At 52.5% G+C, this 141,143-nt stretch overlaps 3 protein-coding genes across 9 annotated transcripts; all 3 read right to left on the reverse strand.

The window, feature by feature from the left end:
* Positions 1-2,166: 2,166 nt before the first annotated feature.
* On the reverse strand, positions 2,167-36,916 carry CELSR3 (cadherin EGF LAG seven-pass G-type receptor 3). 3 transcript variants are annotated; one of them, XM_075053531.1, is made up of 35 exons: positions 33,765-36,916; positions 25,108-25,740; positions 23,266-23,488; positions 22,692-22,807; positions 21,736-21,824; positions 21,155-21,312; positions 20,780-20,943; positions 20,439-20,564; positions 20,095-20,264; positions 19,671-19,856; positions 19,413-19,523; positions 18,976-19,144; positions 18,588-18,729; positions 18,276-18,396; positions 17,772-17,955; positions 17,577-17,678; positions 15,160-15,254; positions 14,240-14,449; positions 13,605-13,788; positions 12,960-13,109; positions 12,501-12,681; positions 12,031-12,198; positions 11,574-11,700; positions 11,190-11,396; positions 10,908-11,082; positions 10,262-10,374; positions 9,872-9,951; positions 9,108-9,234; positions 8,196-8,309; positions 7,880-8,016; positions 7,679-7,785; positions 6,834-7,007; positions 6,489-6,689; positions 5,228-6,308; positions 2,167-4,510 (listed from the first exon to the last, which is right to left on the reverse strand). In XM_075053531.1, exons 1-35 carry the CDS (start codon positions 36,886-36,888, stop codon positions 4,483-4,485), a joined length of 9,477 nt encoding a protein of 3,158 aa, XP_074909632.1. In that variant the 5' UTR covers positions 36,889-36,916; the 3' UTR covers positions 2,167-4,482. The 3 variants fall into 3 exon arrangements, 1 of the variants encoding a protein (XP_074909632.1); XR_012653883.1 differs by lacking the exons at positions 2,167-4,510; positions 5,228-6,308; positions 6,489-6,689; ... (1 more) ...; positions 7,679-7,785; positions 9,108-9,234 and adding an exon at positions 16,929-16,943; XR_012653884.1 differs by lacking the exons at positions 2,167-4,510; positions 5,228-6,308; positions 6,489-6,689; ... (1 more) ...; positions 7,679-7,785; positions 9,108-9,234.
* Positions 36,917-42,304: 5,388 nt separating this feature from the next.
* On the reverse strand, positions 42,305-95,991 carry NCKIPSD (NCK interacting protein with SH3 domain). Of its 5 annotated transcripts, XM_075052647.1 has the most exons (15): positions 95,775-95,850; positions 94,398-94,455; positions 87,864-88,044; positions 73,740-73,852; positions 72,767-72,968; positions 68,255-68,342; positions 65,426-66,054; positions 58,118-58,288; positions 56,842-56,928; positions 55,252-55,390; positions 49,729-49,809; positions 48,287-48,415; positions 46,308-46,400; positions 44,586-44,758; positions 42,305-44,008 (listed from the first exon to the last, which is right to left on the reverse strand). In XM_075052647.1, the coding sequence occupies exons 4-15, from the start codon at positions 73,784-73,786 to the stop codon at positions 43,805-43,807; spliced, it is 2,043 nt and encodes a 680-aa protein (XP_074908748.1). In that variant the 5' UTR covers positions 73,787-73,852; positions 87,864-88,044; positions 94,398-94,455; positions 95,775-95,850; the 3' UTR covers positions 42,305-43,804. The 5 variants fall into 5 exon arrangements, with proteins under 5 accessions (XP_074908748.1, XP_074908747.1, XP_074908746.1 ...); XM_075052646.1 differs by lacking the exon at positions 87,864-88,044; XM_075052645.1 differs by lacking the exons at positions 94,398-94,455; positions 95,775-95,850 and adding an exon at positions 89,304-89,481 and having other exon boundaries at positions 87,864-88,134.
* A 9,488-nt stretch (positions 95,992-105,479) lies between these two features.
* Positions 105,480-128,165, reverse strand: IP6K2 (inositol hexakisphosphate kinase 2). Its single transcript, XM_075053601.1, has 6 exons — positions 128,069-128,165; positions 112,589-112,887; positions 110,213-110,435; positions 109,205-109,380; positions 107,737-107,912; positions 105,480-106,264 (listed from the first exon to the last, which is right to left on the reverse strand). Exons 2-6 carry the CDS (start codon positions 112,788-112,790, stop codon positions 105,767-105,769), a joined length of 1,275 nt encoding a protein of 424 aa, XP_074909702.1. The 5' UTR covers positions 112,791-112,887; positions 128,069-128,165; the 3' UTR covers positions 105,480-105,766.
* Between the last annotated feature and the right edge of the window lie 12,978 nt (positions 128,166-141,143).

Below are 141,143 nucleotides of genomic sequence, written 5' to 3' on the forward strand. Positions count from 1 at the left end.
CCAACCCGTGATCTTTGAAACCCTGCTCCCTGACTCCTGCCCTCCCTCCTGCCCTGCTGAGGAGCTGCCCGCTTCCCAGCCCCACTGCTGCATGGCACCCGCCACGCTCCCCCCGGTGCCCTGTTGTGCTGGATTCCCTGGCTGTGGCAGGCCCAGGGCTGTCACCGCTGTCCCCAGGGCCATCCCATCCTGTGGACTGTCCTGGCGAGTCGCAGCTCCTGGCCCGCAAGTGTCCAGGGTACCGCCATGGCCCAGCACCCATGCTCTGTACAGGGCAGGGTTCTTGCCACCGGGCACGTCCTGGTGCCAACCCCCTGGCAAGAGCTGCCAGGTGCTCACCTCCCCCGGGGGCACTGTTCGGGGGATGCTCAGGGCCCCGCCATCACCTTCCTGCGCCCCCAGGGCTCCCATGGGTGTCCCCTCCCCACTCCACGTCCCGGAGCAGGAGCTGTGCCTGGGGCAAGGAGAGCTACTCACAGCCTCCAGCCGTGGCATCTGGGGTATTTTCCACCGCCTTCGGCCCCTGCTTACCTGCTGGAAACGGGTGTGCTGTGCCCTGTGGAATGCCCCGCTCTCCCACAGCATGCGCAGACCCAGCCGTTATCTTATTCCAAAGGTCCCCAGCGGGCACCAGAGTTGCGCTGAACCCATCACGCCTTCCTGGGCTCCACCACGACCTGGGACTGCCATTGGTTTCAGAGCATCTCTGCGTCAGGCTTGGCCCAGGCCTATGGGGACATGGCAGCGGAAATCCAGGCACCCGTGGGCTGGGCTGGCTGGTGCCAGGGTGTGGGGTGAAGCTAGTGGAGAGGGCAGGGCAGGTTCCAGGGAATCCCGGGTGCCCCGGGTGGTGGGATGGGGCTGGTGAGCGAGCGGCATGAGTGGCGACACCTGGGACCGCGCTCTGCGGGGTCGGAGCGACTCGTTCCCATCCCTGCTGGCTGGGTGGGGGGAAACCCGTGGCCGCCGTGGCTCTCCCCGTGGTTGGCATAAACTGGGTCCCACAGCAGCTACACGCAGATTCCTCGGCTGCCTTCCAGCAGCGGGGCTGAGCCCGCTCCCCTCAGCCTCTCCCGCATCCCCGACCCCCCTGCTGTCCCACCCTCGTGCCCATCAGTCCCACCGCGGCCGGGTAGCGGCTCGCCGATGCTGACACAGGCGCCTGCCCGTGCCTGCTGCCTCGGCATCGCGTGCCCGCTCACCTGGCACAGAAGCAGAGGCCATCACAGGGCTCCTGCTTGGTAGCAACTGATAGCGCCGGGTGCCATTTACTGCCTCCTTATCGCCGCTCCCTGTCCCCACCCTGTGCCACTGCTTCCTGCGCCCCAGCCTCCAGCCCCCGCACCCCGGGGCTGGCTGCTCTGCCTGTGGTCCCCCCCCTTGGCTTCCCTAGCCCCCCAGCCCGCTCTCCCTGGTCCCTTGCCCCCAGGCCAGCCTCGGGAAGGGCTGGAGGACAGGACCGCAGCTCCTGGCATCACCAATGCGACTCCCCGGGGGCTGCCGTGAGTCCGGTCTCCCCGGTGCTCGGGGGCTGCCCTGGGCTGGGTTAGGCTCAGGCCAGCGCTAAGGACAGAGCCCGTGAGGGACGGAGGGAAGACGACTGATGGCGACCCTTGCTCAAGGTGCCGTGGATCAATACTGCCCTTTGCTCACCTGCTCTTTCCTCTCCAACAGCAAGAAAGGGAGGGACGGAGGGCCCAAGGATCACACTCGGCCTCTCCTCAGGCTTCCCTCTCCTTGCCCGCAGTCTGGATCGGCCCCGCTGAGATCATGCTGCCGTCGGACAGTAGATTTCTCCCCTTGGCCTCACCCAGGCTGCTGGCCAGGGGTGCCAGCTGCTGCCAGGCGTGGGTCCCGTGGCTAACCACAGCCACCGCAGTGCTGCAGACCTGCCAGGCAGGACCGGGGCCGCTGGGCACCACTGCAGCCAAACCCATCTCTGGGTGAACAGGCTTGGACAGAGCCAAGTTCAAGCAACTGGCAGCACCTGAAGTCCCTGTGACCTGGTCACCTTGCCCCGGGCCACAGCAACTCCCCTTCAGCCCAGGAGCTGGCTGCGAGCTCCTGCCCAAGCCCCCTCCCAGCATTGCCTCAAGCCCAGGCCCTGTGCCCATAGCCCCAGCCATGGATCCTGAGCACAGGGAGAGACGGCAGAGAAGCCAGGACCATTTTATAGACTTTTATTTCCAAATCTGGCGCTTCCATGATACACTTTTACACAGCCGGGGAGGGGGTACGGGCATCTCCCCGCTCCCTGCCCACAGAATTGGGAGATGGAGAGAGGAAAAAACCAAAACAACCAAACCCCCCAAAGAAACAAACCCAACCTAAACCCAAGGAGGATGCTCCCCAGAGCCCAGGCCACAGCACTACAATCGGGGACCAAGCCACAGACTGACTCCTGCTTCTTGACCAGCCCAGCTCTGTGGCAACAGCCACCGGCTCCGCTGCTCTCTTCTTTTTGGCACTTGTCACTTGCTCTCCGTTTGGCACCAGCACAAAGAGCCCCCGTGCCCAACTTAGCAGAAACATGGGCCCTACAGCGCAGCAGGGACAGGAACCCAGGACTCCGGTGCCACTGCTGTGCAGCCGGAGAAAAACATGTAAACGAGCTTGTTCCCGAAGGCAAAGACGGCAGGCTTTCCCTCTGTCCACTGGTCCCGAACAGCATGTAAACATGTCAGCAGGCCCTTCCCTCCCCATCCCCGGGAGAAGGGCGGCAGCGAGCCTGCCTCGTCAGGGCTGTGACAGGGGCAGGCAGCCCCTGCCAGGCCCATGGCACCCCCATCACCCAGCCCTTCTGTTCCCTCCACGCTCTCCCCGCTGACTCGGGGACGTAGCCGAGAGGCCTTGGCCTCCCTGGGGGCCTGGAGGACAGTGGCACAAGTCCTCTCCTGTAAACACGTCAGGCTGGGCTGCAGTAAGATGCTACGGCAGCATGGTAGTAAGGCAGTAAGGAGCGTGCTGTCACGCAGCCCCAAGAGCACCACAGGGGCAGCCGAGCAGAGGCACCACGCTCGGCAGGTGGGAAGGAGTGTGCCAGCCCCCAGAGCCGAATGCCCCTGGCCCAAGGCTGGGGTAGGCACAGAGGAGTGTCATCTCACGGCAGGGCCAGTGGGAGCCCGGGGCCAGGCCCCCAGCCAAGCAGAGAAACCATCAGGGTGGCCTGAATTTCCAGAGAGGACAAAGTGCTGTTTATCTCCATCTCCCAAAATCCAGGCCACTCTGAGCTGGATTCCTCTGCCAGCCAGAGAGCACAGGGATGTGTGCATATGTATGCAGAGCCCACAGGGAACTAGCTGGATACAACTTTTGTGGGCAATGCTGGACCCCAAGACTGGAGCCACATCGTGTTCCTGCAGATGCTAATCCTCCACTGGGTGAGCATCGGCTCTGGAAACAGCCTAGCCTGCTGCTGAGCAGGGCTAGGGTCATCCAGTTCCTTGCCTGGACCCACAAACCAACAGCGGTTTGCTCTGTAACACGCAGGTTAAAGAGCGTAACATACAGTGGTTAAAAACATAGTGCTCATTTGCTGAGCAGAGGAAACCAGCACTTATAGGAGTGGTACCATCCTGGTACAGGACAGGACTGAACAGCAAAGTTTGTTTCCTCCCCCAGCAGATCCCTAGTGCTGAATTTCCCGCCCCACTCACTTGTGGTCTCGCTGGCACACAGCCTCAGCTCACGGACAAGGGGCAGCTCCAAGCGGGGTCCCACAGGAGGGCAGAGGGGGGCCTGGCTGCAGCGCCACGATGGCTGCAGGGGGCTGAGGGACGCCAGGCAGGAGGACGGCACCGAGACACGTGTGGAGCTGCATGGTGGGAGGGCAAGGGGCAGCGGGACCAGCTGTCCCACAATGGGGATGGGACAAAGTGGTGCTGGCAAAGCCATAAGGGCTGCCTGGCACTGTCTCTCCAGTCCGCTGGGGTTATGGTCCCTGGTATCCCCAGCGAAGCTGGCAAAGGGCTGTTGGTGAAACAAATGCTCCAGGTCCTGGGAACAGACCATCCGTAAAAATAACCATAGAAATTTCTCTTCTCTCTGATTACAAAGATACAAAAAGGTAGAAAACCCTCCCCTGCTGCCACATCCTGGGCTCTGTTTCCATCCCCCTGCCCCTGCCCACCCTCCGCGCACACACACGCACACCCAGCAGACAAATGGCTCGCAGAGGAAGAGCTCAGCCCTGGGGGGTCAGAGACGCCACCCTCGCCCAAGCGGGCTCCTGCTCTACCTGTCACACCGGGCAGGTGATAGGGACCACGGCGGCAGATGAGACCCTGGAGGCTCCCAGCAGTGGGTGGTGTGGGCTGCCGGCCCCTCAGCTCAGAGGACATGGGAAGGCAGGGTCGGTTTTGGGCCTCTGACCATCATCAGTTCTGGCCCCTGCCCCCTGGGGACACCAAACCTCAGCTGGCAGCACCTGGCTAGGCGAAGGGCCCTGCTTCTTCTGTCTCTCTTGTGGACAGCTTCGGCCCCTCAGGAATGGCCCTCGTTTCTCGTTATTCTTCTCGGAGGAAAGAAAAACAGCATTAAGCCATGGCATCTCCCCTGGGCTCCAGCTGCATCCCCAAGCTATGCCAGATGGGGACAGCGCAGGAACCCACTCCTGTGTCAGGGCAGGAACAATTGTCTCCAAGTCCCTGAGTTCAGGAAGAGGAAAGGAGAGATGAGATGAGATGAGATGAGATGAGATGGATGGGATGGGATGGGAGCAGTGCCAGCAGGGAGCAGACCTGGAGGGGACGAAATGACAGACTGGGACAGGGGCCCTGGGGAGATATGTGGCTTGGGCAGGCAGGGCTCCTGTAGGACTTGGGCCTCCTCCTCCTCTCCAGCCAGCCTGGCCCTCGCACACATCCGCTCGTTGGGACTTACAGGTGGCACTAAGCAAGGGGACCAGCCCTGAAGTCGGCCTGGCTGCACAAAGCATCTTCCCTGAGCCCCCACAGGCCACAAGTGGGGGCCATCACTTCTGGTAGAGCAGGCGGACTCAGATACACTGATGTTTCTGCTTGTGCTCCACTGCAAACACCCAGAGCTGTTGCACTGGCAGGTTCTCCCTGCCCGGTCACTATTCAGGACCAGGAGACACCTGCCACTCACCCCAGGGGCTCACCCTTACACAGCCCTCTCCCCCCAAACCCTTTGGGAAGACGCAAGACAGGTGAACGATGCATGAGACCAGCTGAACAAGGCCTGGCTGAGGAAGGGACACACTTACTCTGAGTCTGGTGACAGCTCTGAAATGCTGTGGGAGGTGGCGGAGCGAGGTGTCGAGGGGCACATTGCAGAGGGCGTCGAGGAGGTCTGCACGGCAGAGGGGGTGGCGGTGGTCTGGGGGCCTGAAGGCATGCTGGAAGATTGCACCGAGGACAGGACGGAGGAGTTAAAAGAAGCAAGGATGGAAGAAAGGATATCTAACTGTTCAGTGGAAGGATGCCGGCTGGGAACGGTCTCCAGGTTCTCTCTAGAAGGCTGCCTCCTTGACAGCGGCTCTAGGCTTTCCCTAGACAGCTGCCTCCTAGAGAGACTCCCCAGGTTGTCCTGCGAGGGATGCCTGCTAGGCACTGTGTCCAGAGGCTCTCTGGAATTAGACCTTCTGGACAGAAAGTCCAGCTGCTCCCTTGAAGTTTGTCTAGCTGATGCTAGCTGGTCCCTTGAAGGCTGTCTTCTAGAAAGCAAATCCAATTGTTCTCGAGAAGTATCTCGACTTGGCAGGATGTCTATTCGGTCTCTGGACGCTTGCCTACTTGGCAACGTGTTTAGCCATTCTCTAGAGACCTCTCTTACTGGCCCACAGTCTAGCTGCTCTCTTGACCCAAATCTGCAGGGTAAAGTGTCAAGGTGGTCTCTGGAGCCCTGCCTCCGGGGCAGTGTGTTCCCATGATCTCTCTGACTGGGCCTAGCAGCAAGTAGATCCAAGTTTTCCCTAGATCCATGTCTGCTCGGGGTATCTTCCAGGTGTTCAGTAGACCCATGCCTGCTGGGGATAGTGTCCAGCTCCTCCCTGGACCCATGCCGGCTGGACACAGCTTCCAAACACTCTCCTGAGTTGTGTCTACTCAGCTGCTCCCGGGACATCTGTCTCCTCATCAGCATGTCAAGCTGCTCCCGCGACGAGTACCGGCTGGCTGGCTGTGACAGACTGCCTGCCCCAGAGTAGATCCTGCCATAGGAGGCAGCGGGGACAGCCCTGTGACCCAGCGTGGAGGTCTTGTACCACGTCAGCTCGTTGGTCATCCTGCCAACGGATGGCAGGCCTTGGAGAGTTGGAGGGTACTGGAGGCGGTTCTTCAAAATCCCTGCACCGGACAGAAAGAGAAATCAAATCTTTGCTTAACAGTGAAAAGAGCATGAAAACGGGAGGAGATAAGCCATACCTCCCCAAGGACACGACAAGATGGATTTGATGCTGAGCCTTCAGGGCCACGTGAACCTGAGACAGGCAAGGCCACCCTTGCCCGCTTTCTCCAGGCCATTACCTTTTCTTTGCCGTTGGGTCTGGGTGAGGGAGTTCTCATCCCCGCTGGTCAAGGCCAGGTCTGGCTGATTATTGTTGGCCGCATCCTTGTTGACGTCGAATCCCAGCTTCCGCTCGGAGCCCCACTTCTGCAGGGAGCAGGGGTGAACCTCGCACTCGCCCAGAGCCGGCCAGTATGACATGAGGTCATTGCCATCCACGTCTGGTGAAAGGACAAAGCAAAACAGGCCCCAGGGAAGAGGGAGAGAATACTTCTGTGAGCAGCAATCGAAGCCATCACAAGACATGGTGTGGCCCCCACAGACCTGAGCTCACCCCTTCCCCTGCCAGAGGCCCTGGGACTTGCCTTTGGGAGTGGTGTTGGCAGGGTTAGTGAGGAGGCGTTCGCTGTGTGCCGCCCGCTTGAACTGGCGCTGGAAGCGGCCCCGCAGGCGTACGTTCTCCTCGCTCTCTGAGGACGGGATGGAGAGGCTGCGCTCTTCATCTAAAGACAGGTCACTGTCCGAGTCTGAGTCCTGGTCTGTAGGGACACGGTGTGTGTTGGAGAGACATTTGGAATGAAGGTGGGAGAGGCTCCCCATGGCAGGGCCAGGAAGGCAGAACCAGCCCAGGGCTGACCACCCTCATGAGGACAACAGCCTGCCTTACCCCTGACTGTCTTTCCCTTGGCAGCAGCCTGTGTCTGCTCCCTTGCTTGGCATCTCACTGCACCTCCCCGTAAGCAGCTGAAAATAGCCGTAAGATCCCATTTGCCTCCTCTTTCTCCAGGCTGAGCAAACCCACCTGCCTCAGCCTCTGCTTGCCTGTCCCACACCCCAGCCCCAGCTGCGAGGGTGGACCCCGCCGGTCTCACTCCAGTGAGTCAAAGGCCCGTGCTGCACTGGGGAGCCCGGTATCCCCAGGGACCCCGCAACTGCCTGTGCCCCTCTCTTGCCTCCTCCATTTCTAGCTCCTTGGAGACTGGCTATGCCCTTTGCCATCTGTCCGGGAGGAGGCTGTGCTAAGCGACACAGTTGCTACCTCTCCCTCCTATCTGCAGCGTGTTTGGAAGTCACAGCTGAACACGGGGTGAAGGATGTAACCGTACATCCAGCCAGAGCCTGTACTGGGAAGAATTTCCTTAAGCCAAGAGTTAATTCGGGATGCGCAGGGTTTGCCCCAAACCCAGGCACAGGGCTGACTGAGCCTTACCTCCCCCAGCATCGCGGTGGAACATGGCCACATCGATGTCCGTGGGGCCAGCATGAGACAGCAGGCTGTGATCTAGGGCCGAGCCCTGACGTGCGGTCACGTTATCTCTGAAAGATAGGAGGCGTGAACAGTTAGAGCGACAGGACAACCTGGCTCTGCCTGGGCACTCCCGGCACCCCGGAGCCCTGCACCGCTCCCTACCTGAGGTAAGCCCGCTGGCTGGAGTGGGTGCGGGCAGAGCGCACGCTGCTCACCGATGAGATGGTGGAGGCCCCCAGGGTGATGCGGATGAGCCCGCTCTCCTCAAACAGCGCTGTGTTGTTGTAGGCGTTGGGGCCCTGGCAAGGCAGGGAGAGAGGGCATGTGCCCTGTTAAGAAGGTGCCACAGCAGCCCAGGGGATGGCCTTCCCACCCACACCTGCCACCCCCCCCAGGGAAGCAGGGACGTCCCCGTCAGCTCCTGTCCCAGGCAGGCAGCCTGTCCCCAGATCCCTGGGCTGCTCCTGCTCTCGCCCACCTGTGTGCTCCTTGTGGCCTCCTCGCTCTGCCCCTTCTTGCCAAGGCAGGCCAGCTTCCAGGCCTCCCGCACCTCCTCATTCAGCACGCAGAACAGGACGAGCACGGCCAGGCCCTGTGGGGAGAGATGCAGTGAGAAACAGCCCCTTGCTGCCAGCCGACCTGCTCGCCCGCAGCGCCAGTGCCGGGACAGTCGCTGGCTCCTCCAGAGCCCAGTGTGTTGGCCCTGGTGGCCACCAGGATTGGCCAGTGCCGGGACAGTCCCTGGCTCCTCCAGAGCCCAGTGTGTTGGCCCTGGTGGCCACCAGGATTGGCCAGTGCCGGGACAGTCCCTGGCTCCTCCAGAGCCCAGTGTGTTGGCCCTGGTGGCCACCAGGATTGGGATGCACCAAAGAGCCCCCCAACACTGGTCGGTGCTAACCCCCATGGTGGCCACGGGTAAGGGAGGAAAGGGTGGGATGTCCTCCTGGCTGGCAGTGGCCAAGCAGCAGCTGGCAGGGTCCCCCGCAGCAACACCAGCCATGGTGGTGGCAGGAGGTCCACAGGGTGCTGCTGTGGGTCATATCTGGGGTGTCCAACACCTCCATTGCAGGCCGCTCTCTTGCTCTGCCCTTTGAGAGCATGGAGGCCCCTTCCCTCCAAAGATGGTCCTTGCTGCCCCATGGATGTCACCTCTGAACCAAGCACCTTGCAGCCACCTCCTGCTCTGTGCCACCACTCACTGTGGCCACAGCAGCAAGGACTGGCAGGAGTCACCTGCTGCTGTAGTGGTGACAACAGAAGGGATAAGGAGCCCAGTGGGATGCTGGAGGCTCAGTGCAGGACACCCGCTCTCCACAGATGGCCGTGGGGACCACAGGGATGCTCTCCTGGGCTGACCCGTGCCCTCCCCTGGCAGAGGCCGGGCAGTTACCTGGAGGCTGCAGAGGACAGTGTAGAGGTAGTGGAAAGCCAGGACACTGTTGTTGACAGCCAAGAGGCCAAAAAGCCAGGTAGTGCTAATAACTAGAAGCAGAACAAAGGAGCTCCGTAACGTCATGCTGGAGAGAGAGAGAGAGACAGACAGGCACACAGACACACACCGATAGGTTAGTGCGTATTGTTAATCTATAGTCTAGTGCTCACAGACAGAGATCCAGAGGGGAAAGCGCACTCCTGCTCAGCCCTCCCTGCTGTGCCCAGCACTGTGGGCACATCCCTGCACAGCTCCCCCTGACTCCCAGGCCTTCCCTTCTGGATCACACATGGCAAACACAGGAGCCCAGATGACACAGGTGATTTGGAGCCACAGAGAGCTGATCCAAGTCCAGGGCTGGCCCAGGAGGGAGCAGGGAAAGGTCTCAGAAGGAGCATGTAGGAAAGGAAGGAGGTGCTGAGAGTCAACAAGGGCAGAGTGTTGAATCCAGGCAGACAAAATGGGTGGCTGTGAGGGCAGGTGGTGAAGGGGGACAGGCTGGCAGGACAGCATGGAGATGGGGATGTAGGAACAAGAGGAAAGGACAAAGTTTAGGAAGGGTTAATGTGGCTGGCAGGTGTGGGAGAGGAGAGTGGCTGCAAGGCTGACACTGATGCACAGAGAGGCACTCTGCGATGGTGGAAGAGGGAGGATGGTCACTGAAAATGCTAAAAACCATGAGCCACAGGAGCTCTGCTGGGAGTTTGGCCACTAATACTCACAGAACCGATTTCTTCTTGGTCTCCTTTTGGCCTGGGGAACAGGACATCTTGGCCACAAGCAGGAACATGACCCCATTCATCTGAAAGCGTTGGCACTGATTAGAAGCTGTGCCAAGGGCTGGTTCTGACCCGACATCCCCAGCACAGAGTGTGGGCAGACTCCAGGTCCGCCAGGTCCATGTGAACATCCCCTCCTTTCCCCTTTATGCCCGAGCCATGGCCTCCCCCAGGTTTGGCTGAAGCGAGGAGGGACAGAGAGAGGGCCTCTAACTGAGGAAGGAGAGTACAGAGAATGGGGCAGGCAGTGGGCAGCTAAGGAAGGGGCAAGTGCCCATGGTGCAGAGAAGGGAGGCAGGAGAGGGCTGTGGGTGAAACAGGACAGGGTTTTACCACAATGACGACAGTAATGGGGCCTGCAAAGCTCCAGACCAGCTTATCATGAATGGAAATCCAGCAGAAGTCAGGGTTCCCGTAGCCCTCAGGATCCAGGCCAACAGCCAGCCCTACAGGAGGAAGGGAGAGGTCAGGTCCAGGCCCAGCAGCCTTGGACTCATCCAAGCCGTATCGATCCCATCCCAGCACTGAAGGCCACGAAGGGGCTCTCTCCCTGCCACAGGGGAAAGAACCAGGACTGCGAGCCCCAGCATCAGGGCCTTTATTTCGTTTTCTCCAGGCGTGCCTGACACAGCCCAGCCCAGCCAGCATTCGCTGCCAGCAACAGGTCACCCAGGCATGCAGGCTTGGGAAACCAGGAGACCTTAACCACAAGCCCTGGGACAGCATAAGTCCCGTGCCCATCAAACAAGCCATGGGGAGATGTGCTGAGGAATTAATTCTCCCCAGGAGGCAAAACGACAGCCCGTGATACGTGGTCCCCCGCTGAGCACCACAGCACTGCTTGCTGCCAGCACTGCTGGCCGTGGCAGGCCCACCCTTAGCTCTCCCCACTGGGTAAGTGAGCCAGGCAACACCAGGGGATCAGGAGACTGCTGAGAACTGGTGCTTTTGGCATGGCTGTAGGACAAGCAGCTCCTACCGGTGATGATGGCGGGCACTCCCCAACCGATGGCATAGTAGAAACGCATGGCTCCAAAGTTGACATTGCGGGCTTCGGTCTGCATGCGGTAGATGTGGAGGCCCTGGACGAAGAGCCAAGCGAAGGTGGAGAGGAAGAAGCAGTGGAGGAGGATGGCAATCACAGTGCAAAGAAACTGGGGAGACAAAAGCCACTCAGAGATGGTTCCACTGTGCCGATGCTAACTGCATCATCCATACCCCGCCCCCACCCCCACGGGCATGCTTATTTAAGCCCACAGACCTGGTTCTCAGTGCGGTTGATGCCCAGGAGAAAGAGCAGCTCAGAGAAGAAGAGGGTGACTGATATGTTGGAGTGGATGCCACGTGTGTTGGACTTGAGGCCTTTGAGGCAGGTCAGGAAGGAGAAGGTCAGCAGCAGAGCCACCAAGGAGAGAGACACCAAGGAATAGGTGACAATGGCCAGTGTCTCCAGGTCACCTTCCAGTTGCTGCAGCAGCAGAGAACAAAAGGCAAATGGCAGCGTTAGGGGGAGACACGGGAAGCCTACTGAGCTCTCAATCTCTACTCCTGTCCCACAGGGAATTTTCTGCCTGTCCCTGCTTATTCTGGGACCCAGTGGCTAATAGCCCCCACCACCGCCCATAGCCATGAAGGCTGAGGTTACCTCTCGGTGTGAGCTGTCCATCAGAACCCCAAAGGTGCCAAACTGGGAGCACTGGCAGTGGACATGTGTGGTGTTTCGGTACACAAGCTCACAGTCCCTGGCTGTCCAGAAGCCAGAGGGGTTGGTCCTGCAGCCACCAAAAAGCAGAGTGCACTTAGGAGAGAAGACAGATGAGTGTGGTGTGCGGGGAAGGAACCGCAGAGTAGAGGGGTGATTGGCAAGACTTTTCTACCAGCAGATACAACTGCACTCCTACAGCTGAAGTACTGGAGCCAAAGCCCTGCAGGGACCCTGCTGTGCCCTCCCAGCAGGAATGAAACCCCTGGGAGAGGGCAGAAACCCCCCCATCCCAGTGCTGCCCAGGTACGCAGCGTATCATGGCCAGGGAAACTTGGGGAATGAGGAGGTGCCTGGGGAAAGCAGCTCAAAGAGAGTAGCCCAGTCGTGCTCGACTCACGGGTTGGAGTGGTTCCACTGGACGCAGAGAGGTTTGCTCCTGTTGGCTGTCTCCAGCAGGTGAAATTCCAGCACGAGAGGGGTGTCCAGGGGCCCCCGCAGGAAGGTGTGGTTGCTGAACACAGACACACTCACGATGGGGGAGTTCATCACAGGATTCTTGGGGAGCCTGCAAGGAGCAATGGAGCTCTACCATCACTGTGCCTGGCAGCTGCAACCCTCTGGGGACTTCCTGGATGCCCTGCGCTGACATCTCAGAAGGAACAGCTCTGCCCAGCCCACACCAAGGGGCTGGGAAACGTGAGGCAGAGCAACACCAAGGTGGGGAACAGGCAGAGCAGCGCAGAACCGTCTGGCTGGGAACCAAACCCAAGCCATTGCAGACTCAGCAACTGCTGGAGGGAGCAGAACAGAGTCCAGCCAGCCTCTCTCCACTGGTGCTTGGGGAGGGCAACGGGGAGCAGGACATACCTGACACTGCGGCGATCCACCTGGTAGCGTGCAGGCAGCAGCCCCCCCAGGGTGCGGTACATGATGAGGATGATCACAGTGAGAGCGGGCTCAGGCTCCGGCAGCGCCTGCCTTGGGGAGGAGTTCTCCACAGTGTAGTTCCCTTCGCCCCCAGCCAGCGTGGGCACTGCTGTGGGGGCAGCTGAGGCACACAAGGGGGTGGTGAGAACAGACACACACATGCTGCTCTGAAGACAACTTGTGAGGCCATCAGGAGCCTCTGGGATGTGGTGAAGTCAGAGGCTCTGGGCTCTCAGGGGTGACTTGTGGACCTCTGACAGAGCCAGGTCTCAGCAGGGGTACATGCAGACTAGATGACCTTTAAAGGTCCCTTCCATCCCAAACCATTCTGTGATTCTACAGCTTCCCTGCCAGCCAGGCCCACCCACGCTGTTCCTTGAGCGATGCTCACATGCTCACCTTCAGCTTTCGGGGGGCTCAGCACTGACAGCGGCAGCACAACGTGGGTGTGGGGGTCCCAGGCCGGCTGGCCCCTGAAGAGGCTGCTGTGGTAGCGAGGGTAGCGCCGGCGGATATGGGAGTGGTTCTCCATGCGATCGATGCTCAGCACTGTGGAGGAGCAACGGAGTGAAAGTCAGTTCTAGGATGGCCACCTGGAGAGCAACCATGCTCCAGGGCACCCCAGATTTGAAGTCACTGGCAAAGGGACTGTACAAGCCACAGGCTGGGTTGTGGATATGTCCCGTGTTTGGGCATTACATGAAATCCCAGCACCCACAGTGCTCTTTCCGAGCCCAGATCCTTGCTCTGCCAGACTACTTCTGCCACTGAGGCCAGCAGCTTTTTCACTAGAGACTAGGAGGTAACTGGGAGCAGGCAGCACACTCCTGGCTCTGCTGGCTCTTGGTGGTCTGTCAGCTACTCCAGACAGGGATGGGACCAGGACGTCTCTCACAAACACCTCCCCATGTTTGAGAGCCACCAAGGATGTTATCAGCACCCTTGCTGAGGTGAAGTATGATGAGGAGAAGGGGACTGGGTGTGATGGAGGAGTGGCTCTGCATCAGTCTAGCCAGACCCCATCACCAGCCAGATCCTACTCACTGATGTTGGGGGTGACGACGCCGACAGGGTTGAGGTAGGTGAGTTTCATGTTGCTGGCCAGCGTGCCTGAGTAGTCCCGCAGCTGCTCCATGAGGCTGGCACTGCCGTGCTCACTGTGTGGCAGCATGGCCCAGTGCTCCCGGTTCTCGGGTGCCAGCACGGAGCTGCCTGCACGCAGCAGGTTCTGCATGGGAGAGACATGGGGGCAGGGGGTGAGGGAAGCACTGCCTTTGGGCCCTGTCCTGACCATCCCCAGGCTGCAGCACTGTGCTCTCTGCCCAGCTTGCTGCACAAGGGCTTGGGGAAGAGGTGTATTTCTGCTGCGATGGGCCCCCACCCTCAATGCTCATTACCCAGTGTCCTACAGAGATATCTTCCTTGCACCCCTGCCATGAGGGACTTGCAGGCAGCTGAGCAAACCCAGCTCTCTGCCTCGCCTCATCCATGCTGTGCTCCAGCCCTGACCATGCAGGTGGCCTCCACAGGTCTCACTCCTGTGGGTCAATGTCTGTGTGGCACTGGGGAGTCCAGTGCTCCTGACATGGTCTCACAACACCCTTGATCCCCTCAGGCTTGGGGTGGCTGATAAAGAGAAGCAGCATCAAAAGCCACTCTGATCTGGGGGAAGGACTCACCTCATTGAAGTGGGCATCCTGCGTGGCTGTCAGTCCAAAGCCACGCTGCCGGCTCTCAAAGGCCATAAGGCGGGACAGCAGGCGGAAAGTGATGTGCACGTCATTGCCAAAGTAGTGGTCCATGTGGTCCGTCACGGCCCGGAGCCGGTGGGCCAGCTTCTTGGCTTCAATTGTGTTGAGCTCAGTCTCGTTCCTCTCCAAGCCTTCCAGCTGCCAGTAGGGAGAAAGGAAGGGATTGAACAATTAAGCAGGCTCCTCACTGGGAAACTGGGATGCTGCAGGCCCTGCTGGACCAAGAGATTATTTTTGAAACCATGGCACAAGCCATGGACACTCACAGTGGTGGTCACTAGAACAGGGAGCATATCTGGTGGACAACCAGCCTCCAGCAACACACCAGGGGTTGCACTGGCCCAGCTAACCACAACAAAGGCCAAGGAGATGAAAGAACAGGGCAAACATCTAGCGATACTTCCCTGGAAACTCTCCTGGCTTCAGTTACAATTCAGCCTAGAAGCAAGTGTTTAATAAACTTGCCTGGATATTTCAAAGGGATTTGTCACTGACAGAGTCTGGGGGCTACAGATGTCCCACAGAGCAGACATCCCACCAGCTTCAAACAATTCAGCCCTCCTCAGGGTTATTTGTTTTCCTCTCAAATACTGGGGCAGGACACAGGTCGCTTCTGATGGGGTCACTCAAAAGATTCAACTAAACCAAAGTGAACTTCAGCTCAGACCAGTGCTCCCACAGGATGGGTTTGGGGACAGGAGATGAGAAGAGAAAGGTGCCGAGCACTGTGGCAAAGCCCTCCCCTACTCCAGGTGCTCAATGAGAGCTGAGCTCTTTGAAACCCGACTGTGAGCCCTTGTTTGTATGGCTCCTGCCCTGTCAGGGCTGCAGAGCTGAGAGGGGATTACCAGCATGGAGAGCTCCTTGAAGGCAGGCGAAGTGCAGTTGAAAAGATCTGGCTCCAGCCAGCCCTTCTCCTCATCACAGTGTCTGATGGCTGCACCTAAAACCGGGAGGAAGGGCATGTCTGAAATTCAGCAAGGGATACATGGCTCCCCTGCTGCATCCCCCCAGCAGGGACTCTCTGTACCAGTTAATCCCAAAGAGCAGCGCCAGCAAGCGATGGGGAGGGCCTGTAACACCCCAGGGCTGCCCTCCTGCTTTGCACCAGTGCAATCCATTCCACCCTTGGTCTGCATCACCTCAGCAAGCTGCTGCCATCCCCTCCCTCCAGGAGCTGGGTTCCTCTGTGTGCTTCTGGGCTGCATCACACCAGGTGCCATCACACAGAATTGCAAAGAGGAATAAGTGACATGGCAGGGCTCAGGCTGGAGAAGCCTCCGGCTGCTGGTGGGGACATGTCTGTGTCCTTAGGGCACATGTGACCCCAAACTACTGAAGCCCATGCATCTCTAGGCATCCCCTGGCTGACAGCCTGCAATGCCTGCTAAGGTCCTGCCTCTCTCTACAGGGCAAAGTCACATCAGGATGACAACACCCCTGCTGTGGGGCTGGCAAACCCGCCCCAGAGATGAGCCCCTGCAGTTGAGTGGGATGGAGGAGTGGGATGGGGGATCCCCCATCCAGCAGTGTGGGTTCAATACCCAGCGGAAGACCCTGGTCCCTGGCTGAGGTGCAAGCACTACTGCACAGCAATGGAGATACCAGCAATGAATGGGATCAGCTGTTAACCACCACCAAAAGTGCTGCTGAAGCCAACACGGACAGCAGTGTCCTGGGCTGGGAGTGTCACCACACACACTTTGAGCAAGAGGAACCCGGACAACCCCAGTGTAGCTGGCAGGACTGTGGACCAGGCCCTCCCGGGGAGGGCACCAGGGCACAGGAGCCTACCCAGGTGCCCATGGCTGGGAGAGGGCAGCAGCATGGCCAGAGCACAGAGAGGGAGCCTGGAGCAGACTCCAGTTGATGCTCAGAAAAGCCTCAGTGACTATCGTGTCCCCTCCCACCATTTCCAGCTCCCAGCTGTCCTCTGCAAGCACCTTTCCCCCAGCTGCAGAAGCACAGGGACCGGTGCCATTGCAGCTGGGAGCAGGGAGAACAAAGAAACCTCCACACTGCTGGCCCTCCCCCAGCAGAGAACAGGGATCAGCTCAGCTGCAGATCTGGGCAGGATCCAGCTGCCAGGTTCCTCTGCCTCCCCCTGCCAGCCAGGCAGAGGGAACAGGACCTTGTGCTGTGCATGCCCATCAGTTCCTGCCCCCATCCTACTGCCCCCCCCTGCTCAAACAGCTCCCTCTTTCCTCCACCCCACAGCCATTCCTCCATGGCCTTCCTGGCCTCACCAGCCATTGCTCTTCACCAGCTCCTTCCCCTCCCAGCCTAAGCAAGCAGGTACCAGCCCGAGAGAGCCAGCATCCATCCCAGCCGGGGAGCAGAGAGCGGACCTGCCCAGAGCCAACGCTGCAGGCTCAGGACTGCGGGTGGCAGGGGCTGCATGCGGCTGCAGCCAAGTCTGTGCTGGTTAGTGTGCTGGGAGCAGGGAAGAGCATGTAGGAGCGGTGAGGCCAGGCAAAGCATTGGGAAGACACTCGGCAGCTCCAGAAGCAGCAGGGAAAGCGCAGGGGTGTGCAGGGTGCCAGGCAGGAAGCAGGGAGGGAAAGCCGCGGGGTGCAGCCCTTACAGCACAGGGGGAAGGAGATGGGAACAACCTTACCTGCACCCCTCAAGCCTGAGCACGGAGGGCGAAAGAACCGGGGAGAGAAGCGACAACAGTTAGGAGCCGAACCTGCCTCCTCCTGGGGCGAACGGCTGGAGAAGGACAGGGTTTGTATTGTCCCCTGGGGCTTGCGCTGCCCTACAGTCCCAGACACCCTGCTCACTCCTTTGCCATCACCCAGGACGGCCTCCTCCAGCTCGGGACGTTGACTCCTACCCGAGACACTCACCTAATGGCACGCTGTGCCCTGCTCCCCTCACAGTGCACACCGAGGATGGGGCCGGCAGAGACACAGCAAGGCGCTGCGGGCACCGAGCTGCTGTGCCAGGCCTAACCCCAGCCTCAAGCCCGCTGAAACCAAACAGCAGCGGGGAGAAGGTGGGGACTGAGGCCGAGGGTTCAGCACAGTCCCAGGGCTGGGTGATGGGCCTAGACCCCACAGCCTGTTCCCAGCCCCGTGGCCAGCCCCCTCTACTCTCCCCCAGGCTATGGCATTTTCTCCTTCAACTTCCTTCTCCCAGCCCTCAAGCCCAGCTAAATGGGACTGGGACAGCACAAGAACAGAGTGATATTGCTGAGGCTGCTACAGCCCCTGGGAAGACAGCCAGGCTGCCCCCTCCCCTCCCCATCACATCCCCCACTCACCCAAAGAGCCTTTGGGACACAGCACTGCAGCTGAGAAGCCAAACTTGGTCTGGGGCCACCACACACCTGCCTTCAGGCTTTTGGGGCAGCCGTCGTAGAGCACTATGGAGACACACACGCCAAGGGGCTGGTCACAGGGGGAGGCCACTGACGCCAAGCCCCACGGCACCAGTTCCCCACCGTGCCCACACTCACCCTCGCAGCCACTGGGCGTCACCTCGGCAAAAGGGCTGTCGCAGCTATTGCACTGGCGCCCGATGACCCCGGGCCGACAGTGGCACCGGCCCGTCTCCTTGTCGCAGGAGCGTGAGGTGGACCCCACGGGGTAGCAGTCGCAAGGCAGGCAGGTGTCGCTGCCTTTGGGGCGGTAGTGGAAGTCCTGGGGGGAGAAAGGGACAGCTATCGGACAGCCCATCAGGACAGCAGCTGAGGCCGGCACCTGGGGAACCACTGGAGCCAGGGCAGAGAAGGGCCAGGCTCTCCTGATTTTGCAAGCACCCCCACTGCCCCCATCGTCACCGTGCTGGGGCAGGAGGGCTGCACAGAAGAGCCGAGTGGGGATCCAGCCCAGAAGCGGGCACACAAAGGCAGGCCTGGGCAGGTGCCAGGCCTTTGGAGGGAACAAGAAACAGCACCAAGGATGAGCAGGGCTCCAGGCAAGCCATGGGCCACGTCCCCATGGGCACAGCTGCCCCTCACCTTGCAGTGGCACTGCCCGTTGGTTTTATTGCAGTCGGGGTCAAAGCCCTTGTTCACATCACAGTTACAGGGCCCGCAGGTGGGGTTCCCCCACCAGCCCTTCGGACACTGCTGGTCCATCCTAGGGAGAGAAATACCTCTGCTGTTACAACAACCAAATCCCCCAGGCCTTCTCCTCCCAGCAGCCCAGCTGTTCAGCAGCTCCAAGGACCTGGCTGGCACTGAGAGGTCCCTGGTCACGTAGCCAAGATGAGAGGGCAGCACAGAGCCAGGCACGGAGGCCATGGCCCTGCCCTGTGCCCCGCATCTCACCTGTGCTCGCAGTATTGCCCAAAAAAGTTCCCTCCGCACTCGCACACGTAGCCCAGGGGTGAGCCTGGCTTGCGGCGACACACCGACTTGTTCTTGCAGGGGTTGAGGTGACACACATCCACGCAGTCCCCTCCGTAGTACCCTGAGGTGTGGACAGAGAGCACCATGTAAAGCAAGCACCTTCCCCTTGAGAGGTGCCAGAGCACCAAGGAGTGGATTCAGGGGGCTCAGGAGGGATTCTGAAAAATTAATGTGTGTCTGACAGGGATGTGACTTGCCCAAGGGACAGACAGGAGAGCAGTCACAGGCCAGGAAGAAGCCACATGGGGAGAGGAGAAGACAGACACATGTGGAGAGCAGAAGGGTGGCAGGGCACTGCAGGCCCTACCTGGCTGGCAGACGCAGGAGTAGCTCTGCCACTCATCCTTGCAGACGCTGTTGGCCGGGCAAGGGCTGGAGTCACAGGGGCTCGGCACGCTGCAGCCAGCCTCCACCCGCAGGGCATGGCTGGGCTTGGGCAGCACGGTCCCAGTGATGCTGTCACCCAGTCGCACACCCTGCAATGCAGGCGACAAATTCACAGTGAAGCTAGGACAGGCACATGAGGCTCCAGTCCTCCTGCCCTCCACAAACCCCCAGGGGCAGCCACCCGCTGTCATCCCTGCTGTGTTGATTTATGGCTGCCCTGCAGCACTTCAGAGCCTTGAATGCTCAGAGGGAGTGTCACCACCAGGAGGGATACTGGCAGCAGCTGCCAGGCCTGTGTTTCCACCCCTCCATGTAACAGACCCGCTGGAAAGGGAAGGCTCAGAGCAATCGACTCACCTGTATGCAGCCCCTCAGCCCGTTCTGCACCTCGCCAGAGCCCAGGACTCCCCCCACGTGCAGGTGTTTCACCTTCAGGCCATGCAGTTCATTTCCGACAACCACCGTATCCTGCAGAAGGAAAGGGAGTAACATGGGGCAACTGGCATCAGCCCTGCCCCAGTCCTCTCTGAAGGTGCAGGGGCCCAGCCTGGCCCGTGTATGCCAAGCATCCCCCACAGTTCCCGTCCTGGTACCGGGGTCTCAAGCAGCACCTACCTGGTAGAGCCCGAAGTCCAGGGTGAGGGTGATGACGTAGCGCGAGTCTCGCCCACTGTGGACATCCCGCAGCTCCAGCTGGAGGTCGTGCCATCTCCCATCGCTGAGCCGCAGCTGGTCCAGGAGGAGGCTGGTGCTGCGCCCGGACCCCCGGCTCACCATGAAGGAGAGCAGGCCCCCAGCCAGCTGCAGAGAGGGAACCAGCAACGGCAGCAGTGAGCAAAGGCCTCACCAACTCTGGCTGCCTCCAGCCTACCCTCCCTCTGAGGATGGGGAGGGAAACCCAGCCCTGCTAAACACCTCTTCCAGCAACCACCCTCTGCCTGGGCTGGTGTCAACATGGAGGGCAGGGTCCTCCTGATCTCCCGGGGCAGATGGCAGTAGAGGCTGGCGCACAGTGCTGCAGCTGAGGCTGTGGCCCTACCTGGCAGAGCAGGGTGGTGTACTGGCCGGCATGGGCCTGCAGAAGCACCCCGTCTGGCTGGCGTGTCCGAAACGCCAGACCCAGGTACCACGGCACTGAGATCTTCACATCTGTCTTGAAGTCCCAGGTCAGGACACTGTTGCCCTGGAAATAGTGGGCATGGTGCATGGCTGGAAAGGAAAGTGGACGTGAGGAGAAGGGATGGGCACTACACAGGGAGCACTGGATGCAGGGACAACAGAGCTAGTTCACCTCGCACGGACCCCTTACTCTGCTTCCACAGCAACCCCCGCAGTCTTGCACGTACCCACCCTGCCCACACCCAGCAGCGCCCGCTCACTCACGGTGGCGGCAGTCTTTGCCCCCGAAGCCAACAGGACAGAGGCAGGAGTAGGTCCCCCAGCTGACAGAGCAGGTGCCGCCGTTCTTGCAGGGGCTGGAGTCGCAGAATGTGTGCTTGGCATGGCAGCCTGGAGGTAATCAATGTCACCCACATCAGCCTCGACCTGCTCACCACCTCCCCCCAGCCCACACGGAGAGGCACCACTGCCCACCAGCCCTTTCCCTGGTTGCCAGAGGGGGAAGCCCAGCTGCTCAGTCTCTCTGCACAGCCTGGCAGTGCTGCTGCGTGAGCAGGAGATGCTATTCCCAGGGCAGGGGCTGGCAGGAGCAGAGGCACTGGTACCTGCAGCAGTTCCATTGTTGGCGATGTAGGAGGCCAGATCAATGCGTTTGTTGTCGATGTATAGGTCTCTCATGCATCCCACAAAGTCCCGGTGAGTGACAGGGAAGTTTTCTGGCAGGTTGGGGACCCCTCCGAGGAGCAAGGGACCTGTGAGGTCCAGGGACCTACAAGGACAGAAGCCCAGGGCTTTAAGAGCCACAGCAACCTCAGGCCGACCAGCCGACTCCCCAGCACAAGGGGCTGGGAAGCAGACATCCTTGAGGACAGGCAGACACAGCCAAGGTCCCAGATGTGAAGGGCTGACACTGCAGGGGACCCAAGTGCCCTGCTCCTTTCCCCACCGCAACAGTGCCCAGCAGTCCCCAAGGAACTCACTTCTTCGAGCTGGTCTGCACACCCTCTGCGGCACAGGAGTAGTTCCCGATCTCACTCCCAAACTGCAGGGCCACTGAGGCATCACATTCATCCACTGTCAGGATGGCCACCTTGTCCTTGGAGGGGCCCTGCACTACCCCCAGGGCGCTGACCTTGGGCTGAAACCAAATGCAGGGCGTTAGCAGCACATGTGCCCCCAGACCCAGGCACCCAAAGGCTCACACAACAGCAAGGAAAGGGCCTGAGCATGGCCCACGCACCACTGCACTGCTGGAGGTGTGAGCGAGGCAGGAGGGACATCTCCGGCCAAGCCCAGCAAGCAGCACCAGAGATGGACATGGGCAAGCACACTGCATAGAGTACATTCCTGCAGCCTCCAAGTGTGGTCCTGAGGGTCAATCTCCCCTGCACCTGGCTGTCTGCTCCACTGCACCCATCCCCAAGGGCTGAAAACTACCTCTACCTTCTCTCCACAGCCTCCCCCGTGGGGCAGAGCCAGAGAACAGGAGAGCCAGAGCCGCTCGCTCAAGCCTCACGGGGAGACACCCACACGCACGGGGAGACAGCTGGGGCACACGTACCTTGTTGTAGTAGCGGAGTTGCAGTGTGTGCCACTGCCCATCACTCACACCCCCTGGCAGGTAGGGACTCACCACCGTGCTAGACTCTCCTGCGGAGACAGGGATGATGGGATGCTGAGGGAAGCCAGACAGCCCTCAGACAACACCCGCCCTCCTGCAGGCACCAAGCCTGCTGCGCTGCCAACAACCTCATGCAGGGATGGAGAAGGGCTTCAGGGAGACAAGCTCAGCGTGCCAGCCTCTGCCTGCTGCAGCCTTGCAGCAGGAGTGGGGAGGGGGGAATTGCAGCCCTAGAACCGGTCGCCAGCACCGCAGGATGGCTCCTTTGTCCAGGCAGATTGCCAGGGTGCTGTGGCACCGTGCATCTGGCCCTTGCCAGCCACTCACTGCTGAGCCTTGCCCTGAGGAGACCAGCGCAACCAGAGCTACAGTAGCAGGATGGCCACCAGGCACTGCATGCAGAGGAGAGGGGAGGAACACCGGACCCAGGACGGGAGGGAAGCCCCAGTTGTTAACACAAGGGCCCAGTGCTCCTGGCAGCTCATCCTGACACACCTCGGGGCAGGCAGGATGGGCACAGCAATGGCACAAGGCAGCAGGGATGAGACCGACAGGATAGCAAACACCCTCCCAGGAGGGTCCTCCTCTCCAGACTGGCTCATGGCAAGGCAGGAGGTGAAGCTCGCGGTGACATAACGGGGCAGAACAGCAGTGGAGACCCCAAAAGGGTTTGTGCTCACAACACCCCTGCTGCACTTGCACTCCTAAGCCTAGGGAGAGTCCCGAGACACACACCTGCCTCCTGTGCCATCCACTCACGCTCAGCAACACCTCTCTCAAACCCACCTCCCTTAGCACAGGCTCCATCCAGGCCAGCACCCTGCTCTCCCTGCTCAGCGCAGGCCTTCTCGTAGCTCCCACAGCACAAATCCCACAACAGGCAGGGCCAAGCTTACCTGTGGAGTATTTCAGCTGGACCTGGCCCTGGATGATCTCTACCGCCAGGAAGTCGTGCCTCTCGTTTAGGCGTCCATTGTAGAGCAGAAGGCCGCTGGGCTCCACGGTGCTGAACCTGGGGCAAGGGAGGAAGCGGGAGGGCAGGGTGGGCACAAGGAGCACACGGAGAACCCCACTCTCCTGTGGCATGCACCAGCGTCCCAGCACAGGGACAGGGTGAGACCCGGGCCTGGCCCCAAGTGCAAGCCCAGCTGGGAAGGGGCTGAGAGCTTGATCCAGCAGATGCTTTGGGAGCATGGGGGCCTGGCGTGGAGGCAGAGAGCTGGCAGCAGGGAAGGGCAGAGGCACTGAAGGAAGGGATGAGCTGATGCCAGGGGAGACAGGACAGTGTAGATTCAGAGCCCTTTGGCTAAAGGCACCAGGGCAGCCCCGTGGCAAGGCAAGGCTGGTAACACGGGGGTCTGGAGAGCATCAGCGAGTCCCTGGACAGGCCCCGGGCGCACAAGGTCCACCAGAGCAGGGCCAGGTGAACTGGCAGATGCTGGTGTCCAGTGGAGGAAGGAGAGGACTCACGAGAGGGCGAGGGTGAGGTGGAAGCGCTGGCGCAGGCCCCGGAACATGACGAAGGATCGTGGTGGGAAGGAGCGCGTGGACACCTCGCAGAAGGGTGTTTCGAAGCCGCCTGCCGGGCACTGGCAGTGGAAGCCCCCATCAGCGCCGTTGGTGCAGGTGCCGCCGTTGCGGCACACACCAGGCACGCAGCGCCCCGAGCGGCTGTCCACTTCGCAGTTCTCGCCTGGTGGGGAGCAAGACGAGAGGCTTGGGACACGTCCCGGCCGGGGGGCACGAACGCAGCGCCCACCCATCCACTCCTTGCCCTAGAAGTGCAGACCTCAGCCTGGGTTTGGGGCAGGAGTTTGTGGGGCAGCTGGGGGCAGGCAAAATCTGTGACAACCCAGGTGTCACCCAGGTGTTCCCCACAGTAGCCAGAAAACTAGCTACCACCGCCGGCCCTGCAGCAAGAGCCGCTGGGCTGGATGGGATGCCAGCTCTGGCTGAAGGGGCAAGTTTGGACCCAGGATGGGATGGGAATGGGACAGGAGGGGACTGGCCACAGCTGGGCTGCACAGTCCTAAGGATGGAGAGGCAAGGACAAGCTCAGGGAAGTCCTGGCAATGCTGAAAGTGCCTCCTTGGGCACTGCCACCACACAGGCCTGGGACGGGCATCGCAGTCCTGGCTCTGGGGTATGGGGACAGCCCAGCACCACTGAGCTCCCCTGCCAATAGCTATGAAAGTCTCATAACAGCACCAGGAGCCTCCTAACCCTGCATGCAGGCTCTGACATAGGAGCAAAACCCAAGTGGAAACCAGCCAGATGAGGGCTTGCACCTTGCTGGCACCGGTAATGGGGATGCCCCAAGCCAGCTCAGCAGTGCAGTGCAGTGCAGGGGGTCTGGCCAGCCCCTTTTCCCGCGCTGTTCTCACAGCATGCAGGGAACCACTCAGCTGCCGTCCTGCACCCTGGGCCCTGCTCCCATTACTTGCTCCATGGCACGCAAAGAGGATGAGAAGACAGCATGAAGTGACAGGGAAACGAGCTCATTAACCCTTCTGCTAATGGCTGTTCACGCTTCAAATGCTGGGGGTTAATTACCACTGACTCTGCTTATCTCACCAGGAGCCACCAACAGGAGAGTGGCTCCAAGGCAGCCATCTGCTGCCGCGCTCCCTTCCAGCAGGGAGGGCAAGGCAGAGGCTCCCTTCCCAGTAGCCACAGGCCACCTTCCCTCACGCCCAGGTTGCCAGTGGCCAGGCATGGGTCTCCACAGCCTGTTGGGGACTTGTGGCAACAAGACACTGGCCGGCGCAAGGATTCCCCTCACGGCTGGGACCAGATCTGCCTGGATCGGATCCTGCCTGTTGGGGCAGCTAGGGCCAGCCTCCCCTTCTGTTTTGGGTGGGCAGCAGCTCACCCACCGCACATGGGGCCAGCGTGGGTTCCAGACCTCTGCCAGACCAGCTGAAGACTGGTACAAGCTGAAACCAGTACCTCCAATGGTCCCAGAGCCCATCTCCCCACTGACAGGGGCAGGGCCGAGGAGCCTCCTGTGCCCCAGCCTGGCACGGTCCAGCTTGGTCCCCCTGCTCTGTGAAAAAAGCTGGGAGGTGGTGGCCAGGATGCCCAAGAGCCCTCCATGCCACCTCCCTACAAGACAGATTTCTATGGCAACCTCAGCCCTGCACATCCAGCGCCATGGAAACACGGAGAGGTGGGAGCAGAGCCAGACCTCTGCGGGCAGAGAGGGGCTCTGACACCTGCCGTCCTGCTGGGAAGAGGACCCCACCATGGTGCCGGCAATGCCAAGGGACCCGCTCACCCATCCTCCCGTGGCCCCCAGACCCGGGCACTCACCGCTGAAGTGCTGGCGACAAACGCACGTGTATCCCCCCTCCTTGCGGGTGCAGATCCCGCCGTTCAGGCAGGGGTTGGAGTAGCAGAGGTTGATCTCCGTTTCGCAGTAGTCCCCAGTGAAACCCTGCGGGCAGCGGCACCGCAGGCCAGTGATGGGGTGGATGGGCCGAAAGAGTGTAGAGGGGGAGGCGATGAAGGGGGCTGAGCTGTCGAACTTGAGGACGGAGATGCACTTCATGTAGTTCTGGCAGGGCTCCCGCAGGCAGACGTTGTCGTCAAAGGGCAGCACCTCCAGCATGGAGGCGCCCGTCAGCGCCATGCGCTTCATGTACAGCTGCTCCTGCAGCTCCTCCGAGCTGAAGTAGCGCCCGCCCCGCGGCGCCAGGGCCGAGAAGCTGACGTTGAGCACCGTGCCGCCCACGTCCGTGTCGTTCTGGATGTTGAAGATGAAGATGTCCTCCTTGGGCGTCGCGAGCACGGTGGCCACCCCTTCCAGGAACGTGGACAGCAGCGGGGAGAGGAAGCGCTCCTGCCACATGTTCTCCAGCCGCACCGTGATGCTGTTGGCCAACATGTCCTCCGTGATGATGATCACCCGCAGGACGCACTGCGCCGTCACGCTGTGGATCCCATCTGCGGGAGGGAACAGGGAGATGCTGCAGGTCTTTGCCTGCTGCTTGGAGGGTCTCCTCCTTCCCACCCCAGGGCAGAGCCCTGCACCCCAGTGCAGCCCCCAAAAGGCCCAAGTCCTTGGCTAAGGAAGCTTGGAGCCACAGCCCCGGGGGCTAGCAGGGTGCCACCCGGGCTGGAGGGGGAGCATCGGTGCAGCTGCACCTTCTCCTTATCCTCAGGCTCTCCACTGAGATAACTCTCAGGTTTCCTCCCTGTCCCAGATCTCGGCAGTAAACTGAGCTCTCAGTAACAAAGATGCTGGTGAGATTCGGGCAGAAGGAAGTCCCAGCAGGAGGTTGGGCAAACACAGGAGCCGATGCCAGGGCCCGGGGTGTTTTGCTTCCCCACTGCGCCCTGTCTGCCTCCCCCACGCTGCCTTTCCCTGCGCTCTCCTCCTACTGTTTCCTTCCTCTCTCCTTCAGGGTCTCCAAGGCTTTTGTGCCGTTCTCCCTGCTTCCCCCCTTCTTATCTGCTCCGCATCTCTTCCTCCCTCAGCCCATCTCCGGTTTGTTTAATTCTCTTTAATCTTTATTTTCCTTGGAAACAAACTCCCTCCTCTTGGGACCCTGCACCACACGAGTGATCTCCCAGGCATGAACACAGGAGCATGCCCGCCTACGCTCTCCCCGGACCCTGGCCTTGAGCAGCATCTCACCCCCACGTTAGGCACACTCACGTGCCAGCAGCTCAGGCTGCAGGGGTGCAGGCAGCGCAGCACCAACCTGGACTGGCAACGGTGCAGCTCCCACCACAGCACCCATCCCAGCAGCTATGAGATTTGAGGCCCCCTGCCTCACCCAACCTACCCAGCTCCCAGAAAGCCAACAGATCCTGCTACCTTGGAGGGTCATATCCTGCCGCAAATTAGGAAATACTGGCCAAGATGGGCGCTGGACAGACAGACAGATGTGACCATGTTCCTAATTCCTCCAGGACACCCTGCTACAATCACAGGCAGGCACAGAGCACCCCTCCCAGCAAGACAGACTGTAATTACCCCAGCTGGGGACCCACCAGGCAGCAAGCCCCATACCTTGCTCAGATAAAACACCCACCGGTCCCTTCCAGAGCACAATTGCACCAGCCCACCCCCCTTTGCTGGGGCTGTCGCTCTTCCCCCTGTCTGCCCAGGCAGAAGTTTGGGCAGCGGTTTTATTTTTCAGCCATTAACTCTCCTTTCCACATGACCCCAGTCAGTGGCTTTGCCAGTAGGTATCCCACAAAGCAGCCTGCCAATGTCCCCCTCCCTCAGGCCACCCCAGGCACCTTTGCTAGCCGCTTTGGCTGGGGAACCCGGAGGGAGAAGCCTGCCTGCTGCTCCAGGACACCTCCGGTCTCCCAGTCCCTCTCCTCCTGGGCTCTCCACTCCCAGCACAGGCTCCAGCAGGCAAAGCCAGCCTTCAGCATGACGAAGCAAGGACTGCGCCAACCTCTGCGGCCCCAGAAACGCTCAATGAGGCTCATCAAGAACCTCACTGCTCCTGGTGAAATGGGACGATCCGCTTTCCAGCCCATTGCCAGCACCCCAACACTGGTGCCCCACAGATGTTGGCAGCACACAGCTGTTGCCTGCTGTTCCCATCTCTCACCCCACATCTACCTGAGAGCCCCAAACCCCAACGTTTTCTTGGAAGCCTGGCTCTCATCACCATACCAAGACAACATTTACATCAGCACATCTCAACGGTGACTCCCAGGACTATTCCTGGGTACCAAGCCTTGCTGTAACATCCCCTACATGTGACCAATAAGTGGCAAATGCAAGCCACCCCCTTCCCCAGGGATACTGGGTTTGCCTGCTTATATGCCTGTCTGCAGGCAAGGCCACCCGAACGACAGGTGAGGAGTTTTCTGGGATGCTTCCCTTTCCCTATCTGCCATGCTGACCGCTGGCTGGTAAATCAGCATCCTGGCAGGTAAATCGGCTCCACGGAGACAGCCTCATGCATCCTCTCCTGGGCATCTGTGTCAGGTTCAACACTCTGGGCCCCAATTTAAATGCTGACATGGGAGATGGGCTTGTGAAAAGGTAGACAGGAAGGTGGATCTCACTTCAAGGGAAGAGAGGCTAAAGCAAAGATGCCCCCAGCATCACAGAGGGCAGCCCCCAATCTGCCTCACCCCAGCCCTCACCCATCCTCCAGCACACACTGGTGTGGGTAAACCAGGCACCCAAGGCTGGGCTGCTCAGGCTCTGTCCCTTCAGCTCGCAGCCAGAAAGCTGAAGGACGAGCCCTCAGCAGCTCTGGCTGTTCACAGTCCAGAGGGCAGCCGTGTGTGTTATAACCAAGCACACCGGTGTGACCACCCTGTTAGAAGGACCTTGCACCTTTCAAAGGTGCCACGGTCCAGTCTAGCCCGCAGTGGCCCCGGAGGGACCACAGTGCATTACTGGTATGAACACAGGAAAGCTGCTCGTTCCCTCACACACTCTAATCTCTGCCCCTCTCCCGGCCTGGGAGACACGGGTGTGACACCACCCTGTGCTGTTCAGAGCAGGGAGGGGATGCACAGTCTTCAAGGTGATCCTGTCCTCAGCCGTGCGAAGGCGCAGCACAGCCCTGTGCCACTGCACCTCCCCTGCCCGCCCTTCCAAATGGCACATAACTGCACGGCACATCTCCCGCACACAGATGTAACCTGGGCAGCTGCTCAAATGAGCGTTTCTACCAGAACGCGCAGGACTGACTAACAGACCGTACCGTTGCCACCAGGCAGCCCTGGCCAGCCTATGCTGAGGCCACTTGCGAAACAAGCCTGGCAAACTCAGCCAGACCCTGCTCAGCACTGCTTCATCTCCTGCAACCCAGTGCAAGGTGGCATGAGGGGCAGCAGGGTTCCAGGCACCCTGGTCAGTCCCAGCCCCAACAAGGGCCAGGGGTGTAAATGCCAGCCCCCCATCCGCTACCCGTGCCCCAGCTCCAAGCCCCATGTGCAAAGCTGCCTTTACTGTTCCTCTCTTCCCATGGCTGCTGCGCTGCAAAGCCTTTTAATTTCCCCCAGCCCCGTTTGAAGTTTGCAGTACAGGAGGATTTAAAGATTGAAATGCCTCCCTTTTTTCCCCCTCTCTCTTCTATTCTTCAGAAGGTGAAAGCTTTCTGGCGACCCTGCAAATTCCCGTGCAAGCACCAGCCTGCGCACCGGGGCTGGTGCTCTGGAGATAAGGCTCGCACCGGGCTGGGGGAGCAGCAGTGCCAGTACAGTCACCCAGGAGCTAATCTCCTGGGGGAAGGGGGGTTGCTTCTCTCTGAAATCAAACTGCTCCCACCCCGTATAGAAGCAAGGTGAGAAACGACCCCTCTGTGTGACAACCTGCTGGCTCCGACATGGAGGGCAGCATGAGCAGTGGTTACCAAACAGCTCTGTCCAGCACCTGGCTGGATGTGCCAGGGGATTTAGACCTGTCTGGGCTCGGCGCAAGGAACTGGCATCGTCACCTGTGTCCCCCAAGGCATCTTTCTCTGCAAGACGCTCATGGGCTGCAGAGATCACCCAGCCCTGGGGAGGCAGGAGTGAGCAAAAAGCCACAATCCTCGCTCAGCCATACTTGGCATAAGATGCTTCCCAAGCCACCAGCAACCTGGCATCCCTCCCTGAGGGACCACCCGCTGCGGCAGCACCCTGGGATGCCACCGCTTTGACACCAGCTCCCTTCTCAGTGGGAAGCTGTGCCGTGTCCCTGCTCCCTCTCCTCTCCCTTTGTCCCCTCCTCGCAGTTCGCCTCTTTGACCAAGGCAAGTACGAGCTCGGTTTGAGCCCAGCTGCCTCCCCCTCTCCTCTCTCCGGCTCATGGTTCACCCAGAAGCAGCCATGAGGCCCAGAGGACAGCTCTCGCTCTCCCCAAGGGCTGCTCAGTGCCCAGCAATAGGCAGGCAGACATCTGCCTGATTTATGGCTGTTGTTAGGCCTTGGCTGATGCGATGCTGAGTCCTGGGGCAGACTGGAGGCCAGCAATGCCTCTCAGGAGCAAGGATGCTGTGGCCGGGTAATAAGGTGGGCTGCAGGGTGCCTGACACCTTTAGCATTGCCCAGCCCACGGCAGGAAAGCCCAGGTGCCCCTTTCCCAGTTCCCCACAGCAATGTGGAGCCCAGCCCTGGCCCCACAGCCCTCCTCAATAAGGTCCCCCATAATACACTGTCCCACCTCAGCATTACAGCCAGGGCTGCCTCCCCCCTCAGCTCCGTGCAAGGGGAAGCAGATGGTTAAGAGAATGACCTGCTGCAAACAGGGTGGAAAAAAAAAAAAAAAGCTACCAAAAGAAAGCCCAAAGCTGGCTGGAGGCACTGACCCCCCCTGGGAGGCATTTTAATCACGAATGCTCAGCCCTTCTGATTAAATCCTGTGGCTGGAGAGCTGGTGCCTGGTGAATATTCATGCAGCAGAACGAGGAGCCCCAGAAACATGCCTACAGGGAAAGGAACAGGGAGAAGGGATGTGAGCGGCTCTAACCCCTGTGCTGGGCAGCACCAGGTCACTGTGTTTGCACTTCCAGGACTGACAATTACCAGCTTCAAAAGCAGCGAAGCTACAGAAAGAGGAGCTCCAGCCGGAGAGCATGATGGGCAGCAGGTTCCTCCCGGGGAGCTATGCTGTCAGCCTGGGAATGGAGCTCCAGGCCTGCACTGGAAACCTCTTGGGGGGGGAGCAGGACTGCTGACTGCTGCCCAAGGGTCTCCTGGGTCTGCCAGGGCAAGGGCCCATCTCTCCTGTCCCCCTGTGCTGCCAGAGGCTCTCCTGATCCCCGGGCAGCACCCCAGCCCGCCATGCGGCACTAGGCATGGGCTCCAGCCAACGCTCCCAACCCAAGGGCCCTGGAGTCACTAGCAGAGGTTCTTCTTCCCCTACAGCAAACATTTGAGCCTTCAGTCTGCCAGGGAGCTCCAGGGATTGGGAAGAAGGCAGCTCAGCAAAAACAGCCTCCCTGACCCAGGACCCCCCTCCACTTGGGGTGACCAGGAGCTCAGAAATAGGCTCTGGTGCATCACCGCCTGTCCTCTTCTGGGTGGCAGAGCCAGTGTCCAAGAGACCAAAAGCCACCGCTCTGACTGCAACACCCTGAGCGGCCACCCCAGAGATGGCGAGGGTGCTCTGAGGACAGACGGGGTAGCTTTCACATTTGCAGCTGAGGAGCAGTAAGACACCTCCAGATGGAGAAGCCAGGAAAGGAGGAGACAGGCACAGGTAAGGTGAACATTCCTCACCACCTCTGAAGGGCTTTGGCAGACATCTCAAGATTTTGATGATACTTGACAAGTTAAGAGATCTCAGAAGTAAATCAGACTCCCCTCACCCAGCACAGAATATGAATGTCACTCTCCCGGTAGCTCTAAAGACAGGGACTAAAATATAATAACCAAGATGACTCCAAAACCGTGCACTAAGCAGGAACAGAAATCCTTGTCTCCCACCCTAACTTTGTGGTCAGCACCTCCAGTTGTGATGGACCAACAGGAGAGGAAGCTCCTGAGAGTGGGCTCCTCAAGAAAGGAGAGGCATGCAAGTTCCGAAAGGCCAGGGCAGCCCTGGGACCCTTACCCGGCTTGAAAAGATGGCTCTGGTGTGTTCAGACACAGGAGTCAGGACAAATGTGCCCTAGGGAGGTCCTCCCTGCCAGGCTGGGATTTTAGGTGAGATATCTTGGACAAATGGGTCCCCTCGCCAGGCCAAGCTCCTGGGCTGCAGGCTGAGGGGAGCTGTGTACAAAGAGCTCGAGAGGAACAAGGGTAACGCACCAGCCACAGCTGAGTGCGGCTGAGCCTCCACCCTCGCCACCAGCCCAGCAGCCTGGCCCAGTGAAACCAGTCTGGAATGGTTTAAAGTCAACATGACATCGGTCTCCTACAACGCCCTGATTTCGCACTGTGCTGCTGGCCATGGACACAGCCCTACCACCCCACTGTCTTGCATCCTCGGTGGCCAAAAGCAGTTTTTTAGCAGCCATAGGTGCCCACGTTGTCTGCAAGGAGCTGGGGTCAGTTTTGAGGCCGTCAGTCCCCCTGGAAAGGCACTGGTTTGTGATGGCCCAAGTCTTCCCTGCCTCCTACAAGGGGCTGAGCTGAGAACATATGCAGCTCAGAGGCAGGCAGAAGGGCCCCTCACCCTGTGTTTTAGGGGGATCCAGCCTCGCTCAAAGGGACCATAAAGCTCACAGGCAGGCAGGGAAGCTGCTCTCTCCTTGGATGTGGACCCTCGGGGCACCCACCTAGGTGCTATTGTTGCCTTCCTGCAGGAGGAAGGCGCTCCAGCCCGACGCTGCGCCTGGGCAAACAATGCAGCCGGGTCTGAATGTCCTGGCCGCCAGCTCTGCAAACCCACCTGCCCACCCTCCCCCTGCACACAGCGACAGCATGGGGCCGACGGAGCTGCCAGCTGGGCGGGGGGCTTCAAACAATAAAGATGGAAAAACCAAACCAGACCTCCACCTCCACAGCCACTATCAAAGCCAACAAAAGGCCCGTTTTCTAGTGTCTCACTTCCCTCCCCGGTACGGCTCTTCCCCTTCCATCTTCTCCCCTCCTTCGTGAGCGCACCTCTCCCAGTCTCCCTTCCCGCTGGAAGATGACGACACTCCAATTGCAAGGGCCCCCTCGCCGCGAGGCGGCTCGACGCAGGACTTCGGGACGTGATTGTCTCCTGCCTTTGTGCAGGGTTAAGTGTGTGAGGAGGCAGGGCTCGCATAAACACACTCGGGCAGAAGCTGGAAAGGTCAAAACCACCCCCATCTCCAGCGATGGGCATGTGTGTGCCTGCACCGCTCTCAGCCAGCCCTCTGGTTACAATTAACCCCCAAAGAGCCCCAATCCACTGACGGGCTGGTGCTGGCCATGCAGAATTGCCTTGAACAGGTCTCCTCTTAAAGCCCTCGCTCCATCTTTGAAAGAAATCCTCCTCTCACTGAATAAGCTGGACAGAGAGAAGTAAAAAGGGAGGGCAGCTGTAGCCAAGTGTCAGGGGAGCATCACGATTTAATGTACAGCTCCCCAGGCACTCTCGGTAATTCGGCGCTTGGCCCCTCCAAAGAGGGCTCTTGCCCTCCCTCCCCCGGAGCCGCTCCTTGGTTCAGCGATGGACGGATGCCTCCATTTCAGATCACACATCCGCAAGCAAAGAAAGGCTGATGGTGAAGGCAAAGCTCAGGCAGCAGAGATCTCCGGGTCCAAACCCTGCTTTCTCACAGACGAGCCCCTAGGTCCATCATTGCCCTGCCCTCAGCTGGGCTGGAGGGGACCCCAACACTCCCCAAAGCCACCCCGGCAGCTACCACTAGCATCCGCATTTGGATACTCCGGCAACACACGATGCGAGAGTTTTAAGCACCGCGCTCTGAGGTTTGTCACAGCTGTCCCCTGCAACACTAAGTTGGCTGCAGAAAGACGGTACCAGATTTTAGAAGCTGCACCACAAAGCACAGGTGTCGGTAGGTGCCACAGCCAGAATCCAGACTGAACCGTTTGCTACCAGCAGATGGGTATTTTTAAGAAGGCTCCCTCCGCCCCGAGTTCAATCCCTCCCTCCCGAGCACAGCCAGGGAAGCGTTCGGTCCCAGCAGGGAGAAAAGCCACCTGGGCTTGGGAGCAAAGCGGCGTGCCAGCCCCTGGGCTGGCAGCTTGGCCACCCCGGGAACCAGCTGCTTGCCTGGCCAGCACCCTACAGCGCACATCACAGCCTCGCTGGCGAGAGCACCTCCAAAGGTGTCTCGCTAGCAGCTACAAGCGATCCTCACAGCTGAGTAACGATGCTTTGTTCTTGCAGACCACCTCCGGCCTCAGCCCCCTTACAGAGCGCTCCGCTGTAGTATGCCCCCCCACTGCCACCCTTCCCAGCCCCTCCACTACTACTCCCCGACTGAAAGGGACTCCCAATCCAAATCTTGTTGCCAGTCCCCAACATGCCCCCCCCAATGCAGAATGGGCTCCCCGAGGGGGACCACACAGAGCCCCCCCAAAGGTACTGCACTAAAGGTTTAATGATTTTCACACCCTACCTGTGACAGTCATCAGCATGGAGGCCACGAGTGGACGGTTGTTGTCCAGCTTACGGCTCAGCCTCAGCTCCCCGCTCGATTGATTTACAATCAACAAGTGCAGTTCATTTCCCCGCTCAAAGGTGTAGAAGAGGCGGTCAGACACATCTGGGTCATAAGCTGGGACCTTCCCTATGACGCCCGAGGGGAAGGTGTTGGACTTATTGGACACATAGTTATTGAACAGGATCTGGAAGTTCTTCAGAACAGGGCTGTTGTCATTCTGGTCAATAAGTTTGATGTGGACTGTGGCTCTGCTGACCAGAGGGGCAGAGGTGGCCTGCACTACAATCACGTACTCGGGTTTTGTCTCATAATCCAGGTCTATCAAGGCTGTGAGCTCTCCAGAAAAGATGTCCATCTGGAATATCTCGGGGATGTTGCCTTCCACAATTTGGTACATGATCTGGGCATTGGGTCCCTCATCCGGGTCGATGGCTGTGATTTGGGCCACAACGGAGCCTACGATGCTGTTCTCCTTCACCAAGACCTCAAACTCTTCAGCAGGAAAGACAGGGGCGTTGTCATTCACATCCTGAATGGTAACCTGGATATGGACAGGAGTTCGCTGAGGAGGGATGCCCCTGTCCACAGCGTACGCAGTCAGCTCGTAGACAGGAACATTCTCACGGTCCAGCCTGCGGACAGTGCGAATGATCCCCGAAGTGGGCTCTATGGTGAAGTCTCCATCCCCATCCTCCCCGTTCTGGAAGGTGTACTGCACTCGCCCGTTGGTGTGGGCATCCCGGTCGGTGGCAGAGATCTGGAGCACGCTGGTGAAGGGAGGTGCGTCCTCAGAGATCATGCCCTGGTAATGAGGGCTGACAAACTGGGGGGCATTGTCATTAACGTCATTCACCATGATTTCAACGTAGGTGGTGTCTGCTTTCTGGGGGATCCCGTTGTCCTTGGCAGTGATAGCCAACGTGTACGTGACCTGGTCCTCATAGTCCAGTTCTGCCTGGAGAGTGATGGCCCCGGAGTCTGGATCAATGCGAAACTGAGGGACGTTGTCTTCTAGATAGTATGTGATGCGGGCGTTTTCCCCCACATCATCGTCCGTGGCACTGATCACCACTACAGTGCTGCCCACAGGCCGGTCCTCGTTGATGCTCACAGAGTAGTGGGCACTCTGGAACACGGGCCGGTGTGTGTTGGCATCTGTGATGTTGATGTGAACGTGGCAGTTGTCACGCAGGGTGCGATCAGAGGCCGTCACGGTGAGCACGTAGCGCCTCTCCTGTTTGTAGTCCAGCGGCAGAGAGAGAGTGATGAGACCCATCCCGCCTTGCGTGCTGATGGAGAAGCGGTTCCGCGTGTTGCCTCCCGTGATCTGGTAGGTGATAGCACTGTTCACATCCCGGTCGATCGCTGTGACGCTGAGGACACTGGTCCCTACGGCCGCGTCCTCGTTCAGGCGGATGAAGTACTCCTTCTGGGTAAACTCAGGTCGGTTGTCGTTGACATCCATGACAGTGATGGTGACACTGGCGGAGGCGGATAAAGATGGAGAGCCGTGGTCCCGAGCCTCTACCCCAAAAAAATAGTGCTCAACCGACTCCCGGTCCAAGGGCCCGCTGACCGTGATCCACCCCGTGGCACTGTTCACCACGAAGGGCGTGTCGGCCGAGACCCCCGTCAGTTTGTACTCCAGGCGCGAGTTCTCACCGTAGTCCGCATCCACGGCCTGGATGTGGATGACGGAGTGGCCGAGGGGAGCGTTCTCCAGGACGGAGATTTGGAAAGGGGTGCTGACAAAGATGGGGGCATGGTCGTTGATGTCCACCACCTGGATGCTGGCCATGCCGGTGTTGTTGGAGAGGGGAGGGCGCCCGGCATCCTGAGCCCGGATCCTCAGGGCGTACTCCCGCTCCACCTCAAAATCCAGCGGGGCCACCACCTGTATCTCCCCAGTGATGCTGTCGATGGAGAACTGTCCCCGGCTGTTCCCGCTGATGATGTTGTAGTGGACCAGCGCGTTGTTGTCCTTGTCCAGGTCCGTGGCAGTGACGCGCAGGATCTCGGTGTGGGGCCGTATGTCCTCCCTCACCTGGACGATGTAGCGCTTCTCGCTGAACTGGGGGGTGTTGTCGTTCTCGTCAAGGACCGTGATGTAGACCTTGACTGTGGCGGAGCGGGGCCCCGGCTCCCTCCCCTGGTCGTTGGCCTCCACCACCAAGGAGTACCTCTCCATCTTCTCCCTGTCCACCGGCCCGCTGGTGGTGATGAGGCCGGAGCGGGGGTCGATCTCGAAGACGGCGTGGGCGGCCCGCTCGTTGACGAAGCGGTAGCGGATGTTGGCGTTGGGCGGGGAGTCGACGTCGGTGGCCCGCAGCTGCAGGATGGGGTATCCCTCCTCCACGTTCTCCCGGATGGTCTCCCGGTACTCGCCCTGCTCGAAGACGGGGTCGTGGTCGTTGCGGTCGGCCACGGCGATGGCCACCATGGTGGTGGCCGAGAGCCGGGGCGCCCCGTGGTCGGCGGCCGTCACGCGGAAGTAGTGCAGCTCCATGCTCTCGCGGTCCAGGGCCTGCGTGGTGGTGATGAGCCCGGCCCGCGGGTCGATGCTGAAGAGCTCCCGCGAGCGGCTGTTCATCAGGGCGTCCATGGAGTACACCAGCCGCCCCGCCTCGCCCCCGTCGGGGTCCTGGGCCGCCACCGCCACCACCGCCGTCCCCGCCGGCTGGTTCTCCGCCACCTCCGCCTGGTAGTTATACTGGGGGAACAGCGGGTGGCGGTTGGGGGCTGCGCGCCGACCCCGCCGCCCCGGGGACGGCGACGGAGACGGGAAGGGGAGCGGGCGCGGCGGGGCGGCGCGGGGCGGGCAGCGCGACGGGGACCGGCGGCGCGGCGCCGCGGCCAGCCCCGGGGGAGCCGCCGCCGCCCAGCACGGCACGGCGGCGGGGCAGCCTCCGCGGGCCGGCGGTCCCCAGCCCGGCGGCGCGGCGGCCCCCAGCCCGGGGGGGAACAAAGGGAGCATCAGCAGCAGCGGCAGCAGCAGCGGCGGCGGCGGCGGCCCCCGATGGCGGCGGCGGCAGCAGCGGCGGCGGCGGCTCGGGGCGGCCACCGGCTCCTCCGCCGCCATGGTGCCTCGGCGGCCGCCGCCCGGCCCGGGCGCACGGCGGCTGGGCTCGGCACCGCCCCCGCCTAGCGGCGGCGATGGCCGCCCCCCGCCCCGCTGCGCCGCTGCCGCTGCTGCTGCTGCCGGGGGTGGCGGCGGCGGCGGCTCCTCCCGCAGCCCCAACATGGCTCCCGCCGCCCCGCCCCGGCCCGCCCCGCCCCCGCTACGCGCCCCCGCCCGCCCCGGCGCCGCCATCTTGAGGGAGGGGAGGAGGGAGAGCGGGAGGAGGGAGAGCGGGCGGGCGGGCGGGCGCCGGCCGCCCCGCTCCTCCGCCCTGCGGCGGCGGGGCCGTCGTCCTCCCCGGGGCCGCCGGCCGGGCTCCTCTGCGCAGCGCGGAGGGGCAGCCCCGGGGAGAGGGGGCACGGGCAGCGCGCGAGCGACGTGTCCCCCCCGTGTGAGGGATGTGTCCCCTCGTGTGAGGGACGTGTCCCCCCCGTGTGAGGGACATGTCCCCGGGTGTGAGGGACGTGTCCCCCCCGTGTGAGGGACGTGTCCCCCCGTGTGAGGGACGTGTCCCCTCATGTGAGGGACGTGTCCCCCCCGTGTGAGGGATGTGTCCCCCCGTGTGAGGGACGTGTCCCTGGGTGTGAGGGACGTGTCCCCCTGTGTGAGGGACGTGTCCCCTCGTGTGAGGGACGTGTCCCCCCCGTGTGAGGGACGTGTCCCCGGGTGTGAGGGATGTGTCCCCCCGTGTGAGGGACGTGTCCCCCCCGTGTGAGGGACGTGTCCCTGGGTGTGAGGGACGTGTCCCCCCCGTGTGAGGGACGTGTTCCCCCCGTGTGAGGGACGTGTCCCCGGGTGCCAGCCGTGCCAGGCACTGTCTGGGCTTGCCGCCGCCACGCGCGGCACACCTGCCCTGGTGCGAGGTGTGCCCGCCCTCAAGGGAGACCCGCCGGCCATCGCGCACAAGCGCGTTAGCCCTCACGGGAGGCATGGCCGCTGCCGGGCAGCGCAGGCCGGCCAGCGTTGCAAGGGCGGCCGGCGAGCTGCCCGCCGGCACAACCCGCCTCCTCCAGCCGGCTCACGGCCACCCACCCGTGGCTGCCCCTCCAGGCGCGCAGAGCCCCGCCGTGCCAGATCCAGTGATGGCTGACAGTGGTACGGCTCGGCCTCCCCTCGCCGTGGCCCAGGCTGGTGCTTGGCTGCTGGGACGCGATGAGGGGCTGCATCCCAGCCAGCCCCTAGTCCTGCTAGTGCTGCGGGGATGCTTGCCTGCGCCCCAGGCAGGAGGGCTCGGAGCCTCCCAGCCGAAAGTGGAGCTCGTCAGGCGGGGGGCCCAGGGCCCACGGACGACGACCCCCAGCACTGCCAGCGCACCAGGTAACAAGCATGGTCCTCGTGCTCCTGCTGGCATCCCCGGGGCCCGGCCGCTTCCCCCAGGTGCCGAGAAGAGACCCTGGGGTTAGCCGCCCTGCTGCTAGCAGAAGGGGCGAGGCAGGAAAACGCCGGTCTTTTGGCAGGAGGCACTGCTGATGCTTTGCAGCCCTAACGGCTCCCTCTGCCCGTCCATGTCCATCTGCAAGCAGCACCAAGTTTGGCATCTTCGGGGATGTTTTTTTTTACCGCATGCATGAGAAAGGGCTTCCCCTTGTCCTGCACCGCAGGGCGGTAGCTCTCCCAGGCTGTGCCCAGGGTGTCACAGCCCCTGCCGCTCGGCTCCGCCACCGCGTGGCAGGGATTTAGCTGGCCTGCTCCTGTCCCCGATGCAGACCTCAGCCACCCCCACCCACCAGGTGAGGCATCAACACGGGAGAAGGAAAATTCAGTTTGGGGCCCTTGCATCGGATGGTTCATTAGCGTATCAGCCTTGTAACTTAGCTGTTGGTTTGATCTCAATCAACTAATATTGCAGCCTAATCCACTGAAGCTTGTAATAGGTTTAGGAATAACAGGGGTTTACATCCTCATTAGCGTTCAGTGCGCCGCGGCGGGAGAAACATCCTTGGCCGCATCCTGTTGAAGAAGAGGGGAGCCTGAGCCACGGTGGCTGAGGCGTGTGCTAGGGAAGAGAAGAGCCATGCTGGGGAAAAAATAGAGTAAATTTGGGAGATGGGTAGAATTTAGGATGGGCTAGGGAAGGGCAGGAAGTACACAGGACACACAGTGCTTCCATGCACATCCCAGCTCCAAGGGGAGCCCCCCGTGCCGCTGTGCTGGATGGGCTGCAGTTCAGGGTGGGTAGGCTGGGGAGCAGGGGGACCTCCGTGCCAACACCGCAGCCAGGCTGGGCACCGCTGGCACCCCTTGTGCAGCCCCTACACAGCTCCCCAAAAGGCATGAGTTAACAGTGGGATGGATTCACACCAGAGGTGGGGCTCCTCCGCTCACTCAGCCCTTGCTCCCAGCACCAGAGCAACGCGCACTCTCCCACACTCCTGGGGAGCTGAACATGCTCCCACCCCGCATGAAACCTAACAAGGCTGCGCAAGGTCCCGTGGACCCTTGCCTGAAATTTGAGTGGCTGCTTTGGAGCTGCGCGCTGCTTTGGACAGCTCAGGCCACCTCCACAGCAAGGAGGAGGTCAGAGGAGACATGTTGACCCCTGGGCACAGCAGGTCCAGGGGCCGTGAGGGGGTCCAGCCACTGCTGCCGTGGTGGTGCCCTCTGCACCAGCTGCAGACGGGGCTGCGGCATCCTGCATTCTGGTGCTGAACCCTGGCATCACCAGTGCTTTGCCTCTGCCCAATGCCCCGTGTTCCTGTGCTCCCCCACCAACCACGACCACCACGGGCTCTCACCCGGCTTCAGTTCCACCGATGGTGACAGATGGTCCCCTATCAATTATCATTAGTGTAAACAAGGGGGTGGGAAGAGCGCATGCTGCCTGCTGATTTGGGGTTTGACTGCAAGCAGGCTCCCACTGCTAGGGTGCAAAACAAGCAAACACAAAGCAGGGTCTGCGACATGCCTAGCAGGTCCCCAAACCACCTTGCACCATCCTCACAGCCGGTGGCTCTCTGTGCTGGGCTGGTGCCTCCCTTCCACCACCATCACCCATGCAAAAGCCAAGGCCTGGCCACCACCCGGGCAGTGGCAGGGTGAGCAGAGCAAGCAGGGCTTGTCCTTGCCCCCCTGGGCTGAGCACACGTTTCAGGACCACCATGGGAAATACCAAGCAGGCCCTAAAGCAGTGGCTAGCGCGGCTCAAGCACATGCTGGAGAGAAGTTCCTGTGGTGCTTACACAACGCTGAGGGCTGACACTTGGTGAGTGTGGATTTCTAAGCCTCCAGAGAAGCTGGCATATTAATTTATAAACTCTGTAGGATTCCTGAACCTTGATAATCTGCTATGATTAACTCCTCAGCCACCACAAAATGCCTCTGGCTTGGCTGGTCCAGCACCAGCACTGACAGGGCTGCGGCCATGCCAGCCATGTGCGTGCGGTGCCCTGGGGGGATTTACATTCCCCCCCTCCAGACCCCCACGAACCCACCCGAGCCCTCCTGGTGCTGTTAGGCTAATGCCAGAGCAGCCCTGGCCCCACGCAGAGTTCACCCAAGAAACCTCCCCTAATAAAGGGCAGCGCAGCACTTACGTGCGACAGGAACGTGCTTCACAGGACCCCCTGCCGCCGGCTGGATTATACATCGCACCTCCTCAAACTGGGGATTTGCCATCAAGAAACCCAATCAGGAGAGAGGCGATGCTTTTAAAAAATTATGAAGGCTTTCAAGTTTATTTGTTCTAATTACCCAGCTGACAGCTCAGGGGAGGAGGAGAAAATCATCGGGGTATTACTGCCACAAAATAGTTGTAATTGAATCATTCCAGACAATAAAGCAGAGGCGCAGGTCACAGGCAGCGTAATGCTCCCCCCACGCCAGTCCCCCAACACCCCTTACTGCTGCACCACAATAAAACCACACCAATACGAGGAGATACTCTCTAATAGCAGCCTATTATGGCTCATGGAAACACAAGCGTGTTATCTGCGCCTGTCACCCGCGAGCAGAACAGGAACCACTGAGCGGGCTCGGGGATAATGAGTTTACACGCTGCGGTTTGATTCCCTGCAATGTGCAAAGGCCTTTCCTGGGCAGCGGGTGCAGCTCTCCCCCAGGACCCTCCACGGCAGGCTGCCCCCCACTCTTCCAGCCCCGGCTGCGGTGACAGCACGGTGCTGGTGCAGAAGGGATCGTGCTTACTGTGCAGCTGGGCCGTGGGGTGAGCAACCCCCAGGGACACTGAAGGGGGCCACCGGCTCTGCCTGTTCAGGCTCAGCCCTGTCAGGGCTCCTCCAGCCCCCCACGGCAGGCAGGGCACTGTCACCAAAGGCTGTGCTCCAGGCTAGCCGAGCCACGGGTCCTGCCCGCTTCTGGGCTTCTGCCGGGCTCTGGGCTTGCCCCAGCCTGGCACAGCAAAGCCTGGGCTGCGTCACTGAGGGCAAGTGCCAGGGGAACATCCCACCACTGCAGCAGGGCACAAGCTGACAACAAGCCCAAGCAGCATCCAGAGGCAAGCCGTGGTTATCTCTGGGGAATGGGCAACTATACACTGCACAGAGCAAGGGGGCACAGGAGAGCCACTGCGGGGTGGGCGTCCGCGAGTGCTGGCAGCCCTCACGTATCATGATTCATCCTCCCCAGGTGTGCAGCTTGACAAACTGCAAGGCCGCAAGCCCGGGCGCCTGGGAGACACCGGCCAAAGAGACAGAAGCTGGGACACAGCCCCGGCCCCATTTCGTCTGGCAGCTGTGCTTGATGCAGCCCCCGTGTTTTGGGGGGGCACAGCCTGCGCCTGGCATTTACACCCCTACTCTTGGCCAGGGCTGTAGCCCACTGTCCGGCTGGCTCCCCCAGCACGTAGCCAGGAGCAGAGATCAGCTTCCCTGCTGCCGACTCGGTGCTTTACCAAGCGCCCGCTGCCCTCCCACCACACGCACCCCCTGCCATCCAAGGCACCCCCCAAAGCAGCACAAGCAGGACTGAGGTTTAGGAACAGACAGGCATCCTCAGCCAAAGCGTGATTCATTAGCACTCGATACAGACCGTTAAACCCTTGCCGCGCAGGCTTGCTGCCTCGGCAGCTCTGCTGGGAGCCAGCTGAGGCTGTGCATGCCTTGCGGGAAGCGAACTGCTGAGTCCAGCTCTGCCAAACCCTTATCTAGAGCAACGATGCTGGGCAGGCCCACAGGGGTGATGCTGTGCCCCTAGCAAGGGCAGCTGCTCCACTCCTTGTCACCACTCCTTGTCTGCCAGCAATGGCGTAGGAAAATGCAACGCCAAGAAGCCGAGTGTGGGAGAACGACTGCATTGCTCCCATTTGAAGATCAGCACCCACTGCTTTGCCTTACCAGGCAGCTGACACCCGAGCGGCCCCCACCCCCACTGCTTCAGTCCCCCCATGACAGAAGGGGGCAGGCAGGGCTACGTTCACAGAAGTCCAGTTTAAGACATTTTTATTCCTCTGCATGTTACACTTAGTGTTTAAGAAAATACAGGATCCCTTTTGACATTCATACATTTTTACAGGGGAAAAATAGGTTACTCTACAAGGGGGGTTATTAAGCTTGGGCATTCCCAGGCTGACTTCAGGAGGTCTTTGCCCCCCTTGGCTGCCAGGCCAACCCCCTCCATTCCCAAGCATCACTGCCCCAGTGCCCAGAGTCCAGGCCTGCAGAGCAGAGCTCGTGTCATCGCCTCAAGCTAAAAAAAGAAAAACAATAAAAAAAAAATACAGCGTCCAGTATTACCAGTTCCACTTTCCAATAGCTCCTACACTGGATACTGCAAAGGAAGAGCTGGGGACAGGGAGTGACCAGACTGAGCACACGAATATCTAAGAGACCAACGTTAGTGTGTGTGACTATCTGTAACAGGGAAACAGGTTAATCCCGGTTGCTAGAAACCTAGAGGAAATATATAAATAAGGGTTCCCCACACTCGTGCATAGTCACAAACAGCTACTGGACACCAGGCTCACGCTGCCTCTGAGTGCTACCACGTGGAGAGGGAGGGCAGCAAGGCAGAGCTACTATGAAGCTCAAGGCAAGAAATCCACACGCTTCACGAACAGAGCGCACCAGCCCACGTGTAGCCCCTCTGCTCGGGGCACCAGGGCAACGCTGCGAGAGAGGTGGCAAGCGGCAGCTTTCACTTGGCAGGACACATCTTTGGGCTGTGTCTGGGCCAAAGGCTTCCTAAGGGCTGTGTCACCCACACGGTCATTACTTCTAGGCTGCCGCAGTGTGCAAGAAATTCAGATTTAAACGTCACTATAGAAAGCAGATTGAAAAAAGCAGCTGCTGGGGTAAGACTTCTATGACCCTAGGTGGGCTGCTACCCAGAGGCAAAGCTGAGGGCCAGGAGGGAGTGAAAGGCTCACTAGACGAGGCGTTAGACAGCGAGCGAGCTACCTCCCCTTGGCAGGGCTGCAGCACATTGGCACTAGCAGCAGAAAACAAAACAGATGTTACGAAAGCTTCTTCCAAGCACCAGCGGACTCCACTTGGTCACTGCAGGGAGAGAGATGCACATGGAAAAGAAGTGATACTCTAAGGCAAAGGCCTTTCTCTTCGGGACCTCGGGACACCAGCGCAGCTAAACACCCCCCCACACCTCCAGCTGCTAAGTCCCTCGCAAGCTCTCTGCCCTTCTCGCTAACACCAGTCGCCTAAATACCTCCTGCCCGAGTCTTGCAGGCAAACCACGCGCCAGCGCCCACCCCGCTCTGACTTCCCCGGAGCACCAGGCCCTGGGGGCACCCCACGCCCTTTCTGCCACTAGCGTTTCTAAAGGGCCGGTGAACGCTGTCCCAACCTTAGGCCTCGCACGGAGGGATATAAGGTATGAGCTGTACTGGAAGGGAATGGGGAGAAAGTGTCAACAAGAGACATCATCAATCCAAGTGGTTCAAACTCCAGTCCAAGCTGAGGGGCGGTTAGCTGGTACCGGGAGAGATTTCTGGGAACTCCTTATAAATCTCCAAGATGATCAGTTTGTCCATCTGGCACTGCTGGCCCTCCTCTTCCTCCCCCAGGATGCGCTGCAAGATGCCCTGCAGGTCAGAGAGGCGGTGCTGGTGCTGCAGATAGGGCGTGGAGCGGATGATGGCGTGCATCAGAGATAAATACTCCATCCTCAGCTGCCAAGTCGGAGCGGAGACAAAACACAGAGCACAATGAAAGATTTAAAGTGAGATAAACAAGCATGCCAGCCTCCATTACAGCATGAGCACAGGAACAGCTGCTGCTGCACCAGCAGCAGCCAGACAGTGACTCCAGAGGCACCTGTTTTCCTTAAGGCTCATTAGTAGCTGTGGAAAACTCTGCTTTTCCCACAGCAGCCCAGTGCTGCTCTTAACCCACTCTCAAACATGTGCACATCCCCTGCCTCTTGCAATACCAGAACAGAGACATCCCTCCCACTTCTACTACTCACAGAGAGTCTCTGTTCCCAAAGGTCCCTGGACAGAAGGGTACAGACCACCAAAAGCCTGGCAGATCTTTCTTCAAACACACCTTTCTACTGCTGTGTGCTGGGCAGGATAAATCCCCTCTTCCTCCTCAGCCCCCAAGGTTGATTTGAGCACCCAGAAATGTCGTGCCCACCCCAGGACTCCACTCTTGCCTGCACCAGCAGGCCCCATGGAGGGCCAGGAGAAACGCTGTAGCTTTGGGACTGTGCTCCCTTCCCCAGTGCCTATGGGTTACTGTAAGCACCTTATCTCCGGGGGAGAGATCAGCAATCTGCCGCACCAGGATGTCTATGAGGACCATCATGTCCGTGTGGTAGAAGATGCTGGCTGTATCCTTGCTGGCAAAGATGTCCTGCAGAAACTTCAGCACTGAGTGCGGTGGCTGAGGCTGATGCTTGAAGATACAAACTGGATCATCTAAGGGAGGCAGAGAGACTGTGCTAAGCCACACGCTCCCCATTGCCCCCCTCCTTCACCTTCAGTGCACATCCTTTCATTAGACCCTACAGGCTTTGGAGAGGAGGCTGCCCCTGGCCTTGGCCAGCTGCTCCCTGCCCCTGGCTAGCTTTTGTGCCGGCAGACCTTAGTGCCTTGCACAACACTGCGTAATCAGGACGGTGGCTCTGCAGGGTACCAAGCTGAGACCAAAGTCATTAGCATTAGCATTAATCATTATTTGTGTTTCACCTACCATCCCAGGTAAGACCTGATTAGCACATCACCTCTCAGTGCCTCCCCTTTTTGCTCAACAGCTACCACTCATTTTCTCCCTGACTTATTAAGTCTGGTCCAATGACCCCTCTGAAAAGCCCATCAGAGCCTGTACCAGACATGAGCTTTCACCACAGAGACCAGGCTAGTACTATCCCAGAAGCAAGAAAAGAAACACTTCCAAGTTTAAATGAGCCACGACATCCTGTTGTCTTCCAAAACATGTCCCTGCAGACCCCACGAGGGGCTCTGGGACACTGCAGCCCCCCCCCAGCAGTTGTCAGGAAGGCAGGCAAAAGAGAAGCATCTTCATTAGGTTGTGGCCCCCCTCTTTCTTCTGCCAGCCCCTCACAGTAAGGTGATCCCTGCAGGGAATCTGGCCGGGAAAGGGCTAAACAAAGGCTTTGGGAGGAGGCCAGACAAGAGCACTGAGAAGCCGGCTGCCATAAGGCTGATACAGTGTGGAGACAATGATTTCCAACCCCAAAGAGAACTAAAGCCGGAGTAAGATGAGCTGCAAGCATCACAGGATGAGTTATTTACCAGCAAATCAACAAAATGAATCTCAGGCAGCAAAGCCCCTGTGCTCCAGAAGGTATTAGAAAGCACAATAGTGGCACGCAGCACAGGCAGAAATACCTGGCACTGCTCTTCCTGCGAAGATCTCCAGCTTTCTAGCAATCTGCTTTGCAAAAGCTCCACACGTACAGTGGATTTCACTCTATGCCTGGAGCAGACACAAAGCTAACCCTCTGCCGGCAATTCTGAAATGGGAAGTTCCACTCTAAGCAGCTTTTCAGAAGGCAAGACCTCCCTCTGGATCTGTCCCCCGGGGCAGATGATTGCCAGCACGGGCTGAGGTTTGTGTGCCAGCGCTGATGGAGTCCTGTCTGTCCAAGGACAGAAATGGCCCAGGACCAGCTTTCTTCCCAGACAAGAGCTCGCCTACATTGCAGCTGGCCATGCTGCAAGATGGGGCTGATCTGACCCAGAAGTACACGGAAACAGCAGCCCTCTCCTCTCTTCCTAGATGCCATTAGCATCACTTTATTCTTTGTGCAGCTCCATCCTCAGCAATGCTGCTTGTCACCCTCACAAATTCACCAGGAAGCAGCACATCCTGCCTGAGCCGACAGCTCCTCAGCTACCTGCATCCGCAACACATCCTACCCCTTAACGAGCACCGGGCTTGTTTCCCTGAGTCACCATTAGCTGCACCCCCTGCTAGGCATGTAATAGTGCCGCAAACACTCACCTCCCCTGTTCAGCAGCAGCAGCAGCTTTTCTGTGAAAGTCTTGACATTCGAGTGCTTGCTTATTGTAGTCATGATCACACTGTGTTCTGGAACTAAGGAAGAAACCTGTTCAGCATATCCCTTTGTTTCCTGAAGACCATGGTAATGAAAAAAAAACTAGCAGAGGGATCCTATTTCGCATCAGTGCTCTGGGGAGCTTTGGGGTACCACAGTCTATCAGGCTATGAACAGTTTCAGCCCCACAGTAGGTGGGCAGGGAGAGGGAAGGTGAAATAAATCTGGAAACAATGCATGAAACACTTGGGACTTTGTGCTTTCTATGCACACCTGATTCACATGGGCTCCAGTCCTGCCAGCCAAATACTGTGAAATACCTTGCAAAGGCTTTATGTTGTCAAACATTACCTCTGCTCACAACCCTCTAAAGACAAGGGCTTCACTCTCTGGTATCTTCTTACTTCATACCAGCAGTGCCCTGCTGGAATTTATTGCCTTGCAAGCTGTCATAAGGGATGACCAGAAGGGAAAAGTTCTTCCTAGCGCTTGGCACCAGGCTGTGCAAGCGTAGGGGCTGAAGACTTCTTCTAGAAAATGTCTCCTAGCCTGCTTTGGGGGTGATTTGTCGTAACTAAAATATGTTCACCCTAGCAGACCTTATGCATGTGTGTGAGTGTGCACGCTCAGAAGCATCCAAACAGCACAGCATGGCTATGTCTGTGGCACAGGGTTGGCAACCCTGTAATATTTCACAGGCTGTGAAGTGCTTTAGGATCCTTTACATTGAAGAGCATCAATGTAATACGTTTTTAGGAGAGTTTTTGAACTAATGCTGCACCACTGAACTGTACGATAGATGAATCTTGCAGATAGAGGAATAAAAAATTCAATCCACTAATAAGCAACCTGAACATCATTTAACATGATCTTAGCATAGAGAACAAGTCACTGCTCTCAGCTACACCCCAGGTGGGCAATAATCCCCCAGAAACACAGTGCCTGTCATGCATTATTGCCTAATTACTGCAGCCAGGAAGTATATGGGTAAGTGTGAGAAGAGGTAATGAATGAAAGCAGCAGAGATACACTTAATCAGTCTCTGTGCAATCAACTTTCACATGAAATTAGAAACTTTCACATAAATTTTAATGAAGCGCAACCCAAAATAACAGGTAAATTACTGGACACGTCCTTGCTGCTTTATCCTCCCCTCGCTCCACGAAGCCAAGGATAAAGCCATGAAGCAGAACGAGAGGAAGTAATTAACTAAAGACAATTGGAGCAACAGGAGATTTTGGATTAAGGAGTGGCCTCTCTTAGCAGGACCTGGAAATACACTACAATCTTCTAACAACAGGCTTCAAAACTCACAGGCAGCGAGAGGGCAAATGCCCTTCTCTAGGGACCAGATGTGTTGTCTGTTCTCATGGAGCTCAGCAGGGGAGGGAGGACAGAGAACGAGGGCAATCAGGAGAGAGCACTGCTCAGGCCAACATTGAAGAGCCTGGCCCCAACACATAGGCATTGAATGAACTTCAAGAGGTACAGAAGGGTAAGCAGAAGGTTTGTCAAGACCTACATAAGGCAGAGGACTTTCTTTCTGGACTGATACCAGGAAATGCCTGCTGAAGCATTTTCTCTCCCAAATCAGCTGTGCCTACAAGTTAACCCCACTCATGTTCTGCACGTACAGCCCAGCAACTGCTTTGATCCAGGCAGTGTGAAAGTACAGAGAAAAATCTGCTGGGTTTCACAGAGCTGCTGTGCCCCAGAGGGTCAGTTGGTTGGACATGGGCTCTCAGACCATTTTTTCCTCTAAGGTTTTGCACAATATTTAAACACAGTGTATTGCCAGAGGCTAGAGGAGCTGGAGAGGTTATCATAGCACGATGAAGACCCAGTGATATTCTCCCTCCCCATTCTTCACAACCTCACTCCAGACCACTGAAATCCTGCCAAGGCAGAGCAGCACCAAACCAACCTGGAATGTGGAGATTGAAGGCCAGAAGGACATTGACAAATAAGTCAGGCAGCTGGTCGGTGGTGTCCGAGGGCAGCCCATCCTCAATCACATCCAGCAGGAACTGCACAAACTGAGAGTTGAGATGTTCTGTGCAAGGAAAAAGAGGGGCATTTACAGCACAGTGAAAATAAACCAAGCAACAAGGGACCATGCAAGCCACTTCTCTGTGCTTTTATGCTTAAAAACCATTAGTGGGGTGCCAGTGTCAGCCTCCAGGGAATTTAACAACCCTGCAAGTGGATTAGACAGACAACTGAGTGTTTTTGTGTGAGAGACAAGCAGTTCAGAGAACTATCCAGAGTGCAGGGGAATGCTGAAAGTTGGTTCCCCACTGGCAATTTTTTGGAGTAAATAAACACCAAATCCTGCTCTAGCTGTCATTGCAGCATCACTGCTGCAACAGTGATGAATGAAGGCTTCAGGTAGGAAGATATTTGTATTCTTGACCACTGGTTTAATGCGTCTATTTAAAAAAAAGTAATCATCCAGATCATTAGTAATAACCCATTTTTCAATTTAGCTATTAGGAAAGCTCAGGAGCTCATGCAAATAAGTCCACCTGCAGGAAATAATTGCCAGGGTTACACAAGGAGAGAAAAGCAGGAGGTGTGGAGGCTCGTTGCACTGCCTCTACTGTGCCAGCTTGAATCCTGTATGTGTTTACTAGGGTGTTAAGGTGAAGCTGCTGAGGAGATGCTTATAAAAATCTCTACTGCTTTTCTAGGAAAAATGAGCCCAGAGTTTCCCAAATACAGGGAACACAACATGGCTTGGGGAAGAAGCAGGCAGGCAGGGCTTTCTGGCTGAAGGTTGGAATGAAAGGACAGAGGATTAAACAGGCAGATCTGGCGCAACATTTGCACTTCCTTATTGACAGCAATACCCTTAATCATCTCTGCCTTCCCTAAAAGCTTGAAATACTTAGGGCTGCACCATTCTGTTAGAAGGGAGACCAGGAAGAGGCCACATTGTGCAGCTGACAGATTTAGTGGGCATTCATAGAGCGATCTGGGCTCTCAGCCTCATCAGCAGGCAGAACATCTCCAAGGCAGGTAAGAGGTATATGCTTTCATGCAGGGCAGAGGTAAAACAAAATGCCACTTAGTCATAGTGATAGGCAAATCCACCTCTTCTGCAGCATGGCATCAGTCCTCCACTGCTCTAAGCCAGGTTTGTGCTGCTATCTCTGGAAATCTGGCTTCTCAGCCCAGTGTTTCAGCAGCCAGGCTCTACTGATAAAGAGCAGACCCTACTCTTGGCCTGCTTGTGCTGGGCTTTCCCCTAAATGTCCCCACCTTGGCCCCCAGGAAAGGTCCCTTCCCTGTGTCTGCCAGCACGCGCCAGATGTCCCACCATCAGCTCTGCTGTCCTACCAAGCTGCAAGTGTAAGCTGCTCTTACCATAGTGATGATATGGCAGGGGCTCCCCCATGGAGAACATCATTGCCAGCACCAGTGCAGAGTAGCACATCTTTTGATGATCTGCAAGATAAAGGTCCTGCCATTAGTTCTTCCGAGGATGTGAAACACTGTTCCCCAGCTGCAGCTGGGAAGTCACACATTTAATACAGACATTTAACGCGATTAGACTGCTCCTCATTTCTGTATTTACTGAGCTATAAGGGTGTTTTTTCCCCTGTTTAAGCACACCACATGCCTTCTGTGCCATGCATTTCCAAAGCAATTTAAAAATAATCACAACAAGAATTCTCAATTTTTTTCCCCTCCACTTAAGAGGATCTGGGAAGACTTGATCTGAATAATTAAAAACCGCCCCTGCAGAGTCCCAGGACACATCCCATAGTTATGTAATTACTGAACCCAGAAAAAGCATCCATCTGGCCACCTCAAAATACTGCTTGTTCCACCCAACACCACCCCCGGACAGCTATGCTGCTTGTTACCATCTCTGCACTGCTCTACTTTCGCTACCTCAGCTCTGCCTGGAGGTATAAAAGGTCTCTGGGGAGACCAGATCACTGCTCATGACTCGGGCTGTGCATCTGCCCACCTCCCAGGCCACACGTGTCTCCAGCATTAATACGTCCCGCAGCCTGCTAGTCCAACACAATTTTCGCTGGCAGCAGCTATACGTGAATGCTCCACAGAACCACAGCCGGTGCCTTTCCTGAATTTTAATTAATGGATACATCTCAATGGATATTTGCAGAAGAAAAAAAAGTCATGGAATAGGATCTGTGCCATCATCATATGTAGCCTCCATCCAGTTCAGCAAGTCTGAAGACTATAGGAAAGGAGTATTGTTTTTATAAAGCAGGTTACCACACACACTGGCTACATAAAGTTCAGCTACATCTGCCAGAAAGAGCCTAGGGGCACTTGTTAAAAGGAGTCTGAGGATGTATATCTAAAAAAACTGACCCAAACTACTTTTCATTAGAGGAGAAAAAAGTCCCTTCAGTGTATGATGCTTCTCCCAACAGTACCACTTCCCTGCACGATACATGCTGGTTCCAGTACCTGCTCCAAACCCCTTAAGACATTTCACTTCTCTATGCACAGATTGATCCATCTCTAAGCGCCTGCACCCTGCAGTTTGGTTTTGACTGCACAGGCCGATACCTTCACTGTCACCGCATACTCCTGGACTGGCCAAATGACTTGCAACACTTGGCAGCTCTCAGATTTACTGTTAACATGGGGAAAAAAAAATGCTAGCAAATCATTCCAGCCTCGTGCCCCTGGAAAGTCAGCTCTGTGAGCAAAGCCTCTATAAACAAAGAACATGCAGACTTTGTCAGAGCTCCCCAAGATGCCTGAGTTTTCAAATAGCAAATACTTTGAGTAAAAATAAATCATTTGGGGCTTAACCAGAGATACTACAGCATTAATGAGATTAAGAGTTTGTAGGAGAGCACTCTAGACCATGTGGCAGCAAAGGAAAGCTGGAAACTGCTGTTTACTTTTGGTAAACAGAGAGGGAGGATATTCAATGACTTAAATATAATTCATACTTCCATAAGAAGCTCTCAGCTGTAAGGTGTCAGTGATGCCAAAGCTCACTGTAGCAGAAAAGAATCTGACAAACTGTTCACCACAGTTTTCTTCATTCTTTCCTCCATGGCTTCAAGAGTTGGGTGTCAGAGGCAGGATACTGCAGCAGGTACACATAGGCACCTGCTGTTCCCATGTTCCTAGTAAGGCTTTCATGAACAAAACATTTTCTTTCATAACATCAGGAGCAATGAAGTAATGATCTGAGAACCAGAAGCCAGCAATAAACACGTGGCTATAGCAAATATGGAGGAAGAGGTTAATTGGGGGTGGGGGTGGGGGAGGGTAGTTTTACACATCCTTGGCCCATCTGCCATGAACTGATGTCCATTCATCTCGGCTGACAGCAGACTCCACTACTAGATGGCAAATCTTGTCATATTTGCCTAATGGTGCTGAATCAAAGGATGCTGAAACAAGTCAGAAAGCTGAACTTGGGATGAATCCAGATTAATCTGGTACACTCACTCAGCACAGATTCTACAAGTTTTTGGACTGTCCCAGCTGTAGCAAGACTTATCCAAGACTCAACATGGTGAACAACAAAGTAATTGCCAGTCAAAGCACAGCTTTGCTTTTCCTTCCAGACCAGCACCAGTGGCTGCAAGAAAGTAAATAGCATTGATACAACTCTCCTGAAGCAGAGGGACTCTGCTGACAACAGACTGATAAGCATCACTCAAGTGGCCATGAAGGGCAGGAGAGATGCGGCTGTTTGCTCACCAACCTGCATTTCTGAAGCCTACTGAGGTACTGCTAAGAAAGCTGCTATTATGTATGAAAGGTATTTGTCAGAGGCCTTCAAAGACCTTGCTTCCAACCTCTAAACACAGCAGTGCAAAATCTGGGCACTGGGAGCAGACACAACTGCCTGCAACTGAAGTGAAAAGAGCCCGACAGCCAACTTGCATGTACACTGAGCTGCAACAAGGGAGAAAGTCACGATTACAGACTGGATTATCCCTGTCTGCTTTCTTTGGAATTGTTCTGGTTAATTCTGCCTCGCTGTGGCTTATCATAAGCTCTTCTAACACTGATAGATGTGCAGGCCAGCCACAGCAGAGGGAAGTAGTGGCTGTCCAGAAGCAATAAGACCCAAGCATCTGGCAGAAGAACTGGCCAGCAGCCAACACGCCTGCATCAGCCCCAGGGTAAAGTGCCTTCTCATCAAAGGCACCCAGCATCCCCGCACAGGGCTTCTGCCTCGGCTGCTCTTCAGTAACAAGCCAGGAGGGATCCCGCAGAGCTGCTGCAGCCAGTTCAATGCTCCCTAGTTGCTTAGTGCTGGCACCAATTGCTCTGGCCCCTGCCATCCGCAGAAGGGATTAGCTATTCCACAGTATGTCATGGATCAGCTGCTATTCCCTAGTTTTTAGTACCAAAATAAGCTCAAGTCGTTCTAGGATTCAAGGTCATGTTTTCGCACAAGGTACCGCTTGCCATTTGCTGGCAGGACATGGAGCAATAAGCACCAGAATGGCAGGAGGAAATTAGTAATGCCCTAAAACACCTCTGAAGGACAGACACATTTGGGTCAAGGATGGTCACTTCTCTGCAGCCCTGCTGTGAAGGCCAAGAGGACTGGATGCCACACAGATGACATTTGCACAAGTGCCCGCCATAAACTTAGCACAAGGAAGGCAGCACAGGATCAGGACACCAGTTTGGGAGGCTTCTATAACCAAAAGCAGTCTGTCAGCAAAGGAGGAGCAGCTTTTCATCCTTCAACTGTACTGCCTATGTATTACGGCAAGGACGGAAAAAACCCTCACCTTGAGACGAAGCTAGGGAAAGAAGAGATGCTGCAGAGCTGCATGTTGGCAGTTCAGAGGACATAGCAGAGCTGCTTTTCACCCACTTCCACTGCAATGCTTTTATGTCCCAAAGCAGAGCTAACACTTGCTGGAAGATAGGCCTGCTTCAGCCAGAAGTGCTGCGTGGAGATTAGCAAAGGTGTGCAGAAATCACCTAGGTCAGAGCTCGATGCTCCATCATATCAAGAGGCTGGGTTAGCTGTGCTATCTGGGAATGACACAGCCCCTGGCAAAACGCTCTGGACAGCAACACTGTGACCAGGCAAGGAGTAATAAGGGCGACCAGCCCACCCTGCCCATACGAAGACAGCTCAGGGAACAGAGCAGGAGACTGAAGCCTGTTTGGACATGGTGCAGAAGACACTCAACTGGAGACAACCTTTATGAATTAGTGATGGTAAAGTTTATTTTTGGCAGCACAAAATCAGGAGTAATGTTGCCACAGAAGCACAGTCATAGTCCTATAACCAAGTAATATTTGCTTCTTGGGCAGTAAAACCTCAGCCTAGAAAAGAAGTTTCTCATGCATAACCAGATAAAAACACCAACAGCGTGATAAGTTCCCTGCATAGAATTGACAAGCAGCAGTAGCACAAAGAGAAGGTGTAGCTAACACAGGTGTAATGACCTCAGTCCCACACCACACCACCAGTGCTCTGCCCTGCCCTCAGTTGAAACACTATTTTTCAGGCACTCCCCACCTTTGAAAATGCCTGCACGTCAAAGTATCTAAGCAAAGATGAGCTCAAAGCCTTCTGCAACAGGCTTGATTTTCACCTCTCGTACCCCTTTCCAGACACCAGATTAGCCCCATTAGTCCACACAGTCAGGTTGGCACAGTCTGTGGTGAGATCTTCACCACAGGGAGAAGGTGAGAGGGACATCTACTATGCACATCCAAAGTGGTCATCTTGGACATTTACTTGGCTCCCATGAAATGGGTGTGATGGTACCTGTTCTGCACAGACTTGTCAATCCCTACGCAGTCTCATCATCAAATTATACTTCTCCACAGCTCCATGACGCCCGCAGCAAACCAACAGGTTACAGACTGCAATCAAGGCAGCAAGGCTCCAAACACCGGGGATCTTCTGATTTGATCCACATGGTCACTCAACAGCTACTTTAATTGTGGGTCATGATGAGCACAAAACAATGGATTTTCAATATTCCTTTAAATAGTATATGCCACTGCCAGCACTGCTGGCCTACAGGCTGACTTCAAAATGGGGAGTAAAGCTGTGACTGCCAGGGCCAGGTACGCATAGGGAGCTGGAAGGTAATGTCAGGGGAGTATTACTACATGTTCACCTTGTTCTTAGGCTCTTCCTCAGCACCTGCTCCTGGCTGCTGGGAGATAAAGGACACTGGGCTAAGCAGGAGCTCTGGGGGACAATGCCAGCAAATCTGACCACACCACCACCACTGAGCTTTTGAGCACATGGAGCTTAAAGGGCAGGAAGGATGTTCCTGTTAATAGCACGGACAGGTCACCCTAACAAAGGGAGCAGGAGCATGAAGTAGAAGGAACACAAGGGCAAAGCCTGAGTATGGAAAGCAAAGAGCTGGGGAAAGAGAGCTGTGGCACTATCCTGCAGAGGACCCAGACCGCCACTTTAACAGCGCTACCATCTCTCAGTACAGTGGTGGAGAGAAGGCCCTTTCCTTTAACCAGCATACATCTCATTCACCAGCAAGAAACAATGCAAAGATCCGGCATAGAGTGCTGAAAAAAACCTGCCTATAAGAAGCTGCAGAGATCTTCCTTGAGATCTGCAGGTGTCTCTTGTCAGCATCATGAAACAAAACTGGAACAGCTCAAAATGTACTTTAAGACACCTACAAGAAGTGATGCAGATCATTAATGGCATGTTCAAGAGCTAGAGGGCCTTGCACCATTGGACTGAAACATCCCCTCCCGTGCATTCTCCACTTACAGCTGTAAGAACCTGAGTAACTTTAAAAACAGACACCATTCTCCCCAGAGCACTGGGCACGTAGAGCAGTCAGGCAATGAGGGGCCACCAGTGCTGCTGTAAATCATCTAATGGAAAGACACATTCCTGGGGACCTGGGTACAGCAGCTCTGGCTCACCTTGTGTGTGCGTCTGCATGTCCCGGGCCAGCTCCATCGGCAGCACAGAGTTTACAAGTGTTGAGATGACTGCAGCGTCCAAGTTGCACATGGCTCCAAAGCACTTCAAGAGCAGCAGCCGTAATGGCACCCTGTGTTCCTGCAGAAGTAATTTATTAGATGAAACCATGTCCCAAATGAGGGCTTATACTCTAAGGCAGAGACATAACTGGCTACAAGTTCCCACTGTTGGGAAGCCACAGACCCTCCCAGGGTGACAGTGAACCCAGAACCTCTACTAGCTTTTAAAAACAGCACAGGAGTCATTTTATGGTAACATTCGCAACTGGGGTGGCTACAGGTTGTTGGCATATGCAGTCAGAGGGCATGTGGCAGCCAGAGCTCAGTTCTGAAATGCCCCACTTCATCCACTAAATATGATACAAATCAACAACCTATACCCATCCCCAGCAAACAGAGATTTAATTTGCTGAGTAGCCAGGATTCTCTGAGCACACTGAGGTTTTGCAAATGCTGCTCTGAAGGAAGTTTCCTGACAACCCAAAATTTGGAAATCCTCTTTAGCACATGATGGTTAATGAACAGCATGGGAGCAGCTCCTCCACTGTGAAGCTGTTGGGTTTGTGCTGGGAGCAGAGGGTACAAACCAGAAAGTTTTGGGACATCCAGGGATTCCAGCAAAGATGACGCTCAACCTGCAGCTCCCACACAGCTCTGGTACTGGGGTAACCTTCATACCACAGCCTCAGCCAACAACTCCAGGGTTCAGAGAACAGAAGTGAGCCAAGCTCTGGCACTGGGCACGACAGCAGCTGGGACTGGAGACCCAACTGCTCTCTATCTGGTCAGGCTTCCTGGAAATCCTGGTCAGAGAAGAGCAGGCAGTAAAAGCCAGCAGGCTCCATTATACCCAGCCTGCCTTCCCATTGCTCTCAGGTATGCTACAGCCCCCTGATGCTGAGCTCTGGGTTCAGACACAGAAATGCCAGATGAAAGCTAAATGCCACAAGGCTTGATGTGCTGTAGCTGGGGACTTAGGGACAAGATGGGCTCAAGTTTCCAACCCCCCCCGAGTCCTACAACAGCACATTACAGGAAGGAGAGGGGCAAAGCAACACCACACAGGCGTTGAAGGCAAAACTTCAATTTCTTCCTCTGAATACTGATTTCCTTCCTCACTCCCAAGGCTTCTACTCACAACCTACTTTCCTAAGCAAAGCTATTCACTAATGCACAGGAGTGTATCAATTAAAAGAGGAGCAGTCACAGCCTGTCAGCTTTCCCAAGGCATCCTTGGAAATCCTTCCTCTACATACAGTGATGCCAATTCTGTCCCCCCATGGAGCTAATAAAAGCAGCAAGCTTTACCCTTCACAGTGCTAGCTACCGCTTCGAAGCCTATACCATCCTCTCTCTGCTCTTCCGTACAACTTGCATGCACACAAAAGGGATGTGCTGCAACTCCATCTAGTTCACAGAACTGCCCTGTGCAGGGGGAATGTCTCCCATACATTCATCATCGCAACCCTGCCCTATTGCATCTTCAGGGAAATCTCAAAAAGAGATATTTGATGCATTCTCCCACCTTACCATCTGATAATACGCCACAAGGGACAGGACAGATTCAAACTCATTCTTCTTGCACATTTTCTTGCAAACTTCTGGGTCTGCATCTGTCTGGAAGAAGGAATGAACAGGTCAGCCCAGTGGCACAAAGCAGCAAGGTGCCTGCCGCAGGTACCTTGACGGAGGCCAGCTGCTTTCAAATCTCAGTAGCCCCAGCCCAACCATCTCACAAAGAAACTGAAGGCAGAGCACAGACAGCTCAAGAACCGCCACCCTGCAGATTCTGCATCAAAGTGAATTCTTGAGATATGTCTCTGCCATACAACATGTCTTGGGCTGAAAACATCTAAAAAACCCATGACCTGAGCAGCACCTTGATGACTGCATCATGCAGTTACACAGGGCAGCTCCAGCACCGTTCCCATCCTGAGAAGTATTGTACATCTCCCACCCCTAAATTATGAGGGAATGGTTGCACAAAATCCACCTCCGCCTCGCCCTGCAGGCCCACAGCGAGGCGGCACAGGCCGTATGTTGAGTGACAAAGACACGGGCATTTATTACACAAAAAAATATCTGTTCTGCTTATGTCAGAACTGGAGAGGAATACAAAATAGGTGCCAGAGCAAACCCCACACCAGCACCTGTAACACAGACCACGTCACTGCACCGAGTGGCAGCTCCCATATCATCACAGTACACAGATGGGCTTGTACATGCTAGTAACAGCATTGGGACAGTATTTCCCACTGCTGCTCACTATGGGGATGTACCTCTCCTGTACGCACAGATGTGGTGAGATACTTTATACTTTCTCACAAAAATAGCTTTAAAGCTCACTGTCAAGGCAACCAAAGAATTTTCTTTGCATTTAATGGGCCTCACCCCACAGGTACTTCCCAGCCACAGACGATGTTTTAAATGGAAGACATTTGAAATGGGCCTAGGAGTGCTACAACCCTCACAGCAGACTTCTAGGTTTTCTGTGGGAGGTTGGGTTTTTTTGGAGTTGAGGGCTTATATTCTCCTGTGATAGGTAAATACCACAGCTATCATGAAGAATGGCTCTATAACTCTTTTCAGAACAGCTTTGTAAGGTAAAGTGCAAGGCAGCTCAAAAGCGCTGCAGACCCCACACAGGAGGGCAGGGCTTCACATTGATGGTAAAGGATGCACAAGAAACCTATGCCCTCTAAAACAACAGATCTGATGGCAACACAGGGGCGAAGGAGGTCAGAAGAAAGGAACTTCACCAGGGCTGTCTGCTCTGCTCTGCCTGTAAAGAAAGAAATTTACTCACCAGGATGCGAAGCAGCTCCTCCAGGTAGCAGCAGATGACGTTCTCATCCTCATAGAGCGCCCAGCTGCGCTGCTGAGCATCATCCTTGTGCCTGGCCAGATCTGCAAAGATCACCTCCAGCCGCTGCTCGTCGTGGCAGATCTGTCCCGAGGGCAGCCCCGCACTCAGATTCTGCACAATAGCAAAACAACTGGTTAGTGGGGTGCTGACAGCTAGCTGTTGTTTGGGTGCCTGTTTCCTCTAATCTTTGTCTCAGGACTGGCAGTTGACCTCATTCAGTCAAGAGCTGGCAGCAAAAAACCAGCAAGTTTAAGACACGTGCAATTATTTCAGCTCTCATACTTTTGGGGCCTCTGCCTGCCTCCTTTCCTTGCACAGCTAATGCAATGAATGAATTGAAATAGGTGCCAGAACTGGTGCACAGTCAGAAAGTCTTTAAATCCAAGCTGCCACTATCCTGCTGAAGCATTAGCTGTCTTCTGAGGATGTTAATGGACCCAAGAAACCTAACTCAGACACAGCTATACCCCTTTTCTCTTATGGCATTTAGTAACCACCAGGACCGCTGCCAGGCAGCAGCTGAGCGCAGCTGCAGGCTCACCCCCAGTAAAACAGATGTGTCCTGGACACCAAACCACCACACTGCACAACTGCCTCCAGAAAGCAGAAGTTCCCTTCACTGCCCCCTCCCTCCAGCCTGAAAGGGACAGACCTTCCTTTAATCCTTGACTTGGGAGCAAACATTTGCATCGTACTCTATATGCCAACTGCTCAATACTACGTCTGCCACCTTCTGCAGCAAGGATAGAACCAATTCATCTTGGGCCGCTTTGGTTCTGCTTTCTTCCAAACAGCAGAGCTCAACCACCGCTCACAGCAGCTCTGGAGCTTGTAGCTACGATGCAGACTAACTGCATACCTAACCCTTACCACAAATGCTTCACTCCTCAGTTGTCTTTCCTATACTTTCCTCTCCTTTGAGAAAGAGGGGAGTAGCCAGGCAGCAGTTAACCTGCCCCAACAGCTGCTGTGGTCTGCAATTTAGGATAATTCTCTAGGACCTAAGTACATCATATGAACTACCTGTTTCCCGAAAGCAGGGCAAGAAGCGGGGACCAGCACATGGAACCAGGTTGATTACAGGTGATGAGCCCAGACACCATTAAGAGAGATAAGGACTAATCTGCAGAAGAACTTAAATTATATACAAAAGGGTTTGGCAGCAGTGACAACAAGCAGCAGGAGGTCAGCAAGGTGAAAGAGAACTGAGCTGAGAAATTCAAACAGGAAAAACCCGCTGGCTGAGACCAAGCGCTTAACAATTTTTGGATGAAGTCTTGCAGCGTGCAGTGACAAGTCACATCATTCCGTGTGAAAAAGCCTTTACCACTAGCAGCCAGGACACCCTGCTACTGCACATTGTCTTCTCCTGGAAACCTGGAGAAGACTTGCTCCTGTCCTGGTACAGCTACTTCCAACAGGCTGGCTGCACGGCCAGGGGCAGCAAGCCTTTACAGCAGACCTTCACATTACAAGCAGAGCAGAACGATTTTGTACGGAGACACAAGCCCACGCACAGTCACACACCCACGACACGAGCAGCCAGCACCACGCAAGACTGCCCAGTGCAGGAGCGGCACCCTTCCTGCACTCCTTCAGCCCTTTCTGGGAAAACCACTCCAGGTTTAACGGTAACGTCTTGTCTGCTTTATTAGAGACAAATTTGTTAGTAATTTGCTTTGGGGTATTTGGGGTATGAACTAATTAGGACTTCAATTCAATGCTTCAATTATATAAGAAAGAAGTATTCTTCTTGTCGCTGCTCGTTACATAATTTTTGTCAGGGAGGTAACGAAGGAAGGAGCGTGCCAGTTTAACACAAGCCTCTGTACACTCTTAACATTTTGGGAAGCTGTGGATGGCCTAGCAGAAAACCAGGTAACCAGCTGTGAGAGAGGATGACAGCTTTCAGGAGCTGAACACAAACACAGGAGCATCTCCCACTGAATGGTGACTTACCACAGAAGCAAATACGTTAGTTAAGAGACTCGCTTGGTCTTATCATCTCCTCCTCTCTTTAGAAGGACCTACAACACTGCCTGTCCTCGTGTATCCCAGCTGCTTGGGAGAGGGTTCTCCATTTCTGTACCTTACATCCTCCTTGCCAGCAGTGCAGGGCTGGTCCTGCCTCAGTCCACTGCTGGGACGTCTGTTTGGATGAGCATTTTAATGGGTACTCGTTTTAATGATCACTCTATTCAGCCTCTTATCACTAATCTGCTTCCTCCAATCCTTCATGTGCAGCCCTTACAACTCCACTGAGTATCAAGCTCCTAATGGACTTGGATGAGATCAATCCATTAACAAGCTCTTCAATCCGACCAGCATAACTACACCACGCACTGTCTCAATGCACTCTCAGCACCATTCTCAGCCCTCCCACCACCAGGGTCAGGTCTCTGCTTATCAAGCATCTTGGCAGCTACTTCAACCTGCAGCCTCATCATATGGTCGTTTCCAGGAATCTGCTGGAGAGCCCATAAGCAGGAGGGGGTTTAGGTATTTCTGACAATGCCACTTTGCATTATCTTGCTGTTTCAAATAGTTCCCTCCCCCCAACCCAGCAGAACAAACTGCTACAGGGATTTTGTTCCTTCTGAGCAGCCCCAAACCATTTTGGGAACCTCGGCACACCCATACTGCTCAGAGGTGGTCATGTCTGCCACGAAAACCCAGATGCTGTCCTGCTGAGTTCTTGTCCCATTTTTTCCTTGCTTCCTCCCATGCCTCCCTCCCCACTACATCAGCAAGTGTGGTGTATCACTAGTGGCATGGGTATGTGCACCTACCAGCAGTTTCCATCCGGATGAGCACAGATCTGCCTTGGGTAAACTGTATAGCAGCTTTTTACACACATTTCAGGGGGACTGCTGTGGGAATTCCTCCCTTCTCTGGGCAGCAAACCATTCCCGCTACAGCACCATCTAAAAAAACCAGGCAGCTAACACTGCTCTCGGCACACGCAGACTGCCAGGCTCCTCGGCAGCTGCTAAACCAGATGAAATGTGGTGCAAGAGAGACACCTGACTTCAGCTGAGCCAAGCTTCCCAGGACGGGCCTTTCCCACACACTGTTTTGGCAGCAGCAGGTCTGCTCCTGGCTGGACACCCCGGGGACACAGCCCTGTCGCAGGGCCGGTCAGCTCCTCAGGGAGACAGTGCCTGCCACGCACAGACCTGCGGTGTGGCACGGGAGAGAGGAGTGCTTGGCTTTCAACCACCACGTTAGCTGTACTTCAGTAAGGTCTCTGCAGCCTTCGCTTTTCAGGTGTCCTGGCCATCTGCAGCCCATGCACATTTGCTCCGCAGATGTACGCAGCAGCAGCTCTCTCTGGATGAGCGTGGCGCATCTACAGCTGAACCGAGACGGCTGCGCATGAAGACTCTGGCACAGACCTTCATAAAGGCTCCTCTAGCAATTAGTGAGCAAAGGACCTGCCTAAGCACTAATGCATTCCTCCCACCCTCCAGATTCACTTTTGTTACAGTATTTCACTAAGGAGGAGCCCTACATAGGCACACTAACAGCCCAACCAAAGGACTCAGCCTTGAAAGCACTCACCCTGATGACCTTCACATTGTGCCAGGCGAGAAGGAGGACAAAGCTCCTGCAGGGAAAAAGCTAAGTCCCAGAGAAGCATTTGTATCTTTTCAAAAGCAATTCTCCTTTAAGCAAAGCCAAATCAATGAATGAACAGGAACTACACGCGAGAGGCAGCCCACATGGGTTCAGGGGAAGCAGAGGGAGCTCGGCCACATTTGCCACGAGGTTTGCCAGGGTTCCTTGGGGACAACAGGCAGCCACCAGGCACTGGTGATGGGTAGCTGGGAGCAGGTCACAGCCCAGTACTACAAGGGAAACCCCCTCTGGAAATATGTCACCTCCCACAACAACTTCCTAACTTGTTCCTCCACCTCAACACATCCAGGAACCGTTGGACCCCACCCAGCAGCCTGGGCTGATCTCTAAGAGCAAACTGATTTACACACCTTTGTCAGCAGTTTTCAAGCTCAAATTTAAGGCAACCCAGAGATGGGTCTGGGTCACAAGTGCAACAGAGCAATGCTAATTTAATAAAAAGCAGGTAAGTGATTTCTAAGCGCTCCCTCTCAAGGTGTAGCTAGCTTGTGTATTAGGCAATTTTGCTTGCCTCGCACTCAGTTTAATAAATCCTCAAATCGACCTCCCTAGACAAGACTTCTACGGTACTCCCCTCTCTCAAATAGGAGATAATTCAGCAGAGCTGAAGGCAACCATGTATCACCAATACATGCTAATCCAAGTGATTCTCTAGATGCTTGAAAACCAGGCAGCACCTATATTATCTTTAGTTACATCCAAATTTCAAACGAGTTCCCATGAAAGCCAGCTCCAGTTTAGACAGTCACTACGGCAATGCCTTTGAAAAGAGTTTTAATTTCCCTTTGTGCATCTTGCCCAGTCACCATGCCACCCATCAGGAACCAGCTCAAGGACAAGAAGAGGGGCCATTTCCAAGGCCAGGCCAAATCCTGACACGGGGAAACCAACTCAGCACGTTTGCTCTTGCAGATTAGGCTTACCCAAGTAGTATGGTACCTCTGAAGCATCTTTCCTAAGGTGTGCGCACCTCAGCACCCTCCTTGTCTTTGCTGTTTCCCCAGCATAGCCTTATGTTACCTCTCTAAAAGCAGGAGCATGATGCTGTCCCGGCAGAAGGGTCTTTTGTTCTCTTGAAAACACTTGTCTGGGCAGACTCCATGCTGGAGGAGTGGAAAGGTAAATAAGAGGGAAGTGCCACTGCAATTCAACCTTCAGAAGGCACTGGGGACAGGAACGAGGTAATGGATTCTGGAATTGATTTAGTAAACCAGTGATCTGACTTCAAAGTAAGAATGGAATAGGAATAAAAAGGATATAACTAATTAAAGAACGTGATACAAAAGGTTGAAGCAGGTATATCTACTCGGAGCAGACCAAAGCTTTAAATCAAAGCTGATAAGTCGCTCTGTTTTAGGGGGTGAAAGAAAGACCTTGAAAAATATGCAAAAGAAGAATTGACCATGTATTTGCATGGATTAGGGTGTAGAGGGATTTCAGAAGTTACAAATTAAAGAAAAAAAAGCCCCTGACCTAGAACTGATGACTCAGCAACAATTATACACAGAAACCCCTGAGATTGTGCAACAATTTGGTATAATGAACAACACAAAGTCAAGAATAATAAATTGTACCATTAAACTACGCTAATGAAGCTACAGCAGTACAGCCACCCCACAACTACTCAGGACTGCCCTTTCAACTGTTAGAACTGGTTTTCCACACCAGGTGAACAACCTCATCTGGGACCAGGCCCCTACGTATCAGCAGAGCTACATCTTCTGTGTGGGACATTGAGGAAAAACACACACCGCAAGCACTGTGCAAGCTCACTTGGGCTCTCCTTCTGAAAGCAGTACCACTCAAGATAGGTATGATGAGGTATTACGAGATGGTACAGGACCTTCTGCGTACAGTACTGGGCATTTTTAAGTCCCACGGATGTCCTAGATGACAGATATTGTATCAGTTACGAATAGATCCATACTCGTCCCTGCAACAGCATCAGAATTTCTTCTTGTCTTTTTCAGGCTGGTCTGCAGCAATGGCCATGAAATGGAGGTTTTCAAACACCCTCTGCAGAAACCTGGCACTAAATGACTTCTGTGGAATTAAGCTTATTGTATCCCGAGAACAGGTATTAAAGATAAAAATAATATTCAAATCTTGGTTAAGGTCCAAATAACAGAAAACTGAACTTAGTGTGTAAGTCAGAGCCAGAACATATGCTTGAAACAGCTAAATTTTTTTGCTGAATCTAGATCTCACATTGACACAGTATTGTTATTGAAGTAGGAAGCAATTAACTGTTGGGTTATGGCCACAAACTGAGACTTGATGATTGCTTATAGGACCCTCTATACAGTGCAGACAGTTAACCAGATTACAATTTGGTCTACAATTTGAATGCCATTAGTTTTCCATATTCAAATGCCTCTGAGCAGTTCATTATAATCTTGCCATTAGCAATGGAACTCCAATCTTAGATGGTTATATGAAGCGTACTCCTCAGGGCTGTATTTAGCAAGTGGGAGCTGAAATTTATTATCTGTACAACTGAAGTGGAGGGCTGCCCAGGTGCACTTTGCCATTTCAATGACTGCTGCAAGAAGCATCCTTTTATTTCCCTCCTTGCATGTCTGCCGCAGAGAAAGGAGGAATATATGATCGTTTTCGCATAAGGTTTATTTAGAACTTTAGAGCTCAAGATAATGCTCTTCCTCCAGTGGCTGAAAAACTCTTCTTCCATGGTCTTTAAAAAAAGCAGGGCTGAGGTGTGCGTTATGGAACAGAGAGGTTCACATCTACAGAAAACTAGTTTTCATCGCTTTGATGAAAGACCAGGCCAGACATATAGAAGTTTTGGGTGCTCCATCATCAAAAGAGACAAAAATCCATGCAGATTTATAGTATTCATAAGCATGCTGAATCTACAGAGCATGTGCAGTACTGTAGAAGAAAACGAGTTTATACAATGCATTATTTATAAAAGGTTTCTATACAGAAGCACTTATTGCAAAGGCTCAATTTTCCTCAGCTTCTATTTGTCACATTCATAACAGAAAATACCTCTTTAAAAAGTCACTATTCATTTCTTTCTCTGATTTTCTGCTGCCACAGTGGTTCTCCGTGAGCTTTCACAATCAGTGGTCAACAACTCATGTCAGAGCTTTCTCAGTGTGCCTCAAGTCCTGCTGCACCCATTCCCACCGCTGCTTTGCCACCAGTGCTGTCCCTGGGACCTGGAAGGCTGTCATCTCCCACCTGATGTGCTCACGTGCTTCAATTCACTACTGTCCATCTCAGGACCCTCTCCCCAAACTGCAGCCTCATCTGAGACACCCAGCCCTCCACCACAGCCTACCAGTGCTTCCCAGCACCAAGGGCCCTCTCAGCTGGTTTCACCTCTCACCCCCAGCTCCACACTCAAGGTTATATCATACATCTGCAGCTCATTTGAGAAATAAACTCACCTGTTTTCCACTTTCCTGCTACAAGTACTTGGACCTGGTTTAAACCCCTGGTTCCCTTGGCTAGACATTTACCCCCATCTAGCACCCCTCCCCTCATCCCAAATGTTCGGAGAGCTCATTGAGCTTCTAACACCTTCTGCCCGATGCTAGGACATGGTTTGCAGCAGCCCCCTGCCCAGCCCCGCGTGCACGTTACCTTACTCTCCACCACGGAGATGAGAATCTGCTCCATGATGCTGCTGGTTGCTGGGATGGAAGTCTGGATGTGGCCGATGACCACGCCAATGGCCACGCGGGACAGCTCATAGCTGAGGTGGGTGTTCCTGCGCACCAGCTCGATCAGTTCGGCACCTATCGTCTTGGGCACGGACGCTGCCAGACCACTGGGTTCTGGTGATGCTGGCTCCACTGCAGCTGCCTTCTTATCCTCCAGGCAGAGGGAGTTGAAGGCATCCAGGCTTGCAGGGGGGAGCGGGGCAGCTTTCTTCACCTGAGAAGCCTTCTCCCCATCCACAGTGTGGGACCTCTGGGTCCCCCCTTCAGCCGGTGGTGCTGGGGCAGCCCTCTTGGTCTGGGGAGATTTGCTGGCCCCATCCTTCGGGGAAGTCCCATAGCGGGAGTGGGCCACAGAGCCAGCATCCAAATTGCGGGTTATCGTGGTGTGGACGCTCCGGCTCGGGACAGGGGGTGGGGTGTTGGCAGGACTGGAGGTGGCTGTCGGGAGAGCGGTCTCTGACACAGAAGAAGCGGTGTACAAGGTATCCAGGGATGTCGTGCTTATAGAGGAGGCACTAGAAGCTGACCCAGGGATAATTTCAACAGCGTCTGAAAGGGAACAATTAAAAATGCCTTAGCAACAGCATCAAAGGAAAAAAGAAAAAAACAAATTGCTACAGCACAGTCCATTAAAAGGCTCATTGTGCATGCGACCAGAGCAGTTTAACTCCTCTTCCTGCCTCACTTATCTCAAAGCAAAATTGTACCAATTCTCTCTGGAGCATTCCCGCACAATCACCTCTTTAGAAAGGGGAAAACTACTCTATTGAGATGAATACCCTTCAAAGGGCTTAGTGTTTTACGCAGGGGAAGGAAGGGAGGGAGGGAGGGACAGGACTAAGGGACAGAAAAGTCTTTTCCCCCTGGCTTAACAAGGGCCTTTCTCTGCGTTCAGGATTTAAGCCCTCACTTGTGAATGATGGTGCCTGAGAACTGCAAGACACTGAAGGCTTCACACGCCAGCCCGCGCCTCCCTCTTGCACGCACCTCACCGACTGCACGCCATGGTTAACACCAACTGTGAGGGAAACATTTGGCTGACAACACCTCTAGTCTCTCCCTTTCAGCACTCTCCAACATTTGATGATGAGCCCTGCAGCCCTGCTAGCATCCACCACTTTCACAAGCCTCCACATTAGCTGCTCTACTGTATTTCTCCCCCTCCCCGCCTCTAGTTTTGACTAGCTCTAGCTGTGGTAGCTGTCCCATCTTCTAAGGAAAAAAAAAAGCACTGCAAGCAAAGAGATGTTAAGATTTTTCTTTCCTTTAACCTGGTCTAATATATAATTTTGGTAAACATTATCCATTAGTTTCTAGGGGACAGAAATGTATCCAGGTCCTTCCCTGACTATGAAAACAGTTACTTGGGCAAACACTGGACCACCTTCATCCAGAGTTTCACAAGAGCAGCTGACCTTAGCACTGGAAGAGAAGGAGCGCGCCCCACAGGGAGCCCAGCTCCCAGGAAAGGCAGTTTCCCACACACCAAAGGAAGGACCAGTGGGACAGACATGTGAAACACCTTTGCTGCACCCCTGCAGGCAACTCCAACCCTTCCCGCGCCGTTGGTCCTGGGAGCCTTCCACTACTCCATCCACCACTCCACCCAAAGCAAGCACAAGCTAGGCAGAAAAACAGGGCCCTTCCCTCCCACAGGGGCTCAGTATTCCTCTTTTTTTCTCCTTCTCCTCACAGACGAGCATTCACAAATCATAGTTCCCACTATGCTTCATTAATCAAGACAATGACTTGAAGGAAACTGACCTTTGCAAACTCCCACTACCACAGTGAAAAATGGCTCAATACCATTAAGTACCATTAAACAAGCTGGTGCCAGCCCCAAGTTTCAATTAAATACCTGCAGGTCAACAGCTCTGCCCTGCTCCTCACAAGGGGACATGAGTGGGCTTGAGATGGGCTGTGTCACTAACGGCATGACTGTCACAGCACAGGAAAGCACTTGGGCAAGCTGACAGCAACTCAGCAAGATGACCACTGCCTCTGCCAGCCCAACCGTGCCGAAGACGGAGAAGCTCCTGCCTTAGCCCCATGGTCCTGTTCTGCTCTGAAGTGCTCACGACCAGCAGATCCCCTGCCTGTGGGCAGCATACACACAGCCGGGTCCCTGTTATTATTTCTGCTCCTTACAGACAACAGCCGCCGATTTTATGGAAATCCCATCTGAGCGCTGTACAAAGAAGTGCCTGACAGACTGGGAGCCAAAAGCAGACTTGGGCCTGTCCTAAAAAAAGCTACCGGTGAGCTCCCCCTGGTGAACTACCGCACTCTGCACTGCCAGGGAAAAATCCCTCTGCCTTGCTGGGAGATGGCCACGGTGTCTGTGGGAGAAAAACACCCACAAGGATCGTAAATCACCAAGGTTGTGTGCTGGCCACATTAGCCTCGTGAGCAGGCACAGAGTTTGCTCCTTGGAGAGCACCACGTTTCCCAGGGCCACCGGCACCAGAGGACCAGGAGGATACCTGGCACCTATCCACAGGTACCAGGCTGCCCAGACTCTCCCAGATCAGAGAAGGCTTGAAGGAGCACTGGCCACCAGCTATGATCATTAGCATTAAAACCTTTAGGAATTTAGGATATATATATATAAGGATATAAAACCTATAGGAATTTAGGATATATGTAAGGATGGTCTTTAAGCACAAAGCAAAAGCATGCGGGCACCATGACTGTTACATCACCCAGTGTCTGTTTCGTGCCCGAGATCTGGAAAGTGGTTTGTCCTTACTTTTAACGGGAGCGGCAATCTGTGCATTCTTGCGTTTCTCTGGAGGTGGGGGGGTGATAGGAGCAGCACGCCGGGGCTGTGGTGGGATCTATAAGGAAAGATTTCAGAGCAATCAAAGGAGGTTGACAATAAAGACATTCTCTGTTATGAAACCTTTCTCGCGTGTGCGTGTGTAGATTTGTCCTTACATCTCTCTCATCATTCGGGCAAGTTTTCTCAGGAGGACAGATATTAATAGGCGGTTTCCAAGAAGAACAAAGCAGGACTCAAGCCGGCTTCATCCCCTCCCTGTGACAGGCAAAGCAGCCCTTGTTTAATTGCTGTGTTCAGCAGCACACACATCGTGTAGACCTGTCAAGCATTTACTCCTCCTTTATTCCAAATGCGATCCCACACACTCACCATGACTCCACATTACTCTCAATAGCTCCACAGAGGCTGCAAACAGAGTGCGTATTTAGACACTCTTCTGGAGAGATCCATTACATCAGCTACAAATACCCTTGCAGAAAGACAAAGCCAAGGACTGGAGACATGTAAATGCCTTTTCCATGCTTTCAGAGCTATTTCTGCTCATGCAGGGAGAAAACAGGGCTAGACCCTCTGTGCAGTCCTACGCTACCTATAGCAAGACCCCCTGGGAAAAGCTTTTGCCAGGGAGCTGCATTAACTCTCCACATCTGGGGTTTCTCCTGTAAGTCGCCTCTGCTAGGAATGCCAAGCCAGCAGCGTACGAGCCCCAGACCCAGACTCCTACACTCATCTTTTCCTTTCGGACCCAAACACCATGATCCCTGACATTGCTTTCACCCAGAATCACTCCGGTGAGGTGTAACCTCAGGGTTAACCTCTGATCAGTAGGATGCCGCTGAACACAGTGGCCAAGCTAGGTGGAAGCACATTGCATCAATACCCTAATCCTGACATCCCAGTGGCTCAGGGCCAGGAGACACAGTTCGGGGTCTTCGGACTTCTGCAATTCAAAGTCTGCTGCCTGAAACATGCCTCTGTTTTTATGGGGTATTGCAATTGCTGCCTGCAGCAAAACCATCCAGGGCAGCATGGGAAGGGAAAGGAGGTGATGGCCTGGATGTCTCAGGTAGCCCACGTTGAAGCCAGCTGGAATCTATAGTGACATTCAGGCTACCACACAGTGCCAATTTTCCAGGTTTGTTTAGCCCTGGAAGAGGAGTTTTGCTGTGATCTGTCAGTGCTGAACAGCCCTATAACGCCACACAGGGCACAGAGCACTGCCAGTTCCTGCAGTGAAAAACTGAGACAGGCCCCTGAAAGGTCTCTATCTTAAATAACTCAGAACAAGGAGAATGAAAATTGTACTTTTTTCCCCCTGGATCCAGGAAGGGCAGAAACCTCCTCTGAAATGGGAGCAAAGATATTCCTGTAAATAAGACACCTTCAGGAGCCACCTCAAATGTTCAAGACTCTATGCCAAAAGCTGACAATACGGTGCTCACAGCCCATGTCTGGACCCTACCAGACAAGTGAAGACACAGCAGTTTGCACAGCTTACAAACACTTTAAAAAGGGATCTCTCAGTTCCTTTCTCCCACCCAACACCCAATACATCCAACCTTTTACTATGTCACGTAACAAGTCACTTCTTTACAAGTGCCTTCAGCTGGTGGATTAGTAAGAGATACTGCTGCAGACTCCCAGCCTGAGCTCTTCTGCTCTTGTCAATCCAGCCTACATTGTTCTCTGGGTAAAATGCTATATGATACTTGCATACAGCTTCAAAAATGATCCATGTCGGTCCAAAGAGAGACTGCACAGCTGAGAGAGGCCAAACAGATAAGGAGAGGTCTCTGCATTGCGTGGTTGGAAGGCTGGTCCCAAATCCGGAAAGCTCAGCTGTGCTAAAAGCAGAGCCCTCTCTGCAGAGTGATGGAGCTAACAGCACGAGTCAGAGCTGCCTGGCACGGCACGGCCACGATTACTGAAGCAGCGGGATTTAGCAGACAGGCAGGCTCAGAGCTTAGAGGAGCCGCGTGACATTATTTGGAGATAGCTAGGGTTGGGTCATTCTGGAGTATCTCCATGGCTTCATTAGCCCTTCCAAATTTACCATGCAAATTTAACACAGCTATTACAGACTAGTGCTTAAATTAATAGATGTACAGCTAATGTTAGCTCAGAGCCCTGCCAGCCTCATTTAGATGGCCACGCACGCTGCAATGAGAACGTGAAGCATCACATGAATTTCCCCATGCTGATGCCTGCCCAAGCTGTGAGCCACCACACAGTTAGGAGTCTCAAGGGGTAACTGATGGCCATCCCCTTCCTCCGCCCCACATCCCAGCTGCTGCATGGGGCTAAGAGAGGATGTACAACACCAAACCCTCCCCAATGGAAGTGGAGGAAAGGGGAGAAAACATCCACTGTCCAGCTGCCGTGGGGACGGTGACCATGCAGGAGTCCCTGCAGCTCAGATCCCTCCTGCCCAGAGGGGAGAAAAGAGGAGGGACCTTACCAAGGGTCCAGAGAGAAGCACCTACACACGTGTTGAAAGCCTCCCTTTCCCCAGGCCTCTACAAGGGGGCTGTGAACTTCCCCAAATCCATGGATTTTACACATGTGCTTCCTCTCCTTTTCCAATTTGCAGGGACTGCTAGCAGAGGCTCTGCTCAAGATGAGATCCGACTCAACCACAACACTCCCATCCCCTTCCCAGCCAGGCAGGCAGAGACCACCACCACTCCTTCAACTCCTTGGAATAATGCTATTATAGTAGGAACCTTTCAACAAAAGAAAAACAAAACAAAAAGCCAAACCAACAATCCCTTGCCCACCACCTCCTCCAGCCTAACTCTGCCAAGCCAGGCATCTGGTCTGCAGCAAAGGCTTCTGGAGACGAGCATCACAAATCCACTGAGCATGCACAAATGCAGCAGACTGTGACTAAAATACTCTGACAGCCCAACCTCCTCCCTTGGCAGCTGGTATGTAACTGCCCCAGCTTCCCACCTTACGATAACTATGGAGGAGCTGAAGAGAGGATCAGCACAGGTGCCATCACCAAGTACTTCACCCAGCTCAGCCCTGGGAGCAAAGCCACCAACAGGAAATTTACACCTCAAATTTTGCTTAAGATTTCAGATGCAAACATTGAACGCACCTGAAAATCCCAAGCAGTGAAAAGCACATCCCAAGACCTCTGCTTCTCCAGAATTAATGAGAAAGTTTAGACTTCAGTAGATCTTCTATTAGGCAGCTCCATAACCAGTGGAAGAAAGCAGTGCTGCTTCCTCCACTTCATATTGAAATATGGAAGCACACAGGAAATCCCTCAACTGAGCTGTTAAAATCTCAAGGAGTGCTTCCAGCACAGGGCTAAGCTGGAAGCCCTTCAACTGCATCCTCAGTGCCACCCAGACAGAAACAGTTCTTTGTCAGCCAAGGGATCTGTCTTGCTCCTTTCTGGCAAGCAACCAAACCACAGACCAGATAAAGACAGGGAATCAGCATAGAGAATGGGCTGTAAGGTGCTCCATTTGCTTAGTGCATAATGTACAGGCTTGAGAATGGAGCTGGTTTTGGCTGCCCAGAAACAAAAACGAATACCAAGGAGAAAAATGGGGTTTGTAGGGATTGCCGTGTTCTGCTTGAGCCAGAGCTACCTTTCATCTCTGCAGACTCTCAGTTCTTCAAGTGTAAAACAAGCCTCATCTGCTAGGAGTGACAGTGTATCAGTACCTTATAAACACTGCCTCAAAATGCTTATCCCAGATAGATGAAGAAAAACTACAGTGCACATGTTCATCTGTAGGAGAAAAAAATCTCCACGCTCATCCTTGCTTGGCACCTTTAGACCTAACATCCAGCTATACCTACACAGTGTAATTAGCCATATCATTCATCCCCAACAACTGCTGCATCCGTCCTGGGCTACTTCTTTGAAGCCTTGCTGGCGCCGCACAGTAACCTTGGAACGTTGCCGCCGAGATAAAAAAAAAATCTGCTCTAAATCACATTTCCTGCAGTTTACCTTTAATTCATCATGACAAGCAACATTCAGACAAAGAAGGATATTTTTTGTTTTGAATAGTAAAAATAGGCAGCCACAGCAGATAAAACGCTTAATGACCAAAGATCTTGTTGTACAGATTTAACAAGGGGGAAACAAAGCAGTGCTGAGTACTCGGAGGGAGTTCTGCTGCTCACGTCAAAACTGTTTTTCAAAGTATTCTCTGGGGAGCTTGCAACTCTTTTAGGAAGTTGTTAAGAGACAGTCACACAATACAGAGTGGCTCTCGCATGTCACCATAAAACTATGGACCCTCAAGGATCCCCAAAATCATCACAAGTGTAAATGGCAGAGGGACTGTTCCAGACTTCTTATACAGAGACAGCATCAATTTACATTGCAGTAATCCCAGGTAAGCAGCACAAACACTCGCTGTGTGACTTCAGCTGCAAAGGCATTTTATTAAACAGGACAAGCAATGCCATACCACCAAAGAAGGAACCTAGAAAGTGTCCAGCCACTGTTACCTGATAGAGACCTTCATCCTCCTCCTCGAACTCGGTGTTTGGAAGACTGTGATGTCGCTCGTATCCTGTCCGGCACACCCCGTTGGGCTGGCGTGCCACATCCAGATGGTGGTCGCTGGAGGACTGTGTCATAACCATCCCCTGCGGGGTGGGAGAGTGACCTTTGCGGGACACGGTCTCCTTCCGGTGATGGATCAGTTTTCTGAAACAGAATGACGACATCAGGAACAGCAATGCTAAAGGAAGGGAGTGACCGTGCTGCAACATTTAAATGATATTTTTAAATTATTTCTTGCATTTGGGCTATATATACCAGAATGGGTTATATTACTCTGAACACCAACTCCAGTTTCATTAAAAACTAAGGAAGCACTTCTGGGGGAGGAAGGAAGAGGCTTTGCAAGAGCCCATGATTTATTCATCAGTTCGCTGGAGAAAAATGCCTCTTCCTCGAGGGAGAGTCACATATTGCACTGCAAGCTTCAGAAATTGCCTGCACTTTAGAATCGCTGTTCAACTGAGATTAAACCAGCGTGCCTCAGCGCAGAGTGTGAGGTGTCAGAGAAAAACAAAAATTCTCCTCAAGAGCAATTATTTGAGAACATATTAAGGACCTTGTGCCACATGCCAACAACCTCTACAATTCCTGGCTGGTAGAGAGGAGAAAATGCATCCGGAAAGGTTTTTGATTTCTCCTCCAAGCCTACAACACAGCAGAGAGTTTCCTCTTTTTTACATGCATGTGGATAGAGGGGCAAGACCAAAGCACTGCTTTGCTGGATGCAGTTGACAGGGGGAGCAGCATCAACTACCAGCTCAAACACTGGTAAGCTCTCCAAGTGCATCAGCACTCTGCAGCATAGGGACTCAAATCAACAACGTCCAACTTGACCCCCAAGAATAGAAAAGACATTAGCATCATGTGCTGACCACCCTCCATCCACCAGCTCTCCCAGACGCCCTTTGTACTTACTGGAGGACATCTCTTTGCTCCAGGTTGTACTTCCCCCCATTCTGCATGGCCGCATTGTGCACAGCCTCAATGGCACGGTCAATAGACTGGAGAACCACATCTTGCTCCAGCACCTGAGAAACACAACATCCCACATGTTACTGCGCTGCTTCAGCTGCGGTTCTTTTGTACCAGAGCTTATGGCAGGAAAGACCACAGTACAGGAAACCCCCAGAGCAGGCACCGCACGAGCCAAATAGCCAACAAACAGCTCCCAGAGCCTGAACCCCATCTCAGCACCATCTCACTTTTCCCTCCTTCCTCTAGAGGAAATATATTTGAAGCTGTGCTTCCAACTGAGTCTGCCCATTCAAGGTTTACGGTTGGAAAAGAAAGTCACTGTTACGAGCACCAAAGTCGAATGATCCCTACAGGAGGGCCAGGGACAGAGCTTCAGGACCATGCGGCAGCCTTGAATATTCAGCCTGCTGCAGGGAGCTTTTGAGATCCCACTGTAAAGCCCAGCTTATCCCAAGCTCAATTATTTCTGCTCTTGCTGCCCTGCTATGGAGCAAACACAGCTGTGAATGTTACAGACAGAGTTGAAATCTGGTGGCCTTCAGAGTCCGTTGGCTCTGGGTTTGCATTTTTGCTTGCTTTTTTCTTGATGGTTTTTATACTTGTTTTGCAACTTGAAGTGCCATTTCTAAATCTCCACCCAAACTGTCATAGCAACATTTATTCCTCCTGCCAGCCAGTTTAGCACTCATTACTGCAGCTGAAATAAACACCAGCCTTGAAACAAGAAATACCAAAGACGTCATTCCCTGGGTTTACACAGGAGGCTAGAAGAGCTGTAGCAAAGGGGCACGGGAAGGTAAAGCAGGTTTCCACACTTGGGACATTCTTCAAGGCTTTGTTTATCAACAGTTGACACACCTTCAGAAGAAAAGACCTTTACAGGACTAAGGCTGAAGGCAAAGGACACGCTACCAAGTCTTTGCCCCGGATCCAGCAGACGCACAGGTCTCCCATAAGCTGCCGCTGGTGCCTGCACCATCCATTCGGTACCACCGCTGGCAGCCTCAGCCCACGCACGCAGGGACGGAGCAGGAAAGGAGGGGAGTGCTCAGACTCCAGCGCTCATTGCAGCTGTTTGAACACTACAACCCCCTTCATCTTCACTTGTTTTGCCCTCCTCCCTGCATCAGAGCAGCCATTTATCCAGCCAAAGAGCGGCTGGCATCTCATCAAGGATGCACCTTAATTGGCCTTAGGGGGCTGCAGAGCAGCAGAAGGCAAGCCCTCCCTGCCGGGGCCGAAAGTGCCTGCCTCCATAGCACTGGCATACAGTTTTCTGATAACATGCTATGTATTATTTATATCCTGATTAATTACTAAACCAAATGTGAATTAACAGCTACCGCAGACTGTGGGGGAAAAACACACCCTCCAAACAAGGCAGGGATGAGAGGCCACCTCTGCAATACTCAGCTCTGAAAAAGAAAAATTTAGGAACGGTTTTGTTGTTGGTTTTTTTGTTTATTTTCCCAAGAGAGAGAGATAGGGAAGAAAGCAACTGGGGAAAACTTTAGAAATAAAACCAGGTATGTTAAAATACACCTACCAAATTTGTTGAAGTATCAGATCAAGGACAAAACCAACACTCAGAACCCAGCTTTGGGATGAAGTCTCCAAGCAGCCCCGTATGGCTTAGGGAGCATTTCACCACCTCTAACTACAGATCTAAGTAAGGAAATGGAGCAAAGCGCATTTGAACACATTTAAAGGAGCGCTGGAAGGAAAGGCAAGTTATTTCAGACAATGCATCTTGTTTTCCGAGAAGATAAGAGCAAATTATGGCAAGCCGCACGCTTTCTCTGGGAAAGGGGAGCAGCACAGAAGCGTCCAGCACTGCTATCCCCAGGGGAATGCCAGTGCTGCTCTGAGCACCGGAGACCCCTGCCCTCTGCACAGCTCACCTGCCCTCGTGCTGCTCCCATGTGAGCTCCCACCCCAAAATTCAACACAGCTCCTGCTACAGCCTCCAAACACCCGCCCTGGCACACTCTCTGGTCCCCCACTTGTAGTCCCTCCACATTCACCACCAGCCCTCCACAAGATACACCCCTTCGTGCTGCCTTCGCTCACCCTCCCCAGCCCATCAGGCTTTCCCCCACCAAGGGTTTCAACCCTTTCTCAGTCTGATCTTCCCAGGGAAGATTGCAGTACAGAACGCTGAATCCTACTGAACAGCTCAGAGTCTCTGCCCTCTTCCAGAGGGCACACTGACATCATCCACAGCCCACAGGAATCCACAAGCTGGAGCTGCTACTTGCTGTGAGATGTCATTTGTTACGGAAAGGGCGATTCTTTTCTGATAAAACACAGCATTTTCACACTAATGCAGCAGTGCTGTGACAACCGGCTTTTAGCTGCTGTGCTCTTTCCTTTGTTTCTGCTCCCCAACCCTCTATTAACAGGGCCCTGTCAAAAGGGCTGGAATAAAAAGCAGCATTAACTTGCCACTTGCACTTTATGACATTGTTGACGCTACTTGTAAATCACCTCCTCCTCCCTTGCTCAGCTGAGCTGGTCAGGGGGCAGGGTCTTCAGCACACGGGTCGCCTTGGATTCAGGGTTTGTAGAACACCCAGCATTGGGGATCCCCTGCACTACAGTCATAAGCTTAAAAAATAGAAATCAGTATCCTGGGTAAATCATGTGATGAGAAGCAATCTGCACGCTCCTCAGATTAACCAAATGGCATTGCTTTGTTTGAAGAGGATGGACAAAAAAGCACGTTAAAAGGAGCATGGGTTGCGGGGGTGGGGGGCAAAAGTCAGATTTGCCAATGTCTCACCTACAATCTCCTTCTCCCTAGGACTCAAGGGATTACCTGCTCACAGCAATTCAGGATAATGCACATGCCTTGCCATTCTCCCCATGCAGTTTAGGGAGACCAGTCACTCTGCAGCGCTGGCAGGGATTCCTGCCTGCATCCAGCACCCGCTCCCAAGGATGCTCGCAGCTGGGACGCAGGCCAGCAGAGGTCCTGAGCAGTACAGCCAGGCAGCGCGCACCCACACCTTCTCACACACTCGCAGGCAATCCTGACCACGCACAGCTCCAGGGCCTGCAAAAGAGAGAGGTCACAAACCAGCACCAAGGTAACAGAGCAAAGCCTTTGAGCTCAGGCAGGAAAGACTGCTCAGAAGTCTGCTTTCGCCCCCGCAGGGCCCTCTGCTACGATCCTGATCCTGCCCCTGCCCCCTCCCACGCTCCAGGATACAGAGATGAAACCCTGCTCATCGCGGGCTAAGCGAAGGCTCACAGGGAAGCGAGGGAGCACACAAAAAGGGCATCGCTGCACAGCGTGCTGTCAGAGGAGACGTACCAAGTAAAGCCCAGGAATTCAGCTGGATTTACTGAAGCTGTGCTGGTAACCGCACGGGCGGGGGTTGGCAGAGCCCCGAGCAGCCACTGCGGCATGCTAGCTGTTAACTATATCCTTCACCAGTTACCTTCGCCAGCGGCCCAGCCACGTCGGCATCTCCCGAAAGGCAGAGAAGGTGGCAGGGATAGGGCAATGACGGTCGCGGAAGGTGCCGGCCGCGCGTGCCCACCCTTACGGGGTGAGCGCAGGGGTCTCCTCGGTTGGCATGGGGTGGCACAGCTACCAGGCTGCAGCCAAGAGGCATCAATAGGACACCGCCTTCTGCCCAACGTACCGTGAAAAGAGGGGGGTATTTTGGCGAGGTATTGATCCACATTCACGTGGCATCTCACCCCCAAAAAGGAGTGGCCACCGCCCCCTCTATCAGATATTTCTGGTTTAATCAAATAAAACACTGCAGCAAGAGAAACACTGGGCTCTGTGAACAGCCTGTCACGACCAGCCTGGCTACACCAAGAGGCAGGGGAAGAGCGGAGCAGTGACCCTTGACGATCACGGACTAGACTGGCTGATGAGGCGCCGTATCGGAGAACTGGGGGCACAGTCGGCACCCTGCAGACGAGCTGCCCTGCAGGAACAAGTTACAGCTCAATTAGAGCCACGAATATCAGCCGGGAAACAGAATTTCTTCCTTCATATCATAGCCCGGTGTAGGAGAATCACAGAAGCATCAATAAATCATTACTTCCTCTCTCCTTGCTAATAACACGAGCAAACAAAGGGTTTCCCCAGAGCCCACTGCCAATCTCCTCCTGCCCCTGTCCGCAGGAGGGGGCTCCACACCTGACGAGGGACAGAGCCCAGACCCCAGCACTGCCCTGGGGTGCTCTGCACTCCCCTCCTCCCGAGGCAGGCGGGGAAGGATGCCTTTCCCAGGGCCAAAGCCAGGCTTTTAAGAAGCATCCTTCCAGGATGTCTCGTGGGTACCTAAGCGTGGCCAACATGGGGCACGGCCGTGCACAGGCAGGAATGCATTCACCCCCACGGCTCACATGGCTCTCATCTTCACTGCCCCAAAAGCCATCTCCTCAAAGAGAGCACACGTGCGCAGGATGTGTCGCACACCTCTGCTTCCCCACGTACGGCCTGATGAGAGACCCAAGCATTTCAGAAAACACTACTGGCGTCTCGCTGTGCAGGCAGCACAGCCTCCTGTCCTGCTCTCCCAGGACTATCGAAAATGTTGCCCCCCTCCCTCTTCGGTTTAAGTCCTTCCACGCATACTGCCGGTGTTGTTTAAATGCGCTCACACAGAAGAACTTGCTCAACAGTCTAGAATAATCATACCTTTCAGAAAAGCATTTTCTAGACAAACAGGCTGACAGCTGCATCAGTGCAGACAGGCTGAGCCACCCTGCGTGCGCGAGACTCCCACATTTATGAAAGTGGCCCATTAACGTATGGCAGGCCTTTCTTTGCCTCTGCAGGGGGCTGATCCAAGAAAATACAGCATTTTTTTCCTCCTGCCTCCCCAGTTTTTAGTGATCAAAGGCATTTGCTCTTCTGCATGTGCAGGAATCGGTGCCCTCATTCCTGCGGCTGCTTTTGCAGTCATAGGGGTGCCCAGGCAGGGCTGCTGATTTTCACCCTCATGTCATTGCACCAGCTCTCACAACACAACAACAAAAGACAGACAAAGTTTTGTCTCCAGTGACAGCTCGGTTTTCATGCAGCTGCACAGACATGGACCACTGCTGAAATTAGGATATTTATCCCGCTGGCGTACACAGGCACAGGCTGGTTCTTTGTTACTCAAATCAGAGCCGAATGCCACCTCTTAGGTCACATGCCGTTAGTCCCCAGTCACTGCCAGACTGTCTGCATGTTATATTCCTTCCAGATTTAAATGATCACGGCAGCAATTTACAAAAATCAACTAGCCTTTGTCCGCAGCAGAGTGATGTAGCAGATAAGCGTTCCCCCTTCTGAACCACACAGCTCAAACAAATGGGCTGAGTTTTGGGTTTTGCATTGCTTTGAGAAATTCAGCTCCTTTCTCTTCCCCTTTTTGCAGCCCCAATCAGAAATTTTTAGTCCCCAGGCTGTTGGCTAAGAGATATGCATTAACTTATTCTTGTCAGCATGAAGATACTGTGCCTTGCGGCACTTAAAAACCCATGATAAAAATGCAAGTGAAACAATGGGCAACTGTCCTGATTACTGAGCAAATAAGATGAGAAAAGCTCCAAACAAACCTGCAGCATCTCTGACTCACTAGCAAGCGAACAAAGACATGGCTGAGCTCTTCTGACAAAGAGGCAGCCCAGAAACAGATCTGGAATTCCTGCTGATATGCTATAGTGGGTTTCTAACAGATCGGTGTTTTTCCACTGTGTGCTGACAGCAGCCGCTCGAGCAGACAGCCTGCACAAATAAGAAATGAAGAGAAAGGATAGCCGGGGAAAGGGCTTAAGTTGTGCAAATCATGCTAAAGCAAAAGCCAGAGTTCCTGGCAAAAGAGATATACTAACTAGGGATAGTACAGGCACGAGTGGCATTTGGAATAAACAAAACCCTGAAGGCAGCAGAGGGATGCACAGCAACCAAACTTCAACTGATTTCTCTCCCATGAGCAGGCAGCTTCAGAGTCGGAGAGAAGGGGGCAGAGACACGCTGAGGAACAATGAAACACATGCAGCCCACCACTGCACACTTGTACTTCACAAGGTGGAAATGCTTCATCCTGGGTCTCTCCAGCCACACTCAGACCCTGCTTACTGGCCACGATGATCAGAATCAGCCATTGATTCCCTCCCCTCGTAATTCTGCACCCTCCAGTAACCAGAACACATCTCCTAAGCCAAAACACTCTACGAGGATAAAAGCAGAGACAGAAGTTTTTAAAATAATGCAGTCAACACATACTTACATATCTTGCCATTCTCGGCTGCCTTAATTCTTGCTGCTCTCAATGCTTCAGGGGACTACTCTGGCTCAGCCTGTTCCAAGCAAACAGCCACCAGACAACAGAGCTGCCTCTCTCTTTAGGATTACCTGTTTAGCATCCTTTTGGCAGACAATTGTCAAGTCAATATCAGACATGATCAACACTGCATCTGTGCAGGAGAAACTTCTGTTTCTACTTACATATACGTACACATAAGTTATACACATACACATATATATTTGAGCTACCATCTACACTGAAAAAGAAAACTGCAGATAGCCTCTATTTCGATGAAAGCTCAGGATTACGAACCAGCATATATCAAGGTGGAAGGAAAGATGCTGCAGTGAAGTGCTAGCAGTTATTCTAGGACTTTTGACGTATTAGCATTAAAAGTTGCAAAAAAAGCCCAGCAGAAGGGGTCTTTACACAGTCTTCAGTTTGGTAGCCCAACAAACTGCTACAAATGCCCTTTGCTCACTGAGATTCAGTACAGCTCCTAGATCACTTGCATGCAATTAAGCACAGGTGCATAAGAAAGCCCCTATATTAAGTATGACCAAAAATGCAACTAATTTCTAACTTCCCAGAGTGCTGGGCCGACTACAACTTGGATGTGGGCTGAATACCCAACTGCAGAAACACTCTTTGCAGTTTATCAGGTCTGCCAAGTGTTGCCAGGACAAGGGGCAAGGACAGAGCCCAGAGGAAGAAACGAGCCTGGGAAACCATGCAAGTTCTGGCTCCTCTTCTGGCATTCAATGAGGAAGGTTCAGTTTCCCCCCAAAATCTACTTCCATAGCAGAGACTGTACCAAAATGCTGGAAAGGTGACAGTCATATGAGATGCAGGACCAAGAAATTCAAATTTCTGCCACATTCAGGAGAACTCTCTCCCTTCTCATTCATCTCCACCCTGAAGTACATTTCCAGCACGTGAGTATTGAATAAGTAAAGTCTCCAGGGATCAAGCAGGAAAAATTGCAAGTATGTTGGCAATTCAACTGATAGGCAAAGACAGATCCAAGAGAAGAGCAGGTATGTACATGTTAACTGAAAGGGACTTGCCTCCTGCATGCCACAGACTGGCACTGATTTCACAGCATGCAGTTACGTGTTTGAGAAAGAGGTAATAACTCATGATTCATCTTGCAAGGGAATTTATGATTTATCAGCTTTTCTTCCAAAATCCTCCTCTTCCTGTGACCAACCTTCTGGCAAGGGACAGAAGGCGGCAAACTGCAGCTATGCTGCTCTTTGGGCATAATTACCATGTTGCCCAAACCCGAAACGATGGACAAATTGTAAAGCATCTCTTATTGACTTAACAGGAAAGGGGAGACTGGAAAAGAAAATTGACCTGCTGTCTCAGCCCCAGTGAACACGGGAAAGCAGACCCAGCAGCTGGCACAGGCATACAACCCGGGAATGCCGGCAGGGCAGGAAGGAGAAGGGGCAAGGAGGGTGGACAGGTCACCATCCAAGGAAGTGCAGAACCTGTGGGCTTGGGCATGAACAATTCGAGTCTGCCACAAAGGGAACAAGCGCAGCTTTCTGGTATCTGTTGTATGAACAGCCATATGTATTTTATTAAAGCCGCTAATGAGGGAAAAGAGTTTCCATCCTCACAGGGCAAACACAGGAAAGTCATCAGCTAGTTTTATTCCTGGACAGATGTAAATTGCACAAAATTGTAAACTAGACACAAATCCCCAGGATCTTTTTAGCAGCACCAGGATCAGAGCTGCCAGGCCTGGTGCAGCCCATGGTCCTTCCTGCAAAGCTGTCACTGCAAAGATGAAAACCTGCCTTGCATTACCATGAGCAAACCTGAGAGAGGCCTTGGAAAGTTCTCCCCAAAGATGATTCCAGTCGGAAGGATCAAAGGCAGCTTGATGGCTGCAGGAGCAGTTAACAGGCTGGCTAGAAAATAATTTTCCTGTGTCCTGTACTCTGCATGCCAAATAAACACTGCCTCTTCTGCCATGAAGGGATGCAGCTCCCCCTGCACACCCCAAAATAAAAAGAAAGCCAGCAGGGCAGGACCAGAAACCACATTAACTCATACAGAAAACCCAGCACCTCCCTCTGTAATGGGCATTTTTCTTCAAGTTACTTGCGCATCCTACCCAAAACGTAGCTTATCAAAGTGATGTGATCAGGCCATATCTGCGACCTACTCCAAAACAAAATGACCCCCAAACCACCATATGGAAAAACCTGAGTATTTGTTACCAGGAGTAGAATTGCTCCAAGCAACTGTAGAGTAACAGCAACCAGAAAGGCTGGGTTTATGCTGTGTCTCTGCTCAAAGAGAGCAGCTCCACATTTCCACAGAGCAAAGCTCATTCCAAGGTGGAGGGATCACTTACAAACAGTCCTTTTACCATCACCCCTTCACACAACTCCCAAGCACATCAATCAGGTAGACCAAGATCCTTGAGGATTTCTCCTGCTAACGGTGTTTCAGGCCAGGGACCCAAGAGAGCAAGCATACTTACAAAGTTTCTGTAAAGTAGGCGCCCCTAAAAAACTAATTTCTCTATAACGTTCCCATAATATAGATCTTGCTGGCAATTTCTCTTCTGTCCACAGCCCCCCCCTGGGTCACAGGCACAGGTATTTGAAATATCAGTACTCGGAAACCCCAGGGTACCCAGCCACCTCCTCCCCAATGTTTTCAGGCTGTACAGACCAGCTCCCACCGGTGTGGAAGAAACACAGCTTCCCTGTGCTGGGCAGGTACTTCCCAACATGGGAATCCCAAACAAGTCTTCCACCCAAGTAGAACGGCACGTCCAGTCCCAGCAGCCTCCCTCTGGCTGTCAGCAGCCTTCATGACTTTAACCTGGGTACAAAATACTCATTAAGGGATTTAAACAAGAAGCATGACAGCTGGGCTCCCAGTAAAAGACAACCCTCAAATGCTCATTTGCTTTCAGGTAGGCCATTGTAAGGCTAAGGCAAGAAGGAACACCTCCTTCTGAAAGAAAACAGGCATCTCCCTCGATCCACTACCATAGATTTTGGTAGCTATATATTTCGACACATTCGGAGTAGCACTACCGAATGGGGATGCTATTCATGCTTTAGGCTTATTAGTGCTATACACAAAAATTACATGAAGTTAGGTGTGCTAGCTAATTATAGCAAAGCCATTTAAAGATTGTTGAGGGTGCAGGTGCAGGGCAGCACAAGAGGGGGTATCAGAAGGGTTGAAATACTCCACACAGGCTAAGCTGTCAAGAGGTAGATCATGCTAATTGGCCATAGACAAAATACCCAAGTATGCCAACATGCTTGTTAGCTGAGAGCTGCTCCTGCAAGCACATTTATTCCTGATAAAGTGGATGTTTCTGCTGAAGCAATCAGCACCCAGACACTCACCAAACCCAGGAAGTCAACACAATTGAGCTTTATTGGTTCAATGATAAAGCTAATGCTAACTCATACCCCAAAATAAATGAAGATACCACCGAGATCTACAGCAGTGTCTTACAACTACAGCTGTTATATGCATGATCCTAAAGACAGAACACAAGCCAAAACAAACCCCAGAAAATTATGAACTAAAGATCCTGCAGCCTCCTGAGTTGCTTTTTGACTGGCAGACAGTGGGAGTGGACAGCACATGATTTTTCTGTGCTGCAAAACTTAGACAGACTGACAGTTTCCATTGACCTACAAAAGTACCTTGAGAATTGCAAGTTTAGCTGTGTTTATCAGAGGAATGAGGCTAACTTGCTGTTATCTCTAGATTCAGTTCAAGAACATATTCTGGGATTTGTTTAGTGGGCTTTTTTACCTTAAAAAAAGATTAAAGGTTCAACTGGATTTGCTGACATTTCACCTATAAGGAAATAAGAGGTGAGTCACGGAAGAAGAGCAATTCATTAGTGTCCCACACTATCTGCAGGGAAAAAATAGCCTACTGCTTTAGCTGCAAGTTATAATCCCATCTCCTTTTGCAGCTTAAAGTGGCACAGGCTCCCCAGCAAACACGAAGAAATGGGAACAGGATGGGAATGTCTTCTTAGGACATTGTGCTACAGACAGCAGAACAGCCATAATCCTGTTTTCCTCACTTCCCGAAGCAGCGAACAAGAAAAAACCTGCATTTATTGAACTGTTCACTTCTCATGCGCAAAACTTTCACCCAGCTCACGTGCCTTATTACAGCATTGATATCTTGCATCCACCTCTTCACATGCCACATTCACTTGTGTCAGCATCCACCTCACTCAGTGGCATCAGCAAGAGCAAATTGCTGTATTTCAGGAAATCTTTCCAGCCCATCTCCAATGGGACAAATCCTGCAGGAAGGGAGATGGCCAGGACTTCGCTCACCTCCATCCGACCCAGCTGGTGGCCCCTCCATGGCGGAGGTCCGGAGCAGGACCTCTCCAGTGCACAAGGCCACCACAGGGCAGAGAAGGTGGTGGAAGCTGCCTGACAGCAAGCAAAGGGCTACAGTAACTCTCAAGCCCTGTGCTTTGCACAACCCAAGGGCATGCTGTCCCTCACCCTTTCTTCACACACACACGCCCCGTCTAAACTCCTCCAGTTCAAGGCTGATCACTCTTTGCCACTCATAAGTTCCCACGGCCCAGCTATGAGAGGTTTGGGTGGTCCTCCACATCTGAAGAGTCACACGAGACCAAACATTGCCAATAGTGGTTTTGTTGGGAAAACTTTTTTGCTCGGCCATTATTAGTATATTAATAGTCTTTAAAAGCTTTTAAAGTGACCACAGCTCAATATCATTTTGAGATCTTAAGCTTCTAAAAGAGAGCTTAAAAATACAGCCAGTTCACATGTGTTCATGCATGTAAAAGTCTCAGGTGCCAGCCTGTATCACTGGGCAATGCTTCTAAGGGAGCCCGAGACCACAGACAAAATGATGCTTCCCAAAACTAGATGCTGGAGGGGTTTCTTTCCACCCCTGATGTAAAGAATTATATTGTACCGGCCCCTTGATAATAACTGCACAATTATTTCAATGCTGCTGCTATCTCTTGTCATCAAGCTAATGGAAGATAGACACATGAAATCAATTCAAAAAACAAACTGAAAAATGCATCCCCTTTAATTAAAGTCAATAAAAGCGATTCTGGGGCAGACAAAAACTTTATTACTTAGAACCCAGCACTTCAAGGGACATTGTTTTTTTGATGTCAAATGGAAAAAGTCTTCAGCTACAAACACTTTGATTTGGCCAGGCTCAGGGAAATCCCTAAGCTTCTGCATTAAGCAGGTAATGAATTTTTATGATCATCATTCGTACTTGAGGTACTGGGTTTTCACACAATTATTCTTTTTACATGCTGAAAAACATGGGCTTCCCTGATACTTGAGCTTCTCCCCAAACATTCCTCAGGGACAGCCAAGCCCAGGCACAGAGGGAAAGGGACTGCGGACCTGCCTTCTGGTGTGTCACTTGGGTATGATTTATGATCTGGACATGGTACACTCGATGTGCAGATCACGGTGCTCCCTCCATTCACCTGCAAACACACACCCATTCCTTGGGAGGAGAGGGCAAAAGGGTATCTTCAAGCAGCCTAGAATACCACAGAATTCACCGAGTTTACCCAAAAAGGAACTGTCACCATATCAGACTGAGAGGCCACAGAGGTTTGTGTTTGTCTGCTTGGTGGGGAGCTTCAACTTCATCTTTTTAGACAGCCATCTGGTTTTTACAGGAGCTGCCACGGTAATCTGTACGACCATCACAGCACACAGGCACCGCACTGAACTCAACTGATGAAGAGCCGTCCATGCTGAAAACCTGCCCACCACCATTTCCACCTTCCACATGCAAGCGGCTGAAAGTCACCTGTGTGGTCCATCAAGGCCTTCTTCCCATCTCCACAGAAGGTGGATGCAACTCAGAGGCTGAGCTCAGCCTCCCGGCCAGCAAGCTCCAGGAGGAGGCAGGAACAGCTGGAGATGACCCCCCAACCACATTAGAGCTGCGGAGGTATCACCCCAGGCACAAACCCCATGGACAGGCATTCAAGACCTTTTCATCAAGACATCATCCCAGCTTCCAGGTGATTTCCCCCTCCTTGTGGGTGACTATTTTTGCAGCTCTTGCTGCATCTTCTCCCTCATCCCTTCCTTTTTATTCGATACAATAGAAGGTTTGGAGCTAGGGCCTGCTCTCAGGTTTCCATACTACAAGGCACTGTTCCCACTTGTACTGGAAAAAACCAAGAAATAATTAATAGCTATTACTTAGAAGAGATCTAATCTGAACTTGGAACCAGCGATTTAGCAAGAAATGACCCACAGCCTGGAATTATCTAGCATGCTTAGTCTGACAGCTTGATTATTTTTTTTTTTTTAATTAAACCTCTTGAGCAGCTGAACAAACTAAAGTATCAGCCTGTGGTGGCATTTCCAGATCACAGGCACAAAAATCAACATCTTGCAGACCACTCTCATGCACACCACCCCAGCCTAAGCAGGAAAGAGGGATGAAGCAGTGTAGATGGGACCCCATCAGCATGACAGCAAAGATAGACACGTATCCAATGGCACATCTCACTAGCATGAAAGGCAGTCGGAGTCGGAGGAATGGGCTTGCTACACTCACAGCTGCGTGATGCTGCCCATTTAGCTGTACCAGACAGACAGGAGGAAGGACAGGGGCTTCACAACTCAGTAATCGGGAAGTAAGCATCTTCCAAGGAGGAAGGGAGTGACAACTTCTTCTAAACAACATCAACAGGCAAACAAATAACCAGGAAAAAAAACAAACATGAATTTCCCAGCTCACTCTAAAAAGTCACAATGCCAAAATTTTACTTCCCCTTCTTGCTTAAGCCTTATGCTAAAAGGGAACAAGTATTAGTGCTTTGTTCCCTTGCAAGGGAAGCAAACAGCTCTGCCAAGTGAGCTCTGCATGGCAGGGTGTGAACACAGAAGAACTGAAATGAAGTTAACCCTCCTCTCCTGCTGCAAGGTGGTGGGTCTTGTCTTCAGGGCAACTCTATTTCTCTGTTAGCATCAATGGAGCTTTGTCCAGAGTAGTGCTCAACAGCCCCGTGGCAAGAAAGTGATGGGGTGTGAACGGGAGCGGAGAGAAACAGATGCAGTCATGAATTGTGTCCTCTGTTCCACTTCTCACATGACAAGCTTCAAATCCCTTTTTTTAAAAATCAAAGGTTTTGCCATGTGATAAAAATCAAGACAAATTAGGCTTGACAAGTCCCCCCTGTAAAGGTCAAAACTTTATTTGTGAGCCACTGGCTGGGGAAGCAGAGTGATGCTCCTCCAGAAGCAGGACTGGGCCCCATGACAATTCCTGCTGCAACTCAAGACCAGAGGCAATAAGGGTGGTTAGGGTCCACAGAAAGAATTTCCAGTGGACCTAAACAGAATGAGAATTTTTCCTCCAAATACAACAAGCATTTTGCAGCTCCAGATGCTAACGCACAGAAAAAGCACGAACTGGGGTCCTCCAATAGCGCTGGCATCCATTTCTCTCTGCCGCAGCACGGGGACCAAACTGCTTCTTGTGGCCCATTAGCAGGAGCCCTCGGGAGCAGCCCCAGCATTGAGTTCAATCATTTCTCCTGGGCCTTGTGACACAGCTGTGTCATCTCCACTCACCAGGCCAGCCCTCGAAACGGGACTTCCTTCCCCATCAGAAGTTAGCACCCATTAGCACAGCAGCCTGCGCACACAGACTCAGCAAAGGCAGCAACAGCAAGCCTGAGCAGCAGCGTATCACCAGCCCAGCTGGACCAGCATCTCTCCCCAGTGGCACTGCAGCAGCCTCCACTGTGTTTACTCACCACCAAACACTGTCCGGTGCAGGCAGCAAGTGGCACAGGCAGCCCTGCCCCGTCCTCCTTGGCATGCCGTCAGAAAGAGATCAGACGTGAAAAAACGGGGCAGGTCTGCAAGAGCCTGTGATCCGGGGCTGATCTCCTGGTCCAACAGCAAACACTTCCAGTCCTCACAGCCCTTGCAAGTCTGCACACAAATGCACCTCTTTAGTGAAATAAATTGAGCCAACTGTTACTGCCATGGCCAAGAAGAAAGCCTCAATTTAAGGTTTTCTCTCTGGAAGAAATGCAATGCACGCACATTTTAATATAAAAATATCTGCACACAGAGCTCTATTAGAACCTGTGGCATCTAAAATTTTGGCTATAGCATTGGCCACATAGGATGTCAGCATCTGTGAAGTCTAATTTTCTTGCGGACTGTCTAATGCTATAGTTGCAGGCTAAGGCTGCTTGTACTTGCCTCCTTATAAACCCCTTCTGGAATTTATCCTTTTTCTAGGGCCCAGACTGACAGCTCATATGCTGAATACATAATCCTGGCTGGGAATGACAAAGTTTAAATCCTTCATGAGGGTGTGAAGCTGGGATGCTCTTAAAAATTCTGTTTTTATGTACATCTAAGCTATACAAGTAAGGGAAGAAAAAGAGGCAGCTGCTTCTGTTCCAGAACCAGAGCTCTCCTAGCAACCACCTCAAAAGACCTCTGGTTTTTTTTCTACTAAGAGTTCACCTGATGGGATGCTGGAAATCCTGGAAGGAAACACAAGAGTGGGATCACGAGAAGATGTGCACAAACACAAGCAACGCGGCTCGGAAAGCCCAGATACCTTCAAACTTCATGTTCAAAGACATCTGCCAATCCCCTTCCGCTCAGAAAGGGCAGCCAAGGCTGAGCTGTTGATGCCCCGCTCAAGGCACAGAAAGCATAAGGCTGATCTTCTGAAGCATCAAAACACAGTGACGGCTGAAGGTGGGACACCTTTCAAAAGACAGTGATGGCTGAAGGTGGGACACCTTTCAGCAGACCTGTCATGTAGCACATCCACCAGCTTGACTTGATGTTAGCACTGTTATTTTAGAGAGACATACCTACGCTGCTGGGCAGTCAACAACAACTTTCTCATGGGCTGACAGCAGTGTTGATCAGCCTAAGTTGGCACCAGCTAAATTTCAATGTTAATGAGAAATTCAGTTGAGCCACAACCCTCCTGTGGGGCCTCTTGCCCCACTTACGGGCAGGGGAGCAAGGTCTGGTGAAGAAAGCCACTTGCATGGAGTCCCATAGGGAGGTGGTGGTAGATCTGAACAGAATCCAGACTCCTATATGTTAAGCGCCTTGCTCAATAAATATATGCAATTCAGTCATTACTAAAGACTTTTTCCTGCAAATGGGGTGAGAAGAAGGGTGTCTACGTTTGCTGTCCTCCAGCATCAGAACCTCACCAGCTATTTTGAATAGATGCTCCTATTTTGAATAGATGGTCCTAGTTCAAAACTGGCAGTTCTTCCCTTTGCAACGAGAAGTTGATCATCTTCCAGATGTAAACCAGGGAAGGCTGTCTAGCCATCTTCTCCTGACAAAAAGCATTCAAAAACCATACAGAAGGCAACCTGAAAAATCACAGATTTGATCAGTAAAACTGCAAGATAACAGCAGGTGATCACTTGTACAACACAGTGAAATGCTCATGGCAAGACCAGCACTAGAAAGCAGGGGTGCAAATGACCTGGCAGACACTGCAACCCTGCGGGGAAGCCAGAAACCAGACTGTGTCTGTCAGCTCTGGGCAAGTGCCTCTCCAAGGGCCTAGAAGAAAAAGGCACATTTCTTCTTTCCAGTCTGCCCCCTCACCTTCCCCTTCCTCCAAGGCCAACAGAGCCACAGCCACATCGCTCAAGAGCGGATGTGGGCTCTCGGACATCTCCCTACTGCTTGCTCACTTCTGACCAAGACAGCCTTCATGCTGTTCAGCCCTGAAACAACCTTAACATTTCCAGCCCAAAGCTAACCCACCGCGACCATGCATGCATCCACCAGTGCCACCCCACCCATGCTCAGCCACTATGCAGCTGCAGGAGGTATAAGCCCAGACTGCCAATGCTACTCATACATGGGCGTCCAGGTCACAAAGGCAAATTACATCTGATATCAAAAAGCCTAATTATTTTTAATCAGTGTAAAAGCAAGAAGAACATGTCTTCACAGCCAAGCAAAAATAGAGGCTAAAGATCGTTAGCGTATTTCTACTTTAATCATTCTGAACTGGGAAAGATTGCAGAACTTCTGGCTAAAATTTCAAGTCTTTAGCTACAGTAATTAGAAACGGTTATAATTCCCCTGACTGTGTAATTTAGTCTCAAGAATAAAACTTGATCTCAAAGCATTAGCAGCTCTGACACGATAGCATCTCTGTTATTGCGACAGCCCAGAGAAAAATGCTTCATTCTTTCAGTTTCTTGCATGTGTCAAGAAATGCAGCCTCAGCTGCAAAGCGCTACCAGCTGCTTATTCTCCAAAATAAAACTTTATTTTTAGCCTAAGTGCTTATTCAGGATCTGGGTGAGTATTGCGATTAAGCTCTCACACCCATTGAAAGCTCCGTCAAATCTGCAGCAGATGACAAATAACGATGCAGGTTCCGGTGCAGGAGATAGCCTGTACAACAGTCTGCACGATCATCACCTTCTGGTCAGGAGCGACGAGAGGAACTCTGCCAGGGGTCAGGAGCAGCAAGTTTAAAGCTGGATTTTTATGTAGATAGAGGGAGAAACTCTTACAGCAAAGCACAACTGCCAAAGCTCAGTTTCCAGTGACTGGGGATTTGCTATCAGAACATCCGATCATTTGATTGACACCGTAAAACCAACTCCGTGCTCCAAAACCATCATTGTCTCCATGCTAGCGTGAAAGGTTTGACAGTACCTGAGCTACCACAGCTCACTGCTTCCCCAGCGGTCCTAAACCCGCACCAGCTCAGCACATGCTGCTCCATCACTGAACCAATGCATTTGCTATCCTGGCAGAAAAGCAACCAGATTAGAAACAAAGAGTTTTCCAGCAAGCCAGTGAACTGAATTAATTGAGAACGGGGCATGCCCCTGCCTGCAGGGAAAGGCAGCTCCTACGCTACCTCGCTCTGCACAATGCGCTTCCAATCCTGAACCCATGTCAATGCTACAACACGAACCAGGACGAAGGGGTTTCCTGTGAGCAGAGAGAGCTCAAAATTCACTCCTTCGCAGAAACCACTCTTCTTTTTGCAGCTTGGGAGGTGAAACACCAGTCCTGTGCTTGCTTGGCGAGGACCACCTGTATGCCACTGTGCACTTGCTCATGCTGCAGGAGAATTTTAACTTGTTGCTAGGCTGCACAAAGCAGTCTCTTATTTTTATCACATGCCTGTTTATTCTTGTAGAAAAAGATACGGCAAATAGCAATCCAAGGCATCCTTAAAACACTTGTTATACTCTCAGCTGGGTCCATTTTCTCACCAGACAGTCCAAAGCTTCTTGGCCATCGGCATACGCACCTTCACAGCCAGACAGCCCCCTTCTCACTTCTCCAGAGGTACAACATGAAAGTGTGACTGACCAGAGAAGGCCTCAGCTGAGCAGAGAATCTAACCCCACATTGCAAACAAATTTCAAGTAATTTTGAAAAGGCTATTAATAGTAATTTCAAAGCTATTTCCTAACAGCTTAATACAGTTGAGCAGCTGATTTGCAGCAGCCAGCATGCTAAACCATTCCCACTTCACCAGGAAACATCCCCCTGCAACTTAGCACTTATTTTTGCACTCCTGACATTTAGCAATACAGCATTTTACAGCTGCCATTCCCCTCCTCGGCGTGTAATATTGACAATTCCATTGATGTGGAACACAGCCTGGGTCAGCGCAGACAAGAGACGAGGCAAGACCAGTCATGGTACCTGGTGAAGACAAGAGCTGAAGCACACTGTACACCTGTACGCAGGTCCCACGGCCAGCAGCAGACCACTGGGGCCAGCCTCTGCCCTGCTCCCTGCCCTACCAGGCCAAGCGTCACCCATAGTTTGGCATCCTCAAGGACAGCAGCTCACTTCGCGCTCCTTGTGCTGCTGTGGTACAGCCTGAAGCCTTCAGCCAAACCTGGGATAACTCCAGATCCTGTTACAAAATTACATGTCCCCTCATAACAATAGCAACATATGGGCTATTTAACCGAAAGGAAGGACCCTTATTATTTGCTAGACTCGGCATTTGTCCCCTCCTGACACCAAGTGAACCTCCTGCTCCTAAGGAAGCTTTCTCAATTGAACATTTTACTGCTCCATATAAAGCCTTGAAAGGCCTGTCTTCTGCAGTGACTGACTCCAGAGGACACTCTAAGCTCCAATTTAACCTCCACGTTTTTCTGCCACTCATACGTCACTTAAGCATCAGCACACAGCTGGAGACAAAAGACGAACCTCATGCCGACGGGCACCTTTCCATTCAGTCAGAAGCCACAGCACTCGTGCTGACAGCTTCGCTGCAGCGGTATTTGCCTGGCATTAGATATTAGCATTATCCTATGTGCTGCTACCAGCCAGCACAGTGCTGGGTACACATTTTCACTTGTCTCAGCAGCAGCACCTGTCAGCCCCCGAGTTCGTTACGGCTTTGCTTGTTGCTCGTCACTGCTCGAGGTCTCCACCGTGGGCGTGCAGGGCCGGGGTTCAGCTGTGTGCAAGGTGGCATTTTGGCAAGAAGCTCACTCCGCTTGCGGTTCACAACCTGCCCCCGTTCAGCAGGCCAATCCTTCCCTGTCACTGCTTGATGGCTTCAGTATCTATCCCCAGAATGGCACTTGATTTGAAATGACTCTTAATAACTCAGAGCAGAGCTAAAAGGGAACTACGGAAGAGTACAGTCAGCAGCAATATCAGCTGAAGTTGGGCGTTTCTAACTGACCCAAATTAACTGCACATCATTTGCACCTTCTGATGCCCTGGCTTGGCTCTAACTTGTTTCTTAGAGGCATTATATGTTTCTAAGATGGGTTTGTTGTTTTTTTCTTCCTCGCTACAACTAACCCTCTTTTAATAGCAACACTGATCCACAAGGATTTCAGTACAAAATTCTGCCGCATTTGCAATGAGACGACATCAGCCAAGAATAAACTCTAAATAATAAATGGGAATTATTTTTTTCTCTAGAGAAGCCAAGGCATGAATTTCCTGTATCTTATAAAGCTGAGCAAAAAAACCCCAAAATTGAGAGAAGCTCAGAAGAAAGCCGATGCTCCTAACAGCAGACAGCAGCAGCAGCCCAAGCCTCTCCCATGAGCATCCCCTCAGCCGCCTGCTGCGAGAGGCTTTCAGGAGATTTGCTGCTGTTGGCTGCGACTGTTGTGCAATGTATCGCTCACCTGGAACCTGACTGCACTGCTAAAAAAAGCCGAAGGCTTACTTTTACAATGGTGACTCCTGTTGGCCACTCTCTCTCCCTGCTAAACACACTTAACACTAATCATTAGCTGTGTTTTTTCTCTGTTGTGATTGGGGCAGCATTAATTGCCTCCCAAATCGCTGTCACTAATTAGTCTCAGTGCCTTTATTAAATCAAAACTGGGTGACAAATTGTTTGCACTCTCATCCCAGACATTCAGCAGTCTCAAGCAAGCTTTCAGCAAGCAGATGCCTTCTCCCATGAATAAAAGGGGGTTCTGACTTCAGATCAGCTCTTCAGAGCTGGCAGGATGCAACAGCGGAAAGAAAGTCATGGAGACAGAGCATTACTGCAACTGCAGAGCAGCAAATTAGATCCTGCAGCCTCATGCATCACCAGGCAAGTTCTGGTGCCGGAAACTTAATGGCCAAAAAAAGATGAGCGGATGCAGGGAAGGCTCTTCTGTTTCCTGCTAACAGGTCTAAGGGCATTTGGGAAAGTTACATTTGAACTAGAGGAGAGCACTCACAAAGTCACCAGCAATGCTGCTTAAACATTAGTGCATTATTAATGGACTGTCAGGAGTCAGCCTAGCAGGATGCAAGCTATCTCAAGGTTGTAGCAAAATATAACCTTGAGAAATGAACATAAAGTCCGCAAAGAAATGCTTTTCCTGTAAGATTTTGAAACTGGCACGAGCGAGGTGGGGAGATGCAGGAAGGCTGCTCCAGAAGACAGCCTGGGAGAAGGCTCCCGCACCCACGGCAGCGAGAAGACGTCATGCCACACAAGCAAACGAAGCAGGGGACTGCAGAGGGAAACTCATGAGCAGCAGCCTGGAGCAACGCCACTGTGGAGTTTTAAAATCTAGTAGTTTAATAAGGTCTTTGCTCTGTAACTAAATAGCTCCTGTAAATAGCTTAAGGGCTTATTGATACACAAGATGTCCCCTCCTGTCAGGCCATTCTGCCAGGCTGCAGACAAGCCCCAGCCTTGCAGCTGGGACGGCTCCTGATCCAAGCAGCCAGCAGAGAGACCCAGCATTGCCCTAACACACATACACGCTCCCCAGGTAATGCTCATCTCACTGAATTGTTCTGCAAAGCACACACCCACACTTACTTACAGGCTGAATTACCACTAATCAGAAATTCAATGGCATCTGAAGGAGTGTCAGCAGCACACTGAAATAAAGGGGTTTGTCACCATTTTCAGCCAGACATTAGAAGGCCCATTTGTACCATTCACGTGCAGTTACCCATTCACTGATGCAAAGAGTTTTCAGCATGCAGTTCCCACAGCTATCCCCTGAGGCCCAGAAGTATAAAAACCCCATGAATTAGCCTTATATGAAAGGCCTATTTTAATTTCAGAAGCCATGTTGCCCCTCAGAAGCCTCCACTAAACAGACCCCTGCAATGTACAAGCCGTAAGCAACCTCCTCCTTGTGACACCCGTGCAGGCACAGGGCTCACACCTGCAGCTGCCCAAGGTGCCCTCCCTCCTCAGACCCCAATTAGGGCTGCAGCAGCCAGCCTGGACTTTCTGTAATTACCAGTATCACTGACTTGGCTGTAATTATTGTCATCGCAGGTGCAGGCAGCTGCCATGGCTTCTCCCGGCCCCCAGGACGGTACAGGTCTGCTATCGGTGTCACAGTGTGTTGGTGGAAGAAGGACAACCACCTCCTCGCTGCCCTCCTGGTGCCAGGTGCCATGCAAATGGAAACCCTCGTGGCTGAACAGCTAGCACGGAGATGACCACGTAAGCGCTGCTTACTTACACCAACTGGGGCTGCTAGCCAGGAGATTCCAGGGTTATCTAGTAATCAGGTACGCTCCTGGGAGGAGGATCCCCCTCATCGTCTCCCCAGGGCATCATCTAGGCATTTTTCTGTCTTCCTCTCCCATTCTGCAGGAGTGAAGCCAGCCCTTCAGCCCCTCAGCTCCCAACCCACAAGTCAGCACCCAGGGGACCCTCACCTAGCCCACCTCCTCCGGATGAAGCTGCTGAGCTTTCGTTTTGTCCCTGACCCGCAGAGCTGGTGCTCTCTGGACCTCAATCTCCAAACGTGACACCCACAGAAGATGTCTCCCGCCTCCCTTCAAACTCACGATTCTCACCCCTGGCAGGAACACGATATTCCAAAAGGCTCCTGCGCGCTGAAGTCCACCGCAGCGGGTAACCGCACCCGCAAGAACCACGCACCCCGCTCCTCCCAACCGAGGCCAGCGGCTCCCAGAAGCGCCAGAGCCGCGACCGCAGCCAGCCCAGTCAGTGCGCTGGGTTGCTCCACACCCCCCGCCCCAGCACAAACCGGACCGGGGCCGGTCTTTACCTGGAGAGCCCCGCTGCCCCCGCCTGTGAGGGGGCGGAGGGAAGAGCTGCCCAGCCCCGGGACCCCCAGCCCCCGGCGCTGCACACGACGGCCGGCACGGCCGCCTCCCCCGCCAGCCCGCACCCCGCCGGGTCTAGGCCCCGCGGCCCGCCCGGCCCGGCCCACCTGCAGCCGCTGGAGGTAGGAGGCCGGCGCGTAGCCCGTCTCGCCGGAGCCGGCGCGGGTGACGAGCCACCAGTGCTGGTTGCTGCGCTCCAGCAGCAGGAACGTCTCGCCGGCGGCGAAAGGCAGCGAGTTGGGCTCGGCCGAGCGGAAGCTGTACAGGGCCCGGTACATGGCGGCGGCGGCGGCACCGGCACCTCCGACCGCCGCGGCCCGGCTCGGCCCGGCCCGCCGCGCCACGCCCCCCCCCGGCGGGACCACGCCCCAGGACGTCACCGCCGCGCCACGCCCCCGCAAGCCACCGCACCCTACCGCCCCCTGGCGGCGCGGCGGCGCCGCCTCCCGCCGCCTCCCGGCCGTTCCCCGGGTGCGCGGCCACGCCCCGCCCCGCCGCCCGGTGCGCCCCGCCCCCCGCCGCCGCCCGGGAGCGCGGGTGCCGCGCGGCAGGGGGCACCAGCGGCTCGCGGAGCGCCGCCGGGGGCGGGGCGGGGGCGGGGCGGGGGCGGTGGAGCCCCGCCCAGGCCCCGCCCGGCCCGGCCCGGCCCGGCCCGGCCCGGCCCGCAGCGGCGGCGGGAGGCGGCCAGAGCCCCGGGACGGAGCGCCGGGGACGGGCCGTTAGGCGGGAGCGGACGCCTCCGCTGCTCTGGGCCTGTTCGGGTCCCGGTGTCCCTCCTCCGTCCCGGCTTTGGGTCACCGCCGGCCCCGGGGGACTCGGCCAGAGCCTGGCCGCTGCCCCCACCTCCCGCCCGTCGCCCGCCCTCGCACCGGCCCATCAGACCACCGTGCCCGGGCTGAACGTCCGAGCGCATCGCTCCCCCCCGCAAACTCCCCCCAGCCCAGGCGGGTACCCCCGGAGCAGCCCCGTCCTCTGCGGGTCCCGTAGTTCAGCAACCAGTGCCGTTAAATCCCCAAAGCCCCGGTGTAGCCGGCGAGCCCCCACCCCAGGCACCGAGCTCTGCTCCCGGCACACAGGGGGGCTTCACCCCCTGCAGAGAACGGCCGTGCCCCGCTCCCCCCCCCCCCCCCCCCAGCATGGAAACAGGGCACGGCCAGAGCCGCCGTGGACACGGTGACCTGGCACATGGCCGTGGGGACGCGGATGCACTGCCCGTCAGGCCAGGAGCTTTCGGAGGGGACACAGCCGCAGCCACCCCCAGCCCCGTCCATCTCCGTGCCTTGATGCCCCATTCCGGGAGAACAACCCTTTGGGCCACCACCCCAACAGCCCGAGACCCCTGCGAACCCCCCAGACACCACCGGCATCCCTCAGGCCCCTGCTGCTCTTGTCGGGGGTCCGAGCCCCTCCTGCTGCCCTGGGGAGGTGGGTGGCAGCCCCGGCATCGCCCCCCTCCCTCTTCCCCAGCCAGGGCTTTCTCCGTGCTGCCCGAGGGACAAGAGGAATTTTCCACCTGGCAAAGCCAGCACTGAGAGCCCAGCATGGGGCTGACAGCAGCAAAGCGGCGGGGGGCTGGTTACGGCATCCCAGCGGGGCTGGTACACATGCTCCTGCAGCCGAGCCCACCGCAGAGACACCCCTCACCCATCCTGCCCACCCCTGCCATCCCGCCTGGATGCGGGAATGGAGGGACGCGGAGATGGAACGGTCCACAGACCCCCGCTCCCAGCAACGGGGGAGTTTAATTCATCCAGAAACCATCAACAATCAAATCCAGCCAGCGGTTATACAATAAAAGCCAGGCTTGTGGCTGCCACGGCCCCCTGCCTGCTCCCAGCGTGGCCCCACCAGCCCCCCGGTTTTCCCAGCACTGCCGGTGAGGTAATTCTGGCTGAGCCTGGTTACGGCGGTGAGGATGGAGGATGGACCGGGAGCGAGCGGTTGCCCAGGCTCTCCCGCTGCCAGAGGCGTACTAGGAATCAGCTGAAGCCGGGCACGTTTGGGCTGGAAAGGCAACGAGGTGCTTTGAATGGGAACTGTGAGACACAACTGGGGCTCAACCCTTCGGGAGCTTTTCAGGGCCTGGGCTTCGTGCCTGGTCACGGTCTTTTCCAGATGCCCGGCGGGGGCACGGCATGATGGTGGGCAAGGGGTGGGCAGTCGGGGAGCAGCAAGAGGGCAAACCTTCCCACTCGGGGGATTATTACTCTTGGTATTACCCGGATCACAAGGGATCCCACAGGGCCGGGATCCCCCCGCCTGCCCGTCCCCTGCCCGGGGGACGGCCACCGTCTGTCCCGGTTTTGGCTGCAGTCCGTCCCGGTTTCGGCCGCAGTGTTTGCCCTGCCTCGGGGTCTGCTCGCAGCCGTGTCCCCGCTCCAGGTGAGCCCCGGCCACTGCCTGGCACTGGCCCAGCTCCTGTTTGCGCTGGGATAATGGCGCTTTATTTCCACGAAGTGGGCAGCACAGGCTGTGCCGGCAGGCGAAGGCAGGCGAGGAGGGATGAAGGCACTCACCTCCCACACACACGGCAGCAGCGGCAGCAGCACCCCGGACTCACCCTCTGCTCGGCACAGCGTGTCAGCTCTGCCGGCCAGCGACCGGGAAGGAGCCCGGATTTCCTCTGCAACGGCTCCCGCAAACCCTCCTGCACCCGGGTGCGACGCAGGGGGAGCAAAGAGCCTCCAAGGGTGTTCAGAGCCCAGGATGGATTCCTGCCGCTGAGGAATCGACTCCGAATTGCAAGGGCCAGGTGATTTATCTTGGACAGGGAGGGGCAACGAGCAAAGATCCCGCTGTGTCATTTGCAGGCGACTTTTAAATCTGAACTTGAGACCTCAGATAATAACGCTTGCATCCCTTGCCCCCAGAGCCGTGGGGACCAGGATCACTGTAAGAAGGGCTCGGCGCGTGCACGGCAGCCTCCGCCAAAGCACCAGCAGCCCCCACGCACCCATTTTCCTCCCGGGGCCACGGAGGGGAAGCGTTGCACAACAGCACTCATATGATTGAAACACAAACTTGCCAGCTCCATGTACACTTATATAATTCTGCACCGCCTGGTCGTCAACACATTGCAAAACAGCAGCGGGATCAATCGTTCTACTTTTAGGTATACAAATATTATTGTACTCCCGCCTGCCTTCTACTGGGTGAAAAGTCATACGGGATGGGAGGTGCTGCGAGGACCCTGGGCCCATGTCTCCGGGGACAATGCCATCAGCGTGTCCCGTGGGGACTGGGAGTGTCCATGAGTGGGACGCAGAGGCACTGGGATGTCTCCTGGGCATGCCCCTATCTCCTGATGACCTGGCAGCCCTCCCTCCTGGAAAATCTCACTGAAAGGCTGCGGATGGGACCCCCCAACTGGATGTCTTGAGACCCACCACCACCAGCATCGGCCCTGCCACCCTGTTGAGCGGAGCAGGGCCACCTGGGGAGGGGACGGTCCCCGCCTGCGTTACAGGCAGGAGGGGCAGCCCTATCTCACTCCTGCAATCCCGTGGCACAACTGACGGGGTGGGAGCAGCCCCAGCCCCTCCACAGGCAGTGCCACGTGCCCTCGCTTGCTCCAGGGACGCTGCCAGCAGCTCCCACAGCTCTGCGGGAAGCTGGTCCGGCCACCTCCTTTCGGGAAGGAGGCTTGCAGGTGGGAGAGCTGCCAAGGCTGCCGTGGACCAGAGGCACCTCCGCAGCAGAGCAGGAGGGCGAGCCCTGCGAGGCACAGGGCCGCGCTCTGCCTGCTCGCCCACGGCTGGGCCAGCCCCGACTGCAGCGCACGTGGCAGCTGGGCGCTGCGCAGCGCTGGGCGGCTGGCGCTCAGGACACGTGCGTGTCCCTGCTCCCGAGCAAGATGTGGAGCTGGGCTCGCACACGGGAGGCAGGGACAGGTTTGGGCAGCTCTGTGTCCTGGGCCATATATACGTCCCTGAGCAAGCCGGAGCGGCTGGCAGCCCTGCGTCCAGCCTGCGCAGTGCACACACCAGCATCACTTACAGGAGATCTCACCACTCCAATTACATCTGCTCCCCTATGGGCAAAGCCCCAAAACCAGCACTGCTCCTGCAAACCCCGCTGCCACCTCTTGCCAGGGACACGGTGCTCCGTGTTGAGCCCAAAGACACCGGTGAAGGGCTGCTCTGACAGCAGCCTCTGCCCCACGGAGCCCAATGTGTGGAGGAGCTGAAGTCATCGGGGCACTGGGTGGCTCTGGGACCCACTCTGCTCCCCCTGCCCGTGGGGCTGGGGCGTCCACAGGGCTCCTTGCGCAACTTGTCCTGCACAAATCCCACAGTGGGGCTGGCAGGGGCCCAGGCCCCTCCCGCGGCTGGGAGGAAGGAGCAGCCAGTCGCTGCCAACAGCTGCGCTTCCTGGAAACGAAGAAGACAGAAGGTCAGGAGAGTTGAGGGATGGCGGCGGCGGGACGGAGGGGATGCTGCGGGAAGGGGAAGGATTGAGGCGCTGCAGGTTGCAAGGCGAGCAGCACACAGCCCAGCCCACTCTGCAGTTCCACATCAGGAAAACAAGCTCTTTGGCTTTGCGCAGCAGCACCCTGTTCTTTGTTAAGCTCTCTGCTCGCATCCTGACCTGATGAGCCCCTTGCCAGCCCACGTGCTCTGCCTGCCGGCATGGCCCCTTCCCGGCTCTCCCCCACCAGGGCAGCTCTGCAGGCTGCAACGCCGTGCTGCGGGAACAGCCGTTTCAGGGAAATACCGCTTTTTCTGCCATCAGCTCAGCAGCCAAGCTCCTTGCCTTGCCTGTGGTGTAAAAACTGGGTGGAAGCAGAAGGCATCTGGATGGTGAGAGAAGAGAGGAAGGGACCTGGGGTAAGGTGCTTGGTAGTGAGAGGGCAGGGTGCACCGGTGTGCGGCACTGCGCCCTGGGCTCCCCACGCCATCCTTCCCACCGCAGGGCTGCCAGGGCGAAGGAGACGCTCTCGGGTTCCTGTCTCTAACCAAGCCAATGTTGCATTGCCCAACGTCACCCTTCTCACATCCTTTCCCCGTTGCACGTGCCTGGGCTGTAGCGGCAGATCCTGGCCCTGCAGGCTGGAGGAGCTCCTCTGCTTCCCTTTCAAAGAAAGATTGAAAAGACCCTGCTGGGCCAGCGCAGCCTGTCACGGCTCGGCCAGTGGGGACATTGCTATGGTGCAAACCCAAGAAAGAAAAGAGGACAGAGCCCGTGGCCTCATCTGGAGCTGGCAGCCCAGCATGGCGGATGCCAGCCTGCATGGCGTCAGGCTGCCTGCCAACGTCGCCCTTTGCTGTCCCTGCTCTTCATGGGGCAGGGACCGTGTCCCTGCTTGCACCCCTCGCCTGAGGGGGAGCCGTGGGCAGGTGGGTCGGTGCAGCAGGCACTGGCAGGCAGGTGAGGGGCGCTGGGATGGGAATCCCCGCTGGAGCAGCGGGGTGCTCGTCGTGGTGGGGGCTGGCTCCGGGCACCCCATTGGGGTTTGCTCTGCCGTCGTGCAGGCGGCTGAGTCGCAGGCTGGGTGAGAGGCGGCTGCAGGAGGCCCCTTAGCCAACCCTCATATCCATACAATTCAGGGAAGGCGGCTTTGTCCCCGGCAGCTCCCAGCTGGACACAAGCTGTTGCCGGTCCCCTCTGCCCTGCCCTGGATGGCTCCAGGGTGGCGCACCGCTGCAGCTGGCCAAGTGGCAGCACAGGACCCTCGGTGCCCTGCACCGAGGATGGACCCATGTGCAGGATGGACAGACGCCCAGCCCCACTATGGCATCACCACAGAAACAGCTTAAAACCAGTTTCATTAGTGTCCAGTTACACAAACTTGACCCACCACCATTAGAAACGGCAAAGGCACGGCTCCGTGGCCACGCACAGCACCCGCTGTCCCTGGGGCAGCGGGCACCATGGAGCTGCAAGGGGACAGGGTCCCTCTGCCCTCTGGCGCTGGGAGCCACTGTGTCCCCAGCAAGGCTCGCGGCAGTGGGACGTGCCCTGTGCCTTGCTGGGGCCCAAGCACTTTACAGCCCCAGGGCCGTGGGGTGAGCAAGGTACACGGCTCTCCCTTGGGCAGGGGTCACTCTGCCGCTGCCCTGTGGGGATGCTGCTGCCTGGCCACAAGGAAATATTTTGCTCTTGCTCCATAAAAGCCATTTGGGTGTCCCTCCCCGCTGGCAGGGACCCAGCCCAAGGGAGGAAGTCCAGCGGCTACTCAAGAGGCAGCAGCACAGGATGGGGACGGTGCGGGGACGGAGGTGTCCTCTCCTCCGGGGGGGCCATGGGCTGTCCCTTGCTTCTTCTCCCTCCTGCCCTGCCCAGCCCCAATGCCAGGGAGGCCACCTACCAAAATAACCCGGCAGGTCCACAGATGCCCGCTCAGCCCCCCACCCCAGTCCTCAGCGCCTCGCCATCAAAGCGGAACTCATTTCACCGGAGAAGCCGGCGCCGGCCGCAGGAATGTGTTTCATCTCCGGCCAGCTGACCCGTGGCAATTCCCAGCAGCCACCCGTTTTGGGCTAGAAGTGACCTATTTACGTAAGGCCAGCTCCCTGTGAGCTCAGGGCCGGCGCAGCATCACGCAGAGGAGGTGTGGGGAAGCAGGGCTGCGGGTGCCAGAGCCCAGCCAGGCTGGACCACGCGCTGCCGCTCACCCAGCCCCTGCAAAGCCCCCGGTGCAGGATCAGGCCCGGCACGTGGCAGCCACCCTGGGCGATGATGGCCTTGCCGGGACCGGGCTGGCAGGAAAAGGTGGGTCCTCTCCGAGCATCAGGAAGTGGCCAGGGAGGAGACCAGACACAGGGGAGCCATGAGGGGACAGGGACGTGCGCTCAGCATCGTCCTCCACGGAGCAGAGGCTGCGGCGACCAGCACCATGGAGGTGCCGCTGCCAGGGCTCAGTGCTCCCCAGGACGGAGCAGGGAGCCAGCCCAGCTGCCCCTTCCCAGTGCTCCTGCCGGCACAGCTTACTGCCCAGGGAGGACCAGAGCTGTGTGGGGCCATGCTCAGAGGACACGCAGCAAGGGCAGGATTCGTCCCTGGAGGGGAAAGCGCTTTCTTGCAGAGGCAGAAGCCCCAGTTCCCATGGCACGCACGCCCCGGAGCCTGCTGGAGTTTTCTCTCGCAGGGGCACGGAGGCTTCATCACCGCCCTGCTGCCAGCCCCAGCCAGGAGGGACGTCTCCAGAGCATCTGCCTCCAAGGTCAGCCTGGCGCCGCCAGCCAGCAGCGGCCCGGCACCAATGGCGGAAAAACGGGAACAGAAAAGCCCTCAAGTCTCTTCCCCAGCCTGGCTGCTGCTCTCTGTTATTCCATCACGCCATCCTTCGCCGTGCCCTGACAGGCGGGTGACCCCCAGCCCCCTCGGCAACCACCCGTGCCCTCCCCAAACCCCTAACCTGCTGGTCCCAGCCCTGTCCCCCGAGCAGCCCAGGCGCAGGGGCGATGGGTGGTGTGGGCGTTCGCAGGCAGGGGCCGCGGGAGCCCCGCTCCCACCCCAGCGTGTCCCAGGCTGGCAGTTACGCAATTGCCTTTCCACAAACACAAGGAACTGCTCCGAGGGATTTGTGCAGAACAGCGTGGAAGGAAAACAAACCTGCTCCTGAACTTTGCAAGATAATATGTTATTCAGAGAGACTTGCCCTCTGGGTCTCCCCCTCTTTAACCCTTGAGGGCATGATCTGGGCCAGGATGCCTGCGGTTTAGATCAACGTGCAGGTGAGGGAGATTTTTCCTCCTGACATTTTGCTCTTGCAGCTTTTTCCAAAAGGTCATCTCTGTCCCTGCCCCCCCCTCCCCGCTGCAGGCCCAGGAAGCTCCAACCACCTTGTTGTTGGCTTTACAGTGCTGGCACAGCCTCCACTAATTCTCAGACAATATTGGCAAAAGGATTTTAGCAGCGCAGGCCAGGGCCCTCGGGGGCAGGGGCCACATTTGTCTCCCTGCCTTCCTACAGCAGCTGCAATTCCACCTGGGGTTTTATTATTATTATATCTGCACCCCCAAGTACTCCAGGTCTGGCTGCTGACACCGTACTGGTCTGAGACCAGGTCTAGACCCAAGCTTACACTGCTGGCAACATTACTGAGAAGGCAGCTCCCTGCCTGTACCCAGGGCCCTCTCTGCAGGCAGCAAAACAAAGAGGACTTGTTCTGGAGGCAGCTTGCATCAGAGCAAATGCGATTGTTCTCATCGGATTTTATGAATTCCCTTCAGAGTTCCTACGTAACACAAGTACATTAGAGGACTTTATCCCTGCTAATTTCAGACTACAAAGTCAAACCATGTATCAGATGAATCTGCACAGGCAGGCTTATTCATACGCAGCACCAGTGATGGGCATCCATAGCGCCTGCCAAGAGGCTTGTCATTAGCTCATTAGCAGAGGGCATCACATTCTAAGCAGGAGAACTGAAATGGAAACATCACCTTGCAGCCGCAGACTCTCTCCCTGTGCCAGGCACTCTGACTCACACCTACGGCACATCTCAGGGACAGCAGACATTTTGCAATTGAAAGTGCCAAAAATAAATAGCCCCATCCTCCTCCGGAGAGCTTTTTTACAGCCAGTGCCAGGAACAGCTCAGGGGTAGCTCATGGGGCTCTCATCAGCTGCATCCAGCACCAGAGACTCATGAAGCAGCAACAAATGGCAAGTTAGGGATGGACAAACCTACCTCATGGGGAAATCCCCCACATGCAGGCATAATATAGCAAAGTGACTGCAAGATGTAAAAATACCTGTTTAATGCTGACATCAGTTTGTGCCTGAACACTATGGAACAAACAAAAAAAGCAACCACAAACTAATGTTGTAAGAGCAAAGGTAAAAAAACTCTTCAAAAAGTACAAAAGAGCACAGGACGGCCATCAGAGAGACTTTGATCAGGAGAACTTGATAGCAACAGCCAGGGTATATGAAACCAAAGCTGCAGGGCTATAGCCAATTGAAGAGGGTGACCTTCCACCAGCAGATCTGCAGCCTTCCTGTCATATCCCACCTCTAACCTCCTAGGCACACCTGCGGGAAGGCAAAGGATGGGCCAAGGAGGCAATCCTGGCATCACCCGCCTCCCCAAACTCTTAATTTCTACATAAGCTTGCCGCTTTATCCCAGGCAACATCCCCACGCTTACCTCAGCACTTCCACACCCAGTTTTCTTCTGCACTATCACAATGACTTCCAAGCTTCACAAGGGCAGAAGTCATTTATCTAAAAATGGTTAGATAAATCCTTCAGTTATTCACTGTCCTCTCACTTTCTGACACTTCTCTCCTGTCTATTTGTCCCAAGTAAGATTTTAAGCTGCTTAGGATACCTTTCAGGCTCTGAAGCTCTCCCCTAGTCACTGCCATTGCAGCTAATCCGGTAGGAGTTTTACGCATGTTTTGGCTCAGCTTAGATTAAAAAACGTCAATAGCTCTCTAGAAATGGGTTACACAGCATGAGATCTAATTTAAAAGATCCTGAAACAGGAGATAGGTTGTTAGAGATTTTAAGAGACAAGTCTTCACTTATCAGAGTCATATCATTCTGGCTGGAAGTGACCTCTGGAGGTCTCCCGTCCAACCTTCTGACATTTGGTCCCTCTGAGCCATCTTTCCCCCCATCTATGCAGGCCCTGTTGCTTCAGCCTCTCCTCAAAGGGCAGGTGCTCCAGCCCCTGGCCAGCTTGGTGGCTGTTGGACTTGCTCATTGCTCTTGACAGGAGGCCCAGAACAGATGTGCGATTCCACACGCGGTCTCACAAGGCAGGTATGCCTTGCTTGTTTATACACTGCTTTTGCATTACACCACCAGAAAGATCGGAGCTTCATCTCTTCCTCAGTCACCAGCAACAACAGAAGCATGGCTTACAATGAACAAAAAGAATTTTATTGGAACGTATACACACAGGGATAACAGAGGTATCTGAGTAATCAAATATGGAATGTTTAAGAAATTTAAAATAAATAAGGATACCAAGTTTTGCCAGTGCTAGGTCCAGCACCAATGTAAGTAAATGCCCTCTGAACAAGTCTGACTCTGAGGGGACCATCCCTGCAGAGCCTGTAAAGATTCCTACCACCAGAAAGTGGCCAATAATTTTGGAATACAAAGAGTCACAATAGTGCTTTCTACTGATGTGCATTCACACTGTTTATTCGCTACTTTCGTCTCTTATTTCTTTAATAATATCTATTAAATTCTGAAGTCCAAAAACATAACCCGTGTCTTGGCCCTCATGCACCACGCTATCTTCTCCATAGTACTTGCAGGTTGTGTGGGCAAAGTCTATCATACGGACATCAACAGTACTAGCAGTTGGTTTGTAGGCATATGCTCCTGCTGACTCATCTGACGATTCCTCTGAAAGGTCCTCTAAGTCCTCTGGGTCTGAGTCAACAGCAACTTCCTGCCTTTCCTTTCCATCATAAATGATCAGCAAGGAGCTTGAATAGAAGCGGTAAGACTCCTGCTTCTCTAGGACAGACTTGAGTTCAGCCAGTTTTTTAATAACAGATTCAAAGAGTTCCCTGCGCAGGTATTTGCCATTATGAAAGAACTGGTAAAGTGCTTCTTTAAATCCTTGGACTGAGAGTTTTCTTCCGTGGTATTTATTCATGAACATTAGCTGGCCAGTGCCTGCCTGGTAGACCTGCATATACAAACACAAGACAAGAAAAGGAATAGTTAAAATTGGTGGTAATACTGACTCAAAGCCTTGAAGGTGGGGGGGGACGGACGGGACTGGATGACAAACACAAACCAAAAAACAGACAGACATGCTACGGAAAGCTTTTACAAGATGACATACTACTCCTTAAAATTGCTCTGGCACAGTTACAGAAACTGTTAACAACAACAGATCCAGCAGTGTCTGTGAAACTCAGAGACATAGAGGAAGTGGAAAATTCCTTCAGTTTAGATTTGAGCTTTTCCACCAGGAACGTAAGAATGAGGCGTTTAAGTGAGATTAGGAAAGCTGCGGCCAAGATCTCCAAATTCAGGCTACAACTTGGACCACAGCCACTCATTCAGCTCATTACCTGCCTCTGCTCACAGGTGTACCAGTTGATTCCCAGAATGCTGAGCTCTAAGTGACAGCAAACACTCCAATATAAAAAACTAAGGTGTGCCCCATAATACTCTGTATTTAAAGAAGTCAGAGGTGCTCCTGCAGGAAGATTCCTTCCTATAGGAGAGTAGTCTATACACTACACAGCCTGATAATGCCTAAACATCTCAGTCAAATAAGGATTGCAGGTGCCTCCAAAGTTCCTCCTTGTTTACCAGCACAGGTCTATACTGGAAGGTGAACAATGAGCAGGCCCCGCTCAAATCCCAGCGCACTGTGGTTAGAAATGCAGCTCTCACACTTTCATTTCTGCCTTGTGTTTTTCTCCGAAGTTAGAGAGCTAAACACCAAACACGCCAATAGTCACGCTGTGGAACAATTCCTAGCAAACACTGCTGGCATTCCTGGAATCTACTGGATGGGAGGAGAGAGGCTTCGGAAAAGCCTCAAATACAAACAAGTTGTTTCCCATTTGTCACTCTAGGAATACAGAAACAAGTAAACAAAAAACTCAGGTGAAAGTCCATGCAACTCTATCTCCTTATTTGGCCATGAGTGTTATCACATTTACCAAGCCACTTCTCATCTGCACTTTGCAACAAGTCTACTTTAAGCAGTGAAAGATCTGTGGCTTTTCAAAGTCTACAAGACAGAACTGATTGGTTCTTAATATTCTGGCAAATCGCTGCATGCTTTATTCAAAATGCATATACTGGCAGAGCCTCCCTTCAGTTGTTTCCTACGCTACCCTGAAATGTTAATCAAATCAGTAATTCTACTACACAGTTTTGAATTGCCACTATTGTGCAGGAGACTGTTTTTGTGCTCAGAGAACACATTCACTGATGCAGAGTGCATGCTGCAGGCTGCTCCTGCAGATGCTGCCACCTTCAACTGATAAGCGATACCTAAAAGCCTCATTCCCCTTACTGAAGGAAATGAAGCACAGAATGTCAAGGATAGCAACACATGGGATGACTACATAAGCCCAAAACCCTGCCAACAGAAATGGGTGCCAGTCTTGCCCTACACATAATTAGTTTTCCTCTCACCTGCATGCCACAAACTCGGACTCCAATAACAGCTGATGTACTCTGCTGACACTTGCGAATTTGATTAGCCTTCTTCTCTTCTGACGCATCATCTCCATGTTGTCGGGTTCCCATCTTAAGGTCCAACACACATGGTACTTCGTATCGAGATGTTAGGTTTTCCAGCAAAATGAATTCTGATTAGTTAAGGAACAATCCTCACAATGAGGAATACAGGTCTTAAAACCATTACCACAGATTTTACAGTGGCACAGTCTTAACTTTAAGCATACCCAAAAACATGCCCAGTATATAGTAGCCTGTCAAAAATTAGTTACATAAATTTGGCATAAAGCAGAGTGGATATCTAGTTCCAGTTTTACTGATCTCTAGAGAAGACAGGTGAATTTCCACATTAAGTGGAAAAAAAGTAGCCAGGGTCATTAGAAATATAATCTGGCAGCTGACTTGGAATTATGAAGTACCTCCTGCCTAGCAAGAGACATTTTTTTGTGGGAAATGAAGATTTTGTGTGCTTTAGTTACCATTCAGAAACAGTGAAGCATCTTCACACCACCTCTGAAACACAGAAGCTAAAAAGCACTTCAGAACATCTGTAGTAATACCCTTCCAGAGATATCACACACTTCCATTTAGGTAATTTAATAATCATCTTCAGTGAAATGGTGAGGGTACCAGCCATGAAATGCTTTCTATTTTGAACAGTTTATTAGTCAGAGATGTTCTAGTAATCCATTGACTGAAACTACTCACACATAAGGAATTTGTTTACCTGAGTATATAGATACTAATATTTTTGCAGGATGTATTGGTTGCATCCAAGCCTGCATACAGCAAGATTTTTTTTCCACAGAATGCACAGGGTGGAGATGTTTGCCTACAGTTCCATAGCACAAAACCAGCATGCTTCAGGTTTCATGGATTCAGTCACTGTTTTTGCATTTCTCATGGTCCAGTTCTACATGATTGTTTATATTCAGCTTTTCTTTACCAGAAAGGCTCACTAAAAAGAGACTACTAGAAGCAGACAACTCCAGGCATTGGAATATCCTCTATATTTAAGAAGTTTCTGAAAAGGGAAAGATGACACTAGTTTTTAACATCACCAATACCAAAACAGTTACAAAAAGTGACAGAACTCTTCTCCTTTGAAAGCTGGCATTAGTAAACTGTTTTTGTGGAAGATCCCAAACACAGTATGCTGTAAAACCTGTCCACTAACTAATCCACAATTCGTAGATTTGAATTATCTGAATTTCCTAGCCTAGCTACTTTATTACATGCTGGAAAAGCCCATGTTCTGGAAAGAGCTGGCAATCCCTTCAAAGTCACCAAATAAATCACAGCTTCAGAGAGTCTCTCCAGATTGCAGTTAAGCCTGCTCTGTACTTTCATCTGGCATGTTCAAGAAATAAAAAGCAGAGCCCTACTCATTCCATTGTTATGAGGTATTTTCAAGAAAGGATACTGTATTGATTCCGGTGTTTTGCATTTTCCTTCATCCGCTGCAACTGCTGCTGATGACATTTCATGCTCCAAGGATTATGGTGTTTAAACTGTGAACTTACATTTCCTTTTTTCTCTACAGTATAATACAAGACTTCAGATTTCTTCAGCCATTCAAATTCTTCCTCCAATTTGTGACTAGAAAACAGAACAAAGCATCAAATTAGAGGTCAAATAGAAAAATAAGCACTTTAAAAAGGTTGCCAGTGGATTTAACTTTACAAACTATTTTGCTCACCTTCACTAACAGCTGGCATAAGCTTTATTTTGCTTTCTGTACAAGTGGACAAGTTGCCCATGAGTAATATTTCAACCTTTGTAAAGCTACTTCTGTATTAATATACATTAGCATATAGCCAAATATGTTACAAAATATGTACTAATTTTACTTATATATTCTTTACTTGCATGAATTACTTCCATGGAAGTAATGCAAGAAGTAGCGATATGGCTTAAGATTTATCCTTTGCTAAGGTCACTGTTTTTAGCACAATACATCACGGCTCACAGTTTATAGTGGGCACAATTTACATAGGTGAACAATGGGAAAAACATCACTAACACGGATAAAGCAGGATTCCCACAAAAGTATGCTGTAACACTGAGATAATTTTTGGTTTTTTTACAGCTATTGTGCTTTTGCAGGTGGGTTGGTTTTGTTGGCTTTTTTTTTTCTTTTTTGCAGAAACTTCAAAAATAACATTGGGAAACCTTTTTCAATTGACCACAGCAAAAAAAAAAAAAAAAAAAAAAAGACTCAACACACAACTGGGCTGAGGACATACTAGTTTCACTACTGAACCTGTCCACACGGAAGAGGTCAGGAAAAACAAAAGAAACGGGAAGAAATGAAAATGAAAGTTAAGAGTTCTGTAGAATTCTCTGGAATTCTGGAGACCAGATCCTAATTTGACAGCAAAAAATTTTATGCTTCAATGCTCCGCATTCCAGATCACCCTATCAAACTTACCTTTTCATTTTCTCCTCTTTCCTGTGCTGCCGGACCCATTCCTTAGACACTTTTTCATTTTCTAATAACATTGTCTTTTTGTTAGTCCATCGCAACAGCTTACTTTTGGGTTCACAGTCAGCATTATCTAAGTTTTCTAAGTTATCATGGTCCCCACTTAACGGATATGCTATTAGACATAAGTTTCCATCTTCATCCTCTTCAAAGCTGACCGACACCACACCTGAAGAGAGAAAGGACACAGACAGTTATGAATTGCTGAAGCGACAAGCAAGCCTTTTAGAACACATGATTTTACACTAAGAATATAGCAACTTTTGGTTTTTTTCTCTTACCCTGGTCCTTAGTTTCTATCTTGCCACAGGCCAAACCTCATCTGCCAACCTAACAAATATCAAAAGACCTAGACAAAAATGACACCTCACAAAAGACAATTCATCATATTGACAAAACAATGATACAAAAGGTTCTTTTCTCTCTCTGATGCAGTCAAATAAGAATCAAATAATAACAGGAGACAATTTCAATTAATAAAAGTTTTTATTAATTTAAAAAACCTGACTGGTCTGACCCTAAGTGAGATGTAAAACATTTGTTAACATCTTGTAGTGAAAAGTGACCTGCACAGAAAAAAACCCTCACATCAAAAGCTTTAAGTTTTGCATGACAGCAAAGCAAAAAGCACTTATCCAAACAAGATTTGGTTAATAGATCCCCAGGGGAAAGGAAAGATTTGCAAATAGAGCAAAACAAGGAAAATGTCACATTACAACAGAAACTAGTCCAAAAGCTTCCACTTAGAATCACCACGTTTAATTATACATTTTCTTCTCCTTTTTGGAATATATTTTATTGATACTGGTTATGCAGCAATCTTGTCAAATAAGTTAACAAAAATGCAATACAAAACAAATCTGTTTGTGGTACAGAAACATGGTGAACCTTGAAAGCATATTTTTTTTCTCATCTTCCCCTCAAGAGTCTCTAGAGCACTACATTGCATTTTAAGAGTCTTAGTGGAGCACTCTGACAGAGATGCGCTCAGTGCTACATTAGCCAGTTTCAGTGGTTAATGAAGAAACCATAACAATTGTCTGAATTGGTTTTAATTTTATTTTTCAGTCCTCTCTCTTTATTCTCAAATCAATCAGTCTGCACAGTTCTTGCAGCTCATCACTAGGCCAGAGGGGAGAGGTCTCGGCGAGAGATTGGCACTTCTGAGCTGGGCAGGCGGCTCCGAGACCTACAGTAGCTGGGGCAGGGAGCGCAGAAGCTCTGACTGACAGTCCTGCTGCCACAAAGGAAAGGACAACAGGAAAAAAGGGGGGAGCCAGCTAGCAAATGGCCTTTGGCTTTATCCTGGAAAAAATAACAGAGATGGACCAAGTGAGGCCCCTTACCCCTAAATCCCTCCCCACACTCCCCAAAAAGCCATATACACTAGTACAATTGTTCTATTACATTTTGAGAAGTATCATTCAAAGATCACATTTTCTTCCAGTCCAACAGAACTTGTAGTTACATGTCAAAAAGTCTCTTTAAGCGTGCAGGAAATATTAACTTTGAAACATCTCCTCTGAAGTCTTCTGCCAGTTTCACAAACAGTATGCAAAACTTCATCACCCTTATGGTTGTTAAAATCAATGTGCTTTAAAAAGCAACTCCATTTTAAAAAGTGCTTCAGACATATTATTTATTAATCACCAGGCAGCAGTTAATGGAATAGAGAAGGGAAAGAAAAGTGTTTCTGTTAACTAGCGCAATTCTTAGGAGAACTGGAATTTCCACTCCTACATAACATCTGACTCAGCCTCATCGCAGCTACTTGATCCTTCCCTACCTAAATGCCATGAATTTTCATTTCCTTAATGGCAGAAACAACACTGCAGATATTCAACAAGACACTTCACTGACATGTATTTATTGCGATCAAAATGAGTCTGAGGAAAAATCCAAAAACAAGAGAGACCACAACTAAGCTTACACAAAACAATCAACCAATCTTACCAAATCCCTGTAAACAAACATTAAACAAGTGGCAAAAAAAAAAAAAATTAGAAAGCCACAGAAAAAGCAGCAGAGAATTACTGAAAACATTCACAAGCTGTTAGCTACTTACCTGTGCCTAAGGGAGATATATGGGCTATCACCAGCAGAGTTGCTCTACTCTAATGCTGTTAGTCAGCCCAAACACCAACTTGGCAAGCATTTCCACCCTGCATCTCCACAGCCTGCCTCAGACAACATCAAAATACATGAAAAGAAAACCCTAAAATCTCTTCCACAGAGAAGAGATTTCAGAGATAACAGAGAGCACAGCACACTTTATTTACAGAAAGAAAAAGCCCAACCCCATCCTAAGGTTTAGTAACTTACCCTCATATTGCGGAGTGAATTTACGCATTTCTGTTGGGAGAGTCTCATAGAACTGGTGTTCTCTCTGAATAAGGGGTTTACAGATGGTCTTGTCATTAAACCGGAGGACACAGGAGTGTCCTCCAACCTGGTGGACAAAAGGCTCGAGCAGGACTCCCTTGGAATAGTGCTCCACTTCCATAGCTCCAAATGCTGGGCTCATCCTTGTAGCACATTAGACAGAAGAAGGCGACAGTAGTGAAGGCAGTTCAGAGCCAGAAGCCTCCGAGACCTGAAGGTGTTTATTCCGATTGAAAAGTCTGTTAAAACAAACACAAGAGAGCGCCGGGCCGTCAGCCTCCCCGCACGCTGAGGCCTGGGTAGGCAAGGCTGAGAGCCGCTGCCGGGTGGTGCCGCTAGCAAAGCCGGCCGCGAAGGCTCCTCCGAGCCGAGGGGAGCGGAGCGGAGCGGAGCGCGGCGCCGCTCGCTTTACAGAGGCGGCCGACTGCGGGCCCGCGCGGGGCGCAGCCAGGCAGGCACGCCGTGTCCCCGCCCCTCAGCGCGGCACAACCAATGGGAGCCTCCGTGGGGCGGGGCGGACAGCGCCGCGGGTCGCTCGCCCCGCCCCGCCCGGCCGCGCATGCGCATCGGCGGCGCTGGTCGGAGGGCGAGCCGCAGATAAACTCCTGGTGTGTTTTGTTTTGTTTAAATTAAAAAAACGTTGATGGCAATTCCTGGCGAGTCCTACTTCAAGTTACGCCTAACGCCCTCCAGCATCCGTTCACAGAGCCAGACACATCAGCGTTCGCAAGGATCCCTGCCTCCCCCGTGCTGAAGGTTAACAGCACACATCCCAGGCCCGCCAGAGAAATTCATAATTAAAACCAAGTTTACAGTTCCTCCCTTCCAGACAACGACAGCGATCACAGTAACCTGCCGAGGTCCAGGCTGAACACTTATTTCACCGATTTATTCACAACATGTCAGATATTTAAAGTATTCCATAGATGCTACCTTTTCAGTTGAAAAACATACTGCTAATAAGCCATTTTCCAAGAACTTAGTTTTGCGTAAGTACAGCAGAAGGCAGTGTTTTGTGCCATCTGCATCCAAAGGATCTGCTACTGTACCCCTGTGACTACACACCGCTCAGTTCTGGCCAACCTCCAGTTTCATGCAACTTCCACTTCAATACACAATTAAAGGAGCAAAGCTGAAAAAACAAAACATGACTGCCTTGGTCTGTACCTTCCAGTAAATTTTTAAGTCGAGTTGCTCTAATTTTAGACCCGAGCTTTAATCATTAACTTTTTGCAGCTAAAAACAACCTCATACTTATTTTGTCTGAAGATCATTACACGAACAATAATGCACTTAATTCAAAGAGACTACAAAGTGTTCTAGGTCACAGGTCTATTTTTATTTGTCCTCCTTAGATATTTAACAGCTTTACATTAACTGGAAAAGCAGAGACCTGCAGGCTTAAAGCAGCAGCGCTAACAGAACTACAGACCCCTGCAGCATGCCCTGTATGTAAGGGCATTAATTGAATTAAACAACTAAACTGCTTAAAGAAACAACAGATCGATCAATTGAACCCCAGCTCCTGGAATGTTTACCTGCACCTAAGGATAACAGATCAATAGTTTTACTCACTACACACCAGTTAGCTTCCCTACACACACACACACCCCTTCTTTCAATAGCCTTATTTGACAAAAAGTTACCAACTTTTTTTTTTTTTAAGAACGAATTATTTAATACGGAAAACAAAACTCACGCCCTCTCTGCACAAACAGGTAAAATTTAATCTGGAACAGTATTTCCCAGAAACAATACTCTCTTCTGATACTCTATATTTAAAATTAGAACAAAATCCGTAAGCTTTCCATCCCTATTTGTACTACTTTTAATTTCCTAGTATTTTTTTTTATAATGCAGCTACTGCATCCCCAGAACAGTTTCTCATATACCTCAGCATCAACAACTTGACAACTGGGAGACACACAGGTAAAAGCCTCTCCATTCCACGCCGTACACAAGCCGTTTCCAAAAACCTATTTAATTACGGCCAAGCCGAGCAACACTGCGGTGCCCAGAGAGTGTGGAAAGCCGTGTACCTTGGCCTGACCTCAAACCCCGGGCCGTCCAACCCAGCTCCGCAGCTGCCGCAGTCAGAAGGTGGCACTGTTAGTGCTTCAGAGTCACAGACCTGCTCGATGGCTCCCCAGGGTACCACCCACCCCAGGCAGGGCCGCACTGCTCCTCAGGTTACTCTCGACTGGAAGTTGGCTTACCAGCAGATACCTAACATACTTCACCTTCCACCAAACGCACACTTAGCAAGCCGCATGAGCTCCCGGGTAAGCTGTGACTGAGAGTTGCTTCCAATTTCTATTAGGGAAATTTTAAGCTTCAGTTTGTGTTTGTATAATGCACCAGTAATTTTACAAGTCTCAAGAGTTTTCATCAGGATTTCCTAGAGACAACAGTGCCTCCAGTCTTCTGGAATTTCCCAGGGAAAGCCAGAAGAGTGCCAGCTTTTACCGGGAAACACAGTTACATATGTACAAGATCCTGTGGTGACAGCTTGACACTGGCACAGCCACTTTTAACAGCACCACAGTACATCAGCATTACAAGAGCCACCCTTTCCAAGACAGCATTACCATTCTGTGGCCGCCTTTCTAATTACCCCTGATGTAGAGACACTGATAGGCAGCTGCAGCAATTCAAACTTAGAAAGTAGCTGCAACATCCCTTAACCTCAAACACCTAGTTAGTCCTAGTCCTGCAATCAGGGTTGCATCAGGAGTTCAGCCTTGTAGATGTTTATGCTATAGAAATGACTCTAGCAAGAAAGCATCTCTAACACAGACCATATACAACACCTTGTTTACCCAGCACATCTTCAGGGAGTTCATTAGTAACAGCTCAACTTGTTTGCTTTCACATATACCCAAGTGGTCTGGACAATACTTGCACATGGTGCACCACATTCACTCAGCAATGGAATTGCCAAACACAGAACTGGACAGGACTACTCATGCTACTTTACTGTTTCCTGAAAAAGTAACATCTGGCAGCACATCACACAGTGTAACTTCCCATTCAAGGGACAACAAAGCAAGTTTTTTATAGCTCTGATACTATAAAAATATCAGTTACGCAATATTTAGGCAGGACAACAGGACCTGGAGCACAGTTGTAGCACCCATCACAAATGCTTTGCACAACCTCAATTTGTAAATACCTTACTTCCACAAACAACCTCAGAAGTATGTCAAATTGGTTCCACTTCCTTAGAAATAAAAACTTTAACTGAAGACCAACAGCTTCAAGCGGCACTGATGTCAACCAGCAGAAGCACAATACAGTTCTTCACTGCCTTTCCTCTGATCCTACACCCAGTTTGTTTTCAATGCTCTTTGAGCAAGAAAGAGCACAGAACAGCTGGGTTTAGGCAGTTTTCCCAGATACCAAACACAGGCTCACTGTACCCTGCCCTTTTCCTCCTACGTGCTTTTAAGTGCCTTTGGTTAAGATCTTTTGTTCAAATGACATATCAGAAAAAAAATAGAAAAAAAAAGGCAGCAAATGTACTATTCCTTCACATGTCAAGCATTTTAAGAGAAAAAACTGACATAACTTGAAGGAAACAAATAAAAACTCATCTAGAGCAATATCATTCTTACAGTAAGCAGCAAAAGATGTTTAAAACCCAAATCTGTAAAACTGAAGTGACATGTACAGACATCTTATTCACGTGTGACAATGACCACTGAAAGAATATCACAATGAAGTCACATTTCCAGATTTTTAATATTAATCTCAGGTGACAGCATTCTTTGGAAGGTATTTCATGTCATTACAGACTCTCAACTTAGTCCCATATGTAACTGCATTAACGAACACATCCTCTGGAGAGCACAGCTCTCAGTTAAGCAGCAGGTCCTTCCTTTGTAACAATCTCAAAAATAACACCTCTTCCCAAAACTCTGTAATAGTAGAATTACTGATGCAGAGCTGCCCTCCTAATGAATCTGTTAAAACTGGGTTCTCTCAAGTGCAGACTTTTTACTTTGGGTGGTCAGTATCTGCAGCTCCAAATTGCCATAAATCAGCTTTACAGTGACAGAAATAGCAAGGCAGTAAAGCCTTCTGCCTGTCCTTTTCTCAGTTCACTGGCTAGTGCAAAGAGGAAGCTGACGGGGTAGCTACCTGCCAAGTTGAGCTGCTGCAGGATGCTATAAACCCTGCTGAACCAGACAAAGACAAGCCCCTTCCCAAGGTTCCAAGGAAACAGAGGAATGGCACAGCCAGCCAACAGGACCAAAAAAGAGTATCAGTGACCCATTAGAGAAGCCAAAGAGGAAGCTGCTTCAGCCCAAAGAATGCTCAGGAAGAAATGAATACCAGCTGAGAAAGGACATAGGAAGATACAGATATCAATGCGGAAAGTATATGGTATGTTTGTGAGAGCCCACCACGTTTCATGCATAAAATTCAAAAGGTATCTCAGGTCTGAGTTGGTAAGTCATTACAATGCTCAAAGAGAACAACCCTTCACAACTGAAGCAAAATAAACACACTTTAAGAACCTACTACCCCTATGAAACTGGAATAGTTACAGGAATTTTACAAGTCCTTATGTGAGCAAACTACACATTTCATTACCTGCTACTTTACAAATAGCAAGGTACGTTCCTTGAATCAAAGAATACAAAATACAAAGCAGAGGATGCAACATCAGAATATTAATAATGTTATGTATGTTAAACATGCTCAGGCTTATAGTTCTTGCACAACTTGTGATTGATTTTGATGAAAAGCAATGCCATTCCTCTACACATAACACTATTTCATTAGCCAATTTGCCCAGTCTAACATTGGTAAGGAATTGCTTCTAACATTCACTTTAGTTGCTGCTTGACTCATGAATTGAAGTTACTCTGATGTGTTCCACTCCAGAAGCTCTTAAGACTAGAATGGAGATACTCAAATCCTCTACTGACCAGTCAGCTGCCTTAAACCAGTATCAGAAATACAGAATTATATTTTAAAGATGAACTGCATATAGATTAGAGAGCAAACCCCATACAATAAATGTTTTTAATTCTTAAATGAATGCAGAGGTCTTTTTTCTGTTATCACAACTGTTTTAATAGATTCCTAACTTTGAGGATGCATTATACCTCTAAATAAAATGCCAAGTCCCACACTAGGATGCTTTTGAAGCCTTTTGTATGTTCAACAGTAACAATATAACTAAGTTTAAGCAATAAAAGCTATAGTTTCTAACTTTTTATCTCATTACAGTACAAATGCTGAGCCTGCATAATAATGTGCTCATATGAATCCTATGGTTTTGGAAAAAGCCTTAAGAGCAGTCTTAAATCCTGCACGATTACAGGAAGCAAACACTTATTCTGGTAACTAATTTTAAGGAAAAAGTTTATCTTCAGTAAAAAAGTGCATTGACATGCTCAATTATCAGATTTTTTTTTTCGTTGTAAACAAAACCCTGTCCCCCAAACAGCAAGTAATGCAATTTTAATACAGCAGACTTAATACTTTTCAACATTGTGGGGGGAATAGTGCCATGATATCAAGTGGGGGCCAGAGGGAAGACACCACCCAGGTGAGCATACTGCTTTTTAGTTGTCTCATTTTCTGTTTACCCTAAATGCAAGAACAAAATATGACACAACATGCTGTAGGTCTGCAACACTCACTAACAAATTTGGCTCATGTCTGGAAATACCCAGACTCAAAAGGTACAGAAAACTACTTCATTGAGCTTACTTTAAAAGAAAGACTAGAGTAGAAAAATCCCTTCTTTTTCATTAAGTATAACCTTAAATCAAGTGGTTGTGATGGTAATAAAAAAAATAAAAAAAAGAGTATGCTGAGCTATAAGTTTCTATGCAAGTCAGGGTTATTTAAGCTCTTCTGCAGCAAATCAATCAATGTAACAATCATTAAGTTATCTCCACATGACTTGTACTCAGAGATGAGTAAGCATGAGGTTTTGTACAAATACTTAGCAGGAACACTTGCAAACCCAAGAGTAAAATACCGAGTCCTCCACAGCTACATATTGAGACTACATGTGCATTCCCTTTCCAAGCAGAAATACTTTTGCTATAGCCTTCACTGGTAAATCATGAGGGTGATGAGAGTCAGACACTGTCATGATGAATCTATCGTGATCACCTACAGATATAAAAAGCCAAAAAAGAGCAGATTATTCTTGTTGAATGTAGGGTGCTTGGGCTAGACCAATAAAAGAAACCATCTGCTTGTTGAAGTGCTGATATAATGCAATATTCTCCCCTTTTTTTTAATCTGTCCTTATTAAATGGCTAGTAACTGCAGCACCTCATCACTGTAGTTGGAAAAATGAAAGAACTTCTCCAGATAAAAAGGAGAAAAAAATTCCTTGAATTAATTTACTGAATCACACAAAACAGACTGAATCTAGAAACCCAGAATTATACATGAACTCATGCACAAAGTTTCTACAAAACATGTTTGCAAAACCCTTTGGGAACGTGACAGAGCTAACTGGACAGCAGTCTTGGCCCATCAAGGTAGAAAGGTAATCCTAATTTTAACCTTAGACTGCGAACAAAAGATTCCCACCAAGAAAGAATGCATGCTTATTATCGGGTGGAAAGTATGTATTCATCTGTTCAATAAATTAAAACAGCAGCCCTTTTGCCCTCCTCCACACCAATTACAGGAACTCCCTGTATTTTGTATGCATTTTTCCTGCTGGATTATTGGAGGAATTTAACAATAAAATTCAGTAACATCCACTGGCATTAGATTTTAAGAAAATGTGATGCTCTGTGCCAGAGCTCATCTATCACTGGCACATGACAAGCCAGTCACAAACACAGCTGAAATAGTATTTAGGTTTTTTAAAAATGTTCCAACATTTTTGTAAACATTTAACAGTTTAACATACCTTCAAAAACATTAAATAATTAAAAACTCTCTAGGCAGTTTAAAACTGCAGAAGAACATCCTGAAATGCCCAAGGTTCTTCTGAGGACCTCAGGTCAGGCATGTCACACCTAAAGGTACTACTCCTCCCCATCTTTTTCCCCCTCCACTGAAAGGTGAGGGAGGACAGTCCAACACCGGCTACAATGGCAAAGGACTCCCAAGTGCTACATTCAAGATCCTGTTCTTCTGTGAACTTCTCAAGAGTGTAAGCCAGCACCCTTAGAGATTCTTTTTTAACAAAAAGAGCATCAGGCCTTTTCTATCCACTAAGAATTTTGTCTATAATATAGAAAGACAATGCACTGAGACGCTGAAAGATGTATAGAAAGATGCACTCTTTCAGCACAAAACAAATTCTTTTAAACCAGCAACATGGTTTACGCTACCTCCTTTTATACTCTAAACATGGAGGTCTAGTTCTGACTTCCTTTAAATATAACCCAAATACAACAGTAGTTACTACGAGAAATAAACACTGCCACACAGGTTACAACATGTATTTACACCTGTAAATTTAACACCACAGCTGCAGAGCCACCTCTTGTAGCAAATACCAAAGATACTTTTGAATACAACTTTAACAGATGAAACTAAGAATTATGAAACGTTAGGCATAACATATTAAGGGAGCAAACTATAAACAAAAAAATCTGAAGCTGCATAATGCTCTACTATTGTTGTTCATGCACAGCCATTAACCCTATCTTCCTTAAATCAGTTCTGCATTACCAGGAGACACCCAGTTCCCCAATCCTGTTGTCTGGGAAAGCAAGGCAAGTAACCAAGGCGGTCTCCAAGAGCTTCTAGCTTTTTCTTAACAGAAGCACACACAGCAGCCCCTCAGCTGCAATTTCATAAACCTCAGTGAGGAGGTAATGCACTTAGTACAACTAACATTTCAAGATCCCCAAAAGCAACAGCTTTCAGCTTCCCCTACACCATTTGTAATCTGCAAGTTTAACAACTATATACACAAAGCTCTGGAGAAATGCCAGAGTTTTACTTCTCAAGTAAAAGCTATTTTATCTCCCTAGAACTAAAATAAAGCCAAGTTACAGGTTACTAAGCATATTCAGCCAGAAAAAAGCATGCAATTCTGACCCATGCAGTTTTTCCAGGGATTGTGTAATTTAAGAACTAGTCTCTTTTCCAAGTAAAAATGCCATGGAAACTAAGAAACCTGAACCACCAAAACTAAGCTACTTAAACTTCCTATTTAGAAACTGATCCATCTTAAAACAGTGTTCTGGCACCAGCGGCTAAAAACACCAGTTGCTATAAAAAGACAATACTGCCCTTTGTCATGGAGAAACCAAAATAGCATTCAGCCTTTAATCTTCTGAAAATATGACAGCAAGAGCTAAATTGTGTGGATTACACACATGAAAGTGTTATTCAAGACACCAAAGCCCCCAGAAATTCCAGCATTAAGATTAAAATAAATCCAAGGCTATGCCTTTTTCATTACCATGAATTTAGCAGTCTGGGAACTGTATTTCTAGCCACTCAATAGAAGAACATGGTATCTTTGTGACTGGCCCTTGAGTTGTGACCAAGTTGCCATATATGAGAAGTTGCTCAAGAGGACAACGGTCAAGTCCTGTTCGAAGGTCACATTCACTTAACTACATAAAGGTTTTCTTTGTCTGTATTCCCTTCAGAAATCCCAATCCCTAATACTTTTTAAACCATTAAGAACTAGCAGCCCACAGGACAAGATCATTAAATTTAAGCTTAGATGCCCAAATCCTACAATCCAGTCTAACTCCTTAAGCAAAAATTTCCAGAGGAGCACAATGCAAAGATCACCTATAAATAAACTATTACAGGAAGAATGGTGCCCAAAATGCAGTTACACGTTTCATCCATCCCATTCATGTGTATATTCATCTATACCATCAACATACTTCAAATGAAGAAGTTTAGTCCCCTTTTGTAGAAGATGCTTAAAAAGTAGCCCAGAAGGAGATAGTCATCAGACTTGAAATGCCCATCCACATTTTTAACTATAATTCTTCAAGTGTAAGTTCCAAGACTTTACTTCTGATGATCATGACAGATGGAGTTTTTGCTCCAGACCAGCTCAAGTTCATGAGATGCATTTAATGTATCTTTTAAAATTGTATTTATGTTTCAAAACACTTCAAACTACTGAAAATACATCTCAAAACAGATAACACAACCCAGACTCGTATCTTAAAGGGAAGAGTTTATACGATTCAGTGCCCTCTACATGCTCTTTCCCTAAAAAGTTATGAAAATAACTGGGTCCTAAGACCTTGAACATATAGCTCCTTCCAGGACGACTGAGCAATTATAGAAGTTCAAACCCAAACCCCAGAAAATAATTTCACTGTGCATCTTGCTAAACTGCAGCAGATTGGACATAAGCAACTAAGGACAGGAGAGGATTCTTACAAGACAGACTGATGTGGTGCAACAAAACCATGGGGAAAGTCGTGAATGTTTCCTCTGGTAAATGTAACTTATTTCAAGCACAGTTTCCCCTAGTAAAAGGGACAAGGACCTTTTGTACAAGCACACCTGCACAGTACTTAAAAAATGCCTTTAAAAAAAATTATTTACGTATTTCATGTTTCATCTTTCAGTGATCTCATAATACACCATCTGGGACCAATTACAGGCTCACCATAATAATCACTGTCAAAGAATTAATCCATTTTAATCTCATACAGTTCACATATTCAAACAGCAGTACAAAAGCACTTGAAGAAGAATCTTATCAATTCCAGTAATCTGTAACAGGGAGCTTTTGCAGGGCTTGGCTGTATTGGTCTTGTCCCCACCACAGGCTGAAACACATTTAATGACGCAAAAAGAGCTAGCTAGCTAGTTTTAGTAGCCCAGCTAATGGGACACAACTATAGTAAGTCTTATTCCCTTAAACACATCTGTTGCTTTACAGGCAATTTTTATAGCAGCCAGTGACTCCACAGCACAAGCAAGTGTGGTCTGCACAATAGCCTTCAAAGAGAAACCATCACTACCCAAAAAGGGAAGACTCAGACAGGATGATTGCCAAAAACCTATTTTCTCTTCAAAAACCTGCAATACAGCACCGCCATCAACACAGTGCTCATGTTCCAATTCTGTATTTCTAAAAAACAGCATACTCAGGAAAAAAAATAATTTCAAGTCGTCAAGCTTATGAAAGACCATTTTATTTTTTGGAAGCAAACCATGCATAATGATGTTAAATCATTATTTGCACTTTAAAGCAAGAAATCACCATTCAGCATTTACATTTAAATACACAAAAGGTTTTGTTTCAACAGAACAACTGGAAGACAGTCCTCCTCTCACCGCACTGACTCTCACCACACAACTCAGTGCAGCTCAATCAGCACTTACTTCGTTTACCCCTCATCCTTGAGACACTACTTATTTCCATGAATTCTGAAATGATTCTCCAAACCATTTTGTTCCCTCCCCATCTTGAGCTATACCCTCAACTGTAATATTCACAGATGTCTCTTCAGAAAACTGACTGGTTCCATTAAGCCAGATCCGTATTTTTTCCTAAGTTAGCTTGAACAGATTCCCAGTTACAATGCTAGTTAATATCAGTATGAGCACATCCACATACCAATTTAACCTCATATCTCCAGTTAAATTGAATCAACCTTCTGAAAGAGCTAGCACCTCAGAGACATCAAGATGATGCTTATCATGTCAGCAGTTTCACTTCTCATCTTTCTAACAAGGAACTACATTAATCTAATTGATGTCACCAACTGATGACTTCTGGAAAAAGATATGAAAAAGGAAAAGAGCAAATGTTAAAAGAAAGAGGTCATCTTCAATAAGCATGAAACTAGGCAGCACCCACAATTCCTGCTAAGGTTCCAGGCACTCTAGAAAATTTCTGCATCACAGCCCTGCACAGCTATTTGGGTATGCTCAAAGCCCTCTGTGCTTCAAGAAAATAAAATGAACATTTTTGCTGTGCTCATTCTAATACAGATTCTGGCACAAACCCCCCAAACCCTTGCTGCTTCTAAGTGTGATTTTCTGAGGAAAAATAGCCTAAATAATTGCATCTTCTGTCCTTGAGCTTGTTCACCATAAATCTCAACAACCTACAGCATCATTAACCAGTTTCAGCAAGTCACCCAAATCTTTTTTTCCAGTTTGGATGTCAACACAGCAGGACAGAAGACAGGGACCAAGAGAGGCAGTAGAGCTGAAAGGCCGCTGCGTGAATTCAGTACTTACCTGTTCTGTTTGGGCTATTAACTGGCTGATGAGCACGTACACAGCTCCAAACCAGGACCGCCTGTGCTGTCTCTTGCCCAACCATTCATCATGGTATGTGCACAGAGTTTGTCTTCATAAAGCAGGACTCTCAGTGGTCAAAACCATTTTATGAGCAAGCCTTTCTTTTTCCCATAAAACAATGCAAAACTGGGTACTAACTGGTTCCAGCTATCTCCAACAGACAATCCTCCATATGTGCCAGCAATCCAGACACAGGGTCATCAAAGACTGCAGGTTAAATATCCGATAAGCAGTAGTGTGAAAGAGTACTTTCTGTACCTATTACAAAGATTATCATTACCTTATTCTAACACAGACTGTCTTCCTGAGACAGAGTCAGGACTTCAAAGACTTAGTGCTACACAAGTCAAGAATTTGCAAAAGATTGCAGTGATGATTTCAAGCTCCTAAACACCCAATTAAACACAACCAATGTTGGACCTTCATCTGACCAAACAATTTTGCTTATATTATGTCTTCCAGTATTTCAGACTTTGCAGGAGAAATTTCTAGCTACTTACAGCACATGAGATTGTGTCATACAGCTTTTTGCAAAAGGGCGGAAGAAAGAATTATTTTGAAACAGAATAGTTATTATGAGAGGCACAAAAATAACAACCTAATAAGGTATTTCTAACAAAAGCTGTAGAAACGCACATTTGCAGTTATACCTTAACACTCTAAAATGTAGCCTCTTAATATTTGAAAACTACCCCTATATTGTTTCAAAGATCAACCACCTTGGGCAAGACAGAAAGCCAGATAAAAGAATTAGCAAGAGGAAAAATCCTCTCCCCGCAATGGAAAATTTTCATCTCTTCAAGCAAGGCACAGAGATGCTCAACCGGACCTGCGTTGCCTGGAGACCAACCGCAGCTTCTTGCCAACAGGGACGAGCTAAACATCAGCAAATTCAACAACTGATAAGTGGATGAACTGAATGAGAGGCAGCAAGTTTTTTCCACACACCAGTGTAAAAACCTGACAGCTTTCAGATAATGGTTCTACCCCATGCTCACTAGATACACAAGAATTATTATCAATGTAAAATGTCAGCCTAATTAAGCTTCAAACTCCACTGTACTTAGCTCTTACCCCCACACTTCTGGGTACAGCTAGAGCAGTAGAGTGCATTCAAGTAAAAATTTTTAGTTGCAACTCAATTTCTGCCTTTTCAATCTTTTGATGCAGTACCTGAACTTTTGGAATACGTTCCTACTCATTAAACAACTTCTGTGTTTAAGCATTGGTGCAGAAACATTAAGAAAACCAATGAACTACATCAAAAAGGAAGAAGCTACACCTCGGCTTAGCATTGAAAACCACATCAAATCATGCTTCACTTCAAAACCTTGCCTTTGCTCCTAGCCTTTCCCAACATGCAGCCCCCTGGGCAGGACAGCATCAGAAGCGTTACTGAGGAGACACTTGTTTTGCCTATTCTGGACCTGGAACTGCTCCCGACCTCAGGCAGGCACCAACTCAGCTGTGGGAGCAGCACTCCTGACCTCCCAGAGAAACACCTCGGCTGTCTCCCAATCTTTAAACACCATCAGATGAGAATCATCAAAAGTAACTAGTATTTAATACCAGTTACTCCAGAATTTCCCCAGACCTCATCTAACTCAATTCACTGAAAGTATTCAGACACTAAAGAATTAAAGATTTTTAAGAGTGACTTCTATTTAATTTAACCCTGTAGATGCAATATCCTTGTGGAATTTATGTCGCTAGTGAAGTAGGTCTTCCACCATCAACGTGACAGCATACACTTCTCTGCCTCCACCTATTCCTAAACCAGAATGGCATACCCCAGCACCATAGCTGACAGACTGAGACACCCTTAGTGCCTCAAGGTTTACACCCTTCCCCTACCCTTTAAAAGAAAAAACATCCCAAAAATATCCTCTCATGCTCCCCAGTTATCAGAGGACAACTAAAGTACCACCATACCAGTGACCTGGCTGGAAGCCCATCCACTGACAGGCAGCAAAGAGTTTCTTTCTTTAATATCTTTTCTCATCCTGTTTTTTCAAAACCACATGCCTGACAAATCTAAAGTCTTCCCTGCAAGCAACTAGTAGGGAAAGAATTTCTGACTGCACAAAGCCCAGTATTCATATGACTGACTCCTTCCCAAGTTACCATACCACATGGTCCTGATGGCTCTGATCTACCTTTCCTCAAGAAGCAACAACAACATAAAGCTTACATTACTTGTATGACCACAGTATACAGACAAGGTAACAGATTATTACTTTAGAAAGGTATAAACAGCAAAGACAGTAAAGGTAGGAAAACAGCTTTTCAATTAAATGAATTAATATAAATTTATGAAAAGCTGCCTGGCCAAGTTTAAGGTCTGAAATTTTTACAAACAAGTACATACGAATGGCTGTAATCCTTCCCTGAAATCCTTCCCACGACCCTTAACCAGGAGACACTTCTGAGCACTTAAGATAACTCGTTTTTGAAGAAACTTTTCTGAATTCTGGCAGTTAAATCATTGGGTTCTTCCTCATTTAGTAATATACTTTAATCAAGAAAAAAATATAACAACAAGCTGGAAGATGCTAAACAGGCCAAATGTAAACAAATTAATCAGTACATTTTAAAAATACACATATTCGTGTGTAGATGCATGTGTATATAAACCCAGTTTCCATTCCTTAATGTTATTGTAAGTCCTTAAAATATGCAAATTAATTTCAACCTAAAGACAATTTTACAGTTTCAAATAGCTTTTATCTTATATAAGCAAAGTTATGAGTAAAGATGCCAACTCTTCAACATTTAAAAGGCAAAATAACCCTGACCTTGTTATTCTCAAGTGTTAAATTTGAACTGTCCTACATTCACTTCACTGTTACGTGTTGAGTAATGACCAGGAGCACAACATCTGACTGAAAAGTTAAAACAAACTCATGTTAGCTTTAATGTTCCAGAACTAAATATTAAAGCAAAATTCTACTTATTTGACACAGAACTGCCCCCTTAGATGTTCATGAGTCTAAAAAACCATATGGGTGCTGCATTCATTTCTAAAACACCTGAATATATGGGACACATTAGGCACTGTGTCAAAAAAATAAAAAGACAGGCTAGAATTAGAGGGCAATTAAATTCCAGCATATATCAGGAAAGATATCAGGGTTAAACACGTGTACTCTTCACAGTGGAATTAAAACCAAGGATGTATCAGGGTGTAACTACCAACAGGCTGTTATTCTATCGACAATGATAACATTTATTTTCTTAAGCAGTATGCCGATTTCCGAAGCCTCAACCGGAAGTTTAAGAGCCTGAGGGCCCCAAGCCATGTTAATAAGGTATTATAAACCTATGATGCTCAGAACAGCTCGTAACATCACCCAGTACTTCCGTTTTACACAGAAAAAGGGTATTCGTGAGCAGCACGTCCAATTATGCACACATCCCGAAGCACCCTTTTTTCGTTTTGTAATATTACCAAATGTATGAAATAGTCGTCAAACCTGCACCACAGCCATCACCCGGGCAAAACGGAAACCAACGTCTTATGATTCAGACAGACGAGAACTGCTGAGTAACAGCAAGGGGCGACAACCAGCGCCGGGGTCACCCAGCCACGTAAGACGGCATAACTGCGGCCCCCCCCGCCCCGAGCCAGGACCGGCGCTGCCGAAAGCTTCCCGCCCCGGTAACCCCCATCGCCGCCCTGCAGAGCCCCGCGGGGGAGGGCAGGGCTCGGCAGGAAGCTCGATTCGGTGTGCGAACGAGGATGCTCCGTGAACGCTGTCGTCGTCCCCCACATCCTGGACCAAACTCGCATCCCCCGGGGGTGATGCCAGGCCAGAGCCCTACTCCCTCCTCCCCCCCGGGGAAAACAGGGCATTGCCCCCCTCCCTTCCCGCTGGGCCCGGGCAATGCCCCTCCCCCTACCGCCGCCACAGGCCCGCGGCTGCCGCCGAGCATCCCCAGCGGGAAGCCGGGAAGCCGCCTACCCTCCGCCTCCGCCAGGCCAGGCACAGACCCCCCGCGGCGGGCGGGGCTGGGGCCTGCAGAGGCAGGGCCCCGCCGCGCCTCACACGCCAGCGGCAGCCCCCGGCCACCCCCTCAGAGCCGACCGCCCCGGGGGAGGGTGGGGCCGGCGGCGGGTTCGCCGAGAAGCCCGCGGCGCCGAGCGCGCCGGCCGGCAGGCCCGGAAGAGCGGCGGGACGCGCCCGTTACCTGCTGTCAGGCCAGCGCCGGCGGCGGCTTCGCCTCTTTTGTTCCTCAGACGTCAAAATGGCGGCGCGGAGCGGGGCCGGCTCTCCCCCACCCCAGCACGCCCCGCCCTCCCGCCCGCCTCCCTATTGGCTCGGCCCGCAACGCCGCGCGCTGATTGGGCGGCCGCCAGCGCCGCAGTTGCTAGGGGAGCCGGAGCGGGCGGCGGGCGCGGGGCTGGGGCTCCGCAAGCCCGGGCAGCGCTTGACCCCTCGGGGCCTCGCCGTCCTCGCTCTGCAGCCCGGCCGGGCGGCGCACCCCTCCCGCGGAAACCGCGGAGCGTGGGGGGGTTGGCCGGCCTGCTTCGTAGAGTCCGGGTCTGGGAAGCAGGACCGCGGGGAGAAGCAGCCCCTCCGTGGCTCCCAGCCTCCGCGCGGGACCTGCCTCAGCTTTGCGAGGCGAACACGGGACGTGGCCTCCACCTTTGTGAGGCAAACGCCTCCGCCCCAGGTGGCCCCGCCGTGTGCCCTGCCTTGTCCCCCTCTTGCCCTCAGCCTGATGCCAGCCCTGTGCGGGGTGGGTTGGGTTTTCTCTTCCTGCCCCTTAACGATCTTTGGAGTTACACCTCCTTGACTTGCAGGCCGCAGGAGCCATCGGTAGGGCTCTGGTTAACTTTGCCTCAGTGCCTGCTTGAAAACGGTGTATCTCTGTTCGTGTGCGGCACACGCCGTTAGTTTGGATGTGACCGGGGCCTGGCTGCAGGGGGGTTTGCTGCTCACCCCGCTGAGGCGGCAGAGGAAGAGCATCTGTCGAGTCCTTGAAGCAGAGGAGGCTCATGGGGCCGTACGCTTGAGCTCACCCGTTAGTTCTGCGTTTCTGTTCCTGTACCACCAAAAACCTCGTTCAGGCATATACAGCTGAAAGTCCCAGAAGCTCCCCCTACTCAGCTTTACCCTGAATGACTTCTCGGAGCCGGTGGCGTCGTGTTTTAAATGTCATCGCAGTTGTCGGGCTTTGCATGCAAGCCCGTGAATGCGCCTGCCACCACAGAGCCACCAACAGAGCCACCATCGTTGTAAGGAAAAAAGACTGAATAATGAGATTATTGCAGTTTAAATTACTAAGCAACAGTCTCTCTGACAATAAACTTAGTAACGCTCTGCCATCTATTTAATCACACTAATGAGACAGAACAACTCCACTTAGATACAAATTACTCTGCATTTCATTTAAATAAAGGTCAGAGAGCTAAAAGCCACACAAGCCACCACAATTCTGCTGTACAACGCACCCAGCAAAAGGCATCCTTTGTTTCCAGAAGGGACCCAGCCTTTCTGGCCACGGGCTGCCGAGGCAGGGCTGCGCACACAGAGCATCTCGCTCAAACCTCCCATCTCTGCTCCCCGACTGCTGGCCCCTAGGTAGGCCCAGGGCCTGTCTGGCTTGGGAACGGCTCCTTGGTTTGGAGGGGTGAACACTGGTTCACCAAAGAGATAGGGCAAGAGATCTCAGATTTCTCCTTGTTCTAAAGTACAAGCACGCGTACAGTCTTGTGTAAGAAACAATTATACCCCCTGGTTCTCACTGCTTAAAATACGCCTCTCTTGTCCATCAGGCTGACAGTCAAAGCCACGCAGGGCTGCCTGTTGAGAGTCTCCTCATTTATCTGGCTGGCACCATCATTATTTTCTTAATTTCAAAATCTGTTTTCGTATGTGTCTCTCACCATTTAAAACTGGTGACTTTCTTTGGATATTTAAAGATTTTGTTTTAAATCCATGCCTCTTTGGGCTGAAGCTGGTCGTGAGAGAGCAAGTCTGTAATTTATTCAAGAGACTGGCAGTTACGGCTGGAGATTATTGACACATGCTACTAGTTTTAATCTTCGTTTGCAAGCCCAGAGCTGGTCCAGGGCTCACGTCTGATTTATGTTCCCCAGCCATGGGGAGAGGGGAGCTGAGGTGCCACCTGATGGGACCCCTCCCCAGTGAGTGGCTGCACGATCCCTACAGAGGCTGGGAATATTCCCACATGCTCATTGGGAAGCATTAGGTTTCCTCAAGCCTTGCTCCTCGCTATGCTTCTTTCCATTCCTCTTAATTAGTGAGGGAGCAATTCCAGGCTATGCCAGGCACTCAGCCATCTCCTTCCTCGCCCGCGATCAGCTTCCCTGATACAGTTCATGCCTGTAATAAGACGTCAACATTGACCTCAGCTTGGCAAGCCTTTCATTCCCCCACTGCCCTTGCCTGCACACGGCTCATGTTCACTTCCTAAACTTCCAGCTCCCCATCCCATCAGCTCTAGGATGAACCTCCAGCTAACCATGCCCCCAGACACACAAGCAAGGCTGATCCTTTGGCTGCCTGGCACTCCAGCTGACCCCTCACCACCTCTTGAGAACATTTCACCCTGAGCAGTGACATGAGGCTGTTGAATATAAGACGCTTAGCTCTAGGAGTCACTGCAATAGCAATGCTTGCTCCTCAGCACTCCTCCTTGCCGAGACAAAGGAGATGCAGTGTTTAAGCTGGTGAGGATCTGCTCATGCAGGCAGGCAGAAAGGTGCCTGTTTCTCCCACTGCCAAAATAATTCACAAAATGATTAGGCAATAACATCATGCTTCCACAAACACCTTCCTCTCACTTGTGTGCACTGTGTGTGCATGTGTATATATATATATATAAATTTTTAAAGAGCTGGTGAAAAGTGCCAGATTGACAGTTAAAGGAACAAGCACTTCGCGTTATTTACAGAACTGGTACAATATACGAAGTGGCAGAGCATACTTCTCCCTCTTGGGCTATGTCAAATGCACTATCCATAGAAGACACCCTTGAGCACAAAGTTCATGCATATTCATTTTTTTCTCCTGATATGGAACTAGGAACTGTTCCTTTTACAGGCAACAGGGGACTGTTATGGAGTTCCCTAGTTCAATATTATTCTTGCCATGATGAGCATTGCAAAATTTTGTTTATATGAAAACTGAGACCCTGAATCAGAAAATATAACCCCCCCAAAATTCAGCCACTTGTCACCAAATCAGCCCAGTTCCAACCCAATACAGTTTTCTAACTGCATAGTCCTCACCCACAGTCTTAATCCTGTGCTTTGTCTGCATGGTGTGGTCCATGCCATTTTTATCGTGCCTGTGGTAGTTCAAATTAATGCACATGGTTCTAGTTATTATTTACTTGCAAAACATTTCATCAGACAATGTGTCTGATTCAGGACTCAAAAAGCCAGGCCACTAAAGAAGGACAGCACTTAATTTAATGAAGTAGCAGGGAAATGTCATGCTTTAAAGATGTCGTGCATGGAAATAGATTCCATGCTCTATCCTCAGTCCTCTCAGGGTCAAAAATAATAATTATGAGAATGGAGCTGGAAGAAGAAGGGTAACGATGAGTTTTTTTGCGCGGGGCAGCAGCAAAGCCAGCTGCCTGAGCCCCAGCAGTTCAGCCGCCCACCAGGCAGGTCTGTCCCTTGCCAGGCACTTTCTATTACTCCTGAGCAATTACAAATTGATGGATGAGTCACAGAAGAAAAACACAACCGGACTTTGTTTACTGGGATGGAAGCTCAGCTCAGGGATTTCTCAAGAGCTGCAGAAATGAAGAGCTGACAGCTGCTGCTCTACGAGCCAGGGCGCGAGGGATCGCAGGTGAAGGATCTGTGCTTTCTTGCAAAAGTCTGTGATTAATGGAAAGGTTTTTCTCCACCCCAAGTTCCTTTTAACTGATCTGACCAGACCCAGGAACCACAAGCAAAAACATCTGTAACTTATGGTTTAAGGTTTAATTTGTTGGCTATGCTTCAGGCAAGCAGGGAGCACACGTGATCCACGGTGCGCTGAAAATGGGGACGGCGGCAGTGCTCAGCCAGGCGGGCTGCTCACCTGCCGGGAAAGGGCTGAATGCTACAGGGCTGCAGCCTGATCCACTGTCCGGGGAAGATGCAGGAAAGCAATCAGAAAAGAGGGCAGCAACAAAGAGCTGCCTCTGAGCCAGCGACACATGCAGACAGCACTCTGGCCTGTCCCAGGGAGATCTTCAGCCTCTTCAGAGAGTAAGGACTCTTGTCAGACCCATTCCTGGGTGTCCTGAATGAGCCCCCCAGCCCCAGAAAGCCTGCCTTGCCCACTCAGCCATACTGAGCCCTGGAGACGGTGTCTGTGGGCTGCTAACGGAGATTCGGCTTGGGCTCTCAATAACAAAATGCCAGTTCCTGCTGTGTCCCCTTGCTCCCCGCCCTTCATCAGTCCCGTCTGCTGAGGCTGTAACTCTCCAGCAGGATTCTCTTACCTAGTGAACTGCTGCCACAGCAGAATTCATGTGTTATTGTAGGATAAAACAATCACTTGCCAAAAAACACATGAAAAGAACAATACATAGATAGCAAGTGCCCAAAGGTTAGGAGAGGCCAGAGGGTTTTTTTCCACACAGTCTTTTCTAAGTTTTCCTGCAGGGCAAGGCAGAGCCTGTAAATGCACAGGCAGAGCTTTCTGTGGGACCCCACCTCCCAGCACACACTGAAAACACGGGTGGCACGCAGCCGTGGCCACTCCGGCACGGTGGCATCACCCACATGTGGTCCTCCAGCTCTTCTGGGAGAGGGCGCCGGGAATCTGTCAGGCTGGTGGGACGCATGTTTGGGGCAGCTCACGGCCCTGCTGCAGACTCTGCAGCCAGAGTGAAAACCCAAATCCACAGGTTTGGGTCAGCCCCTTGCTCCGTGTCAGTGCTGCCGTGCTCCGTGGGTGACCATCTCAGCAGCAGCTGAAGCTGGAAAGAGCCGGCAGTTTTGGTTTCCTCTTGCGCTCGCAGGCTGCGGCAGCTCTGTTCCCCAGCACATGCCCTCCTGCAGCTTCGCCGTCTGATTCTGCTTTTTCTGAGCCTCCCTCAGGCGCTCCTTGGTGAATAAATCCCTCCACTCCTTTCCCCATCCCACAGGGCCGGGCAGCGGCATAAGGGCCATTCCATCAGGCTGGAATAATTTTCTCTATTTGTGTTATTATTTGTGGAATAAGTATGTTTATCATGGTGGTGCTTAGGGCCAGACTCCCACTTTTGGGACTGTGCTTTCCGCTCCAGGCTTTGCCCAGAGACCCTCGGTCTTTGTTGGTGCACCCAGACCTCGCCACGAAGCAGCTCGTGTGCTTGCCCCAAGGCACTGCTCTGTGCCCTCTATACAGTCACAATTTCATGGCTTCACCTTCAGCAAAACAGCCCCAACTCCCCAGCATGCAAAGAGGAGCACGACTCAGAGCTGAAACTCCTCCAGGGAACATTTTGGGAACTTCCCAAGCCGGGTGATACTGGGTTTGGCTGGCATCCTGGAGTCGCACACCCTGCCACACCTACCCGCCTGGCACTGCCGAAATGTCACTGGTGCTGCTCAGCACAGCACAGCAATGCAGACTATTTTGGACAGGGAAAAGCCAGTTCAGATATAAATATCAATCAAAATAAGTCAGCTTGTCCTTCAGGTGCTTTAAACCTGCCACCCCTAGCCTTCAATTTCCATTTTCGCTTCTACAGCCACTTTGCACAGCCTGGTTTTGCCCAGAGATACACCACAGATCCTGCTCCTGCTGCATTTCTGTAGGATCAGGGTCAGTCCCAGCAGACCCTTTGGGAGGCATCTGCAGGCAAGACAAGGTCAGAAGCTTTGGCTCGGCAGCTGCAGACATCCCTCATCGAGTCTCCCTGAGTGAAGAACGGGTTACAGAAAACTTCTCGTCCCCATTCAACAAATTTATTGCTTGCAAGATTTTGCACCAGTAAGTCAAACAAGAGAAATAAATGCTGGCAAAAATAGCGATTTGGAGGGGACTGTCTGTATTTCACACATCACAGGGCGCCTTTTGTGCAGGAAGGAAAGGGCTCGTGATGCCTCACCGCCATCCATCTCGCCACAGATGGGCCAGGCGCCGTCTGTGATACCTGCTTTCTTGCAGAAATCAAGTGTGGCTCTGGCTTGTGATGGCACAGACTCACCGGCAGCTCCATTCCCTGCCCACCAAACCTGCAGCAACTGAATAACCCCAGGCTCATGCTACAGATGCTCCGGTACTAACCCCCCCGCCACTGGAACCAAGGCCTCCCTCCCTTTCACCCTCCCTGGTCTGTTCCTGGAGGCAGCCCCCCATTGCTCTCTCATTTTATCTCCTGTGGAGAAGCTTGGGTGTGTTTTTCCTCCTGTTCCTTCCCCTTGCCTGCTCCTCCTGTGAGCTTTCCTCTGAGCAGCCACCTACCAGTCTGCCCCTTACTCCAGCCATCGGGGAGGAGATGATGCTGTGGAAGTCAGAACATACCCCCATGTATCTTTTAGCTTTGTAGATGAGCCTTTTCATTCCACCTGGAAGGGAAAAGCTCTACCAGGTTCTCCTAAACAAGGAGGTCCAGCCCACCTCAGAATAAATCCTCTTTATTCACGGAAGAGCAAAATCCTTCCCCTCGATGGAGTTGTCCCCACTGAAGAGCTGACAGTGCTCGTGGCAGAGCCCGTGGTGCTGCGGGGCAGGCTGGCAGCGGCTGCGAGCTCCGGGGCTACAAGCCCCCTCAGGGCCATGGCCATGCAGGGAAGCTCAGCCTTGTGTGATGGGCGCCATGGAGGAGCTGGCTCAGCTATTGCAGATTTCGTAGTTATTTCACAGGGGACTTCTTGAGCAGATTGCTCCACTGGATAACAGAACTGTCCTCTGCCAAAAAATGCTGTAATATGTGTGTCCATGGCTGGGACCTGCACCCTCCTCCTCCTTGCTGCAGGCTTTCCATCCTGCCCACCACCTGGCTATAGTTTTCCCCACCAACTCTCCATGGCTAAGGGTACAAACCAGAAGACCCACACGAGAGTTGGGAAGGATGGGGATAAGCGGTGCGCTCTCAGCTGGGATGAACATGCTCCATCATGTCTCCAGGGCCCAGGGAACCAGCAGCAGCAAGTGTTCCTGGCCCATTGCCCCTGGAGCATCAGGGCTCCAGGCAATGCCAAGATGATGGACTGAATCAGCATCGATTGGGAATGTAATTTCTTGTGAATTCAGCCCTCCCATCTATCCCTTCCCTGCAGTTTCTCCTGCTGCTTCAGGGACTCTTCCTCAGGCTATTTTTAGTGCTGGGTTACATCACTGCTAGCTTCTGCTGCTTTGAAACAGGCACTGGCTGTGAACATCCAGGCATCAGCGACCGCAAGCTGCAGGGCTGTAAGGATGGGAACTTTATTACTCAGCCAGCAGATGACCAGGCTGCACTTGCAAGCTGCTGGATGGAACCTGGTTTGGGGGAACAAACAAGGAGTATCTCAGCTGTGCTGGTGCCCGACGGGGAGAAGGAGCACCCTGCCATGAGAGCCCCCGCTTCCCCTGGGACCGGGGGATGCTTTCCGGCAGCACTGCTATTGCCTGGCTGTGCAATACCAAGCAAGTTAATTAATCCTCTGTGCTTCATCTCTTTCCAAAGAGAGAGTTTATGCTGACCTACTTCTTACAGAGAAATTTGCAAAGGGCTTCAATGTCTATGACAAGCAAGTGGCACCGAAAGTGCTAATTATGCTAGTTGTTCCCAGTACCCAGGCCACTGCAGAGCTGAAACAGCAGCAAGCAAAAGCAGAACATCACGGCTCTGGACCAAGTAACAGAGAGAGCTTCTCCTGCAGGGAAGTCACGATTTCTAGCCTGGCAACTGGCTCTTGCTTTTGGGCAAGAGTGACTCACGTGTTGGCTGGCCACATGGAAGGGTGGCTCTGGCCATGAGATGGCATGAGCAGCCACGTGGCAAAGAGGAAGGTTTGCCTTGCTCCTCTTTGCAAAGGTGCTGTGCATCAGGCACTGGGGTACCGGCAGCCCCTGGGTGGAGAGCTGCTGGCAGCTAGCGTGGGACGAGCGATGCAGCCCCGGGGCAGTGAGGAGAGGCAGGGGATCTCCGCAGCCAGCCCTCCGCATGCCTGCAAGGCTGCAAATGCTTCGCCTGCCTCCCCAGGCACGGCACGCCGACACTGTCACTGTGCGCTGACACTGTCACTGTACGTACCAGCACCTCTGGGGCCCCACGGGGGCTGCCTGAGCTATGGCAAACTTTAACCTCCCTTCTCCCCACCTCTCCATCTCTGAGCCTGCCTGGTAGCCAGGGCTACAGAAACCTGTGCAGGAGCTATTAGCAGAAGTGAGGAAATAGGGGGATCCAACCTGGACGACCACCCTTCCCCAGCAGCATCCCGGTCCCCCCAGCCACCCTCTGCCCTCGCCCTGCATCCCAGCCGGCCAAAATCCCTCTCCCAGAAGACTCTGCCCAGAACAAGGGCCGGTGCTCTTAAGGAGGAAATTCTGAGTTAAATTCCTTCCTCCCGAGTCATTTGCAGAAGGGAACACTGTGTGCTCCCAGCACAGAGATGACGTCTTGCTGGCCTCCCGCCGCTCCTCGGCTGCCTGTCACCACGGGGCCAAGGCTCTCCCAGCGAGGCAGCAGGAGGGTTTGGCGATGGAGAAGGACTGGAGGGTGTATTCGTGCCCAGGGAAGGGCTGGCAGGGGGTGCATTGCAGCGGCGTGGGGCGAACGCCTCGCCAGAAAAGCCCTGCGTCCCCTGGAGGGAAGAGGATGCGGAAGGTCACTGGAGAGCTGCAAAGATCCCCTCCATCCCCCAAGGGAAAAGGAGTAGCAGAGTTACGCTGCAGATTATACGCGAGCCCAGCATAAAGCAGTTATTAGTGAGGGCTCAGTAACCAAGCCCAGGATTAAGTAGAAGGACCAAAGCCTCATCCGGTGCAAATGGCCACAGCTGTGTGGAGGCCCTGAGCCCCATACTAATTCCTCCTCAATTCCTCAGCAGGAACAATGAAACAGCTACAGCAGCCCAAGGAAGCTGTTCATTTTGTCTTTGCATTGAGCTGCTTAAAAAGTAAACACGGCATAAGGCCAGGCCTGCCAGCAGCTGTCGCTGACCTCAAAACCAAGGATGTTGTGGGCTGATCCGAAGTAGGGCAGGCTCGCAAGCAGAGCGGGCCCAGCAGCCACGCTAGAGATGGGAGGAACGCGAGCTGTGTTCGGGCTGCTGCCCCCCTCCTTGGCCAAATCTGTCAGCGGGGTCACAGGGCTGGGGAACCGATCTGAAAAAATATTCCCCACGATTTTCTCTCTCTCATCTCCGAGATGAGGCGAACGCTGCCCTGATCTGGGCAATCTGTGTAGGGATTATTAAACCAAACTCTATCTGGGCCAAGGTTAATGAAAGCCTGCAAAATCCTCCTGGCCACGGCGTTTTGGTTCCCTCATCGCAGGCGGCTTGGCGCTGTGCCGGCGGGGAGGCGCGAGGCCGGCGGCGTGCACGCGTGCCGGGAGCCGCAGGGAGCCGGCCGGGGCTCACGCTGGGTTTCCTGTCCTCACAAAGGCGACGAGAGGCTCGCTTCGCCCTTGCTCGTGAAGCCAGCGGAGCACCTCTGCCGACAGCCGGCAGGGATTATTGTCGTCTGTTGTCGTCACCTCGCGGGGACGTGCTTTGTGGTGCTCGGAGAGGGCTGCAGCCCCCTCGGAGCAGCTCCAGCCCTGCTTGCCCCATCCGGGGCTTCTGGGGCAGAGCTCACACCACCCTGCGGCAGCCAGTGCCACCCGGGAGAGCCGCAGCTGATGGGCATCGCGGGCAGAGCCGGACTGCACCCGTGTGACGTGCGGGTACCCATCCAGGAGAGTTTTCCTCACCAACCTGCAGAGTCCCAAATCCTGCATCTCTACTTGGGCAGCTTCAAGGCAGCCTCACTGCTGTGGGCTGTCCCAGGGAAGATGGGAAACGTGCTTAGGCTCTTTTCCCCCTTTATTTTAGGTGAACAGAGAAGTTCTTCAAAGTGTGGGTTTGTGGTTGTTTCACTTTCCTGCCTTTCTTATCCCTGAGGGCTTTGGAAATGGAGACCTGGGGGCATCACAGTGTGAGCTCACACATCCCTACCCTGATGGGCTCCTTATCGCTGGAGCAGCTTCCAGCACCTCAGCCCTGATGTTAAAACCATTAAGTCTCTGGCCATCAATGCAAAGAAAAACTAGAAACCACGGCACAGCAGTAATCAGGGCAATAAGATTTTCTGCTTCCACCAGCTTGAGGCTGCCCAGATCTTGCTGCCTAAATCTGCCAGGAAACCCAGCCTCTCCGGTCCCAGCCGCTTCCCCAGGGCTCTCACCAGGGTGCTTCCCTTCCAGTGCCAGCTCCTTAATAAATACTGGTTGTTCCCATCCCATTTCCCTCACGCCGGATGGTGACGCCAGCCCTGCTGGCAAGTGATCAATTCCCTATTCACCGAGTCACACAAATTCATCAAAAATCACCCCAGATCCATGGAGACAGGCTCCCCAAAGTGTCGGAGGAGATTGAGAGCAGAGCTGCAGTGGTGGCCCACGGTCTGGAGATGCAGCCCCATGCAAGAGACTTGGCACCAGCCATCCGTCCTCACCCTGCATGGCAGGGCCAGGAGGAGCCGCTGTGAATGAGCGAAGCAGAGCCCATACCTCATCTTTTGTCTCTTCAACATCCACCCTTAAATAATGCACAATTATCTGTTTACTTAAGAGCAAGGGTAATTAACCACCCAAATGGTGACCAAGGAATGCGAGAGTTACAATAGTCCCTATTATGGAGCAGATCCACTAAATGGAGATCATTGTTCTTCCTGGCCTTAAAAACCTGGCAGTACACCCCAGCACCTTCACCCACTGTGGACTGGCACCAAAAACATGCAGGGAACTGATATCCCTCAAGGGCAGCATTGGGAAGTGAGGCCAGCCGGGTCCATGCTCTCTGTGGCAGGACCAGAGCAGGGCAAAGCCACCAGCCTGCAAACATTTCTGTGCAACATAGGAATCGGTGCACAAGGTTTCCCAGCCCAGCTGATCACAGTGCTAATTTGAATGCTGTAAATATTTGACTTTCATTTGCAATTTAACCTCGCCTGCCTTCAGCTGAGAGTAATTTCCAAGTAAATGGCTGACTTCACCGCGCCTCGGGGGATGTGAGCTGCATCGCCAGCCCCCACATTCCAAAGTCTGCAGAGACCGCTACCCCAGCAAACATCCCCAGCACCACAGGGCTCGCGGTTGGGGTCAGCTCACCCCTGCTGGGATTTTCAGTGTCCATAACTTCCCAGGGTAGATTTCAATGGAGGAGGAAGAGGAGGCTGAAGGTCTCCATCAGCCCTGCGGACTCTGACTGCCATCCCAGCAGGGCTGTAGGCTCTGCTGGCACCTTCATCCTGCTCCCCATCTCGCAGCCACGCTGGGGGTATTTGTGTCACCCAGCCACCGTTACAGGATGCCAGTTGTATCATTGAGCTGTATTTCAGGAGGGACCCATTTGGCGGACGCGGCAGCCACCTGTGTTTACCCACTCCCGTCTTGTGCTGGCACGAACACGATTACAGCTTTCGGTTTCAGCCTCACATCTATTTATATCAAACGCCTTTGAGTGATGTGCCACCGCCTCCCAGAAGTGTTGCTGTGCCAGGCCAGCCTACCCGGCACCTTGTCAGAGATGGCTGCAGGGTGAATCAATCACAGCCTGAGAGCACCTATGCAGGGAATAAAGCTCCTATGATGGTCTCCCTGCCATCCCTGGCACACTTACAGGGCTCCGAAGCTGCTCTCAGGAAATACGTTGGATGCTGCTGAGATGTGACCAAAGCACGGGATGCCAAGTGGCTGCATCATCCCCCTCCCCAGGGACAGGGACCTGCCACGCTGCCCAGCCGCTCACAGGGTCACAGCCTGGACAGTTCTGCTCTGTGGCACCAGGACAGTGGGAGCCAGTCAGCAGTGCCCCGGCAAACGGCAGCAGGATTTGGGGGTCAGCACTCAGAGGACAGAAGAGGTGTGGGTGAGCAGCAGAAAGGGATGCTGCAATGAGATTCAGTCAGAGGCGCCCACAGAGCTACTGCCATCAAAAATAAAAGAAGGAAGTAGACCCAGACAAGCCCACCCACCCACTCACATTCCCACAGCCATAACGAAGTGTTATGCATCCCTGCCGGGAGGCTATCTGCTCACGTCACGCCTGGGTGAGAAGCAGTAATGGTTGGGCACATGTAATCAGGAACAAACCCTATTTATAGCCACATATAATCAGCTGCTTCTGAGAGAAGATGAAAGGGAAGAAGATGAGTCAACAGGGTAAATGGGGCTGAACTTTCCCACTAGCGGGGCAGTTGGTTCGTGTAAGGAGAGACATTACTGGGAGAGCTCTCCCTGGCAGCATCACTTCCAGTGGATAAAGGCTGACAGCCACGTCCTACGCAGGACACATTCAGCTCCCACGGAGGCAGCCCTCGGTGCACCCCTGGGGAGACAAGCTAGGGCTGGCAGCCAGGCAGGGGGTGGGCAGACCCAGCTACCGAGTTACGGCCCATTAGCGTCATCCTGCTCATCAGCTCCAGGCTTTCTCCTTCCCAGTGGTGGGAACAGGCAGGGGGCTTCAGCACCCCCCACTTGCACTGCCCCGGCTGCCTCCTGTGCTCTGTGCCCTTAGCAATGGGGATTCTCCGTGTCCCCACCCAGCCAACAAAGGCTCACACCGGGAGAGGGGACATCTGCCCCAAGCACAGCATAACCAAGCCTAGCTCCACAGAAAAGCAACTCAGAGCTCGGCCCGTGAACCAGCCCACGTGCGCCGGTGTGGGGAGGGTTAACCATCGGTGAGGGTCACAGCCCTGGGGACCACCAGGTCCCCTCCGCAGCTCAGCAAGCAGGCAGCCCCTGCCCAGCCCAGTGGCTCATTCAGCCAGCGGCTCTTGCGGGGCTATTTTTAGCCTCCTCACTCAGCCTTTCATTTTAAAGCCACCCACGGGAAGCATTTCCATTTTATCATGAAAACAACTCTGCTGCAAAAATAAATTATAAGGACATCAAAGCACTAAAATAAAGGGGGAAAAGAAAGGCCTCCTTACGGTGGGGAGCGGGGAGAGTGGAGGGGCAGCCCTGCTTCCTCCCAGCGGGTCGGATGCAAAGTGACCTCTTAGAGCTCTTTCAGGACAAAATAACAATGCAGCAAATGAGAAAAGCAAATTAAAATAAGAGAGGAGAGCTGCAGTGGTGAGTGGACGCACTGGCAGCAATGCAGCAA

Source organism: Buteo buteo, chromosome 21 (assembly GCF_964188355.1).
Source record: "Buteo buteo chromosome 21, bButBut1.hap1.1, whole genome shotgun sequence".
In the NCBI taxonomy this organism is placed as follows: Eukaryota; Metazoa; Chordata; class Aves; order Accipitriformes; family Accipitridae; genus Buteo; species Buteo buteo.

What these genes read in the sequence shown, in the direction of transcription:
- CELSR3 (XM_075053531.1), bottom strand. Translation starts at nt 36,888, where the DNA reads ATGGCGGCGGAGGAGCCGGTGGCCGCCCCGAGCCGCCGCCGCCGCTGC. An exon ending in GGCTGAGGGGCTGCATACAG is followed by an intron (nt 19,145 to 19,412) that starts GTGAGTCGATTG and finishes CCTGCATTGCAG; the next exon opens with GGTGTGCGACTGGGTGACAG. An exon ending in TGCCAACACCACTCCCAAAG is followed by an intron (nt 6,690 to 6,833) that starts GCAAGTCCCAGG and finishes TCCTTTCACCAG; the next exon opens with ACGTGGATGGCAATGACCTC.
- NCKIPSD (XM_075052643.1), bottom strand. Translation starts at nt 95,945, where the DNA reads ATGTACCGGGCCCTGTACAGCTTCCGCTCGGCCGAGCCCAACTCGCTG. An exon ending in TCTCCGTGGTGGAGAGTAAG is followed by an intron (nt 58,289 to 65,425) that starts GTAACGTGCACG and finishes GCTATTGTGCAG; the next exon opens with AATCTGAGTGCGGGGCTGCC. An exon ending in GCTGCTGCTGAACAGGGGAG is followed by an intron (nt 44,759 to 46,307) that starts GTGAGTGTTTGC and finishes TGCCTCCCTTAG; the next exon opens with ATGATCCAGTTTGTATCTTC.
- IP6K2 (XM_075053601.1), bottom strand. Translation starts at nt 112,790, where the DNA reads ATGAGCCCAGCATTTGGAGCTATGGAAGTGGAGCACTATTCCAAGGGA. An exon ending in AAAACACCGGAATCAATACA is followed by an intron (nt 107,913 to 109,204) that starts GTATCCTTTCTT and finishes TTAACTAATCAG; the next exon opens with AATTCATTTTGCTGGAAAAC. An exon ending in TCCGAGTTTGTGGCATGCAG is followed by an intron (nt 106,265 to 107,736) that starts GTGAGAGGAAAA and finishes TTGTATATGCAG; the next exon opens with GTCTACCAGGCAGGCACTGG.